The 144,179-nt window shown below is 44.1% G+C and overlaps 3 protein-coding genes and 2 non-coding genes across 5 annotated transcripts; 3 read left to right on the top strand and 2 right to left on the bottom strand.

Moving 5' to 3' along the window:
- Window positions 1-2,046: 2,046 nt before the first annotated feature.
- Window positions 2,047-2,128, bottom strand: TRNAS-GCU (transfer RNA serine (anticodon GCU)). The gene has a single exon. It is a non-coding gene; the product is annotated as a tRNA-Ser (tRNA).
- Window positions 2,129-12,118: 9,990 nt separating this feature from the next.
- Window positions 12,119-12,200, top strand: TRNAS-GCU (transfer RNA serine (anticodon GCU)). The gene has a single exon. It is a non-coding gene; the product is annotated as a tRNA-Ser (tRNA).
- Window positions 12,201-60,221: 48,021 nt separating this feature from the next.
- Window positions 60,222-69,348, top strand: DHRS7C (dehydrogenase/reductase 7C). Its single transcript, XM_050908535.1, has 7 exons — window positions 60,222-60,265; window positions 60,723-60,878; window positions 65,246-65,358; window positions 66,770-66,980; window positions 67,555-67,647; window positions 68,366-68,521; window positions 69,035-69,348. Exons 2-7 carry the CDS (start codon window positions 60,725-60,727, stop codon window positions 69,241-69,243), a joined length of 936 nt encoding a protein of 311 aa, XP_050764492.1. The 5' UTR covers window positions 60,222-60,265; window positions 60,723-60,724; the 3' UTR covers window positions 69,244-69,348.
- A 9,108-nt stretch (window positions 69,349-78,456) lies between these two features.
- On the bottom strand, window positions 78,457-92,317 carry LOC127024132 (germ cell-specific gene 1-like protein). Its single transcript, XM_050908577.1, has 5 exons — window positions 92,002-92,317; window positions 90,358-90,405; window positions 87,931-88,083; window positions 83,624-83,735; window positions 78,457-78,712 (listed from the first exon to the last, which is right to left on the bottom strand). The coding sequence occupies exons 1-5, from the start codon at window positions 92,309-92,311 to the stop codon at window positions 78,457-78,459; spliced, it is 879 nt and encodes a 292-aa protein (XP_050764534.1). The 5' UTR covers window positions 92,312-92,317.
- A 3,970-nt stretch (window positions 92,318-96,287) lies between these two features.
- On the top strand, window positions 96,288-142,269 carry GLP2R (glucagon like peptide 2 receptor). The gene is made up of 13 exons (XM_050908600.1): window positions 96,288-96,392; window positions 103,383-103,476; window positions 109,886-109,990; window positions 112,125-112,250; window positions 114,676-114,778; window positions 115,024-115,180; window positions 116,462-116,621; window positions 122,031-122,091; window positions 123,336-123,405; window positions 130,165-130,253; window positions 132,485-132,623; window positions 139,095-139,136; window positions 141,931-142,269. Exons 1-13 carry the CDS (start codon window positions 96,288-96,290, stop codon window positions 142,267-142,269), a joined length of 1,590 nt encoding a protein of 529 aa, XP_050764557.1.
- Window positions 142,270-144,179: the final 1,910 nt, after the last annotated feature.

Raw genomic sequence — 144,179 nt, 5'->3', positions numbered from 1 at the left:
TTGCTGTTCTCTGTCAGGAACTATGATACACACCAAGTACACCCAGAGGTGTGCCTGTGCCAGGAGAAGACTTCAAGCACAGCCAGGGCTGATGGTGACAGTTCCCACCAGCTGTCCAGCTCAGGAAGATGCAGGTATGATGCTATAGAGGGAACACTGACCGATCATGACTTTTCTTGCAGGAGCAAGGTTTAACAGCAGGAGGGAGGCAGGGCGAAAGAACCTATGAGGTCAAAAAAAGCATCAAAAAGCTGGCAGATGATACCAGAGAGAGAAGAGAAAGAGATGCAGGTGACAAGGCTAGGACAATGATTCCAAGGTTGCATCTGCCACAGAAGCACAAAGACATTAACAGGCATTGGGAGGTCATGGAATGGGTGAGAAAGGTGCCTGGGAGACAGGACAGCACAGAGAGACAGGAGACAGAGATGGAGGTGAAAAAGACAGGGTATTAGAAGTCAGGATACTGCTGCTGTGCCAGTGTTTGTGATGTCACTGGTGGCTGAGTAGTTGATAGAGTAGAAGCATGCACTGGGCTTGTGCAGGCACTTGTGTCACTGGTGGCTGACTAGGTGATACGGAAGGAGAATGCACCTGGGTTGTGCATGTGCTTGTGATGTCACTCATGGCTGTAGCTGATATGGCAGGAGCAGGCTTACTTATACAGGTACTTGTGATGTCCCTGGTGGCCTAGCAGGTACCTTGCTTGTGGAGGTGTGATTTAACCCTAGCCAGCAACTAAGCACCACACAGCCGCTTGCTCACTCCCCCCCCGGTGGGATGGGGGAGACAATCAGAAGGGTAAAAGTGAGAAAACTCATGGGTTGAGATAAAGACAATTTAATAGGTAAAGCAAAAGCTGCGTGCACAAGCAAAGCAAAACAAGGAATTCATTCACTACTTCCCATTGGCAGGCAGGTGTTCAGGGCCGTCACCAGGAAAGCAGGGCTCCATCACGCATAACGGTTACCTGGAAAGACAAATGCCATCACTCTGAACATCCCCTCCTTCCTTCTTCTTCCCCCAGCTTTATATGCTGAGCATGGCATCATATGGTATGGAATATCCCTTTGGTCAGTTGGGGTCAGCTGTCCTGGCTGTGTCCCCTCCCAACTTCTTGTGCACCCCCAGCCTACTCGCTGGTGGGGTGGTGCGAGAAGCAGAAAAGGCCTTGACTCTGTGTAAGCACTGCTCAGCAATAATGAAAACACCCCTGAATTATCAGCACTGTTTCCAACACAAATCCAAAACATAGCCCCATACTAGCTACTATGAAGAAAATTAACTCTATTGCAGCCAAAACCAGCACAGGAGGTTCTTGCTGGCTTTCAATGAGGCACTCAACAGCCACTTTTGTCACCCTCCAAGGCCTTGATGGCCTCCTTTCTCACGTGGTCTCCACTTCCCAAGCAGAATGGGTGCTCCCACTCAGGAGAGGAATAAAAGTCAAGCCCTGCAAGGCAGCAGCTATGCAGAAGAGAACTCACAGGATAAGATCCCCAAGCCCCCTGGCTTCCCCTGGCATGGCAGGAAGGTGTGTGAATCAGTGCACAGCATAAGATTAGAGACCCATGGTGGAGCTGCTTGGCTGTCTCCAGGAGGGGCCTTGCTGCCCCCATGCTTGTACACAGAGGTTTCTCTCCAGCTCAGCAGCGATCACCTGCGGGGATCTGAGTTTCCTTCTTTCCATGTGGGATGCGGTAGAGGTGTGTCTCTGCTCTGAAATCCTGCATAGCCCTGCAAAGACTTCTGCCTCTCATGGTCAGCTTCAGGCCCTCAGTGACCTGCCCTCAGGGGTGCCTCACAGCTGAAGTCCTCCATGAGGACTGGCTGCGCTCCCCAAACCGAGGAGGACATCAATATGGACCACCAATGTGAGGCCAGGATCTTCTGAAACTGTCAAGCGGCAACAGGCAAGAGCATACTTCGGTCTGAGGAGGAACTGCGATTGCTCTCAATGCAATCACAAAATCTCACCAATGGTAAAGAGCAGACAAAATACAGACAAGAAACTCTGACCATTACCTGGGCTGGGCCTTGGGGTTACAAGAAGGATGGGATTCAAAACCACACGTGCAGAGCACAATGGATTAGCAGTCCATCGCCTTCACCACTCGGCCACCTCGTCAGCATGCTGCTGCTGCTCCTGCCACTCCTGCCGCTGCTGCTGCCACTGCTCCTGCTGCTGATCTTGCCACTACCACTTCCGCTGCCGCTGCTGCTGCCACTGCTCCTGCTGCTGCTCCTGCTGCTGCTGTCACTGCTGCTGCCACTGCTCCTGCTGCTGCTCTTGCCACTGCCACTGCCACTGCTGCTGCTGCTGCCACTGCTCCTGCTGCTGCTCCTGCCGCTGCTGCCACTGCCACTGCCACTGCTCCTGCTCCTGCTGCTCCTGCTCCTGCTGCTCCTGCTCCTGTTCCTGCTCCAGCTCCAGCTCCTGCTCCCGACGCCTACACCTTTTTATACTGTTTGACACGGGAGAGAAGGAGCCAGCCTCCAGCTTTTGCCTTTTGGGACTGGTCCGCTCTCCCGGCAGCTGGGCTGAGCTCTGGGGACCTTTGGGAAACAGGTCTCAGCCTTCACGTCAGAAACTGGCTGAACAGCAGAGCCCCACGCTCCTTCCTGGGAAGCAACACGGGAGAGTGACCCTGGAGTGGCTCAGCGCCTCCAAAGGACTTGAGCCTGACTTTGAGATTAATTTGTCACCAGCCACGTTCCCCTCACATTCTGGAAGGATACGACCAGCTCATACGGACCGGAGTCACTCACACTTGACTGGTGGACTTTTCACCAGGACAGAGCCTCAGGCTTGGCCGTGGCGTCTCTGTGCTGTTCCCCCTGGTGCTCACCCAGGATCTCATCCCGGGCTGCTTCTCTCCCAGCACAGCTAACAGTGAGGAATGCAGAGGGAGCCGAGGGGCACCAGCCCCACTGCACACAACTCCTCTTTTTACCTGCCAGAGCTCTCCACTGCACTGGAGAGTTGAAACCACTGCACTGGTCCCCTGAGCCCAGACCTCTCTGTGCCTTGAAGGTCAGACCTTGAGCTGGGGGAAATGGTGCAGAGGCCAGGCTTGCTGCCCCTGGTGGATAACAGAAAGGTGGGTATGGCATTGCGCACCGTGGGATGGACACCGATGGCAGGGCCCTGGGAGCCTCTCTTTCTCCTCCACCTGGTTAATTCCTGTCCTGGACAAAGGGGAGCAGTGCACAGCCTTGGGGGCTGGGACCAGAACCACTTGCGCCCTGGTCACTCCGAGTAGTTTCTCCAGCCCCAGGCCACCCCATGGGCCTGTAATTGCGGAGACATGTGAACAAGGTGGACTGGCAGATTCAGGATTGCCTGCGGGGCAGGAGCCCACGGCAGGAGGGGGGACCGGCCTGGGAAATGCAATGCCCTGCCGAGCTCCTTCCCCAAACTGCTGGCACTCCCCGTTGCGGATATGAAAAATTCCTGGGATTCACTTTCTGGGTTCTTAGGAAAGACTTTCCTAACAAGGTAGCCAGGGCCGTCATTGGCTCTCATTAATCCAGCAGTCTGTTGAGTCCCTGCTGTAATCAATGCAGCACAGGGACATTCAACAGAAAATTCGGGCTTCCTTCGGACTTTGTTCTGTGGCTTTTGAGGTGCGCCGACGAGTAATGGCGCTCCTTGCACAAGAGCTCTCAGCCCAAACTGGCCTCGTCTCCATTGCTGTGGGATGTCAGGGGTGACAGACGAGGCGCTCTCAAAGCCAGCAACTACGGAGAAACCCGTAGTTTTACCAAGGGAGGACCTCTTTTGGATACTCAGCTGGTTGGGATTGGAGAAGAGGGGAGAATGAAACAGGACTCTCTTGCAAAGCTGATGCCCAGTGTCTTTAATGAGAAAATGAAAGGAAAACGGAAGAGACGAGAGCTTAAGCAATGCATGTTGGAGGCTGAGTAAAGCTCAGAGAAGTGCTGCCATCTGAAGGAAAACCTCCACGCCAGGGATGCTTCTTTTCCAGTTCCCCTTCAAGGCTCTGGCAATCATGTACCACCTAGACCCATTGCTACGGAAGGAAGGAGGAGGTAGTTCATGGGGAGCATAAGGTGAAGCAGAGCTAGAGGGGGAAAGAGAGAGGCTTCCTTGGGCAGAGACGGAAGGCCAGCGCGGGCCCCTTCCTCCAGGCGGAGCGGTGGGAGCTCGGCTCCCCTGCAGACCATGGCCGCGCTCTCAGGGCTGGCTCCAGGGCTTTCCTCGAGGCTCCTGGCGCTCGACCACGGGCAGGCAATCCACGGGCTTCAGCATAAGAGGTTGCCCCGTCCCAGAGGCCCGCAGAGCCCACGGCCCAGACCGGACCACCCAAAGCCCCCCAGCCCCAGGGAGCCCCCAGAAGCAATGGGCACACTGCCAGCGCTGAGAGAGCTCCCCACGGCAGCCGACGCGGTGGATCCCACGGCTGTGCTCTGAGGGAAGGAGCTGAGGATTGGGCCCGGCAGCGTCACCGTCACTGGCGAGGGCTGGATCGCAACGCTGGAGTCGGCGCAACGGATGACGCACGGCTCGTTGCAGCTGTTGGCGAGCGGGGTTGGGCCGCAGGTGGCTGGCAGGCACGGGCTGTAGCACGACATGTCTCGCGGAGGGGGGCGACCCTGCAAGACCGGGAGGGAGCAGAGGGCATTAGCTGTCGGGCCCTTTCAGACGCCCAGCTTGGCTCTTCTCAGAACAAACAGGGTCAGATCTCCCAGGACAGTGCCCTTCCGTGCCAAGAGCGACCAAGGCGGGTCGCTGCAGTGTGGATGGGGGAGGAAGCACCTGGTGACCGGTTAGACGGTACTGGTGGTCCAGGCTCAGACTTCAGCAGAGCCACTGCTACAAAAGAGCCCAACTGACTCGCTGTCGGAAGGGAACAAAGCCTTCCCTCTTCCCTCACCAACTCACCTCCCAGAAGAGGGAAGCGCAGTGTATTTTCAAGCCTGGACCACGTATCACAAGGACCACGCACCGAAGGGAAGCCGTCCCCCTGACAGGAATCCTACCAGCAGGAAGAGAAGGAGTGAGTTCAGACTTACCAAGTTCACCGTGGAGAGCAAGGGAAGAGATGTGGATGGAAGGGCCTGGAGTGGCACAGGCTTTTTATATGGTGAGCCAGCGCCTCAGGAGACCTGGAACACACCTTCTTTGTGAAGCACGTTAACAAACAGCAATTTGAGGCTTGCAAAGCACAGCCAAGAGATGAAGGGCTTGTCTCTTTCATCTGAAAGGTCTGGCTTGCATTTCCCTATTGGGTGAGAGCACAGTGAGGCATTAGATGCTGGCTCCTCAAAGCAACGGTCATTTGAGGTCCCATGCCAGTTCCCAGGAAAGGGTTTCAGTAGCTCCAGGCCCTGCGTGTGGGTTGTGCACATCCTTGCTGGGCAACGTGACTACCACTCTCAGTCAGGCCTGATGGCGGCCACTCACGTGGGTCTCCTGTTGAAGGGCTGAGGCTGACCCTGAGAAACACAAGGCCCCGCAGGGCCATGGAAGGGCTCAGCAATCAGCTGAGACCCGGCTGGATGCCTGCCCAGCCGAGGGACACGGAAAGGAGGGGACTCAGGTCCCCAGAGGTGGTTGGAAGGTGAAGGCCAAAGAAGGACCCTCTGTGAGATGGAGAGAAGCGCCACTGTGCGAAAGGATTGGGGGCACTGGCACCATTCCTAGAGGGGACAGGTAGCTCTGCGGTGGCCTCAAAACAAAGGAAAAAAGGGGAAGAAAAAAAAAAAGGTCTTGCTCTATGGAAATCTGTCAGTTCTCACTCTCAAAGCTCTCATTCTCAAAGTGGGTAGTCAGCACCAAGGGTGCAAGGTCAAAGTGGCTGAGGAGTAAACTCATAGGCATTTGACTGAGGGTGCTTTTCACTTTCGGTTGCCTTGCCAGCCCTGGGAAGGACACGTCCTCTTGTGGCTGCACTTCAAAGCAGAAGGCATCTTGCGGAGCAAGGATGGGCCTGTGCTGTCCGCTTCCTGCCCTCAGGTGTTACCACACGCCTGCTGAGGCAGGTGGATGCATGTGCCCTCTCCCGCTGCCTCAGCTTTGCTCAGGCGCAGCAAACACCAGGCTCCTCATGCGGTAGAGGAATGCCTCCCTGCCCTTCCCGCATCAGCAGCAGGGCAGGATGGCAGGCCAAGGAGGAGAGCAGCCCAGCAATGGTGCTCGCTGCCTGCTGTAGCGGAGCTGTGACGGGCTGTGTCATGCTCCTGTCTGGTGGCAAAGGAGGCTACGTGAGGAGCAGAGTGTCTGTCCTGGCGTCTGCTCCTCTTTGCACGTCCTCTCAATTGCCAGAAGGGAGAGCAGAGAGGGAGGAGCAGCAAGGCTGCACTCAACTTCTCTCCTTACCAGCCGCGGCCTTTGGCATTTGCTGGTGCACATCAGTAGTTGGAGCGCTCATCCATTAGCGCACCGGCCAGGAACAGAGCAGCCATAGGGCAGGTCATCCCCTTTGGGGAGTTTCCCTCGGGGCTGGTACCTGCTAGCAGCTTCCCCCGCGGAGACTGCTGCGGGCAACCCGTGCCTCTTCTGCGGGGCTGGGCCACGTCTCAAAGGGCCACGTCTCGGGGCTCTGGGGGCTGGAAGAGATAGGCAGCCACTTCCCTGCCCTGCAGTTGAGGACACGCTGGGGCTCGAGTGCCTCGCAAGTTCCTCACAGAGCGTCAGAGCCTTTCAGGAGGGAGCGTCACTGGCTGCTTTGTCAGGGCACTTCCAGTTCCACCTGGAAAAGAGGCACGGGTGGCTGCCTCCCACCCTGGCGCCATACTGATTCCTGGGACCTGTTTCTGCCTGTACGGAGTGAGCACGTTTCTGCTGTGAGCTGTGGCACCGGGTCGACCGTCCCAGCAGGACGGCCCAAGAGCCCCAGAGCATGGCCCTGCTGGAAACGACGGCAGAAGTGAGACAGAGCCATCAGTCCTTTGCAGGAGAAGACAACATCCCCCTTCCAAGACCCATCTTCCCAAGCAGCACGGGCAGTCAGCGGCTTTTTCCAGGCAGCTCTCAGGGCTGGTGACATGTGCCTGCCCTTTGAGCTCCCAGCCAGACCTTTCCAGACCGGCACAGTCTCCGCTATGTCTCGTAGGGTAGCAGGCAGCACCATCTGGTGCCACTCAGTGGCTGCAGCCTCAGGCCGGTGGTCTGTCACACCGGTCTGTCAAAAAAGCAGGCTGCCCAGGCCCTGGACACATAGGGCCGGCAACTTTCCTCCATTTGGTCTGTGCGCCAGAAACGTCCCGGAGTGGGAACGTCCGGGCACGTCCGTGCTGTCCTCCTTTGGCTGCTGTTTCACCAAGGAGCATGACAGGGTTTCAAGGAGTCACCAAGCGGTTGGGCAAGACGCTAACAGCCATGACCACACTGTACAAAAAGCTGCATTTCTGCAGGAATGCGGACATGAGGTTGCGCCTAGGGTCCTCTGCACGTCTGGATCCATTTCCCCCAGAGCCCCTGATGCCAGTGCATGGATGATTCGCACCGAGGAGGAGCTGAGGTCTCTCATAGTGCCTCAGCACTTTTTGGTGACTCACAGGCGACTCCGAGGTGGTCTGCTGGTGCCACCTTGCAATTAAAGGGCCCTGAATGTGCCAATCCATCCCTGAGGCAGGGAAAACAAGCCAGACCCTCTGGGTCGGTGACCTGAACAAGCCACCCGGCAATGATGCAAAGATGAGTGTTGTTTGGGAGGACTGCGCCGAAGCCAACAGGTCCACTTGGTGATGGCTCGCTTTCAGGCATGAGTCAGCAGGCTCCTTCATCGCTCTCCAGGGCCATGTGGAGCCGTTGCTTCTCCTCAGGAGAGTAAGGAGTAAAGTCCTGGCAGGCAAGGCAAGGGCTGTGCAGTTCCCAAAGAAAACACTCTGGCCTTTCCTGACTGCAGACAACAGCTGAACTGCTGGGCTCCCTTTGCATGGCTGGAAAGTGTGTGCATCACCGAGGCCCGAGGGGAGCAGAGATCTGCCACCGAGTAGCCTCATCCACTCCAGCAATGGCCTCAGTGTCCCCATCCCTACGCACAACGGGGTTTCTCCCCAGACCGCAGGAGGGCCTTGTTTGACCATCACCTTCCAGTCACCCCGGGGATCTGAGTCTCCTCCGTTCTCAGTCCCTCGGCAGAACGGCCATCCTGCAGGGGCTTGGCTGGGCTCTGAGCAACTCCATAGTCTGCAGGCACTGGTGTTGCTCAGGGTCGGCCTCAGCCCGCCAAAGAGAGACCCTTCCGAGTGGCCTTCAGGCGTGCTCCACAGGCAAAGTCCTAAGTAAGTAAGTGGCGGCCATGTTCCCCACGAAGGGCAGGACACGCACAACACCTACGCGTGGCCTGAATCTGCGGCAAGGCTTCACCAGCAACTGGAAGGAGACCTCAAGCGAGCGTTGGTCTGGGGAAGAAACATAATGGCTCTCAACAAAATCACTGCAGCGCTACCCAGGATGAAAAGGGAGCCAAGCATTTCAGGCAAAGGAGGCATGTCTTTCATCTACCAGCAGAGCTCTGAGAAGCCAGAATTGCTGTTTCTCAACATGCTTCATGTTTGTGTCATTTTTCAGCTCCCCTGGGGCTCTGGGCCGCAGCATAAAAGTGTGCCCAACTCCCAGCTCCTCTATCCTCTCCTCGTGCCTTCCTCTGCTCTGTGAAGTTGGTAAGTCTCCGTTCATTTTGCCTCTTGTCTCCTCGGGTGGCAGGACACTTTTTGTGGAGAGGGCTGCACGCGTTTTGCCTCCCTTGTCCTCGGTGAATGGCCTAGGACGTGAAAGAGGGCATTGGTTGGTTTCCTTGCCAGCCGTCGTTCTTTCCAAGGCTCAGGACGTACGGCCAGCACTCTCTAACCAACGGCCGGGCACTTCCTCCACCACCCGCAGTTCAGCAATGCTCCTTTTGCATTATTGGCATGACGAGGAGCTTCCTCAGGAGCGTTAGTCCCACCATAGACGTCTTCTTCCGTAGTGGCTGCTGTCTTCAGGAGCCCTGTTGCGTTTTACTCAGACGTGTCCCCTCCTGAGAGAAGTGGGTGAGAGGAGCCCGACCTGACAAGAGCAGGGTTCAACCCGCCTGCAAAACCTGGCATCCATTTCCTCATACCGGGAGGGGGCTTACTGAGGACTCTCTCTGGGGCGCCTTCCCTGCCAAGCCTTCAAGGCTGAGCAGAAGGATTGTTGTGAAATATCCTCGCAGCCTGCAGACGTACCCTTGGTAATGGAGCAACCGGAGGTAGCAGAGTGCCTCCGTGGGGCAGGCATGCCTGGGAGCGGCAAGGCCGGCTGAGGTACAGGCTGCGAAGGAGCTTCACTTGGACAGGGGGAGCTTCCTTGCGTTTGGACGGACCCTCGCGGATCACCCTTCAATTACAAACAAATGCCCACGGCAGGCCCACCAAAATGCCCAGAAACCCCCTCTCTGCACACACCGGAGGTCCATCACCTGTTGGGCCGTGCCACTGCTTCCCCCTTTGAGAACGTTTACCAAGTGGGACCCTGCGTTTCATGGGGGCGTTGCAAGTAAGTCTGGCCAGGTTAGCCAGGTCCCTCTAGGTGAGACATCCCAGGCGGGTGCGAGAAGAGGTCTTCAGCTACGGCAGGGTGTGACCAGGCAGCGGGGAGGTGAAGGTGGCGGAGAGGAGGGTGCATGCATTGTGGTGTTCTGCCAAAAGCACAGCAGGGCACCATTGCGGGCCTTCCTGCTGGGCACAGCTTTCTTGACTCCTGCCTCATCCCAAATCTATCTCTGCTGAGCTCCCAGGCCCTGTTTGTTCTGAGAAGAGCCAAGCTGGGCGTCTGAAAGGGCCCGACAGCTAATGCCCTCTGCTCCCTCCCGGTCTTGCAGGGTCGCCCCCCTCCGCGAGACATGTCGTGCTACAGCCCGTGCCTGCCAGCCACCTGCGGCCCAACCCCGCTCGCCAACAGCTGCAACGAGCCGTGCGTCATCCGTTGCGCCGACTCCAGCGTTGCGATCCAGCCCTCGCCAGTGACGGTGACGCTGCCGGGCCCAATCCTCAGCTCCTTCCCTCAGAGCACAGCCGTGGGATCCACCGCGTCGGCTGCCGTGGGGAGCTCTCTCAGCGCTGGCAGTGTGCCCATTGCTTCTGGGGGCTCCCTGGGGCTGGGGGGCTTTGGGTGGTCCGGTCTGGGCCGTGGGCTCTGCGGGCCTCTGGGACGGGGCAACCTCTTATGCTGAAGCCCGTGGATTGCCTGCCCGTGGTCGAGCGCCAGGAGCCTCGAGGAAAGCCCTGGAGCCAGCCCTGAGAGCGCGGCCATGGTCTGCAGGGGAGCCGAGCTCCCACCGCTCCGCCTGGAGGAAGGGGCCCGCGCTGGCCTTCCGTCTCTGCCCAAGGAAGCCTCTCTCTTTCCCCCTCTAGCTCTGCTTCACCTTATGCTCCCCATGAACTACCTCCTCCTTCCTTCCGTAGCAATGGGTCTAGGTGGTACATGATTGCCAGAGCCTTGAAGGGGAACTGGAAAAGAAGCATCCCTGGCGTGGAGGTTTTCCTTCAGATGGCAGCACTTCTCTGAGCTTTACTCAGCCTCCAACATGCATTGCTTAAGCTCTCGTCTCTTCCGTTTTCCTTTCATTTTCTCATTAAAGACACTGGGCATCAGCTTTGCAAGAGAGTCCTGTTTCATTCTCCCCTCTTCTCCAATCCCAACCAGCTGAGTATCCAAAAGAGGTCCTCCCTTGGTAAAACTACGGGTTTCTCCGTAGTTGCTGGCTTTGAGAGAGCCTCGTCTGTCACCCCTGACATCCCACAGCAATGGAGACGAGGCCAGTTTGGGCGGAGAGCTCTTGTGCAAGGAGCGCCATTACTCGTCGGCGCACCTCAAAAGCCACAGAACAAAGTCCAAAGGAAGCCCGAATTTTCTGTTGAATGTCCCTGTGCTGCATTGATTACAGCAGGGACTCAACAGACTGCTGGATTAATGAGAGCCAATGACGGCCCTGGCTACCTTGTTAGGAAAGTCTTTCTTAAGAACCCAGAAAGTGAATCCCAGGAATTTTTCATATCCACAACGAGTTTGGGGAAGGAGCTCGGCAGGGCATTGCATTTCCCAGGCCGGTCCCCCCTCCTGCCGTGGGCTCCTGCCCCGCAGGCAATCCTGAATCTGCCAGTCCACCTTGTTCACATGTCTCCGCAATTACAGGCCCATGGGGTGGCCTGGGGCTGGAGAAACTACTCGGAGTGACCAGGGCGCAAGTGGTTCTGGTCCCAGCCCCCAAGGCTGTGCACTGCTCCCCTTTGTCCAGGACAGGAATTAACCAGGTGGAGGAGAAAGAGAGGCTCCCAGGGCCCTGCCATCGGTGTCCATCCCACGGTGCGCAATGCCATACCCACCTTTCTGTTATCCACCAGGGGCAGCAAGCCTGGCCTCTGCACCATTTCCCCCAGCTCAAGGTCTGACCTTCAAGGCACAGAGAGGTCTGGGCTCAGGGGACCAGTGCAGTGGTTTCAACTCTCCAGTGCAGTGGAGAGCTCTGGCAGGTAAAAAGAGGAGTTGTGTGCAGTGGGGCTGGTGCCCCTCGGCTCCCTCTGCATTCCTCACTGTTAGCTGTGCTGGGAGAGAAGCAGCCCGGGATGAGATCCTGGGTGAGCACCAGGGGGAACAGCACAGAGACGCCACGGCCAAGCCTGAGGCTCTGTCCTGGTGAAAAGTCCACCAGTCAAGTGTGAGTGACTCCGGTCCGTATGAGCTGGTCGTATCCTTCCAGAATGTGAGGGGAACGTGGCTGGTGACAAATTAATCTCAAAGTCAGGCTCAAGTCCTTTGGAGGCGCTGAGCCACTCCAGGGTCACTCTCCCGTGTTGCTTCCCAGGAAGGAGCGTGGGGCTCTGCTGTTCAGCCAGTTTCTGACGTGAAGGCTGAGACCTGTTTCCCAAAGGTCCCCAGAGCTCAGCCCAGCTGCCGGGAGAGCGGACCAGTCCCAAAAGGCAAAAGCTGGAGGCTGGCTCCTTCTCTCCCGTGTCAAACAGTATAAAAAGGTGTAGGCGTCGGGAGCAGGAGCTGGAGCTGGAGCTGGAGCAGGAACAGGAGCAGGAGCAGCAGGAGCAGGAGCAGTGGCAGCGGCAGTGGCAGCAGCGGCAGGAGCAGCAGCAGGAGCAGTGGCAGCGGCAGCGGCAGGAGTGGCAGCATGCTGACGAGGTGGCCGAGTGGTGAAGGCGATGGACTGCTAATCCATTGTGCTCTGCACGCGTGGGTTCGAATCCCATCCTCGTCGGTCAGCCCAACAATGGTCAGAGTTTCTGAGTGTGAGCAGCTTGATGTGTGCCCCCAAGTAAGCCCTTGTTTTGAGACGAGAGTTGCCTGAGAAGAACTTGCAAGGTTTTGAAGTGGCTGAGGACACACCGCAACCTCTTCTGTCTCCACATAGGCAAGAGGAACAAGAAGGGAAAGAAGGAAGATCCAGGGACCTCACAGGACGGTCAGCCTCTCCTCAATCCCTGGGAAGATGATAGAGCAAAACACCCTGGAAGTCGTTTCCAAACATAGGTAGCCCAGGAAGGTGGCTGGGAGTAGTAAGCATGGATTTACGAAGGAGAAGTCACGCTTAACCAAGCTGGTTGGTACCCTTCCACAGTGAGGTGACTAGCTTGGTGGAGGAGGGAAGAGCAGTGGGTGTTGTTTACCTTGCCTGCAGCAAGGCTCAAGCAGCCACGGGAACGAAAAACAAACTACGCGTAAACCACCTGCTGTCACAGAACATTTCAAGTGAGAAATTTTGTTATGGGAGACATTGCTCTTATCTGTTCCCAGAATCTCAGAATCGTTGGGGTTGGAAGGGACCTCCTGAGATCCTTTACTCCGAGCCAACTGCTCCAGCAGGGTCAACTTGAGCTGGTTGCTTAGGCCATAGTCCGGTTGGGTTTTGAGTATCTCCAAGGACGGAGACTCCACGACCTCTCTGGGCAACCTGGTCCACTGGTTGACCCCCTCAAGGTAAGAAAGTGGTTTCTTGCCTTGCAATGGGAATTTCATGTGTTTTAATTTGTGCCCCTTGCCTCTTGCACTGCCAGGTGTGGCCGACCACACTGATCAACCCAGGCAGAAGCACTCAGCACTCAACAAAGGGCGCTGACGGCCTCGTCCAGGTCCCCTTTCTGGCTGATCACGATGAAGGTCGGTGAGGGGGAAACTATTACACATATGTACAGTGCGGATCCCTCCGTCGGCTGGGCTGAGACACCCCGTCTACCCTGTGCCTGGTCCCTGGCTCCAGTTGGCCCGGACACCCCGGTCCTTCTGGTAGCCAGCTCCTCCGGTTCTCTCGCCCCTAGAGACTCGCACACAGACACAAGCAGGCCCTATGGTGTCTCTGGCAGTTGGCCAGGACCCTCTGGTGCCTCCTGTAGCCAACTCCTTCTGTGACCTCACCCTTAGAGGCACGCGCCCATACGTGGCTCCCAAGCCGCTTTACCCACTCGCTGCGTCATCTGGCTCGATACTCAAGAGCAATCACACGCTGACTTGCATACCCTCACACACTCCACTTGCTGGCACATTATTTCCACTCACCCTGGTCTGTCCAGGTGCCGGCACCCCAGACAAACAGTCCCAATGACCTCTGCTCCCACTCCAGTGACTGGCACCGCCGACGCAGGAACCACAGCGACCTGTGGTTTGACTCCAGTTGCTGGCCCCTCGGCTTCCATACGCACACATGCACACAGAATAGAGAGCCCCTCGCCAGGGAAAATAGGTAGGAATAGAACTTAAGGGGAAGACAGGACAGGCTGCACTGACCAGAAGCCGGGCGCGGCCAGGCAAGCATCCTCACCAGCAACCAGTTCTTGAGTGACAGCCATGTTATCCCATCTTCCCTCTAGTTTTCTCACCTTTCTTCCTCCCAGGACCACCCTGAACCCTCCCTTCCCCCACCTCTGCTTCCTCCCCCAAAACAGCCCATACTGAGCCTCGTGCTGTCCTGTGGTGCTCTTCCCCTGCACTCATCACAGTTTCCCAGTACTCAAAGGCCACTACAAAGAGGACGGAGACTCTCCCTTCACAAAGAGCCACATGGAGAGGACAGGGAGCAAGCGGGAGAGGTTTCACCTTGACACAAGAAAGACATTTTTTACAGTGAGAACAATCATTCTCTGCCACAACCCCCCCAGGGACGTGGAAGAGTCCCCATGACCGGAGGTTTTCAAGATGCGATTGGGCAGGGTGCTAGATAATCTCATCTAGGCTCCCTTTCCCACAAAAGGCTGGACCAGGTGATCTTTTCAGGTCCCTACCAATGGGGGCCTTTCTATGATTCTATGAATAGTCCGGCTTCCTTCGGACTTTGTTCTGTGGCTTTTGAGGTGCACCGACGAGTAATGGCGCTCCTTGCACAAGAGCTCTCCGCCCAAACTGGCCTCGTCTCCATTGCTGTGGGATGTCAGGGGCGACAGACGAGGCGCTCTCAAAGCCAGCAACTACGGAGAAACCCGTAGTTTTACCAAGGGAGGACCTCTTTTGGATACTCAGCTGGTTGGGATTGGAGAAGAGGGGAGAATGAAACAGGACTCTCTTGCAAAGCTGATGCCCAGTGTCTTTAATGAGAAAATGAAAGGAAAACGGAAGAGACGAGAGCTTAAGCAATGCATGTTGGAGGCTGAGTAAAGCTCAGAGAAGTGCTGCCATCTGAAGGAAAACCTCCACGCCAGGGATGCTTCTTTTCCAGTTCCCCTTCAAGGCTCTGGCAATCATGTACCACCTAGACCCATTGCTACGGAAGGAAGGAGGAGGTAGTTCATGGGGAGCATAAGGTGAAGCAGAGCTAGAGGGGGAAAGAGAGAGGCTTCCTTGGGCAGAGACGGAAGGCCAGCGCGGGCCCCTTCCTCCAGGCGGAGCGGTGGGAGCTCGGCTCCCCTGCAGACCATGGCCGCGCTCTCAGGGCTGGCTCCAGGGCTTTCCTCGAGGCTCCTGGCGCTCGACCACGGGCAGGCAATCCACGGGCTTCAGCATAAGAGGTTGCCCCGTCCCAGAGGCCCGCAGAGCCCACGGCCCAGACCGGACCACCCAAAGCCCCCCAGCCCCAGGGAGCCCCCAGAAGCAATGGGCACACTGCCAGCGCTGAGAGAGCTCCCCACGGCAGCCGACGCGGTGGATCCCACGGCTGTGCTCTGAGGGAAGGAGCTGAGGATTGGGCCCGGCAGCGTCACCGTCACTGGCGAGGGCTGGATCGCAACGCTGGAGTCGGCGCAACGGATGACGCACGGCTCGTTGCAGCTGTTGGCGAGCGGGGTTGGGCCACAGGTGGCTGGCAGGCACGGGCTGTAGCACGACATGTCTCGCGGAGGGGGGCGACCCTGCAAGACCGGGAGGGAGCAGAGGGCATTAGCTGTCGGGCCCTTTCAGACGCCCACCTTGGCTCTTCTCAGAACAAACAGGGCCTGGGAGCTCAGCAGAGGTAGATTTGGGATGGGGCACGAGTCAAGAAAGCTGTGCCCAGCAGGAGGGCCCGCAATGGTGCCCTGCTGTGCTTTTGGCAGAACACCACAATGCATGCACCCTCCTCTCCACCGCCTTCACCTCCCCGCTGCCTGGTCACACCCTGCCGTAGCTGAAGACCTCTTCTCGCACCCGCCTGGGATGTCTCACCCAGAGGGACCTGGCTAACCTGGCCAGACTTACTTGCAACGCCCCCATGAAACGCAGGGTCCCACTTGGTAAACGTTCTCAAAGGGGGAAGCAGTGGCACGGCCCAACAGGTGATGGACCTCCGGTGTGTGCAGAGAGGGGGTTTCTGGGCATTTTGGTGGGCCTGCCGTGGGCATTTGTTTGTAATTGAAGGGTGATCCGCGAGGTCCGTCCAAACGCAAGGAAGCTCCCCCTGTCCAAGTGAAGCTCCTTCGCAGCCTGTACCTCAGCCGGCCTTGCCGCTCCCAGGCATGCCTGCCCCACGGAGGCACTCTGCTACCTCCGGTTGCTCCATTACCAAGGGTACGTCTGCAGGCTGCGAGGTTATTTCACAACAATCCTTCTGCTCAGCCTTGAAGGCTTGGCAGGGAAGGCGCCCCAGAGAGAGTCCTCAGTAAGCCCCCTCCCGGTATGAGGAAATGGATGCCAGGTTTTGCAGGCGGGTTGAACCCTGCTCTTGTCAGGTCGGGCTCCTCTCACCCACTTCTCTCAGGAGGGGACACGTCTGAGTAAAACGCAACAGGGCTCCTGAAGACAGCAGCCACTACGGAAGAAGACGTCTATGGTGGGACTAACGCTCCTGAGGAAGCTCCTCGTCATGCCAATAATGCAAAAGGAGCATTGCTGAACTGCGGGTGGTGGAGGAAGTGCCCGGCCGTTGGTTAGAGAGTGCTGGCCGTACGTCCTGAGCCTTGGAAAGAACGACGGCTGGCAAGGAAACCAACCAATGCCCTCTTTCACGTCCTAGGCCATTCACCGAGGACAAGGGAGGCAAAACGCGTGCAGCCCTCTCCACAAAAAGTGTCCTGCCACCCGAGGAGACAAGAGGCAAAATGAACGGAGACTTACCAACTTCACAGAGCAGAGGAAGGCACGAGGAGAGGATAGAGGAGCTGGGAGTTGGGCACACTTTTATGCTGCGGCCCAGAGCCCCAGGGGAGCTGAAAAATGACACAAACATGAAGCATGTTGAGAAACAGCAATTCTGGCTTCTCAGAGCCCTGCTGGTAGATGAAAGACATGCCTCCTTTGCCTGAAATGCTTGGCTCCCTTTTCATCCTGGGTAGCGCTGCAGTGATTTTGTTGAGAGCCATTATGTTTCTTCCCCAGACCAACGCTCGCTTGAGGTCTCCTTCCAGTTGCTGGTGAAGCCTTGCCGCAGATTCAGGCCACGCGTAGGTGTTGTGCGTGTCCTGCCCTTCGTGGGGAACATGGCCGCCACTTACTTACTTAGGACTTTGCCTGTGGAGCACGCCTGAAGGCCACTCGGAAGGGTCTCTCTTTGGCGGGCTGAGGCCGACCCTGAGCAACACCAGTGCCTGCAGACTATGGAGTTGCTCAGAGCCCAGCCAAGCCTCTGCAGGATGGCCGTTCTGCCGAGGGACTGAGAACGGAGGAGACTCAGATCCCCGGGGTGATTGGAAGGTGATGGTCAAACAAGGCCCTCCTGCGGTCTGGGGAGAAACCCCGTTGTGCGTAGGGATGGGGACACTGAGGCCATTGCTGGAGTGGATGAGGCTACTCGGTGGCAGATCTCTGCTCCCCTCGGGCCTCGGTGATGCACACACTTTCCAGCCATGCAAAGGGAGCCCAGCAGTTCAGCTGTTGTCTGCAGTCAGGAAAGGCCAGAGTGTTTTCTTTGGGAACTGCACAGCCCTTGCCTTGCCTGCCAGGACTTTACTCCTTACTCTCCTGAGGAGAAGCAACGGCTCCACATGGCCCTGGAGAGCGATGAAGGAGCCTGCTGACTCATGCCTGAAAGCGAGCCATCACCAAGTGGACCTGTTGGCTTCGGCGCAGTCCTCCCAAACAACACTCATCTTTGCATCATTGCCGGGTGGCTTGTTCAGGTCACCGACCCAGAGGGTCTGGCTTGTTTTCCCTGCCTCAGGGACGGATTGGCACATTCAGGGCCCTTTAATTGCAAGGTGGCACCAGCAGACCACCTCGGAGTCGCCTGTGAGTCACCAAAAAGTGCTGAGGCACTATGAGAGACCTCAGCTCCTCCTCGGTGCGAATCATCCATGCACTGGCATCAGGGGCTCTGGGGGAAATGGATTCAGACGTGCAGAGGACCCTAGGCGCAACCTCATGTCCGCATTCCTGCAGAAATGCAGCTTTTTGTACAGTGTGGTCATGGCTGTTAGCGTCTTGCCCAACCGCTTGGTGACTCCTTGAAACCCTGTCATGCTCCTTGGTGAAACAGCAGCCAAAGGAGGACAGCACGGACGTGCCCGGACGTTCCCACTCCGGGACGTTTCTGGCGCACAGACCAAATGGAGGAAAGTTGCCGGCCCTATGTGTCCAGGGCCTGGGCAGCCTGCTTTTTTGACAGACCGGTGTGACAGACCACCGGCCTGAGGCTGCAGCCACTGAGTGGCACCAGACGGTGCTGCCTGCTACCCTACGAGACATAGCGGAGACTGTGCCGGTCTGGAAAGGTCTGGCTGGGAGCTCAAAGGGCAGGCACATGTCACCAGCCCTGAGAGCTGCCTGGAAAAAGCCGCTGACTGCCCGTGCTGCTTGGGAAGATGGGTCTTGGAAGGGGGATGTTGTCTTCTCCTGCAAAGGACTGATGGCTCTGTCTCACTTCTGCCGTCGTTTCCAGCAGGGCCATGCTCTGGGGCTCTTGGGCCGTCCTGCTGGGACGGTCGACCCGGTGCCACAGCTCACAGCAGAAACGTGCTCACTCCGTACAGGCAGAAACAGGTCCCAGGAATCAGTATGGCGCCAGGGTGGGAGGCAGCCACCCGTGCCTCTTTTCCAGGTGGAACTGGAAGTGCCCTGACAAAGCAGCCAGTGACGCTCCCTCCTGAAAGGCTCTGACGCTCTGTGAGGAACTTGCGAGGCACTTGAGCCCCAGCGTGTCCTCAACTGCAGGGCAGGGAAGTGGCTGCCTATCTCTTCCAGCCCCCAGAGCCCCGAGACGTGGCCCTTTGAGACGTGGCCCAGCCCCGCAGAAGAGGCACGGGTTGCCCGCAGCAGTCTCCGCGGGGGAAGCTGCTAGCAGGTACCAGCCCCGAGGGAAACTCCCCAAAGGGGATGACCTGCCCTATGGCTGCTCTGTTCCTGGCCGGTGCGCTAATGGATGAGCGCTCCAACTACTGATGTGCACCAGCAAATGCCAAAGGCCGCGGCTGGTAAGGAGAGAAGTTGAGTGCAGCCTTGCTGCTCCTCCCTCTCTGCTCTCCCTTCTGGCAATTGAGAGGACGTGCAAAGAGGAGCAGACGCCAGGACAGACACTCTGCTCCTCACGTAGCCTCCTTTGCCACCAGACAGGAGCATGACACAGCCCGTCACAGCTCCGCTACAGCAGGCAGCGAGCACCATTGCTGGGCTGCTCTCCTCCTTGGCCTGCCATCCTGCCCTGCTGCTGATGCGGGAAGGGCAGGGAGGCATTCCTCTACCGCATGAGGAGCCTGGTGTTTGCTGCGCCTGAGCAAAGCTGAGGCAGCGGGAGAGGGCACATGCATCCACCTGCCTCAGCAGGCGTGTGGTAACACCTGAGGGCAGGAAGCGGACAGCACAGGCCCATCCTTGCTCCGCAAGATGCCTTCTGCTTTGAAGTGCAGCCACAAGAGGACATGTCCTTCCCAGGGCTGGCAAGGCAACCGAAAGTGAAAAGCACCCTCAGTCAAATGCCTATGAGTTTACTCCTCAGCCACTTTGACCTTGCACCCTTGGTGCTGACTACCCACTTTGAGAATGAGAGCTTTGAGAGTGAGAACTGACAGATTTCCATAGAGCAAGACCTTTTTTTTTTTCTTCCCCTTTTTTCCTTTGTTTTGAGGCCACCGCAGAGCTACCTGTCCCCCTCTAGGAATGGTGCCAGTGCCCCCAATCCTTTCGCACAGTGGCGCTTCTCTCCATCTCACAGAGGGTCCTTCTTTGGCCTTCACCTTCCAACCACCTCTGGGGACCTGAGTCCCCTCCTTTCCGTGTCCCTCGGCTGGGCAGGCATCCAGCCGGGTCTCAGCTGATTGCTGAGCCCTTCCATGGCCCTGCGGGGCCTTGTGTTTCTCAGGGTCAGCCTCAGCCCTTCAACAGGAGACCCACGTGAGTGGCCGCCATCAGGCCTGACTGAGAGTGGTAGTCACGTTGCCCAGCAAGGATGTGCACAACCCACACGCAGGGCCTGGAGCTACTGAAACCCTTTCCTGGGAACTGGCATGGGACCTCAAATGACCGTTGCTTTGAGGAGCCAGCATCTAATGCCTCACTGTGCTCTCACCCAATAGGGAAATGCAAGCCAGACCTTTCAGATGAAAGAGACAAGCCCTTCATCTCTTGGCTGTGCTTTGCAAGCCTCAAATTGCTGTTTGTTAACGTGCTTCACAAAGAAGGTGTGTTCCAGGTCTCCTGAGGCGCTGGCTCACCATATAAAAAGCCTGTGCCACTCCAGGCCCTTCCATCCACATCTCTTCCCTTGCTCTCCACGGTGAACTTGGTAAGTCTGAACTCACTCCTTCTCTTCCTGCTGGTAGGATTCCTGTCAGGGGGACGGCTTCCCTTCGGTGCGTGGTCCTTGTGATACGTGGTCCAGGCTTGAAAATACACTGCGCTTCCCTCTTCTGGGAGGTGAGTTGGTGAGGGAAGAGGGAAGGCTTTGTTCCCTTCCGACAGCGAGTCAGTTGGGCTCTTTTGTAGCAGTGGCTCTGCTGAAGTCTGAGCCTGGACCACCAGTACCATCTAACCGGTCACCAGGTGCTTCCTCCCCCATCCACACTGCAGCGACCCGCCTTGGTCGCTCTTGGCACGGAAGGGCACTGTCCTGGGAGATCTGACCCTGTTTGTTCTGAGAAGAGCCAAGCTGGGCGTCTGAAAGGGCCCGACAGCTAATGCCCTCTGCTCCCTCCCGGTCTTGCAGGGTCGCCCCCCTCCGCGAGACATGTCGTGCTACAGCCCGTGCCTGCCAGCCACCTGCGGCCCAACCCCGCTCGCCAACAGCTGCAACGAGCCGTGCGTCATCCGTTGCGCCGACTCCAGCGTTGCGATCCAGCCCTCGCCAGTGACGGTGACGCTGCCGGGCCCAATCCTCAGCTCCTTCCCTCAGAGCACAGCCGTGGGATCCACCGCGTCGGCTGCCGTGGGGAGCTCTCTCAGCGCTGGCAGTGTGCCCATTGCTTCTGGGGGCTCCCTGGGGCTGGGGGGCTTTGGGTGGTCCGGTCTGGGCCGTGGGCTCTGCGGGCCTCTGGGACGGGGCAACCTCTTATGCTGAAGCCCGTGGATTGCCTGCCCGTGGTCGAGCGCCAGGAGCCTCGAGGAAAGCCCTGGAGCCAGCCCTGAGAGCGCGGCCATGGTCTGCAGGGGAGCCGAGCTCCCACCGCTCCGCCTGGAGGAAGGGGCCCGCGCTGGCCTTCCGTCTCTGCCCAAGGAAGCCTCTCCCTTTCCCCCTCTAGCTCTGCTTCACCTTATGCTCCCCATGAACTACCTCCTCCTTCCTTCCGTAGCAATGGGTCTAGGTGGTACATGATTGCCAGAGCCTTGAAGGGGAACTGGAAAAGAAGCATCCCTGGCGTGGAGGTTTTCCTTCAGATGGCAGCACTTCTCTGAGCTTTACTCAGCCTCCAACATGCATTGCTTAAGCTCTCGTCTCTTCCGTTTTCCTTTCATTTTCTCATTAAAGACACTGGGCATCAGCTTTGCAAGAGAGTCCTGTTTCTTTCTCCCCTCTTCTCCAATCCCAACCAGCTGAGTATCCAAAAGAGGTCCTCCCTTGGTAAAACTACGGGTTTCTCCGTAGTTGCTGGCTTTGAGAGAGCCTCGTCTGTCGCCCCTGACATCCCACAGCAATGGAGACGAGGCCAGCTTGGGCGGAGAGCTCTTGTGCAAGGAGCGCCATTACTCGTCGGCGCACCTCAAAAGCCACAGAACAAAGTCCGAAGGAAGCCGGACTATTCATAGAATCATAGAAAGGCCCCCATTGGTAGGGACCTGAAAAGATCACCTGGTCCAGCCTTTTGTGGGAAAGGGAGCCTAGATGAGATTATCTAGCACCCTGCCCAATCGCACCTTGAAAACCTCCGGTCATGGGGACTCTTCCACGTCCCTGGGGGGTTGTGGCAGAGAATGATTGTTCTCACTGTAAAAAATGTCTTTCTTGTGTCAAGGTGAAACCTCTCCCGCTTGCTCCCTGTCCTCTCCATGTGGCTCTTTGTGAAGGGAGAGTCTCCGTCCTCTTTGTAGTGGCCTTTGAGTACTGGGAAACTGTGATGAGTGCAGGGGAAGAGCACCACAGGACAGCACGAGGCTCAGTATGGGCTGTTTTGGGGGAGGAAGCAGAGGTGGGGGAAGGGAGGGTTCAGGGTGGTCCTGGGAGGAAGAAAGGTGAGAAAACTAGAGGGAAGATGGGATAACATGGCTGTCACTCAAGAACTGGTTGCTGGTGAGGATGCTTGCCTGGCCGCGCCCGGCTTCTGGTCAGTGCAGCCTGTCCTGTCTTCCCCTTAAGTTCTATTCCTACCTATTTTCCCTGGCGAGGGGCTCTCTATTCTGTGTGCATGTGTGCGTATGGAAGCCGAGGGGCCAGCAACTGGAGTCAAACCACAGGTCGCTGTGGTTCCTGCGTCGGCGGTGCCAGTCACTGGAGTGGGAGCAGAGGTCATTGGGACTGTTTGTCTGGGGTGCCGGCACCTGGACAGACCAGGGTGAGTGGAAATAATGTGCCAGCAAGTGGAGCGTGTGAGGGTATGCAAGTCAGCGTGTGATTGCTCTTGAGTATCGAGCCAGATGACGCAGCGAGTGGGTAAAGCGGGTTGGGAGCCACGTATGGGCGCGTGCCTCTAAGGGTGAGGTCACAGAAGGAGTTGGCTACAGGAGGCACCAGAGGGTCCTGGCCAACTGCCAGAGACACCATAGGGCCTGCTTGTGTCTGTGTGCGAGTCTCTAGGGATTAGACAAAGATCTTGCCTACCAGTACCCTGAACAAGCCAAACCGCTCTTGAAGTTTGAAACTTGAAGCTTCAAGGCTCTCATGAGCTCCCAGGTTCATCATTCTGCTGGTTAGCCTCATATGACCACATCCTCCTCTTCACCGGGTGGCCTCCCCTCCAGTCCTGAGGAACAGGCTCTGTAGCGGATGCTCTGCCACTCCATGGCAAAGCTCTGTGCATTGTGGCCAGTTCCTTGCAGGAAGCACAACCACCGCTTCTCTATCTTCCCTCATTGTCCTTTCTAAAGAGCTTCTCCACATCCACAGCAGCACTCCACTCATGCCCAATATCCCACCCCAGGTCTGTGAACCCTTTAAGACTGCAACAGTGCAACTGTGCAAGAACTTCACACTTCTCCTCTTTGTCTCCATGATGTGTGAATCTGTGTTGCGAATGCTCAATATTTAGACCGCTCAGAGAACCACCGCCAAAGGTATCAGCAAAAGTGCTTTTATTGAAATATGATGTTGTAGAAGTGCGATTTAACGAAGGTCGATGGCAAGGTTCACTCTATTACTTACTGCATAAAGGATATAACAACGATTCAGAGTTACCAATACAGAATCTGAGTGCACTATAATGCAAGGTTATGCTATAATACCAAAGATCTGCAGTTGGTTAGAGGTCTCTCTGCCTCAAGGAGCAACCTTGAGAGGCATCCCAGCTCAAGGGGAGATCACCACCATGCAGCCATCTGCTTAGCAGGGAGACCTGAAAGAAGGCTCACTTAGGCTGTCATATTTATGGAATAAAGTGGTTGGCTTGTAGCGAAATTACATGCGATGGAAAAGGTATGCATGAGACTGCTTGTACCCACAACTTTCTTTGTTCTTTGACAAATGAGTCTTGGAAAAGCCACCTGCTATTCCTGTGTTAATCGCATGATCGGTGTTCCAAGCTCATATGCATCGATGCTCACCGTGTCACTCTGTTCCTTTGTGGGTTTCCAGAGAACAGATTGGAACTAGAGAAGTTCTTGGCCCAATTATGACTGTTCCTTTGTGGGTTTCCAGAGAACAGATTGGAACTAGAGAAGTTCTTGGCCCAATTATGACTTAGGCCTTTACCTCCTTTGGAGCCTGTACCAAACTACCGCTAGTTTGGTGAAGGAGTCGAGTGCATCCGTCCCAATCTGCTGCTGTAGGCACAACAAAGCTGTTGGCGCAACAAAGCTGCAATGCCTACAGAAAGCTGTGCTGGTGTGGAAAAGCGAGGAGGGAAATTCCAGCCCAGAAGGCAGAGCTGTCCCTTCAAAGCAGAGAGTAAAAGGCCTCCCTCTTTGTTCCCCTTCGCTCCTGCACTGGAAGTGTCAAGTCTTTACAGGAGGGAGTGGCAGCCCAGGGCACTTCGGGCTAGGATGGATGGTCGGTCTCAAAGGTTTTTGCTTTTGCGAAAGGGAAGGGAACAGCCCTTCCACACCTCCTTGCCGTTGGGGAATCTAACACGCTTCTCCCACAGCACTGGTGGGACATACACCGCTGTGCTCCCGAGGAGAGGCCTGAGGAGGTCCGTTGTTCACTCATGCACAGTCCAACCAAGGGCAGGTCAGAGGTGCTGGCCTAAGGTCAAAGTCTCTTGGGGGGTTGGTTTGAATCCCACCCCTGACAAAGACTGAAAGTAGATGAGCCTTGAGACGTTCATTTTTGCTGTGAACATTTCTGCTCACAAGGCATTTCTGGTCCCTGGGGACACAGGGAAAAACACACAGGAGGTTAGAGGGCAGGACACAAAAGCCCAGTGCCCTTCTGTGCTCCTTTACCGGAGCACATGAAGGAGAAACAGACAGGCTGGAGGAGGAGGAGAGAAGTCTGGGTCCTTCCCGGTAACTGAGGGCCTGTAGCACGGAGGGGTGGCACCAGGACCTGTTTAGTTAGGCAGGCAAGGGACTTGCAGTGCAGAGCAGGAAGCGTGCAGTGAGGGCCAAGATGCAGCCAAGAGGAGGCAGCAGCCAGCCAGGCCTTCAAGGAGGGACTGAACCGAAGGCAGGGGAGAGTCATGGTAGGGGCCAGAGAGGATCGGCCGAGTTGGGTGCTGCTCTTCAAGGTGCCTTTAGCAGGGTCCTGCTTGCGAGGGCCATGTGGGCAGGGCAGAACCTTTCCTAGGCTGAATCCTGACACACATGCTCCCCACTGCACTAAGCCCCTTGTGGGGAAGGTGTGGAGGCCTCCCCCAGGAGGGCCCAGCCCAAAGACCAAAAACCTGGGAAGCTGCTTTTGTTGTGCATCAGAGCAGGAGACTGACCTGCAGCCAACGATGCTAAAAGGCTGCTGACACCAGGGGCAAGGCTGTGACACCTGAGCCAAATTTGGGCAGCACCACTCACAGAGGAGAAGGATGAAATCCTGCATGGCAAAAGGACCCTTTTCCCTGGCTGGGACCGAAGCTCAGGCTGGTGCAGAGGGAGTGCAAATCCTGAGCACTGGAGCACCATGGGGCAGACCAGACCTTCCCACCCCCAGGGATGGAGAGCCACCCAGCCCCAGGGGGGCAGACCCCAGCAAAAATACATGTCAGGAGAAGCTGAAAAGGGACGAGTGCCAGTGCCTTTCTAGAGCACTCAACAATGACTCAGGTCACATCCTGAGAGCACCAGAGGGGGAGAGGGCTCCTGCCTGGGGAGCTCAGGAGCCTGCTTGAGGGGGAAGGAGATGGAACCACAGGCGTGTAGACACTCACAGCAAAGAGCCCTTCCCTGGGCTTGGAGACTCACTCCTTGAGTGCCCAAAGGAAGTAGGGAAGGAGGACTGAGGATGGTACAGGGAAGGCCTGGCTGTCCTGCCCTGGCTTTGAGCCGCAGCTCTGCCACAATCAGGGCTGTGTCAGCCCCTCCTGTAACCACCCTCCCATCTCCTTTTCTGCTTCCAGGGATCACGCATGTGGCCCAGGGGAGGGCTGGGACTCTCCTTGAGCGTCGGATCGCTCTTCCAAAACACCCAGAGGTGCCCTCTCCCCTTGCTTTCCCCACAGCGGCCTCTGGCCCCCACAGCAACCTGCAGGAGCAGTTCCACAGGTGCCTTGCGCATGGTGTGACTCTGCTTGATGAACTCACCAGCTGCCCTGAGAAATCGGGGCTGGTTACTGCTGCTGCACTTCTGCACACCGTTCCAGCTCTCCAGGCCAAGTTACAGGTGTCATTCCTCAGGTGTTGAGCGTGATGCTGAGCCCTTTTGTGTCTCCGTCAGCAGCCTGGACAGTGGGGCAGACAACACTCTCAGCAAGTTCGTGGACAACAGCAAGCTGGGGCAGATCAAAAGGGGCAGAAGATATGCTGGAGGGGACAGCTGCCCTTCAGGGGGGCTTCGAGAATCCAAAAGAGAGGGCTGACAGGGCACCTGCAAAGTTCAACAACACAGGTGTGACATCCTGCAGTCTACTTAGAGCAACCCCATGGAATGGTGAAGGACAAAGCCAGACTGGCCAGGCTGCAGCCCTGCAGGAAAGGATCTGAGTCATCCTGGTGAACATGGAGATGAGCCAGTCAGCAGTGCAGCCTCACAGCAATGAAGGCCACTCACAGAGTGGCTGCAAAAGGGAGAGCACAACCAGCAGGTCAAGGGAAGTGATCACTGGCCCCCTCTGCCACTCTGGGTTTCTCAGCATGACATTCAGAGTCTTGTGTCTGCTCTGTTACCACCAGTATAAGAAGGACGCTGACAAAGTGGTCAGCGACTAGAGGAGGCCGTCAAGATGGCTAAGGGTCTGGAGCACGTGGCATGCAACAAGGGGCTGTTTGGACAGACTCTCCAGGATTACCCTTAAGTTGCAAACAAACACCCACCAGGGTATTTGTTGAGCCTTGAAAAGAGAAAGCTGAGGAGGGGACACTGTGGTTTCCCCCAGGTGCCCACAGGGAGGCAGAGAGAAGGTGGAACCCAGCTCTTCTCGGACATGCACAGCAAAGGGACAAGGGGCAATGATTGCAAGTTGCAGGAAGGGCATGAGAAAATAAGTTCTCTTACCACAAGAGCCGATCAATAGGAGCGCAAGTTTCCCAGAGAGACTGCAGCACCTCTATCCTGGGAAACGTTCACAGCTCAGCTGGACAAGGCCTTCGGCAACCTGATCAGGCTTTGCCTTTGGCCTCCTTTGAGCAGGACCGATGTCCAGATGACCTCCAGAGGCCACTGCCAAGCTGACTTCTGCTCTCATTGCTGTGATACACAGGTGCACGTTCATGCTTCGGCTGGAGCGCAGAATTTGTTACCTGCCTTTCCCTGTCACTTTGGCTCTGTGCGGTAGAGGATGCAGCAGCAGCAACCCTATGAGTACCATGGGCTCACGGCTTCACAGGTATTGCTACTGTCATCTCCTGATTAGCAGAAGCCACAGCCATAACTGAAAGAGTAAGCACATGAAATCCCTCTTTTGTTGCTCAGAGTTTAGTTCCCTTCATCGATGTGATGGGGCGTGTCCTTCCCCATCCCCAAAGAGCACAAACTCTTTGCTTGCTCTAGATTTGAGAAGGCAAGTTTTAAACAGATGAGCTTTAACTGCTCCCATTAGATACTGACCTCATTCTGTGCCTCCCTGCCAGAATACTAGTGCATGCAAGCAAGGGAGATATTACACACACACACACACACACACACACACACACACACACACACTCGAAGCAGGAAAATTTCTGCATGTGATGAGAGCAGGTCTGCGTGACAAAAGAACTTTTTTCACGGCAAAGGTAGCTTGAACAGAAGTTATCAGGTTGACAATACCTGTGAAGAAGCCAGGGAAACATCTGCCAGTGCTCTGCACTGCTGGTTACGCCAAGTGCCCTAAAGCAGCTGAAGTAGAGAACCAGACAATAAATCCAAAGTGCTGGGGAGTGCAGTCTTCCCGATTTGGGCTTTTTTGTTGTTGTTTTAAAAGTATGAAATTGCCCCAATTGATTTGACAAGGAGGTGGCTGACGAGAAGCATGCATAGACTTGTGATCCACTTTTGTTCTTCAGACCTGCCCCTCTCATAGCCTCCTGCCAAGCCTCAACGCCAAGGGGAAGGTGTCTGGGAACTCAGTGAGGCCCTTGTTGGCTGCCTTCTGCCCTCAAGGGTTTTCAGGCATGTGCCCAGAGCTGGCACTCCAAGCCTGCTGAGTTAGGTAGAGAGGCGTGCTCTCTCCTTTCCCCTCAGCTTTGCTCAGCCTCAGCAAAACCCAAGCTTCTCTGAGGCATCTCTTGGGCAGTTTGACCTTGGACAGCCAATCTAAGCTTGGGTCAGCATGGATACAGCACTGCCTGCCTGCTGGCCTTGAGGTGGAAAGAGTTGTGTTATGCTCTCATCTAATGGGAAAGGGGGGGGCGGGGGCAAGAAAAGGTGTCTCTGTCCTGGCTTTTATCTCTTTGCGAGGTTCCTGAATTGCACTTTGCAGGGAAGGCAGAGGGAGAGAGGAGCAGAAGGGCTGTATTCAACTTCCACCCTTACCCACAGCTTTTTTGGCACTGGGTGCTTGGCGAACATTGTTGGTTAGAGCATGTAATAGGATGTAATAGGATGCAGGCTTTGATGTGACTTGAATTCTTGGCCGGTGGTTACGGGATGAGTGCTCTAACAAGTGGACTGCACAGACTGAAGCTGTGGAGCAGCACACGAGCAAAGTGCAGCCTTTCTTCTCCTCTCCCTCTGCCGTCCCTTCCAGCAACTGATCTACCATCCTGTCGGAGAGGGCAGACACACCTTTTCTCTTTTCCTCTTCCTCCCACCAGGTAAGAGCACAACACAGGTCTTTCCAGCTGAGGAGCAGCAGGCATGCTGCCCCCCAGCTCGGCTGGTCACCCTGTGAGGCCCAGCAGTGTGTCCCCCAGTCACCTCCAGGCTCACAGCCAAGGACTTGGCTCCCTAGGAGGAGGTGCCACAGGGGAGCTTGAATTTTGCAGCAAGCAAGCAAAGGTGAAGGGAACGGAGAGGGCAGGCACGTACCCCTGACTGAACAGGTTTTTCTTGCCGGTTTGGGATTTGTGCCTGGGAACCCTTTAGGGCAGGAAGCAGTGGCCACAGCCCTAACAATGCTTTGCGGCCTAAAAAGGCCTTGGGGGGTTTTATGATTGTTTCCATAACCATTTGCCTCTTCTCTCCTCCCTCCCCTCCCCTGTGATTTTATACACAGGGCCACCTCTCTGGCCCCAGCCCATGGACACATTCCAATATTTCACACTAGAAAGGTCAGAAAGCAAGCTGGAAAAGCTGCTGGGACACCACTTTCTGTGACTGAAGATAGCTTGTCTGGGAGACATCTTTGCTCGCTGCCCTTCACGTAAGAAAGGGCTGGCTCTTCGAATCCTTCCCACCACACTTCACCCTGGAGGAGGAGAGACTTTGACTGCTTTAACATGACATTGCTTCATTTCATTTGGGTTTCAGCTAAAACTTCTGCTGGAGCTCCTAAGCTGTCCACACCTTGAGGCAATCATGGTCACGGTTTGCTCTCATGCTTTTCTTTTTATCCATAGAGAACATGCGGGTGTTTAGTTTAGTCTGAGGGGTTGGTGGGCACACCTGAGTGGCACAATTCTTGGCTGGTGACTCCACAACAAGCTTCTGGCCTGTGCTGAAATTTCTTCACATGTTTTAACCCCTTTGGCACCCTAACCCACACCTCTGTAAGGCCAGGGTGGTTCTGCTCCTTGTGTTCTCCACAGACCCCTGTGCTGCCACACCACCAGCCCTCCACCCTGTCTTCTCCACTGCATCTTGGCAGGGTGTGAGCCCTCAGCACAGAGCTGAGCCATGCAGCGTAGCCCAGGAATACAATATTGCCATTGCTGGTAAGGGGCCACCGGCCTGGCACTGGCTGTGCCAGGCTCAGGCTAGTCAAGCTTGCTTTGCATGAAATTGTCTCAACCTGCCTAGAGCTCTGTTTTCACATGGCTTAGCTGTAACAGCAATTTTCTAATGACCAGGTGGCTGTCTAATTTTGGTTTACTTTCGCTTTGTATGGTACAACCCTCTGTTTTGTTAGGGAGTTGTATTATTGCAAGAATACAACTCAGTTGTAGTATTGTATTGTTGTTGTTGCTCCTGTGATGTTGTATTGCTATTACAACAATAATAGAGCTATTCTGTGTGGAATGAGACACTCAGGACTCAGGTAATCACACAATGTAGAGGAATACGAGACTGAGACAGCAAAGGCCTTGAGAAGAGGAACACAGCATGCAGCGTGGAGGAGAGATGGGGCACAGGGTGGCCCTGGACACCAGGAGCCTAAAAACATCTCACCATTGGACAGTGAAAGAAATGCAGCCTTGGGGCTGGATAAAACCAGTTTCAGGGAGGTAACAAAGAGAACAAAGAACAAGTGACCAACCTATGTAAAATGCACCATGTATAGTACCCGAAGACGTAGCGTGAACTTGCAGACAAGCGAAGAATGAGCAAGGTGTGAACCCATGCCAGCATCAGTCGCCCCTGTACAGAAGAAGAAATACTCAAAAAAACCAGCTCGCTTAGCGAAGGATGAAGGTGAACCAGGGTCATCACGAGAACAGGAGGAAGAGGCAGAACCAGAGATAATCACCTGATCCCTATCCTTGAGTGAGCTGCGAGATATGCGAAAAGACTTCAGCTGTTGTCCAGGCGAGCCCATTATCACCTGGCTGCTCCGATGCTGGGATAACGGAGCCAGTAGCTTGGAATTAGAGGATAGGGAAGCCAAGCAACTGGGATCCCCTTCTAGGAAAGGGGGCGTTGACAAAGCAATTGGAAAAAAGGCACAAGCCTCAGCCTCTGGAGCCAGCTTCTGTCAGACGTGAGGGCAAGGTATCCCTTCAAGGGAGATGTTGTATGTCATCCAGCAAGTGGACTACCATGGAGAAAGGCATCCAGTACCTGAGGGAATTAGGCATGCGGGAGATGGTTTATTATGACCCAGACGATGGGCGGTTACCCACAGATCCAGACAAAGTCCACTGCACATGACCCATGTGGCAGAAGTTTACACGGAGTGCACCATCGTCGTATGCCAACTCATTGGCAGTAGTGGACCGGAAAGATGAAGAGGGACCAGCAGCGGATGAATTAGCTGGCCAACTCCGGCAATACAAAGAAAGTCTCTCTTCCTCCTTCGTCTCAGCTGTGGAGAAACTGCCAGACATACTAGCCAAGAAACTGTCCCTAGAGTTCCAGCGATCTGAGGATAAGTTCTGTCTCCCACCTGCCTAGACCAATATCTCAACTATTAGAAATAAGCATCCCTTTGCTCAAGAGAGAGGAGATAGAAGGTACACACCACGGGGTACCCTGTGGTCCTACCTGCGTGAGCACAGAGAGGATACGATGAAGTGGGATGGAAAACGTACCTCGGTCCTAGACACATGCGTACATGAATTGCAAGGAAAAACAATCACAAATGAGGGTTCTTCCAGGAAAACTGCTGCTCCAGTCTCCAGCGGACAGTGTGAGAGGTGTGCCAGACAGAGCGGAAGGGCTGATCTTACTCCTGATCCTATGAAAAGGAATTCTAATCCATTTTTACCAAAAGTGAGTGGAGAATCCTACGACCAGGACTAGAGGGGCCCTGCCTCCAGCCAGGCGGAGGAAAGGGTCAACCCGGGTTTATTGGACTGTGTGGATTCGATGGCCTAGCACATCAGACCCACAGGAGTATAAGGCTCTAGTAGACACCTGTGCACAGTGTACCCTAATGCCATCAAGCTATAAAGGGTAGAATCCATTTGTATTCGTGGGGTGACAGAGGGATCTCAACAGCTAACTGTATTGGAGGCTGAAATAAGCCTAACTGGGAATGAGTGGCAGAAACACTCCATTGTGACTGGCCAGAGGCTCCATGCATCCTTGCATAGACTACCTCAGGAGAGGGTATTTCAAGGACCCAAAGGGGTATCGGTGGGACTTTGGTACAGCTGCCTTGGAGACGGAGGAAGTTGAACAGTTGTCCACCTTGCCCGGTCTCTCTGAGGACCCTTCTGTTGTGGGTTGTTGAGGGTTGAAGAACAACAGGTGCCAATCACTACCACAATGGTGCACCAGCAGCAATATCGCACCAGCCGAGGCTCCCTGATTCCCATCCATATGCTGATTCGTCGACTGGAGACCCAAGGGGTGATCAGCAGGACTTGCTCACCATTTAACAGCCCCATATGGCCAGTGCGAAAGTCTAATGGAGAATGGAGACTAACAGTAGACTATCATGGCCTGAATGAAGTCACGCCCCACTGAGTGCTGCCACGCCAGACATGCTAGAACTGCAATACGAACTGGAGTCAAAGGTAGCCAAGTGGTACACCACAACTGATATCGCTAATGCATTTTTCTCAATCCCTTTGGCAGCAGAGTGCCGCCACAGTTTGCCTTCACTTGGAGGTGTGTCCAGTACACTGGAATCGACTGCCCCAGGGGTGGAAACACAGCCCCACCATTTGCCATGGACTAATCCAGACTGCACTGGAAAAAGGTGAAGCTCCAGAACACCTGCAATACATTGATGACATCATCGTATGGGGCAACACAGCAGAAGAAGTTTTTGAGAAAGGGAAGAAAATAATCCAAATCCTTCTGAAAGCTGGTTTCGCTATAATACAAAGTAAGGTGAAGGGACCCACACAGGAGATTCAGTTTTTAGGAATAAAATGGCAAGATGGACGTCGCCACATCCCAATGGATGTGATCAGCAAAATAGCAGCTATGTCTCCACCGACTAGTAAGCAGGAAACGCAAGCTTTCTTAGGCGTTGTGTGTTTTTGGAGAATGCTTATTCCAAATTATAGTCTGACTGTAAGCCCTCTCTATCAAGTGACCCAGAAAAAGAATGACTTTAAATGGGGCCCTGAGCAACAACAAGCCTTTGAACAGATTAAACGGGAGATAGTTCATGCAGTAGCCCTTGGGCCAGTCTGGGCAGGACCAGATGTTAAAAATGTGCTCTACACTGCAGCTGGGGAGAACGGCCCTACCTGGAGCCTCTGGCAGAAAGCACCAGGGGAGACCCGAGGTTGACCTCTAGGGTTTTGGAGCCGGGATATCGAGGATCCGAAGCCTGTTATACTCCAACTGAAAAGGAGACACTGGCAGCATATGAAGCGTTCAAGCTGCTTCAGAAGTGGTTGGTACTGAAACACAGCTCCTATTAGCATCCCGAGTGCTGATGCTGGGCCGGATGTTCAAAGGGAAGGTCCCTTCTACACATCATGCAACTGATGCTACATGGAGCAAGTGGGTTGCACTGATCACACAACAAACTCGAATAGGAAACCCCAGTCGCCCAGGAATTCTAGAACTGATCACAGACTGACCAGAAGGCAAAGATTTTGGAATATCGCCAGAGGAGGAGGTAACACGTGCTGAAGAGGCCCCACTGTGTAATAAACTGCCAGAAAATAAGAGGCAATATGCCCTGTTTACTGATGGGTCCTGTCGCATTGTAGGAAAGCATCGAAGGTGGAAGGTGGCTGTATGGAGTCCTATACAACAAGTTGCAGAAACTGTTGAAGGAGAAGGTGAATCGAGTCAGTTTGCAGAGGTGAAAGCCATCCAGCTGGCTTTAGACATTGCTGAACGAGAAAAATGGCCAATACTTTATCTCTATACTGACTCATGGATGGTGGCAAATGCTCTGTGGGGGTGGTTGCAGCAATGGAAGCAGAGTAACTGGCAATGCAGAGGTGAAAGCCATCTGGGCTGCTGCGTTGTGGCAAGATATTGCTGCCCCGCTAGAGAACCTGGTTGTGAAAGTACGTCATGCAGATGCTCATGTACCTAAGAGTTGGGCCACTGAAGAACATCAAAACAACCAACAGGTAAAGGCTGCTAAGGTTGAAGTGGCTCAGGTAGATCTGGATTGGCAGCATAAGGGTGAATTATTTCTGGCTCGGTGGGCCCATGACACCTCAGGCCATCAGGGAAGAGATGCAACATATAGATGGGCTCATGATCGAGGGCTGGACCTGACCATGGACACTATCGCACAGGTTATCCATGAATGTGAAACGTGCTGCAATTAAGCAAGCCAAGCGGTTAAAGCCTCTTTGGTATGGAGGACGATGGCTAAAATATAAATATCAGGAGGCCTGGCAGATTGACTATATCACACTCCCACAAATCCTGCCAAGGCAAGCGCCGTGTGCTTACAATGGTGGAAGCAACCACCAGATGGCTGGAAACATATCCCGTGCCCCATGCCACCACCCGGAACACTATCCTGGCCTTGAGAAGCAAATCCTATGGCGACATGGCACCCCAGAAAGAATTGAGTCAGACAACGGGACTCATTTCCAAAACAACTTCATAGACACCTGGGCCAAAGAGCATGGCATTGAGTGGGTATATCACATCCCCTATCATGCACTAGCCTCTGGGAAAATCGAGCGATACAATGGAGTGTTAAAGACTACATTGAGAGCAATGGGTGGTGGGACCTTCAAACATTGGATACACATTTAGCAAAGGCCACCTGGTTAGTCAACACTAAAGGATCTGCCAAATGGGCTGGCCCTGCCCAATCAGAACTTTCACGTACTGTAGAAGGGGATAAAGTTCCTGTAGTGCACATAAAAAATCCGCTAGAGAAAACAGTCTGGGTTACTCTGCCTCAGGCAAGGCAAACCCATTCGTGGGATTGCTTTTGCTCAAGGGCCTGGGTGCACTTGGTGGGTGATGCGGAAGGATGGGGAAGTCCGATGTGTGCCTCAAGGGGATTTGATTTTAGGTGAGAACAGCCAATACATTAAATTGTATGATGTTGATTATTTTACAATCCTGCCACTGTATGTCATCATTATTATAACTGTTATATGCTATATGAATGGTATTACAGTAAGAATTACTTAGATTAATGAAGAATGAACTTTGACAAAACTGAGCAAAGCGCAGTAGTGATGGAACCAGGACTGACTTCACACCATCCTCCTGCTGTGCCCAATGTCACCTGCCCGCACACCACACCAAAGCCCGATCCTGCTCTGCCAACTGAGTGGACTTTGCACCATCCCTCCTGCCCAGACAGACTGTTATGACAGATGGAGCCCAAAGTCACGGACTGAATGCACTCAGCAGACGTTGGACAGAGATAGCCCATAGGCTGCGGGAATGATATCTGTGTGTATATATTAAAAGACAGGAAAAGTGGTGGCGATTAATTGGAAATGTATCGGAAAGTGTGGGATCTGGGCACGACGTAAATGGTACAGAATAAGGGGTGGATATTGTCCTGGTTTCAGCTGGGATAGAGTTAATTTTCTGCTTAGTAGCTGTACAGTGCTGTGTTTTGCATTTAGTGTGAGAATAATGTTGATAACACGCTGATGGCTTAGTTGTTGCTAAGTAGCGCTTATCTTAATGATTTTTCAGTTTCCCATGCTCTGCCAGCAAGCAGGTGTGCAAGAAGCTGGGAGGGAGCAGAGCCAGGACAGCTGACCTGAACTAGCCAAAGGGTATTCCATACTGTAGAAACGTCATGCCCAGTATATGAACAGGAGGAGTTGGCCAGGAGGGGCGGATCGCTGCTCGGGCATCGGGCAGCGGGTGGTGAGGAATTGCATCGTGCATCACTGGTTTGTTTTTCCTTCTTTTATTTTTCTTTTTTTTTTTTATATTCCTTTTCATTACTATTATTATTATTATTATTTTATTTATTATTATGTTTCATTATTATTATTGCTAGTATTATATTTTACTTTAGTTATTAAACCGTTCTTATCTCAACCCACAAGTTTTACCTTTTTTCCCGATTCTCCTCCCCATCCCACTGGGAGTGGGGGGAGGGCGTGAGGGAGCGGCTGTGTGGTGCTTAGCTGCTGTCTGGGGTTAAACCACGACAGTGGGAAAAAGAGAAAGCCTTGATGCTATGTAAGCACTGTTCAGCAATAGCCTAAACCACACGGTTTAGTCATGAATCCAAAACACAGCACCATACAGGCTGCAATGGTGAAAATTAACTCCATCAGACCCAGTACATTCCCATGAAGGGGAGGATGTGAACGACATATTCTGGTGGCCTGAAGGTGCTGAAACTTTCTGTCACAATCTGACATGACATCTCAAATGACCGTTGCTTTGAGAGGGAGCAGAAGCACTGCTGTGCTCTAATGCATCACCATGCTCTCACTCAGGAGGAAATGCAAACCAGACCTTTCAGATGAAAGAGACAAATTTTTTGTCTCTTGGCCATGCCCAAAATTGCTGTTTGTTAATACGCTTCACAATGAAGAGGGTTTCAGGCTCCCCACAGAAGGATATCTTCTGAATATCTCCAGGGAACGAGACTCCACAACATCTCCAGGCAACCTGTGCCACTGCTCAGTCACCCTCACAGTGAAAAAGGGTTTCCTGATGTTCAGAGGGAGCCTCCTGTATTTCAGTTTGTGCCTGTTGCCTCTGGTCTTGTCACTGGGCACTACTGAAAAGAGCCTGGCTCCATCGTCTTCGGTAGAGACAAAAAAAAGAAACAGAGACGGAGACAGGCTCTGTCCCTTCAGGTATTTATATACATTGATGTGAGCCTCCTCTTCTCCAGGCTGAACGGTTTGAGCTCTCTCAGCCTTTCCTCATAGGAGACATGCTCCAGTTCATTAGTCATCTTAGTGGCCTTTTGCTGGACTCTCTCCAGTATGTCCATGTCTTTCTTCTACTGTGTAGCCCAGAACTGAACAAGTACTCCAGGTGTGGCCTCACCAGTGCTGAGCAGAAGGGAAGGATCACCTCCCTTGACCTGCTGGCAACATTCCTCCTAATGTAGCCCAGGACACCGCTAGCCTTCTTTGCAGCAAGGGCACATTGATGGCTTGTGGTCAACTTGGTAGCCACCAGGAGCCCCAGGTCCTTTTCTGCAAAGCCGCTTTCCTGCTAGGTGACTCCCAGCATATACTGGTGCAGGGGGTTGTTCCTCCTCCCCAGGTGCAGGACTTTGCACTTCCCCTTGTTGAACTGCATGAGGTTCCTGTCAGCTCATTTCTCCAGCCTATCAAGGTCCCTCTGGATGGCAGCATGACTCTCTGGCATATCAGACACTACTCCTGGTTTTGTCTTGTCTGCAAACTTGCTGAGAGTACACTCTGCCCCATCATCCAGATCATTAATGAAGATGTTAAACAGGATCAGACCCATTATTGACCCCTGGAGTACTGTTAATTACTGGCCTCCAGCTAGACTTTGTGCCAATGGTCACTACCCTCTGAGCCTGGCCATCCAGCCAGTTTTCAACCCACCTCACTGCTTATCCAGCCCAGACTTCATCAGCTTGTCTATGACAATCCTATGGAAGACACCACTGAAAAACTTCCTGAAGTCAAGATAGACAATATCCTCTGCTCTCCCCTTGCCCACCAGGCCAGTCATTTATCGTAGTTTATCAAGTTGGTCAAGCACCTTGGTGAAGCCACGCTGACTACCCCTGATAACTTTCTTGTTCTTCATGTGCCTGGGATTCCTGAAGGCTGGTCTTGCTACTAAAGACTGAGGCAAAAGTGGCACTCAATACCTCAGCCTTTTCCATGTCATGTGTCACTAGGGCCCTGGCCCCATTCAGCAATGGGCCCACATTTTCCCTGGTCTTCCTTTTGTCACCTAGGTACTTACAGAAGCCCTTTCTGCTGCCTTTGATATCACTTGTGAGATTCAAACTCAGTTGGGCTTTGACTTTCCTAACCTTATCCTTGCATGCATGGCCAGTCTCTCTGTATTCCTCCCAGGTTACCTGTCTCTGCTTCCACAAAAGCAAGGCCCTGTCTGGCTGCCAGTCACCAGGCAGAAGTGATCTGGCCACTAAAGGGGTCCCACAGGCCCCACTCCTAGCACTGCAGCTCCACCCATTATCTGATCTGGGGGGCGGGTGTCTGTACAGCGCGATGTGTACAGGCCACATCTGGATACTGGACCAGTTTGAGGTTCTCCAGTACACAAGACACATTGACATGCTGGAGCAAGGTGGTGCTGTCCCCATCTTTGGAGACAGATATCCAGACATGGACTGCACAAAGACCTAGACAACCTTGTCCAGATGACATCTGCTCTGACATGGGTTTGGAGCAGAGACCTCCATAGGTCCTGTACCCCTCGACAGGACAAGGTGTCCTACTCTGCCCACCACAAGTGCATCTCTTGCCAGTCAGGCAGTACAAAAGAAGCAGCTCAGCAGGGCCTCCATGAAGCATAAAAACAGCCTAGTCTTGTCCCCAGAGGAGGCCATTTCTTAGGCCCCAGGACCAGGAATATCCTGAAATGACCTTGGAGGCAACCCACAGGAGACAAACAGGTCCATGTGGTCTCAGTCCCACCAGGGAAACGGTGTGGTGGACACAACATTTAGAATGTGGGTCTTGGAGACATCCTGTTTGCACCCAAGCTAGCAGTCACCCTGGACAGAGCTGAGCTCACCACAGGCAATTGTATGTCTTACAGGGCCTTCACTCACATCAGGACAGAAGCCAACCACAAGGACAGAGCAGCTCTGGCCCGATAGGCAATAGAGGAGCTTTGGATGACTCCTAGATGTCATGTGAGGGTGTGCGTGGAGGGAAACAAAGGCCTCATTGTGGCCATGGAAGATCTTGCCTATGCAACCTGGAGAGCTATCTTAAAGAAGACAGTCTCTGCCACTCAAGCTGCTCGAACACCTCAGTGACATTTAAGGTCACCCAGAGAAGTCTGGATCAGCCACATGCTTCTGGTCACCCTTGAGCATCAGGTATGTCTCAATGCCACAAGAGACATCCGGGGTCCTTGCTGTGATGAACATAGCCATTTCTGTCACCTCAGCTTGGTCTCCTACCCTCTTCTTTTGCTCTGGAAACAGATTGGGGCATCTCCATGGTCCCCCAGCTCTTTGAAAGCACTGAGGGACACCCTTCTGTGCTGCCTAGAAGTGGCTCTGGACTGCTCCTTGGATCAGCAGAGGAGGAGGAAAGGAAGGAAGCAGATAGAAGGGACTCTGAGCAGGCAGTGTGTCTGAAGGACTCCAGACATCTCTGGTACAAGCCCAACAGGGATGGTTGTCTCCGTTCTGGCCCTGAAGCCAGTTGCTCCGGAGTCAAAGCAAGCTACTACAAGAGAAACTCAGGGGCTGATTTATTTCTCTGGCACATGCCCTTGGGAGACAGTGTGGGGAAGATGTCTCAGACACCTGGGTTCCCTGAAGAGCACTCAGCATTGCCAGACCGCAACAGTGGAGAGGGTGGGGGGTCCCAGACATATTGCTCCCTTCTGAAGCAGCAGAAAGTCCTGGACAGCTGGGTTTCCTGGCAGGGAGTAATGAGAGGAGTTCAGGGTGCCAGGGTTACCCGAGGGGAAGCTCAGAGCCCAGGGATGGCAATGGAGTGGGGGAGATCCTGGATACTTGAGTTCTCTGTTCTCTGAGGGTCAGTGGGGGTCTCAGACCCTCCGTTCCCTGAGTGGTACTTACCAGGAATGACAGAAGGGCAGCACACAGCATCCTGGGTTCCCTGGAGGACAAGAGGTCTCTGGATGCCTTGGTCCCCTGGATGTCATTGGAAGGTCCCTAATGCCTGACTTCCTTGAGGGAACTCAAGGGTGCCACTGAGGGGGGGGAGGGGGTGTCAATGGGTAATGTGGTGTCTCTGTCCCCAGGGGACACATCCCTGCATGGTTCAAGGCGAGGCAGTGCTGGGTGGGGTGCAGAGCCAGAGGGCAAGTGAATGACTGGCCACAGCAGGCTCAGGCAGGGTTTCTCCTCCAAGTGGCTCTGCCATTGACCACAGAGTGCCAAGACCGACCCTGAAGGCTTTGACACACTCCCCACAGCTGTACAGCTGTTTACCAGTGTGCAAGCAGTGTTGCATAGCCAGGTCTGTGACAGGTCAAAAGCCCTTCCCTCACTGTAGACACCAGCGCAGCCTCTGCTCTTCGTACACCAGGCATATGCCATGTGACCTGCAGCCACATGGTTATTCTCCATCGGCCATCTGCACAGCCGAATATCCTGCCTCAGTCCACGCATGCATGCAGCCACTTGACTGTGTGGACACAACACTGTGCTGGCGATGGAGCCATGGTCAGAGCATTTGCAGAAGTCCCTGCATGTACACAGCTGCTCACCAGTGTGGATCTGCTCATGGGAAACCAGGTGGGTTGGCTACTTGAACAGCTTGCTGCAGTCCAGGCATGAGTAGCTATGCTCCCTTCTGCTCTGAAGACTCCCTCTCTGTTTCTCCACCACCAGCCTCACTGCTTCAGACTCCTCACCTCTGCTCAAGTCCCTAACACCTGCAGGGACATAAGAAGAGAAATATCCAGATAGCTATGGCTGGTAAGCTGGAACCAGACAGGGTTATTGGGGCAGAACATATGGCGCTGCCCAGCAAGGCCCTTCTCCCAGACTTTTCAGCAGGTCCTCATTGCTCCCAAGGCAAACCCAGGGATGCAGCAGTCCACTCACAAGCTTTGCCAGTCCCATGTCCTTTTACAAATACACACAGACACTGTGCACACAGACTCCCAAAGTGCATATATACAAACACATAATGCACAAACCAGTCCCATGCGCACACACGCACACACTGTGCACACACGATGCAGGTCCACACATACTGTGCAAACACGTGCAATACACATATCTAATGTGCACAAGACACACACACACTCAATTCATGCACACGCACGGTGTGCACTCACCCAATGCATGCAGAGGATACAAATACACAACCACAATGCAAACACACACTGCACACACACAGAGTGCATGAGTGCACACACAATGTGTATCATCAGCAGTGCACCCACCCCCCAGTGTATGCACACACAGGTGGTACATGCACACTCAATGCTTACACACAAACAGTACATACATATGCGCATAGGCAATACACACACCCCCCACATAAGTGCAATGTACACATGCAGAATGCACATGCACACTCAGTAGATGTGCAGACACACAATCCACATGTACCATGTGCGTGCATACACCCACACACAATGCGCATGCACAGGCAGGATGCACACACACGGTACACACACACACAATGCACTTGCACTTGAACACCAACAAAGTGCATGTGCACACTCACACAGGCACCCCTGTCCCCTGGTACGGCTCAGGCCTCCGCAGGGATGGTGCCCATTCCCGTAGCCCTGACCATAACTGGATGTCACGCAGCGGGCCTGCCCCATAGGCACTGGTGGTGGAGCCGAGGGGCAGGGCCAGGGGCCTGACATCACGGGCGCTGTGGGGTTTATGGTCAACGGCATGCGGAGGGTAAGCAGGAGTTTTCCTGGTCACACACAAATTCACAACAGTAATGATATATGTGGACATTGGAATGAAATTATGAGCTAATAAAGAGGGTGAAGGGCTAACATTCAGTTTAACACTTCTTACTGACCATACCTTAAGCATGTTAGGAAACTAATCACATTCTCATCTGTTTCTACACAGTGTGCATGAATTTGCTTTAAACTGTTTGTGGTATTCCACATCTCTGACTAAAATTTGGCTAATATTGACATTAACAGTTTTTATTTAATTTTTACAGAACGACAGAACTACTGTGAAAGGAAGAAAGCTTTGGTTTTTAACCAACGGCTGAAACTGGCTTTATTTACTAAATATCTTTCTCAAATGAGAACCTACTTGCGATCTCTTTCATCTCTTCATTTTCTCCTAAATACTGTTGAAAGTTTACAATTCTAGCAGTCTAAAAACAGTTTATTATGGATGTATATGAACTAAAATTACACATACAGTTGCATAACGTGCAGTGCATAAATACTGTGGCTTTATTTTTAAAGATATTTGTTTATGCACCAGGAATCAATCAGATGTGAGAAGATGCACGCTACTGGGAGGTTCATCAGGACTAAGGCTGAACAAAGTGCAGCATGCTCAGCTAATACTACTGAATGTGCCTGGACTTCCTGGAACAGAAGGAGGAGTGGAAACTGTCCTACAATGTCTCCCAGCTACAACGTCATTGTGCAGTTGTGAGCACTGCTAGATGCTTCGGTAGGTAGCTGTTAGTGTGGCTGTGCCTGCCTTTAGGGAGGAACTTGAAAATTGTGTTTGCAGGAGGAAATGGATGTGCCATAAGGATAGTTCTTCCTTTTAACTACTTTTAAAATAATCATCTATCTTTCTGGTAGTTGAGTAGAGCAGGAGCAAAGGGTTATCACATTGAAATGCCCAGACTGGCTCTTATTTTCTCTGATCAAACAGGAAGGTTGCACATGGGACAGCTCTGTGTACTGTGTATAAAGAGGGACAGGAAATTACTTTATGAAATTACTTGATGTTGAACTTGGCCTTTCATTGTGCAGGTCTTTGTTGTTCTGCTTCTGGGCTGTTTGGTTTATTTCTGTGATTCCTTGATGTCAGCATTCCTCACACGTGGTGCGTTTGGAAGATGTGGCAGAAGGTCGGGGCAGATTTCTAACCTGGTCAGCAGCTGTGAGATGATCACCACTTAACCACTTCAGGGTTTTTTGATTTTTTGGTGGTGGTGGTTTTCGGGGTTTCTTTTACTGACTTTGAGAAGTTTTGTGATTATTTTGAACAGTCTGAATGAACATGTATGTGCACTGGAAATGATAAAGAAGCTGAGTCCACTAATGATGTGCTTTTCTTGCATTGGGGAAAAAAAAGAATTATTTTAGAATAGAATGGAACAGTTTGAGTTGGAAGAGACCTTAAAGATCATCTAGTTCCAACTGCCCTGCCAGGGGCACGGACACCTTCCACTAGATCAGGTTGCTCAAAGCCCCACCCAGCCTGGCCTTAAACACTTCCAGGGACGGGGCATTCACAACTTCTCTGGTCAACCTGTTCCAGTGTCTCACCACCCTCACAGTAAAAAATTTCTTCCTACTATCTAATCTAAATCTGCTCTCTTTCAGTTTAAAACCGTTACCCCTTGTCCTATCACTACACCCCTGATAAAGAGTCCCTCCCCATCTTTCCTGTAGGCTCCCTTTAAGTACTGGAAGGCTGCTATAAGGTCTCCATGGAGCCTTCTCTTCTCCAGGCTAAACAACCTCAACTCTCTCAGCTTGTCCTCTTAGGGGAGATGCTCCAGCCCCCTGATCATCTTCATGGCCCTCCTCTGGACCTGCTCGAGCGGTCCAGGTCTTTCTTATGCTGCGGGCCCCAGAGCTGAACACAGTACTCCAGGTGGGATCTCACGAGAGCGGAGCAGAGGGCAACAATCACCTCCCTTGACCTGCTGGGCATGCTTCTTTTTGATGCAGCCCAGGATACAGTTGGCTTTCTGGGCTGCAAATGCACATTGCTGCTTCATACTCAGTTTTTCATCCACCAATACCCTCAAGTCCTTCTCCACAGGGCTGCTCTCAATCCACTCATCGCCCAGCCTGTATTTGTGCTTGGGATTGTCCCGACCCAGGTGCAGGACCTTGCACTTGGCCTTTGTGGAACTTCATGAGGTTCACACGGGCCCACCTCTCTAGCCTGTCAAGGTCCCTCTGGATGGCATCCCTTCCCTCCAGCATGTTTGACCGCACCACTCAGCTTGGTGTCATCGGCAAACTTGCTGAGGGTGCGCTCAATCCCGCTGTCCATGTCCCTGACAAAGACGTTAAATAATATTTGGTCCCAAATACCAACCCCTGAGGAATGCCATTCGTCACTGGTCTCAACTTGGACATCAAAGCCGTTGACCGCAACTCTTTGAGTGCGACCATCCAGCCAATTCCTTATCCACGGAGTGGTCCACCTGCCAAGCCCATGTCTCTCCATTTTAGAGACAAGGATGTTGTGCAGGACAGTGTCAAATGCTTTGCACAAGTCCAGGCAGATGACGTCCATTGCTCTTCCTTATCCACCAACGTGTAACCCTGTTATAGAAGGCCCACCAAATTTTTCAGGCATAATTTGTCCTTAGTGAAGCCATGTTGGTTGTCACCAATCACGTCCTTATTTTCCATGTGTCTTAGCATAATTTCCAGGAGGATCTGCTCCATGATCTTGCCAGGCACAGAGGTTAGACTGACTGGCCTGTAGTTCCCTGGGTCTTCCTTTTTTCCCTTTTTGAAAATGGGGGTTTATGTTTCCCTTTTTCCAGTCAGTGGAAACTCACCAGTCTGCAACAACTTTTCAGATATGATGGACAGCGGCTTAGGAACTTATCCACCAGTTTCCTCAGGGACCCTCAAATGCATCTCATCAGGTCCCATGGACTTGTGCACGTTCAGGTTCCTTAGAAGGTCTCAAACCTGATTTTCTCCTACTGTGGGTGGTACTTTATTCTCCCAGTCCCTGCCATTGGATTCTGTGAATTGGGCATCATGGCTGGAGCACTTGCCAGTGAAGACTGAGGCAAAAAAGTTGTTGAGTACCTCAGCCTTCTCCATGTCGGTTGTAGCCAGGTCTCCCATTTCACTCGTCAGAGGGGTACAGTTTCTTTCATCTTCCTTTGTTGTCCTATGTACCTGAAGAAACCCTTCGTGTTATTTTTTACGTCCCTAGCAGAGTTCAGCTCCAGCTGTGCCTTGGCTTTCCTGATCCCTTCCCTGCATTCCCGGCCACATCCCTATAATCTCCTCAGGATGTATATCCCTGCCTCCATTGCCTATGCATTTTGTTTTTGTGTTTTAGTTTGGCTAAGAGGTCTTGACTTAGCCAAGCTGGCCTCCCTGCCTCCCTGCCTGACTTCTTGCACGTTAGGACTGAGAGCTCTTGCACACTAAGAAAAATGTCTTTAAATATCTCCCAGCTCTCATTTACTCCTTTATCTCTGAGGGCAGTTTCCCAAGGGATCCCACACACTAGCGCCCTAAACAGCTGAAAGTTTGCCTTTCTGAGGTTTAGGGTCCTGACTCTCCTTTTTACCCATCCTGTACCCCTCAAGATTGAGAATTGTACCAGGGCATGATCGCTGCAGCCCAGGCTACCTCCAGTCTTGACCTCTCCAGTAAGTTCTTCCGCATTAGTGAGCAGCCGGTCCAGCAGTGCCTCTCGTCTGGTAGGGCTCTCCAACACCTGTACTAGGAAGTTGTCCTCAACGTATTCCAGTAGTTTTCTGGACTGCTTTCTGCCTTCTTAAAATAAATTTCTGTAGTGGGTTCCTGAATAAATGCTTGTGTGGGAGGAGAGAAGTGTATTATTTAGATGTAACATAGCTTAGCTTTTTTTAGAACTGTGGTGAAGGCTAGGAAAAGAAATTATAATGATATGAAGTATATAAGGATCCAAATAGGACAAATATACAATTTTCTTACATTTTTAGTCCTTGATCTACTTACGAATAAAAAAAAGGAGAAATTTCAGAAGTTGTTTTCCTCCCCCTCTGATACTGCAACATTAATTCAGTTAAGATCAGTCCTAGTTGACAGAGTTTTGGGTTTTTTGGTTCAGAAGTGTATGTAGTTACTATGGGTTGTAAATAATTATGTGATAAGAGGTTCCCCAACTTCCAAATCAATAAAAGCCCCTGGTTTGCCAGACTTATTGAAATACCATTTCATTGTCTAAACCAATGAATATTTAAATATTCTAGTCAAGTATTTTTGCCCTTGCTTTCCCAGCACCTTGATGGGAGAGCTTCTCTCCAGGTGGTAGAGAAGGACAGTTGACCAGCCTTTCCCACAAGCCTGTAGCAGCTATAGTGCTCTGTACTGTGTACTGGCAAAGCCAAAGAGCAATTGGTTCACAGGTGTTGTATATTAGATGTGTCGCATGGTGCAGTAAGCCCATCTGGCTGCAGGTGAATAACCAACAGATTTGCAGTAAAGTCAGTGCAGTATTCTGTTGGGTATTATGTATTGAGAACAGTCAAATACATGTGCTGTTATGAAAATAAATTCTGCTTTGCTGAAATGAATGGACTTGTAAAAGTTTAATTTTCTGTTTCAACTTGTTGAGCAATTATCAAATGTGTCCTTAAGAAGTTTTAAACTTTTTGTTTGTCACATGAGACTTCTGTCCATTTTCTTGACTTTTTTTAATTTCTGTTAATGTTATTTAACATTGAAAATATTTCTTGGCCATTTGAAACTTGTTTTACTCTACGAAATTGTTGTTTTCACATTCTAGAACTGGAGAAATTTTTTAATAAAATACTCAATATTTTTCAGATCTTACAAACCTCAGTGGGATTTCAGACAAGTTCTAGCTGCAGTGCTTATTTGATTTTGAGGACCCATATAAAAGGTTAAAATGGACTGTGTTGATCCCTTATGTTTTTCTGTTGTCCTCTATTTCTAGATCTGTTACCACATGCTGATGCTGAAAAACAGCTGTAGATTTTTCAGGTATTGGTCTGACATCTTTCTTAAGTAGTTTCCTGTGTTTTCCTTTACCTGCTTTTTCAGCTAATTTGGGAATCCATGTGCCTGAACAAGAAAAAAAATCAGAAATGTCCTTGCTGAGGGTTACCATGAATCTGCCAGCAGTCATTGTCCAGGGGGCGGGAGGTAACAACAACCTCACTTTCTGAACGCAACACATGGCAAATTCTGTTCTCCTCTTTATTTGTCACCCTTTCTTCAAGAGTTGTCAAAGGTTCACACTGAAGGGCAAGTGTGTGTATGGGTTTCATAACTATGGATGTGAAACTAAATGAGGAAAACCAAGAGCATTAAAATAAAATGTTGAAGTAATGGTTTGCTGCACATTGATGGAAATACAGACATGTTTGTTACTTTTTTTTAGACAGAAATAAATAAATAAAAATTACGCAATCTCTCTGTCATTGTGTTTTGGGCCTGTGTCAGTTGTCTTTCTAGATAAAATATAAGAATTATTTTTTTTCTTCCTGCATGGCTGAAAAAAGTCCAGGTACTTCTTTCTTCCTTTTTTTTTTTTTTTGTTTCTGTTGCATGAGTATCTGTCAAATGTTGTTTTTTAAAGAGAATTTTTGTATAAAGAGGGACAGGGAGAGAATAAGTGTTCCAAAAATGTATAAAAATAAAGGAAAAGCAATATTGTATATGCAGCTTACATGTTACAGCACAATAGTGGGGTTTGCAAATGGGCAAATACATACATAAAATATCTGTGGATGAAAAAAAAAGAAGTTCATGCACAAGACTTCTTTAATAGGTCCCCTCCAAATTGAGTCTTTCTATGGCTCTATGAAATATAAAATTAAAGCTGACCTCTGATAACTGAAAAAATGTCCATGAACATAAATTAGGGGAAAAAAAAGAACTAATGCATGGGAAACATATAGAACAATAATCCACTGGAAAGGAAAGACAGGAGAAGAACTGAGATAACAGCAAAACCAACAAAAAGAAGCAGTATACATAAAAGTGAGAAAATTAATCAGAAACAAAAGAAATTATCCATCTCATAAATATTTTTTTACTGATCTTCATAAAATCAATACCTAAATAGTATCTCAATCAAAAAGGAAGAGATGAGAAACCTCAGTCTAACAGCATCAAAGAAAATGAGCAAAAAGCAAACCCATTAATTGAGACAAGAAAAAAATATTGAACAAATACAGCAAACAAGATCAGCAGTGAGTGGTAGGCTAGATGAACAACAGTTTTCCCAAAACAAGTAAAAAGAAAAAATATGAAAGCCTATAACAACTTCTGAACTTTAAAGCAGTGAAAACTGAAAAGCAATGAGTAATTGGCCAGCCGCATGAACAAAAACAGTACAAATGAACAAGAAATACTAAACAAATTCCTACTAGCAATTATAAAAGCAGAAGGATTAAAAATTTGTGTTGAAATAACAGGAATAGTCAATGAAGAGCAAAATGAGCAATAAATGGGTGGCAAAATAAATTACAATGAGGAAATGATGCAAAGACAAAAGAAAGCATGTAACCACCAAACTGGGTAATAACAGAAAAAAAAGGAAAATAGAGATAATGATCACCTTGTGAGAAACCAGACAGCACATGAACAAAGACTGTCACTCAAAAAAATGAAAGGGAAAATTAGCAAGTAGCAATGAACTCTTTCAAACGAGATAAAAAGCAAAGAAGAGCAAAGTAAGCATTGGGCAAAACAAGTACAGCAAGAAGTGCCATACATGACCAGTAGGTAATGTGTTAACGAACAGCAACAATGTTAATGAATAATGAACATCAGAAAAGAATCCTACTTTCTCAACCAGAAATGAACAAAAAAAACAGTATTAAAAATATTTAAAAAAAAATGAACAACAGGAACACCATTAAAGACGAGTATAAACAAAAATATAAACTAAATAAAAATGAAATTATGAGCTAACAAGCAGAAGGAGCAGTTAAGATGAAGGGACACAACACAAGCTGTGAGTTAACAGCAATTATTACACAAAATCTTTGGCAACTGGCCAAAAGAGACATTATTGCACAGAAAGTGAACAGGAAACAATATGAAAAATGGGCAGTAAATAATCACTGAAAACAAAACAAAAACCCCAGGTACAGCCTTCTGGTTACTGTGCTGTCAATGCTGTGTAGCTGTAGCTCCATTAATACCAGTAGTTACATTAACCTGTATGCTGGTATCACTTCTGCTGAAGAGTCCCTCTGAATACTTGCCTAAATGAGCTCTGTGCACCCTCAGAGCTTTAAAAAATGTGAGTTCTGTTTGCCATCGTTTTAATGCAGCAAATTTTTCTTGTTTAGCTGAACATAGCTCTTATCCCACCAACCTTTCATCTCATTTCATCCCACCAGCCGTCCTGGGCAGTAGCATTCATTGTAAACTTTTTTACAGTTTTTAAAAGGCTAGAAAATTCAATGGTGATGCTGCTTTAGTCTTTCCTTCACAAGATTGCAAAATAGAAGTCTTAAGATAGGTCTGGAGCCCTGCTGCAGCTGGGTAACTGCATGAATCTGGGCTCAGCACAAAGGATCAAAAGTTTGGTGCTGGCTTGTGTGTTTTCTTCTCACTTTTAAATAAAATTATCCTAATTTATACAAGGTAATCAAGCAGGAACATGATTCTCTATTTCAATTTAAAACAGAGAAAAAATATGTCTTTGTTGTCAGGCTAGTTTTTTGTCCTTTATATATATATATATGTATATATGTATGATCCTTACGGGTCCCTTGCAACTTGAGATATTCTATGAGTCTATGTATGTATGTATGTGTGTATATAATTATATGTGTGCGTGTTTGTGTATTTATCTATTTCTCCTCTACTCTGAAAGCCTCAATTGATACCTTGTCTTGCATTTGCAATGTTTCCCAGGAACTGTGCTTTCAATTAACCTAACATTCATGCGCCATAAGCTGCTTCAGGGCCTGCCTGCACAATTCAGTGAGCCTGGAATAGAGTTTCAAAGAGATTTGAGACTTCACCTGACCTCAGGCCAGGTTCAGAGGCAGGATTTTACTTTGGAAAGCCCCTGAGCAATGCACTTGGGCTTGCTTTGTCACTTGCATGCTGCTATTTGGGCGGGTCTAACCTCCAGCAACCCCAGCACAACAATGCTGGGCTGACTGATATCCTGTGGCTCCTGAGGAGAGTATGAGATGATTGTGTCAGTAGTTGCCTTCAGGTGACCCCTGCAGACACAGAAGTTGACACCACTGACAGCATGTGGGAGCTTGGTTTCACCTAGGATGACCCCACCACCCACTATGGTGAAGGGAGATTTGACATACCATGTCTTCAGAAAGTCAGTGTGCATCAGAGGATTGGCCCTGTTAAGGCAGCAGAGAGATGGATTTTGTCCATAGGTGCCTTCTTAGCAGAGTTCAGAGGCAAGAACTGATCACAGAAGAAATCTGAGCAGCCTGCAGAGACAGGGACTAAACCCCAGTGACCATGTAGCTGCGGTCTGGGTAAGGAGCTAACCATGGATCAGGGGTCCCTGGGCAGCAGTTGGGAGTGGGGTGACCTAAGATGGCTTCTCTGGACAGCTGATACTGTTGGATCTCCAGACATCCAAAATGCAATCTGGTAGATGAAAAGTGAGCCATTAGGATACCTGAGAGGAAAGACTTGACTTCACATGCCCTCAAGCAGATGTCAGAGACGGGATTTGGAGTCGCCCTCAAATTTGAAAAATAGATGAGGAACAGACCTAAGGGGACCCTGAGCATGGGCTGAAGTAAGATTTGCCTTAGTTAACTGCCGAGGAGGCTTCAGAATGGTGCTTCCCACCTGGTGAACCCTATACTGCAGAGTGGCTTGATGGCTGACCTGGGAGCAGTGTGCAGTGCCTGTGCTGGACCTCCAGTATCCCATGGGCCACATGGGGACCTCAGCTGGCTGCTCCACACAGTCAGAGGGAAGGGATGGGAGATATGCCACCAGAACCTAAACGGGACAAACCAGGGAAGGGGCTGCACCTGGTAGACTCTATGTAAGGGGGCAACAGCATCCCCCTCTTCTAGCAGCTCTGCACATGGGGAAATCCTGCAAGCCATGCTGCAGGAATTGTCATGCCCACTGCTTGTGTGGAAGCAGTTTGCAGCTCTGCTCTCAGCCCCATGGAGCTGGCTCAGCAGAGGGACTGGCCACCCTCGTCAGCAGTGACAGCCCCTGCCACTTATGGGGCATTGGGGTGAAGGAACAAGTTCACACAGATATCTGTGGCCTGGGTTGAAGTTAGGCCACTTCCCCAGGCCCCACCTCACCAATACGGCCGTAGCATCCTGTGGTAATTTCTGCTGAAGGCCTTGCTGGAGTCAAGGCAATCAAGATCCACCTCTCTCCTCTCGTGCACACAGTCAGTCAGCTCCTCAGAGATGGCTGTCAGGCTGAGCAAGCACAACCTGCCCCTGTGGAAGACATCGTGTCTGGGTTACTCTAAACAATCCTCTTACAGGCACAAAGGGAAACATATCTTACATATGAGGCCAAGACTTCATTGTTGGCGTAGTTGAAATGGTAACAGTCTTCCCCAAGAATCACTGTAAATCCTGATCTAATCATTACAGAAAAAGAAAGAAAAACAAAATACAGGGTACTATTACAGAAGAAGTTTTGATAATAATGATAGTTGCGATTGGTTTTCACATGCTCCCTTGTATCCACCCCATTCTCTGCAGCTGTGCTCATTCCTCCTCTGTTCCTCTTAGTCTTGAGGTCAACAGTGCCAGCATTACCAGCACCCCTCACTGGAGCACAGTGTGATCATGGAACTTTGAGGTTTTATACCTTCATCCCAGGGGTATCCCACTAACCTTTAGGAGGTACCTCTTCCTGCTCTCCCTTCTCTCTTCTCTTGGACAACTTTCCTGGGTAAAGGACCCCTGTAGCTGCTGCCTACCCCTGTAGCTCTGGAACTAGCGGTGCACCAGCCAGAGCGGCAGCCTGCAGGGTCAGGGCTGTCAGCAAGGGCACTTGCTGGCCTGTCCCTCTCCAGGATCTGTCTGTGTCTACAGAGGCTTCAAAGGGGTATGAAGCTGGGATTGAGGAGAGAAGGAACAAAACCGTTATAGAGAACTCGCATGATTTTCTAAGGGATAGCTAGAACTGCAGTTGGCCTCAGTCTTGGTGCTCAGATCCTATTTCTGGAAGCAATGACATGGCCCTGAATGCTGAGGCATTATTCCTGTGCCACATTGCACGTGTTCAGTCTCATCTGTGTGACTGAGATGGTGCAAAGGCTGAGAATACTCACCTAGAGGAGCCAGCATACATGTAGAGGTTGTCACTCCTAAAGACTTCTAGGTGTGTTTTGAGACAGAAAAATATCTTTGGCCAAGATGGGATTCAAAACCATGCACTGTTTGTTAGTTGTCAGACAGAGTAACTGCTTGGCCATCATGTGTTGTTCCTATCATACCCCATTAGGACTCTAACTGGTTAGAGACCTGAGCTGGAACTGCCCCACATTTTGTTTCAAAAGAGTACACAAAAAATACTGAAGGGTCTTTGCTCTTCAAAGGTACATTTTTATAAAGACAAACTAGAACAGAACAACACTGTAAATGGATAAAACTCACTTCTGAGGCAGACAGATTAAAATAAAAATGTCTGAAAATCATTATTTCTCTGGCATCTGTCTTGGAGCAGGTACACCAACTTGCACGCTTGAGCAAACTTTGTTCAGTCATCACTAGGAACCCTCTCTTTCACTTGGCAGTGGTTTGGCTGCAAATCTGCCCTCTGCTTCAAATAAGCCCTTCACTCTTCCTGCAGTCTCCCAGTTGCAATCACTCTGCAGCTCTCCCACCTGCTCTCCCCTTAACTCCTGTCTGCCCAGTCCTGCCCCTTCACTCCCATGATGTGCCTGCCAAGTTGTTTTGGGGAAATTAACAAACTCCTCTCCCTCCGCAGGGGTGGTTCAAACCACCGAGCACAGCCAGGAGAAAACAATCAGGCAACCTCCTGCTTGTTTGTGAACAACAGCTTTTCAAGAGAACAAGAATAGGATTTTATCCAGTCCACTCTAAGCAAACACATCAAAAAAGCATGTATTTTTTCCCCAGGCCTGACAGATTGTGCCTTTAACAAGTCCTCTCCTCATTTTTCCTGAGTGAAAGATGTTGCCTAATGCCATTAGAGTTTCACATCTGTCTATGCAGATATACAGATGGGGCACCAAAAGTGTCTTATGGTTGTGAGTTCTTCCTATACATCCAGTGAAATTCTGATTATTATAAATTAAAATGAAAACTATTCAACTTTTGGAGGTTTATTGCAGTAATACTTCACACAACTCAGCTGCTAGAATTTTATGGTAAACCATGAGTAACTTTTTTTTCTAATTTGTTGTAATAATTCCTGTAAGGTACCCGGTAGCAACTTGGTCTGAATTCTTCTAAATTTTACTACTTACCTTTATAGAACTGTAAATAACTCTGCTTACTACAAGAATATTTATTGAGTTATCCCAACAATCTTTAAAAATGTCTAAGACTGAAATCTTCCAGATTTACAGAAAGCTATGTTGATCACTCATGTACAGTTTTGGCTAATTCTGAAAAATAAAAAGAAAGAGTATATACTTTATTTGTTCTAATTCTCTGTTATGAAAGCCTCTATATCTTTTCATTTTCAGCTGAGTTCTGCTCATCATTCTTAAAGAATGCTGTATCATCTGAGGCATATCTTCTCTCTCAATTTTTGCCAGGCCACTTGATATATGCAAAATATTTAAAAGCTTATGAAGCTTTTGTGAATACTTTTCCTTTTCTTATAGTAGTTGTATGCAGTTGTATTAATTTAAAAATGTATTTATGTTTTGCTAGTTCAGTATGACAGCACTTTGTCAGCTTTTGCAAAGCTTTTAGCTCTACCCTAGGCTAATAGTGTCTTGGGCTGCATTAGGAGGAATGTTGCCAGCAGGTCGAGGGAGGTGATTCTTCCCTTCTGCTCAGCACTGATGAGGTCATAGCTGGAATATCTGTTCAGTTCTGGGCTCCCCAGTACAAGAGAGACATGGTTATACTGGAGAGAGTTCAGTAAAGGGCCACTAAGATGACTAAGGGACTGGAGCATCTCTCCTGTGAGGGAGAGGGGACTGTTCAGCCTGGAGAAGAGAAGGCTCAGGGGGAATCTTATCAATGTATATAGATATCCAAAGGGAGAGTGCAAAAAGGATGGAGCCAGGCTCTTTTCAGTGCTGCCCAGTGACAGGACCAGAGGCACAAACTGAAATAGGAGGTTTTCTCTCAATATCAGGAAACGCTTTTTCACTGTGAGGGTGACTGAGCAGTGGTACAGGTTGCCTGGAGATGTTGTGGAGTCTCCTTCCCTGGAGATATTCAAAAGCCATCTGGACATGGTCCTGGGTAGCCTCTAGGTGGCTCTGCTTGAGCAGAGGGATTGGACCAGATGACCTCCAGAGGTCCCTTCCAACATCAGCTGTTCTGAGATTCTTAAAGTCTGTGATACGCAGACATCCAGGGGAAATCTGGCAATCTTTCTGATAGTATGAAGTAAATAATCACAAAATACAATGGCTTTACAGTTTGAGATCAGATCTTTCAGTAATTCCTAGAGAGGTGTAGCTAATTTTCTTTAACATTAGCCATAATTTTTTCTTTTTTCCCTTGACATTACTTTCAATATGTCATGTGCTGCACATGCCAGGGTATCTCAGTAATGTCACTAATTCAGGCGTATTTTGCTTATTACAGTTTTATTCTCACAATTCTTCCCATATGTTCAGATACTGGGAAGCTATTGAATTTACAAAAACATTTTTCCATCAGTCATGAAGAATTCTGGGCAGTTCTAAATAGATGCCCTTTTTCTAATGTATTCCAATAATCCCCGGCAAAAGCTAACATGATAATTTTAGGTTATGGTGTGTATCTATTAATATTTTGTGGGAATTCAGCACAATATAAGATACAGCCACATTTTAATGATTTAGTCCTATGTTCATTTATTATCATGGATAGCTATTACAGAGTATTTCTTGTTACAGTGAATTCTTTCTGTAAGATGAGGATAACTCTGCTTAACTCTAAGCTTTATGAGGCATATTTAATTCTTGAGCTTAATTCTTTTCATTCATTTCCTGTATGTCAAGCACTACAATACTTTAAAGTTCATGGTAACATCTTCCCATCTTTTTGGTAAATCAGTGATAATTCTAACTTTTCTGAGAAATATTTGTAGTTTGCTGATTTTGTGTAGGCTACATACACCAAACATTTTCACTCATGGTGAGTCCTTATCATTATTTTGGGCAATTTCAAGATCTATTTCCCTGTTACTGGTACACTTCTACTATCCTGATGAATATCCTATGTCGTCTTTCCCTGCAATGCATTAATTTCATAATTTCTATTAACCTAACTTTAAATAATTATTTCAATTCTAAACATTTCTTTGTATTTCAAGGCGTACTTATGTTTGCCAGCTTGAATATGGCCATATTTTTGATAACTGTGCTGAAGCTTTTGAAGTTTGTGAAGAGTTCTTTCTCCAAAGCAAAGGGATCTTGGACTAATTCTGACATGTACTTGGCTAGTAATAACGCATCCCAGTTATAGGCATCCAGTTAGTCCTGTGCAAGGAAGTATCCTGAAGTTCAAGGCAAATTTCTCATATCTTCCTCGAGAACTTATTTATAGCTATCTAATTTTTTCCTATGCCTTTTATATGTCAAATACTGTAGTAATTTTACTATGCGTTTTTTCTTCACTCCCATGGAATTATGAAGATCAGGCCTGTTGCTGACTCATTTCAACATCTGTTCAATAGCACATCATAGACGTATTTTGTGTGAGTTTTCACCTTCATTCCTCAAAAATGCTAATAACTATGCATATTGGAGGGCATACTTGCTTTTGCTGATTCATTTCCACACCGTTTATATCTTCCGGGTTTCTGGTGAGTTTTTCTCTTCCTATCAGCCTGATGGAATTGGAAATAATTCTGCACATGGACAGAAGTATACTTGTCTAATGATATTTTTTCCCTACAGAACATTTACATATGCCAAGTATTTTAGCTCATAGTGAGTTCTTCAGTGCATGCCTAGATAATTCACAGATATCAGTACTATCTCAAATATCCCTTCCCATTATTCTGTATTTGAAATCCTTTCCAAAGTTGGATGAGGCATTTACAGACACCAGGAAATTAAGAAAGCATTCAAGTCTTTTTTGGCATGGACTGAGACCTGCAGAAGATGCTACAGTGCTGTTTAAAAGATATATGTGTTTTACAGGAACTCTCTGGGTTCATTTGCATTGGGCAGATTTGAAAAAACAACTCAAAACCTCACAAGAATATAATACAAGCTTAATTTCATTGTTTCCTTAACTGTTGTCTTAAGGAGAAGCACAGAGACAGGATAAGTGAAAGTAACCAGGACCTTAAACACAAATGCAGAGGTGTAAACCTGAGCTAGTCATCCTCAGTTCCTCTTCTAGTCAGTGGAGAGAAAGGCATCTCCAAGGGGCTTGTTAGCCCCTCTAGCTTAGAGACCTGTTCCTGGGTTAAAGCAATTGCTTTAATTAATTGAAATTAACTGCATCACGAAAGTATTTTTGGATGGAAAAGCATTTTTATTCCTAATTGAGAATTTTTAACTTGACCTAAGAACAGGAACACCTTTAAAGGCTTTTCTGAAACACAATGTCCTCCCGGTTTTGCTGATTATGTGATCATGGGGTAACTTTTCCTTACGGGAAGCTGAAGGGGAAGGGAAGAATTGCTGCGGGTCTTCATCACTGAAAAGTTCTCAACACTTATCTTAATGGCTCCTCAAACACCTCTCCTGACCTCACATGTACTTCTAATAATATCCACTGAGGCACATTAGGCATGTGTTTAATTACAATAATTAAAAAACTTTTAAAGAAATTTCATCTATTAAAGCCCAAGGCACACAGCAGCACCTGTATGGAGCTGTGTATCATTACCACAGAAAAATCATAGTCAATGGTTTAGCTAATTTGTTTACTGACTCTCTACTCTGTGTGCTGATCTGTATGTTCACATACTGTTGTGGTTTAACCCCAGTTAGCCGCTAAGCACCACGCAGCTGCTCCCTCACTCCCCACCCGGCTTCCAGTGGGATGGGGAGGAGAATCAGGAAAGAAGGTAAAACTCATGGACTGAGATAAGAATGGTTTAATAACTAAAGTAAAATATAATACTAACAATAATAATAATAATGAAATATAATGATAGTAATAATAGCAATGAAAAGGAATATAACATTTGTTATGACAAATTGTGCACAATGAGAACTGATCTCTCCCCTTAAATCCATAAGAGGGAGTCTGTGAGCAAAAAGTCCTTCAGGAGCACCAGGCCTTATAACCAGCCAAAGCCTGTGCAGGGAACCACGACAGTGACTGAGACAATTCCAGGGCAAGGATGCTGTCTGGTCACATCAGAGTGTGAAAAACATATTTTCTTGCTCTAGTGTGCAGACTGCAGATAGGATATGAAACTCCTTGTGCTCAGCTGAAACTAGGCAGAGGAATGAAGGCTAAAGTACAATGATTATTTTCAGGGAGCGTATAACTGATATGCAACTGTTATAAATGGGATAATTGTAAGGTAATTTGGAGGTTCAGAGTCTTGGTAGGGCACTCACTAATCATATCAGTACCACCTTATCAGGCTGAGATTGCCTAGGTAACCAGATCAGAACCACATAATTTGGATACAGATGTCGCAGAATGGGGACCAATGAGCAAAAAGTAATTCAGAGTGGATTGTTTCTTTGGAAGGAGTTTGAGAAGAGAAAGAGAGATAGAATGGCTACAAAAAGGTGGATTCAGAAGTAGAAAAAAATGGGGAATAATGTACGAAATCAGGTAAAGAGAAAAGATGAGACCTTCCAACAGTAGGAGTGCAGACGTCTACAGATGGTAGTGAAGCTGACTGAAGATCCAAGCCCACCAGGAAAGTGGAGAGAAACCCGCTGGTCAACCCAATAGGGTCTCCCTCAGGAGAAAGGAGGGCAGATTGACTATATGCTTGTACGTCTCTATTACTGAGATGAACACCAACTTTCCTTGTAGTTTTCTGTCAGGACACTTACCTTTCAGAGTATGTAGGAAGAACCGTGCCTACATACTGTGGCACACCACTGCTGTGGATGTGTGAGAAGAGAACATCAAATAAATAATTGCATGGACTGAGGAGTGTTTTTAACCTTGAGCAGGCAGTGTGTTTGACTTGAACTAAATATTCTTCTGTTGACACTGTGTTTCTGATTCAAAGGTTTCTGGTTCTTGCTTTGTGACTTTCCAAAGAGCAGTTTTTTAGTCTGAAATTGTTAAGATTAATTTTTTTTTTTACATTGAGAATGGAACTACTGTATGTATCTCCTGCTACCAGGACCAAACATGGTGCTGACTGCTTTTTCAAGCAAGAATTCTATGCTTTCCAAGGCTTGAAAATATTCATAGTAGTATTATGAATATATGATGGGCTAATCATGCAAGTCAACAACAGGTCTATGAATAGCAGGGACCATTCACAGATAGTTATGACATAGGTATAAGCATAGGAATTCTAGCAAATGCCAAAAATATCCTTAAGTAGAAACTATACTGTCAGTATGTTCAGCGATCTCAAAGCTATCAAAAGAAAATACAAGGAAAATCAATAAAATAAGAAAGTAAGGAAACAGAAACAATGGCTGAAGGAAAAAAAAAAGGTAAAATTCATCTAACTGAAAATAATGCAGTCACAGCAAATGGCCTACAATGTCACATGGATGAGACAAATGGGGAACACAGGACTCACTACAGCCTACATGTTCCTTTTTCAGGAGCATAAGCACAGAAGTAAAGCACTTCACCTGGCTACTGCTAGGATTAAAAATGTCTCTGGCTTTGAGTGCTAGAGACACATATCCTCTCAAAGGATATGAAAATCCATATGCCTTTCCATTTCTACTCGAAGGGAGAATTGTATTCTTAGATGTTAGGCAGCCACTGGTTAAAATAAAGAGCTATGCTGTGCACAAGAATACGCCCATGCTTAGGCAGACATGGATTTGAAATCTTGGTTTCTTCTTCTTGGATGAGAGCTTTAACCACCAGTGCCCCTAATCATTGTTTTCTCTGTCGTGTGTTAAACTCTTGTTTCCTCCAAGAAACAAACAAAACCAAACAAAACCTGAAACAAAACATCAAAGAACACCCATCCTCCCACCCAATGCTATGTCCAGCACTTCCGAACAATGTGGAATGTAAGTAATGTAAATATATGTAAGTGCATGCTCATGCTCTCAGACAGCCTCCTGGGTCGAGCACTTCAGGGAATTAAGCCCTAGATCTCCATCAAGTTTCAGGTTTGGACATACACTGTTCAGCTCTGGTGTCATCTGGGACAGTTCCTGGAGCTTAGCTCTGGAAAAAGGGGTTGGGAACGTAGAGACTTTCAGAGCTACCTGAGAGAGAGCGAGGTCCTCACTTTTGTTCAAGTTTCCCTGTAGATGACTGACTTACCCTTTTTATGGGATCTACCCTCTGAAACAATTCGTAATTATTCTTGTTTCTCTGGTGTTTCCAATGGTGCTCTGTAGGTGGCAGTGCAGAATACATTTCTCTGGTATTTCACCCGACAGAGATTTGTGTGTTTGGAAAGATTTGAGTGTTTTGGTTATTGCAGTCGCTGTATGTCTGTATTTTTCCAGATGACTCTGGCAGTCTTCCTTTACAATTGTTCATTATTATTAATAGACATATTAGCATTTTGTCATTACAATCTTACACATTGTTGGTTGTCTAGTTCTTTCAATTGACTTTTTCCTGTTCTTGTTCTTACTTTACTTGTACCATTCCTCCAGTTCCTTTGGAAACAAAGCAAACAAATAACTTGGAACTCCTATAAATCCTATCTCTTTAATGTGCACTTTTTTTTGATGTTTCACTTTCACAGAAAAATGTTTCCAGAACCCTGAATAAATTAAACGAACAACACATCCTGTTCCATAAAAGGAACAAACCACCTTACTTACTGATAGGGAAATGCATATCTGTTTATTTAAAGCTGATACTTTGAAAGTAAGTGAAGATAGATGGGGCTTTAGGGGTGATGGAAAATCAGATTTCCTCTGCTTCTGCAGGTGACTTGGCATGACTTTTCAGCTCATTTGACTTAATGTTTTTACATTCTCCTGTGGAAACTGATGTAAATTTCAGGACACCATGACCATTTTGCATTGGAAAACAGGTATTTATTCATATCCGTCGTTCACTATGGAATCTTTTTAGCTAGAAGTGCAGACAGTGTTTCAAACATTGGCACATTATACAGTTCTGTGGTTTGGAAATCTTAAATCCTGGATTCTTTGGCAGGCAACTTCAACTTTCACAGGCGGCAATACGCATCTTCATTGCCAATGTCATTAGCGTCTAGAGCAAGTTAGGTTTACAAACTATGTCTAAAAGTCCCCTCCTACGCCCTTTTGAATAACCTTATATCCTTTCCCACTCATTGAAAGCTCGCACTGTCCTGGTACCTGCAGACCTAACCATGAAGTCCTTGTTCCTTGTTACAACACTCCAATATCAATGACTCTCTATCATTTGTAGACTTGTCATTCTCTCATTGGAGATGAAAATTAGAACATAGAATTTAGATGATCAGTTACACAGCACAAACAGGAGTACTGAATCTGGTTGTGATAACTTACAATTTTAAGACCGTGATACAACTTTTTGAAACAGCAAAACAGGAATGATTTATGGTAAACCATTCTTTTCCCTAAAACCCCAAAGGGCAACCGATAACTGTGATTGTCAGGTTAACAGACAATGTCTCTCTGCAGGAAAGGTAAAAGTTAGATCACCTACCTAAAGTTGATATGGTTCTGAAATTGCTGGGGAAGAGGCACATCTGCCTTGCAGATACCAAGAGTGGAAAGCAGCCTGCAGCACGCGGAAGCGCAGTACGCCAGCGTGGTCTGTGTTGCAGCACTCAGCTGCCCACAGCAGCTCTGTGTGATGCACTTGCTCCCAAGCCAGCTTGCTCAAAGACCGTTTCCTGACACATACATACATCATTCATATTGCTGAACAGTGTTTATCTCAAGTGGCAACTTCTTTATGGTACCTTTTGCTTGTTTTTGAAGACCTATTGTTGTCATGGAGTTTATACAAATGTTTTTATGTGTAAAGTTAATTGAAGGCCAATGACAAGAAATTGAGACAGTCCTATGAACTGCAACTGAAGGCAAGACGGAAAGATAGATGTTTCTTTGTCCAGTTGAATTGATACTGCACTAAGAGCTTTTACATGACTGTCCAGCCTGTTGGACTAGATAGGTCAGGCATGCGAATCACACTGTAGATGCTATATTTACTTTTAAAGTATCTCTGTCACATGGCTATACATAGCCATTCTCATTCAGGGCAAGCAGCCTCAACAACTGCAATGCTCTATGAAATCGCTAAAGGACTTTAATTAAACCTGTAATACAAAAATTTACAAAAATAGAAAAGAATGCTTTATCTGTACCTGGAGTCTTCATAGCCGTAGTAAGTGATTCTATTTTTTCTGTCTTTTAGAACAGAAAACACTTCTACTATGTGTTTTACCTGAAATTAGGATTAAAAGCTTCTTATCTGTTTTCCTGTAATAGCAACATAATTAAAAGTTCAGTGTTATATTTTAGCTTATGTTTTGCCTCAAGGCAATATTTGTACTAAAATTCTATTATGTTTTTGCCAACATACAGTAATTTTGAATAAAAGGAATCCAGATTTGGTTAGACCATGCAATGATGAGGAAAACAGACAAACAAACAATATTACCCTGTTTATTAAATAATAATATTAAGCCATTGATTGGAAAACAAGCTTCAAGCCTTCGGCATGCTGATTACTGCATTTTCTATATATGAAAACATTGCTTTCTTAGATAAGAATAATTTGAAAAATAATGAATGCATATTATGATTACTGTTACTCTCATATGGTCCTTTGTCTCCCACAGAGATGGGTATTCTTGCTGTATTTGCTCTACCACTGCTTCTCTTAGGGATCAGTGGAATTATTTACATTTACCAGTCAGTCAGATGGCTATTGTCCAAGTCAGCTGTGCAAAACAAGGTGGTGGTGATCACAGATGCCATCTCTGGACTGGGCAAGGGTGAGTTGTCTTATTTCTTCTCAGTGTCAGAAAACAGAAACAGCCAGAGCACCACCCTTTAGGTGACAATATGTGCATACATTACCTTGTATTATATTCATAACTGTCTGGATGAAGCAGAACTTAAGAAATATATTTTTAAACAAATCCTATGGTTTTTAAATGTACATTTTTAGTCTCAGCCACAGGAACTGCTGGTAAACTTTTAGAAACTGCAGAGCTTTATATTTATTTAATTCAATAGAATGAGAGGTTTTGTAAGCACATTAAGAGTGCTATTTTTAGCATGTTGCTACTACTAGATCTTATTACATAGGCTGTCACTGCAGGGTAGCAGCAAATCAGTACAAACAGGTGTCACCTTACACTTTACATGTTCCTTTTCAGCTCTTAAAGACTTTGACATTTCCTGCTCCCTGTAAATAACAGTGCTCACCCCTCTGTTCCTGTTCATAGCTCTGCCCCCTCTATCATCCATCTTCCTCCTCTTCCCTTGACATCCTCCAGTACCTCCAACTGGGCTGCCTGGCTATGTGTAATGGTGGGTTCAGTGGACGGAAGGAAAGGGTGTATGATAATTTATCTATTTATATAAGCTGACTGCCTGGGTGGCCAGCCACTTAGCATATACTTCTTCTTGGCTCATATTTCCTGCCTACACAGTGCTGCCAGATTAAAGGTACTGGGTCATATATTGCTTATGTACAGTCCTGCTCTAGGCATCACTTGAGGGGCAGTACATGCAAGTGCCTGAGGAGGCAAACATAGCTTGAGCATTTTGGCATTTTCAATGAAGTCTTGCTGTATGTTGGAAACCTTGCACTCCCAAGCAGAAAATAGATAGGGAAAGGGAATGCTCTTGCAGAATTATTCCTTAGCAGAACAGAGCAGAGACCTGCAACAGAAATACACGCTATGCTGGCAAGGAGTGCTCCTTATCAGAGCCTGTTAGGACAAGGTATGAAATAATTCTGAACTCCACATCCCACTTGGTCTTTCCCTTTCCCTGACACACTTCAGTTTCAGTTGAAGATAATATGAACATGCATTTTCTCTGATTGGTTATATTTCAGTATTTTTGTTTGCAGAGTCATGATTCAGAGTTCTTCAGTTGAGACTGAGTGTCTCTTAGAATCATAGGATGCCTGGAGGTTTCTGGACAAAAGTCCTGCTTGGAGCAGGAATATCACCAGTGCTAGATCTGGTTGGTGTGGCTTCAAGGCAAATCTTGGAAACCTCCAAGGATAAAGAATATTTATTGAACATAAGATAAGGGAAGAGCAATGGACGTCATCTGCCTGGACTTGTGCAAAGCATTTGACACTGTCCTGCACAACATCCTTGTCTCTAAAATGGAGAGACATGGGCTTGGCAGGTAGACCACTCCGTGGATAAGGAATTGGCTGGATGGTCGCACTCAAAGAGTTGCGGTCAACGGCTTGATGTCCAAGTTGAGACCAGTGACGAATGGCATTCCTCAGGGGTTGGTATTGGGACCAATATTATTTAACGTCTTTGTCAGGGACATGGACAGCGGGATTGAGCGCACCCTCAGCAAGTTTGCCGATGACACCAAGCTGAGTGGTGCGGTCAACATGCTGGAGGGAAGGGATGCCATCCAGAGGGACCTTGACAGGCTAGAGAGGTGGGCCCGTGTGAACCTCATGAAGTTCCACAAGGCCAAGTGCAAGGTCCTGCACCTGGGTCGGGACAATCCCAAGCACAAATACAGGCTGGGCGATGAGTGGATTGAGAGCAGCCCTGTGGAGAAGGACTTGAGGGTATTGGTGGATGAAAAACTGAGTATGAAGCAGCAATGTGCATTTGCAGCCCAGAAAGCCAACTGTATCCTGGGCTGCATCAAAAGAAGCATGCCCAGCAGGTCAAGGGAGGTGATTGTTGCCCTCTGCTCCGCTCTCGTGAGATCCCACCTGGAGTACTGTGTTCAGCTCTGGGGCCCGCAGCATAAGAAAGACCTGGACCCGCTCGAGCAGGTCCAGAGGAGGGCCATGAAGATGATCAGGGGGCTGGAGCATCTCCCCTAAGAGGACAAGCTGAGAGAGTTGAGGTTGTTTAGCCTGGAGAAGAGAAGGCTCCATGGAGACCTTATAGCAGCCTTCCAGTACTTAAAGGGAGCCTACAGGAAAGATGGGGAGGGACTCTTTATCAGGGGGTGTAGTGATAGGACAAGGGGTAACGGTTTTAAACTGAAAGAGAGCAGATTTAGATTAGATAGTAGGAAGAAATTTTTTACTGTGAGGGTGGTGAGACACTGGAACAGGTTGACCAGAGAAGTTGTGAATGCCCCGTCCCTGGAAGTGTTTAAGGCCAGGCTGGGTGGGGCTTTGAGCAACCTGATCTAGTGGAAGGTGTCCGTGCCCATGGCAGGGCAGTTGGAACTATATGACCTTTAAGGTCCTTTCCAACCCAAACCATTCTATGATTCTATGATTTCTCCAGGTGTCTTGCTCCAGCACTGCATGACACTGGGGGAAGATTTTCCTAAGTTCAATTTCCTCATTAACCTTTCTTCATCTTTTTTTTTTTTTTTTTGTGACTAGCTGCTACCTGTCTCTTGAGGCTACAAAGGCAATCACACACACACATCCTTTTTCACATAGATGAAAAAGGAGGTAACTCAAAGCAACTATGTTTTATTATCCTAAACATATCTACTGCCAGTATCCCATAGGGTGATACCGAGAAGTTATTTGCAGGCTTGAATGATTCCAAATCATGCAGAATTTGCTGTGCAGTCCACTCACGGATATGTGATGGCCATTCATCCAGAGCTTTAAAATACCAGCTGTCTGGCCAGCTGCTGCACATTTGAGCTCTTAGACAGCAACCAAATTCCTTTTCCCACAAGCCAGAATTTCTGGACTAAAGACAACATTCATCAAAGTTAAAAAAGAGAAACAAAAACTATGATAATTGAAGATGTTTGCAATGGTTTATGGTTGTTATTTAAACCTGATTCCTGTTTCTTCTCAGTGCTATAACTCAGAAAAGTCCAGGATAGTTCTAGAGGAGAACATAATTGGTTTCCCTTTTTCCCTTTTATTGCTCTTCACACAGTAGTCACATTTTGTTCACAAGGTTGCCCCAACTGTTATGTTTATAGGAAAAATACTAGTGTAGTTGTCCTAGTACTGGCAAATAACCTTTTGGGCTTTACATCCAAAATCTTCCTATACTAGAAAAAAGAAAATGAAAGACATTCATAAAATTACTGTTGTAAATAATTAAAAAGATTACATAAATAAAAGTTTCCAGCTGCACAGGTTTACAAAAATAGAAGAGTGGATCCAGAAGTGCTTCCATACAGATATTAAGAGTCTAACATGGGCATTTAAGAAATCTAAGATGGGCATATTAGCATAACTGGATTTGCCTGTGGGTATTGAAATCTGAAGACACAGCTCCAGCTGTGTCTGGAGGACAGACAGCTATAGCACTAGGGTTGTACTGTTGCCCATTCAACAAAGACCATAGGCGTTAAGACAAATCAAACAGGCTGGAAAGGCATAAGAGTAATTGTAAGACCATATTCCTGTTCTTCCCATGCTGAATATGTAACTGTCATGAAGATTTGGTTTAGGGACCCAATATGAGGGCTCCAAGGTTGAGAGCTTTTTGGAAGACCTAATAAGGAAAAAACCCATGAAAGGAAAAATAAGTCTTGATTTCCGGTCCTACCAGTACATATAACCCACTGTCAACTAATTGGCTGCACACAAACCAGATCTCTGGTTTGGGGCACAGTGGGCACATCATCAGTCGCATCCTCAGGCCTATCTGTAAGACATTATCTATTCCAAGAAAATAAAAGCAGGCAATTGTGTATTTTTCCTGGCAAGGAGGACAACCTTGACAGATTCCTGGACTGAGAGACACAGTTTCAGTTCAGCTGAGCTAGAATATGCACCCTGTAGCAGCCTGTAACAGCCAGAGGGCTACAATTGACAATGAATTCCTAAAAGATGCCCATGAGATATCTATGATCCATGTTTTTAAATGCTTTTCTTTGGCTAAACTGACAGTATAGTGAGGAATATATTCTCCCTCAACACCACCTAGAGAAGAAAATAGACCAGACACATGCTGTCAAGATGCTGCAGCCTGGTATTTCATAATCTGCATAATTGTGCATTATACCATTACATTAAATTTTAATTTATTACTCACATTTATATTATTGCCATTTAATGCTTTCTTTTTTCTCCTATATATTTATTCTTTCAAAATTAATGAATTTTAAAGCATAGATTCAACATCATTAGCAAAACCAGCATCCCATTTCAAGCAAAATAAACAAAATCAAATTATTATTGTTATTATTTCTTTTGATCTTATTTCTCTCCTAGAATGTTCTCGGGTGTTCCACACAGGAGGAGCAAGGCTTGTGTTGTGTGGCAGGACATGGGAAAAGTTAGAAGCCTTGTACGATGCTTTAATAAGTGTGGCAGATCCCAGTACAGTAAGTATTTCTTCACTCTGCTTTGAAAATTCACAACTTGAGGTAAATACCTTGTTCAGGTACACAAAGTGCTTTTAAATCCAGTAAAACAAAGTACATGAAACATGACTCACTGTTAAGGGTGATTTTGGTCACCCAGGTAATATATCCAACAGTCCAGAGAGAGAGAGAGAGAAACACCTCTGAAGGTCTTCAGAGCACAATGCCAAAAGTATAAGTCAGAAATCCTGCTCTCTTGAGCTAATTCATGGCAATTACTGTAAAGCAACTGAGTGGGCCTGCATTTTGAACAGGCCACCCAACTAGAAATGCTAGGCAGAGGAATTTGCCTGTTAATTTGGATGAAAGGGATCCAAAGCGCTTCATTTAATCACAGGAACTACCATCCATTTTTCACATAATTAGAGTGCTCAAGGAGTGGGAGATGGGTCTAAAGATTGAATTAATTTTGAGTTTCTCCACTACTTTGGGAGAAGTCCCAGCTGGAAGGGCATGGGAGCATATGAATAAGAGTGCCCTTTCCTCATTACCACTGACTAGATCACCATGCAAGTAGACATGCAAGGCTGCCCCTGCTGCCAGTTCTTTGGAAGGTGTTTCTTTGATGCTCATGGGAAAGCTTTCCTTCTGTGACCAATGGTTTTAGCTGACTCATTTCAGGGCACAGGTGTTCCTGAAGGCATCACACAAATTCTACACCCATTGCTCACCAGAACAACAAATATTTGCGTTTGACCCTTTTTTGCAGTGAGGTTCATTCATCTGCATAAACAACCATAAAAGTAGTGCGTTCATGTTAGTCTCCACAGACTCAACTAGGAAAAGAAAATTAAGTATGACTAAGGGATCTGCATTACATTGTCTTATTAATATAGTAAGAGAAGATACTCAGAGTTCATTCCTCTGTCCCATAGCTGATAAAATCTACATCTTTGCAGAAATCGTACAAATGTAAACTCTGTTTGGATAACCTATAGCTGAACAAACCATTCCTACCTTCCAACTGCCCCCCATGTATATGTAAATTATCTGTCAAAGCACTATATCCTAGACTCTGTGGTCAGTAAAGTTCTCCAGAGAGCTGCTTACAGAAAGATCAGAACTTGGAGTGGTAGGAGTCACTGTGTCTATTATCTGTCTCAAGAGACAAGAGAGACAAAACTCAATAGGGTAGAGCTAGTCCAGCTTACCCTTCCCATGGTGTTCTGCTTCATCTGAATTTCAGAGTCTATGAATACCCATTGCTGAACTACCTTATTTCTAGAGTGGGTTAAAAGAGCAAATGAAAGTTTTTGTGAGAATGCTAAAACCACTGTCTTCAGATATCAAGGTAAATTAATTTACGAGACAAGTAAATAAAAATACATTTTTATATAACAGGTGTCCTTGAAATAAGTCTTTCCTTTATTAGACATATGCACCAAAGCTCATACTTCTGGATATCTCAGACATAAAATGTATTCAAGACGTAGCTAAGGAAATCCTGAATTGCTATGGCTGTGTGGATATACTGATCAACAATGCAAGTATGAAGGTGAAAGGAGCAGTGCAGAGCATTTCATTGGAACTCGATAAAAAGATAATGGATGCCAACTATTTTGGACCTATAACATTAACCAAAGGTATTTTAATTTTTTTTCCTGTTTTGCTGTTGCCACTTAAAGCTTGAGATCCAAGTCATTGGCATTACGCTATTTCATTTGCACTTATTTTTGCCTTCTGCACTATAATAAAAAACAATTCTGTGAAAATCAATGGACTGAAATTGAGGTGAAGAAGATCAAAATCAGAGTGCCTGGATTTGGAAATAGATTGGTCAAGAAATATATAAGCAGATGTTTGAAACATAGACATTTTTTTAAATGCCTGCTTATTGTATTTTGCATATGGTGACTCTTTTATTAACATGCTTGCTGCCTTTGTTACAAAGACAATTGTTTTCAAAACCCTTGCAAGGATACAGACAGGCTGACAATTAACTGTGATAATACTGCACCCAGATCTGCATATAGAATCCAACTGAAGTCTAGAAGACACTCAATTTCCAGCTACCGGATTTTGTGATACTTTTGATTGCAGTGTTGAGACAAACTTAATTAAAGTTGTGCTATCTACACTTCGGCTGTCACTTCATTTCACTAAATACATTGAGCTGTTCTACTTATGTGGCTATTTCTTTTATTTCTTTTTTTTCAGCCATTCTTCCCAACATGATCTCAAGAAGAACTGGCCAAATTGTTCTAATTAATAGTATCCAAGGAAAAATAGGAATCCCATTTCGTGCAGCTTGTAAGTTATACATAGCAAAAATGTACATTCTAATACGTAAGTTGTGAGCATTCCATGGCACTGATAATGCATCCTAATTCAGTCAAATATTAATACAATATTTGGCTGAAAAATTTTTGAAGAAGTGGAACTCAAGAAGGAATAGTTAAAATACTATCTTTGAAGTATAACTACTGCCTAAGGTACTTGAGGACAAGAGGATATCAAATGTGACAGCAAGGTTTTTTTATGATCTTAGGAGACATTCAGGAAACAGCAAACTTGTAGGTCTAACATCGGTACTGGCATATTAGAGGAAACCATAATGAAGAATGAAGTAGTGTATAAATATAACATACTGGTAGCTACTAGCTACTGCTTTGTAAAGGGAGACTCACGCAGTTAATGGATTTATGTGAAGGAGTTTGAAAGGAGATGTAGCAATTGTATTCTGCTTGGCTTTCCAGAAAAATTTCAAGGCGGTCTTTCATCCAAAGCTCCTAACAAAACTAAGCTGTCCTGAATTATGATGAAAGGTCTTTGCATTAATAAAATGCAAAGTAAGTGGACAGAAAATATAGGATAGATGTAAATAGACATTTTTGACTGTGACAGGATGGCTAATCATTCCATGCTTAATTTTCCAAACATTCATGTTTTATGGAGCTCTATCATACATCTATATCCATGCATTCATATATCCAAACATGCATATGTGGGGTTTTTTTCTTTCTTTTAGATGCTGCTTCTAAGCATGCTGCTGTAGGCTTTTTTGATTGTCTTAGAGCTGAAATGGAAGAATTTGATATTTCTGTCAGCACTGTGAATCCAACCTTCATCTGTTCATACCATCGCCAACCAGCACATGGCAACTGGGAGGCATCTATTTGGAAATGTAAGGTTTGATGCATCAAGAGAGATGGTAGATGAGGCCCAAATAGCAGTAAGGAGGCTTTTCCCAGGGAGAAGAAAAGAGCATAGGGAAAAGAATGGAAATGACAGAAAGGATGAACAGGTTAGGGGAGCAAAAGAAAAGAGAGATTGGAGAGTTCAGATGATCCTGGTGAAAAGAGAAGGAACATGGAAAGAGAACATTATGTGAGAAAATAAATACACCAGGGCATGAGGAATGGAGGTAGTGCAGAGTATGAAAGGTCCCAAGGGAGAGTTCCACTGCACTCAAGTTGGTCCTTCTCTTAGGGACTGTGAAGATTTTACTTCAAAATTGTAAAAACATCTTAGGGACATACTGATGAGGGGAAGGGAAGGGTAAGGGATTGAAAGTGTGTAGGAATTTAACTAATTTTACTGATGCACTAGCTGTGTATCTTTTCAGCACCATTCCCTCAGATGTGTCTGTCTATCTGTCTGTCTGTCTGTAGCTCTCACTCCTCTGTTTGATTTACAGTCTTTTTCAGAAAGGTGGCATATGGTGTGCACCCAGTGGAGGTGGCAGAGGAAGTCTTGCGCACAGTGAGCAGTAAGAAGCAGGAGGTACTTATGGCCAACCCTATCCCCAGAGCAGCAGTTTACATTCGCACCTTTTTCCCTGAGCTGTTTTTTGCCATTGTTGCCTCAGGGATTAGGGAAAAGCTGAAGACAGAAGACGAAAATTGATTTTGTTCAGTTCTTTTCCCTGCTTTTGACCTGAAAAAAAGTTTATGTTTCAAACGTCAATGATTTCTGCTTCTCACCATGGGTAGAATAAAGGAGGAGGCTTTATTAAACATGAACCAGCCAATGTCTCACTTACTGATTCACTACCATTAACGCACATTCATCTGTGGGACTTCCACTTTTCTGGATTTAGTGAATATGACAAGATATCATTGTTTGCATTACAACAGTATGGGAAAAACTCTACTAGGAACTCTATTGCTGTTATAAGAGAGCAATTCCCAATCTAAATAGGTAGATCAAAGTCTGGGGACCTGCAGCAACTTATCAGAATAGTCTGTCAGTGCTAGGACTGATGGGAACTTACAGGAACAAAGGGATGGAGAAGTAGGGAGAAGTGGGAGACAGAGGAGCAAAAATCAGTGGAAAATGGGGTTAGAGCCTTGATCAGAGTGTTCCTCAGATGTGCTTTTTGGAAGTATTTGCAGGATATGCAAATAGTGAGCCCAAATAAGGGCTTATCTAGTTCAATATCTCATCTGCGCCAGGACCCTGAAGTACATGCTTAAAAGATGGATTATAAGAATGGGACAATAATATGGAGACACTCCTTGTATTATACTCTCCCAGGTTCTGGTAATCTGCTACACAGTTTGAAACAGAATCTGTCTCTGCGTCTTGTTAGATTATCAATTTTTTACACAAATTTTTCAAATTCCTTTTTGAAACATTCCATCCCTGAGGAAAGGAACTAATCATATACAAAAAAAGATTTCCTTATGTTTACTTTAAACCTGGTGTTAGATAATATTCTCTGATATCTCCTACTTCTTTTATTGTGAGAGACAAAAATTAATGGTACTCAGTTCATTCACTCCCAGTCATCCGTGCCCATCATACTTTCCATGCAGTTACCTGTTTTCCAAGTTGGAGAGCCCCGGCATCTATTCACTCTCTCTTTTCTCTCTTTGTGAGAAGTCTAGATTATTCTTCTTGTTCTTCTTTATATCTTTTCTTGGTTTACCTTATCTTTTTTTTTTTTTTTTAAGATGGACAGGCCACAGTTGCATGCAGCATTCAAGATAGATATATAATAATCTGGACTCACAGACAGGCATACAGATGCTTCCCGGGTTTTTCACTTCTGTTCTTCTTTTGCATGTCTTATGCAAATTCCTGGTTTTGAGATATTTTTCTGACTGCTACTGAGCATTGAGTTCCCTTGTCCACTCTGCTACCTGTGGTAATTAATCATCATCTCCAACATGAGCATGGCCATTACTTATGTCAATTGTGTAAATTCCATATATTCCCAAAGTTCTCTCACTCCTAGTCATTCTAGGCTTCTCTTCCCTATTACATTTTGCCAGTTCATGCTGAGGACTTAGCCCCTTTTTGTCTCATCCTGTAAGCTGAACCAAAATATAAATAAAGCTAATGCAAGGGTGTCCTGATCTTCAGTTTTACATCTAAGAGCTTAAATTCTGTCTCCCAAACCTTCCCCTGGCCTTTCTTGTGTCATCAGTACTCACAGAGATCACGATCACCTGCTTTTTTGCAGACACTGTCAAAATGCCGTGTTTGCAGAATACTTACAAAGGAACTACCTACTCAGAAAGCATGCAACCAAACTGCACTTGCTGCTACAACAAGCCCTGTTGCTCATATAACTTTCAACACCAGCTGCACTTATCTACCTCTATCAGTAAGAATCACCAAACATGAAAGGAATTCTCAGTGCAAGGAAATACATGGTTATCATCTTGCAGGGATGTTAACCTTTTCTTGTATCTCTAGTTCAATCACTCTGGCTTCAGGAAACATGCATGCATCTACCTTACTCAGGGAAGTAGTTCACACTAATGAGAAGTAACCAGTTCCTGCAGTACCTGCTGCAGCTCCATCTATTTTCTATTGTAGCACTGGGCTTTTATTGCTGTTTGAATGACTATACCTTAACTGTGAAGTCAAATATCCAGTTTGTCCAAAATTTTCTTGCTCCTCACCAGAACTCTACTCCCTCAAACAAATGGGCTTTTGCTGTAGTCTCAGTTATACTTGTGTCTGTACCTCAGCAGCAGCCAAGCCCTTCACAGCTCCACAAAAAACAAATATGGAATAACTGGGTATTTTCATCAGAAAAGGATCAGAGAATCATAGGACATCACAGCTAAACATGAATCAACATTGTCTTGCTTTGTTGTAAAAACAAGTGGATTGCATGTTAAAATAAGCTGAATAATCCTTCTGCTCCATTTTGCGCTTTCTAGATATCAGCAGAAATTCTTCACTGGTTTTGAATATTTCACTTTTAAAATGTGGAACAGTTCAAGAAACCACAGTGAAAAGCAGTGAGAGTGACAAAGGTAAAATAACACCTGTGAGCTATCAAGAATTTTTTAAAGAACAGATGTATTTTAATCTAGAAAGTAGAAGAAAGTTATATCTAAACAATTTTCAAATACCTAAAATGTACTGCCAAGAGGATAGAACTAAACTGTTCTCCATTTCTGCTGTAGTAGGACAATGTGCTAAAATTACTACAAAGGAGATTTACAGGGAAAGAATTTTCTGCTAGGAATAGTTAAGCATGAAGGATAAATTGCCACAGAAATTTTAGAATGCCTGTCTTTGGAAGCTTTAAAGAAGAGATTAATGAAACATCTGTAAAAAAGCAATGTAGCTTTAGTTTATCCTGCCTAGAGGAAAAGAAGGATTAGGTGACCTTTTAAATGTGTCACACTTTTCTATAATTCTGTGGTTTTTTCTCATATTGAGAACAAGGTTTCTCCACTGGTATTTCTGAAGCAGTATTTTTTCCTCCAGGGAAATCTATTATTTAATCTGAAGTTTTCTATTTCATTTGTCCATCTCTGCCTCACTATCTAAATACCTGTGGATATATGTTGTATATAAAAAATATTATGATAATAAAAAGAAATATTATGAGATAAGTTCATTAAGAGATATTTTCTGTGAGCCTCGCTCAGCCATATTTTAATCTATGTAGATTCCTTAATAATACTGACTTTTATAAATGAGGACAAAACTAGGCCTGCAGTTTTAGTTGTAGAAGTCATAGGAGAAAGATATTAAACTACAGCTCCTTTAATTTTTTTAAGCTTCTCACATGCCTAAAGGGCACATAATTTTCTTTTAATGTGAGCTGCAGTTGCACTGTTGTAAATATATGGGGGGTTGTGCTGAAATCAACTATTTCTTGGTGTTGGCCAAGAAAATTGACACTGCTGGACAGAAGGGCCCTTGAAGTAAGGAATAATTTAAAAGAATGCTAAACTGGAAAGTCTTAGAAGTGAGGAGACTCTCGTCCAATTTTAGACATCTGTCCTAGACATAGCCTACCCAGAGCTAACCTTCCAGATCCCCTTCTTAAGCAGTGGAAAGAAACAGGTGCCTGTAACCTGTGATTTATCTGACATACAGCTTAGGATAATATGAATTGCATCCTAGAAGTGCCTATTTCTCTCATTAACTTTCACTGGACTCTGGGTAACCAGCACAACTGTAGGTCTGTGTATCTGTGCCACAGGTGTCTGAAGTTTACTGAGATGCCACATTCATCAAGATTGATTGGGTCAAAAGAACTGGAATAAAAATGCCACAGTATTTGATAAGCTTTTTTTTTTTTTTTTTTTTTTGCCTGTTTTCAAATAATGTGGTTCCAGGACTTAAGCCAGAATTATCGATGTCTGCAAACCAGGAGTCAAAAGTTAAAATAAGGGCCAGAATGTGAAATCATAGGTTGCAAATAGGGATAAGAAGTCTCGCATTTCATCAGGTGAGTTTGTTTACCAGACATCCAGCAAAAGACATACACCTTCTTGAATGGTTAGCATGTGAGAAAAGCAGACCATCTGAGATTTAAGAATTGATCAGGATGGGGGTCCTATTGCACAATTATTTAAAAGCTCTCTCTGGTCCACATACGGCACTTTGAGTGCAAACCACTGAGAGAAACAATCCTGAGGAAAGGGCGTATGGTAAATACTACCAGTCTGTGTTTATAAACTGCAGGCTAAGAAAAAAAATTGAGGCGCTTAAATTAGATCTTTTAAAGATCTTGTAGGTATCACCATGTTCCTGGATGAGGTGGAAATTCATCAGTGACGCCCAGGAACAACATGAGATGGGTAAAAGTCTATTGTAAAGAGACCACAGTTATTATAAAGGAAGAAAAGCAGAAAGTCAGATGGAATCAGGAATAATTCCTCTATCAGTGAAGATGTTAGAAACATCTCTGTCACAAAGAAATATGTGAAACAAGTGGAAGGAATCAAGATCTTGTGTTCTGGTCAAGGGATTGAGACTACTTCTACCAGAGTGGATACCAAAATCTCTAGCAACTGCTTTTTTCATCTGCAGAACTGAAGGTGGCAGCTTCAGAATATTGGGTATGCTGTAATGAATAAAGACAGACTTTTCTAAAGATGAAAAGGGAAATCTTATTGCTGTCTACAGCTACCTAGTGGGATGGTGTAGAGAAGATGGAGCCAGACTCTTCTCAGATGTGCACAGTGGAAGAAAAAAAGGTAATGGACACAAATCAGAACACATGAAATTCTGATTAAATGTTAGGAACTATGTTTTCCACAATTACAGTAGTTAAGCATTGGGACAGGTTGCCAATGAGGTCAGGAAATCTTACTTCTTGAATATATTCAAAACTCAACTGCTCAAGGCTCTGAGCAACATCATCTAATTGATCTGGTTTTGAGAGGGGAAGTTGGACCAGAAACCTCCAGAAGTACCTTTTAACTTAAATTATTCTATAATTCTGTGTGATTCTATAGGCATAGGTGAGTTTTGCAGTTGGTCTCCAGCCAAGATAACTTTGATATTCCCCCACCCAGAGAATGTGATTCTGTCAGTTTTCCCACTGGATGGGAAAATCTGGATGAATACCAAATGCTGAAAATTAATGAAAGTACAGACAAGTTAGGGAGAGTAAAACATATAATCAAACAAACCCTGCTAAAGGTACCAGGAGATGACTTGGGGTATAAATACCCGACTGACATCCTTTAGCGAGTCCCACAGTGCTCTATGCAATAAGGTTTCAGCTGGCAGGACACAGTCTACCCCAGTCACTATTCAGAAATGCCACTTTACATTTGTTTGTTTGTTTGTTTGTTTGTTCGTTTGTTTTTAAGGTGTTCGTGAGTGTTTAGAAGCTGGGAATAAGTTAACTGCTAAATTAATAAGGAGAATACTATGGCAATTGTTCTTTCTAAACTTCATGTGAAGTCATGGTGCACAATTACCATAAATTAATCAATTATAAAGCTAGCGGACTGCATATAACTTACCTTATTTCGACAGGACATGAAAAGCATGAAGAAATTACGATGCTAATTTTAAATTTTGTAGGACAGGAGCCAGCAGCTGATTGTAGGAAAATATAGGCTGATGACAAGGAATTTCTGCTATTGGGTAGCGGGGCAAAACTTGAACCTTGAAAATAAACGTTCATTTAGTATTTGAAGTATAAAGAAAGATGCAATCGGTACTAAAGGGAACAGAAAAAAGAGGTTCCAAATATTTCCAAATATTATATTCAGTTTTGGGGAGGCAGCAGGGAAGGATCGTAGGATAACTCAGGTGGGAAGATACCTCAGGAGATCTTTGGTCCACCCTCCTATCAGCTATGAGGCAAGACCAGGTTACTCAGGGCTTTACCTAGTCAGGTCTTTGAAAACCTCCAAGGAGGAAGACTGCTGCCTCATCTAGGCAGCCAGTTTCACTGCTTGACAGTCCTCATGATGGGAAAGTTTCTCCTTATATCCTGTCCAAGACTCTCTTATCTGAACCTATGTCCAGTGTCTCTCATTCTCCTACAATGCACCAGTGTGAAAAACCTGGCTCCATGTCATAAATAACCTTCTTGTAGAAACTGGAAGACTGCTAGACATTGCAGATATTGGAAGGCTTCAGGTCCCTCTGAAGTCTCCTCTGCAGGCAGAAAAAGCCTCAGCCTCTTCTCATATCACGTGCTCCAGCCTCCTCACCATCTTGGTGGCCGTCTGCTGAACTTAATCCACTTTGTTGCTGTGTTTCCTGTGTTGTGGAGCCCAAAACTGGACACAGTATTCTATATGTCATCTAATGAATGCTAAGTGGCAAGGAATAATCACTTCCCTGAATCTCCTGGGTATGTTCCTGTTAATACAGCCCAAGATGCTGTTGGCTTTCTTTCTGTCAGGCACATTTTCAGCTTGCTATGGTCTCAGTTCAACAATATCCCCAAGTCCTTCTCCACAGAGTTAGTCTTCAGCAATCACAGCAGCCCAATTGTACAACATCTCTTACTCCAATGATATTGCAGCTTGTCGACTGCATGTGGAGATCTAGTTCCTCCCACTTGTTTCCCAGGCTGTTTGCATTTGTGTACATACACTTGAGGTGGGTTTTTCTTTACTCTGTTTTATCATTCCTGAGGTCTCATTTTTTCCTGTCACCTTGCGCCTTTTTCTTTCCATCACTGTTGACTTCTACCTCATGACAAAATCTCCCTCCTCCATTATTCCTAGTTTAAAGTATTTCTCAACAGGTTGGCCAGCCTGATCACAAAGATGCTTTTGTCCAGCTTTGCCAAGTGGACCCTGTTTCTCCCCAGCAGTTCCTCATCCTCTGAGAGACCTACGGTTTTCAAAGCCAAACCCCTGTTACCAGGACCAGCTGTGCACAATCAGGTGTTGACCTACAGGATTCGTGCCCTACTCCCAAGCCTTGTCCTTGCAGGATCAATGAGAACACCACCTGGGCCCTCATGTCCTACACCTTCACCCCCCAGAGTCATATAGTCACTCCTGACATGCTCAAGGGTTCCCTGATAGTATCATTGGTGTCCACATGGATAATCAGCATGGAATCATAGTCTGAGGGCTGGACAGGCTTCAGCTGTCTCCCTGAAAAACCTCAGATCTAAGCCCACAACAACAGCAAACATCCCTGGATAGCAAGTCAGGTCACGAGATAGTGGCCTCCAACCCCTGAAGGACATAATCTCCCACTACTGTCACTTGCCACGCTCCCCTGGTTCTGCTGCATGTTTCAGGCTCCCCTGGCTCTGAATGCTCCCCAGACAGAGCTTGCAGTCTCTTGCCTGCTGCCAGAGACCAAAACTATTCTGCAGCTGCAGATCTGCCAATGAAGAGTCATCCTCCTCTTGCCAGAAGCCACAACATCCAGTGTTCCTGGTCCTGGGAGTCTCCAGTGAGCACAGTCTCTGGCTGCTCTTCCTTCTGTGCATTATAGGGGTTCAGGCTGTCATCTTTGCAGTATCTCTGTGAAGATCTTGTCAATCTCTTTTTCATCATCTCTTGTGCTGTGCACCCTTCTCACCTCCTTCCAAAGCTCCTTAACTTCAATAGAGCTTCTCAGTCACAGCACACCTTCTACAGGTAAGGATGCTGCCTTCACCTGCTCCAGCTTCAGCAAGTGGCCCCAGGCACTCCCTGCAGCCCCATCCCCAGAGAGTTGCATCCTTCCTCGGGAGCCCAGGTCTGGGCCAAGACCTCTGCTGTGCCTGGGACGGTTGCTCCAGTTGGTGCTGGGGGCAATGCCCACTGACATGTCACCACCAAAGCTGAGCGCTCACACACTGCCTTCAGCAGAGTTCCTGCTGCTTTGAAGAGTGATGCTCTGGGCCCTAGGCTTGCAGTCCAGCAGTCATATAGCTCTCTCCCTAGCACCAGTCGCATGAGTGCTTGAAACTCCCTGATCAGGAACCAGCTTTTCCCACCTGCAACCTGGATCTGAGGAGCCTTGAACTTGCTCCCAGAAGAACTAGAAGCAAATGCCAGAACTGTTGCACAAACTGCAAGCACCAGCAGCCAGCAACAGTCCAAGCAGCGTCTGAGGCTCCTGCCTGCATCCTACGCACAAACTGCCTGTCCTGAGGTCACAGCACTCCCAAGGGCCAGTTACATAGCAGATGGAGGCTGGGCATAGGTGCCTGCCACCCCTTCGTGGGCTTCCCACAACCCATCACTCCCTTCTGAGGAGACTGGCTTATGTGTTGCTTTGTTATCTCACCTTATGGTCTCTCAATTTTCCTCTCTTGCCACTAATGGCCCATGGTTTCCTTCTGAGCTAATTGTTTTTAATTGTGCTACTCTATTATCAGCTCCACCTTATCACTGGCCATAAACTGACCTACTATGGATCCTGCTGGCATAACAAGTTCAGACTATATTTATGTTAGGATTGTTTTGCCTGCAAAAAATGTATAGTGATTTTTCTAAAGCCCAGAGCTGCTCGGTATACTGTGTAAGGACTCTGCCACCCAGCATTCGCAAGTGTGTTTCCTAGTGGGCTCATTAGCAGGAGGATTCATACAAAAAAGAAGAAAAACTGGTGTCCTACAGAGTAGGTACACATAGATCAGTTTCATGGGGAAGCTTCATGTTGATCCTCAGAGTGGAGCAGCTGTGTATTCCTGATCTATGAGGATCATAATAATTTCTACTTTCCCATCTTTAATGTGATTGTAGATTATTCTTCATGTATAATAATCACAAATCAACTTGCGATTCTTTCTGACATTGTTGTCAGAATGATACCTAGAGAATTTCATAAGTGAGTTGTGTGCTGTCTACAACCATGTATCCTCCAGATTTCTGTTTGCCTTCCAAGCCTTTTTAAATGAGTAGTATTTACATTGAAAGCCTCTTCCCTCTATTAGCCTTTCTTTCACAGCAAATCCTACCATTGTGCATATGGTGAAACTCTTGAATCATAAGCTGTAATACACAGATTTTCCTGGAGAGATTGTGACTTTAATAACAAACAAATTATTCAAGCCATGCACCACATGTGGGCTGCCTTACTTGGTGCCCTGCTTTTTGTGGGTTTTGGGTTTGGGATGGGATTTTTTATGGTCTTTTCAATAAAGAATTAGGGTGGAAATCCATAATGCTCTGAAATTTTAACAAACTCACATACTTTATATTAGCATTAGAGACTGCCTAAAATTCAGAGCAGTGGAGGACATGTGTCACTGTCTTTTTCTGAACTGAGACACCTGAATCTACTTTTCCGAAACTAAGAGTCCCTTGAAACATCCATGGAAATACCATTTCTTTATTAACAAAAATAACTAATGGTACACAAATATACATTTTTATTAATTAATACTGTTTCATTCTGATCTAGTATTATGATTTACAGGATGCCTTGAGATATGGTTCAAATTTACAGAACTGAAATAGTGGCCAGGTGACGCAAGCCTTTTATTGGGTGTGCAGGGTCCTCTGTACTGTTGTGAAAAGAGTTCACATACACATTGCAAGCTTTCTCTGGAGCTGTATGATCAGGAAACTTGTATTTAGTCTCTAAACTCCTTTCCAGTGTTTTTCTTTTGTGCTTGAATTCCAAAATAGTTTTTGTATATTTGTTAATAGTAGTGACAGCTGCAGCCATACAGCAAGCGAAGGAAGCCCATGCGAGGCTATAAACAAAAAGGTTTATCAGAAATTAGCAGAACATTTTCATATCCAAGTCCTTCAATTTTAGTTTTGAAAATACTGCATACATATGATTGTATTGGTGTATATTAGGGAAAGAGGAGCATGGTGGTAGAGGAAGATTCTTGGTTAATGACCATCTACATACCTGACTTACATATTTGACCTCTACATATTGGTTATAATATTCTCATTTAACGTTCCTGTTTAATGAAACCCTACCTTCAATTTCTCTGTTTGCTCTACTTAGAGCTTAATATCAGAAAGAGGAACTATAAAAAAATGAGGATGCATAAAAAATTAAAAGGTGCAGTTATTGAGACTACAAATCTCACAGGTGACACTAAGAAAAATGTGTGCCAGTTATCCAAAAGGGTTAAAAAGAAAAGAGAAGGCACAATTAAATAGCTGACTAAAGCAGGCTCAGAGCACTGAAATGCATTCCTGAGAAAATACAGGTCATGACTAAACAGAGAGAAAAGCACTTCAACTCTGAAATGTTAAAAGTAAAACCATAAGAAGACAGAACTAAAAAATGATGTTGAGGTATAATTTGCTAAATATGTGTGAAAATTCCAGACTACTGAGTGGGTAATGCATGCTGGAGGTGTAAAAGTAGCATGTAAAAATATGGCCACAGTGGAATGAATTGGAGTTCACAGTGGAGGAACTTACTCATCACAGCCTTTCTTAACATGGCAAGGTCACGATTAATGAAACATGTGCTTTGGTGGAGAAATCAGCCTAAGAAACTCCTGCTTATCTCTCCTCTGCCTCAGAGCTGTTTGTTCCTACATCCTTGTTGTAGTTCAACAAACTTATTTAGGTTTTTAAACAACTCCTCTTTTTTTTTTTTTTTAACATTATTTTTAGGCAGGATTGGTTTCCAGGGTGATCAGACAACCAGATGTGTTGACAGAATTTGAGGGTGGTGGAGTATGGCACATAGGTGTGAAGGGCTCCTAGAAGCATGAAGAAGGGGAGCAGCTTAAGCTATCTTTGCTCCTAAAGTCAGTCAAACTACACCCTGACTAACTTTTAAATGTGGGGAGCTGCAGAATAGCTCTTATAACAAAGAGATAGCAAGAATAGGGGAAAATCAACAGAAGCAGATAGATTTATGTCCCCATGTGAATGGAGTAAGAATGGGACAGCAGGCCTACCTATGGTGGTATGCAACCTGTGGATTAAGCCAGCCACAGTAGAGAACAATTGAAGATTCAGCCTCTGAAATGAGGTAAAAGTGGCAGGTCTGCAGTAGTCTTGACTCTGTTGTAGGCATTTTTGGCTGAATAACTGAAGCACAGTAGCATTAGTAGACAAACTAATAGAACTGATATTATGAAGCACAGCTTTTGTTGAAGGTGTTCTTCCTAATCCATCTATTGAAGCCCTTTGAAGGACTCAACGACCTAAGGGTAAGAAACTGATTTCAAGAAAGCTTCTATAAAGGCCTCTTAGCAAAGACTGGAAGAAATTAATCTCTTATGAGCAAATTCTCTTGTAGACCAATACTGCATTAAAAGAGAAAAAACAAAGGACAGAAATAAATGGTTTCCTTTGACAATACAAGAAGGATATCAGTGTGACTCTTCAAAGTTTTTGCCAGAAATTTTTCTTTTCCATAAACAACCTGGAAAAAATGGGGAGTCCCCCATCTGACTAGAGAGAACTGAGGAAGGAAGTGAGCAAAGTCTTGTCACTGAGGGAGCCAGAGAATATAGGGCAGTTTGGCTGCAGTGGAAATTCAGCTTCAAGAAGGAGAGCATTCAATTTGAATTCTGCCCAGAGACAAATGACAAAAGGGGAAATCAAACAGGTTGACTCAACAAGAAAGCAAATTAAAGCAACCAGTCATTCATCTGCATAAGAGAAATGCCAACAGAAGCTCAGCTGAATTATGGGTTTTCCTTTTACTGCATGGAGTATCCCATATGAGGTGTGTTATGGGAATTTAGTACAGGGCAGGTCTTTAGAGTGAAAATGTTGTCTCTTGATGTGAGGATGCCTCAATCTGAGAAAGACAAGGAGAGTGAGAGATTCACCAACAATAGAAACATCTTTCAACCTCCAGGAAAGCTGCTGAAGAAAAGAAAAGAGAAATATGGAGGGATTTATGGAAGAGACGTTCAGGGATACCACAGAGTGAGTCTACCCATCATTAGCAATTCCAGCACTGTAAAGGAAGAAGAAAGGTTCATGCTTCCTGGGCCAGGTGGAAGAAAAACCCTGGCCACAGCAGCTGGATGTGAGGACAGAGGGGGAACTGTGGCAGGTAGAAGATCCATGATAGAGGCTCAGTAGTTCTTGCAGGAATAGCTGCTCTACTAAGTCTGGTGACTGGGATGAAAAGCTGCTTCTATGGGCCCACTTCTTTGTTTTCTTTGGCTACTAAGGAGATGATTATAAGTCCCAACGAAAAACTAACAAAGTCTTTGCCTGTGCCTCTGCCTGCCCATGCCCCTATCATGGTCTTGGTGACATTGTTGGCCACAAGTGGGTGGTGAGGTAATTAGAAAGGGAATGTCAGTTACAATCATTAATGTCCCTGGGTTTTGGCATCTGTTCTCTTTCCTCTTGTAAAAGACAAATAGCTTCAGCATCCTTCCTCTCTTACGATCAGATGAGATTCTCACATGCAATCAATGGGAGAACAGCTAAAGGAGGCTGAAGATGAGGGTTCATACAACAGGAAGGGAGGTGCAAATGTGGGTTATCAGAAGAGATACAACATTATATATGAAAGGAGATAAGAGGAAAGAAACCAAGGGAGACAGATGGGAGGAGGGAGTGAGGCACCTGTATGTATGGCTTGCTTTATTTTCAGATTACTATCAAACAGGGTGAGACTAATCTGCCATTTAGGCTGAGAAAAGGAAAGAAGAAAGTGAATCTTGATAGAAAAAATGGAGCATGCAATTGATTAGAAAAAAGGCACCACACAGACCATCCTCCTCAATGTCTTCCTGTGTGCAGGTACTGATGGCTTGGAAAGTCTTGTGTTGGTAGAAACATTTCTTTGGGCATTCAGTGGCCCAGGCTGCACTGAATCGTTAGAGGGCAGCCATGAAATCCTCAGTCCCTGAGTGCATGCCACATGGTGGAAGTCATTAGTCCAGTTGCTCAGGAGAGGGCTGGCTGTAGTGGCAGCAGTGATGACATCAGTAACGAACATGATGATGGTGGCGATAGTGGCATCAGTGGAGTTGTGTCAGTAACAGCAATAGTGACAGTGATTTGGGTGTTTTTCTTCTCCTCCCAGTGGGATGGAAAGGAGGGAACAGGCTCCTCAGTACCAGTCTGCAGTTTTCTGTTTCCGCTCCCATAGAAAGGGGGAAGTAACGAAGGAACACTCCCCCTCTTTCCACGGACCACTCTTCTTACTGATTTTAGAGTAAAAACAGGCCTAATCCCATTCATGAAAGAAATGGAGAGACCTCCCAGAAAAAAGATCAGAGTCCCAAACCAGGGAAACCAAATTATTATTGCAAGAACAAAAACATGAATGAATGGAAGCGGTGAGAGTCAAAGAAGCAACATGTATCTAAGTCTGAAAGGAGGGAAGAAGGCACTATTTGGGGATCCTGCACAGCTCCTATGATACCCGTTGCGGGTATCCAGGTAGCCCCTGGACATTGTCCAGGGTGTTGTCTGGATACTTGGTATTGGACCTTCTCAGACCAGTTCTTCCCAACAGAGGGGGGATCACCATTTCCACTTTGAGCAAGTGGGTGACATACAGGTGCTGGGCCACCTCATCTGCTAGACAAACAGGATAAGATACACCATTTGTCATGATCTGGCTAATCTCCAGCTTGGGAGTGTTGACCAGGACCATCCTTCAGTGTTCTGAAAGCACAAGAGAAACATCTCCATTTATACATATGTAACAATAGCTTCAAACAAACTGCTGCTGCTTGGGAAACAGACTCCTGGAAAGACGCAGTGCAATGTACAGGGACCTTCAAATGAGATTTGAGTTATTAGGAAGGTGAAAAGTAACAGAACGAAAGACAAAACAAACCCCTATTTCACTGCAAAAATCCCTAGCGAGTCTACATCGTAAAGACTCCATGCAGCTATAAGCTCTTGTTCAATAATGGTACAATAAAAGTAGGAAGAGCAACAAGAATGAGTGACAATGAGCTGCGATCTGAGCTGTCAGAGCACATATGAATCAGCCTGAGCTCTGCTCTACTGACCCAAAATATTCGTCCTAATTGACTTTTGATTTAACTCAATCTAACTACTTTTCTCAATCGCAGTTGGGGAAATAGCAGTTTCCAGCACCTGAACATTCAAATGGTTGCTATTGATCAGATTTGATGGATATTCAAAGACACATCTCTATAGCAAAAATCATCTGAACAGCCCTCTTTCTTAATAAATTCACTAGATCTTCTCAAAGGATATGTTGCAATTATTTACAGGGCCAAAATAACGTGATTTTACCTAAGCCTGTTTTCAAAAAATTGAACCATCTTGTCTGAAATGTTCCAGATACAGCAACCTGACGCACATATCTGATAAGGAAAAATTCAGCCTAAATGGCTAAAGCTGAAGAGTTTTAAACAACTTAAGCAAGGCAGTTGTCCTGGGAGATGAGAGTACTAAATCTGGGTCTGATGTGTATGGAGAAGAACCTCTACTTCGTGCAGAGCAGTTGGAGGTCTCTGTACTGTCTAAAGGATCACAAATACAAAACTCGCAAGCTTGAACATTCTATGCAACAATCTAAGACAACTGAATTTGGAGAAAAATAGCTAGTTACTGAACTGCATCCTCAGGAGTGAAATAAGGTAGACCCATTCCTTATAAATTAGGTATATATTACTTGAACATAGGGTGAAGTGACTGAAATATAATGGAAGAACCAAATATAAAACAATAAGTACCAATAGGACCAGCCATAATCCCATGTGTGAGGTCTCCAGTCTTCAGGACCAAGATTTACAGTCATTTGAAATACAGTTGTGTACATCATGTGAGCAACCATGCCCAGAAGACCTAAAAAATATAATATCATAATAACATTAGAAAATGTAAATTGAGGACATTCTTCTTTGTCAACTTTTGCAGTTGTCCCTTGAGCTCCTGAAGAATATTTTATGAAGCATCTACATTCTATAAATCACTCAAAAATACTGGACATTATAATCTAAGTGTATTTATGTCATGTATTTGCCAATACAATTACTAATACAGTCCCTTGACACTTACTCTGCTACAGGAATCTAGGGGAGCAATGGGACATCAGCCCATAGATTTTAAAAGGCAACAAGTTGATTGGCTCTCATCCTCTGAAAACCTCTTAGTAATTCAACCCTGAGCAGGGATCCGCCATTACAACAACGTATCGCTCAGTTGCATTGCACAGGACACTTTTCCCACAGTTTCCTATCGTTCAGTGGAAAGATTTTTCAAAGGCATGCAGTCATATGCCCTTTCCCAGTGCCTTAAATGCAGCCAAATTTATCAAAGTTATGTAGATGAATGAAAAAGTGAACAAACACTTAATGGCAATTAAAAAGCACTGAAAGTCTAGATTATGAAAGGGGCTTATATTTAATAATTTAATTTTCAAAATTGCTACTAGGCTGCTACTTAATCCTAAGGGTATCTGTGTTCCCTTAGCTTTTTATCTTCCAGTAGTGAACTTCCCTGTGAACATCTATTGTTTTGTTTCCAGCTTCATTTACAAATCCATAAATACCCTTGCAGTATCAAATATCCCACTGTCTAAAACACATTAGCTTCTCAGAGCAGACGGTCCCCCTCCAAACTCACAAGACCCAATTTGTTAGGTGTTCCTAAAGTAGGTCTGTTTCATGAATTCTTACAAAACTAGCTAGCTAGCACACCGTATCTCTCAGCCTAGGACACACGTCCTTGGGCATAACAGGTCGGGGCTGACAATGACCTGGCTTCAGTAATCACTAGGAAATGGTCTTCCCTGAAATACTGAAACATGCCTGAAACACCATCAACAGGCAATTAGGAGAGTTCTTTTATGTAGCACAGAGCCAAGAGACTTCATGCTGTGAAACACATCATTCGGTAGTTAGCTGGCACCCTGAGAGCACATTCCTTAATAAACTGTTTGGAGGAAGTTGTTTGACTGCCGATGTGGTTATTAGAGAACGGAGATCAGTTGTCCATCTCTCACCAGAGACGTTGTATGTCACAGCCATTTTTGAGTTACACAAATGTCTGTCCTGAATCCTCCAGTCTGGCTGCCTAGAAATGCATATAACTGGAGTGTGAACATGAGCTCCTGTGCTGGAGCTCTCCTCTTAGCTCTTGTACAAGGACTAAATTCTGAGTCAGGCTCAATGTTTCAGCAGTGGCGTCAGGGCAGTTTGGTGCCTGAGAAATGGTGAAAATTTAACTAATATAGATATAAAAGGCAAGCATAGTCATATACGAGTGCCTGTCGATGTTCTTTTTCATCAAAGGCCACTGAGGGCAACAGGACAGTGGTATCAATGAGTATTTCATAGCAGTGGAGTCAACTAGCAGTGCATATGTATTTAAGAGAAAACACTCACAAATTAGAATAAGAATTTCTGTAGATTCAAAAGCTGCATGTGGGACATTATAAACTTACATACCTATGGTCAGAAAATTTCACACTGTGATTCTTCTTTTAAGTCACATGTTCTGCACAAGTTAGAACATACATTTTAGGATTTTATTCAGTCTGAGCTAAAGACTGAGGGAACTGAGAAATCAAACACTATCTTTAATGTGGTTTTTCAGTGGTTAAATACTGTAACAGGGGTTTTTAATTGTGTGTTTTCAATATAGCTAGAATTATGCAGCTACTGTTTCCAGTAGCTGAATTTTAATTTGCATTTTTCTGCTAGAATCGAGAGTATGTTTGTACAAGAAATTGGATCTTCATTATAGATTAGGGCAACTAGATTTGTTTGTATTGACAAAGGATTTATACATAAGTTTAACAGCTAAGACAGATGCCTTTCCATTTTTTAATATTTCAAGAAATTTTACTAGCAGAAGTAAACAGAATGTCCAGCAAAAGCTTGCTGCTTGCTGTGTAAGCCTCCTTAATACTGTACATGCCAAAAGCAAAAAGAATATTAATAAAAGTGAATATTTATGATTATTGGGAGAGGGAAAAGCTGCTAATAGTGGGCAAAACTGCCTAAAGAGTTGAATAAAGCTCACTACTCTTTCCTTGGAAATAGACATGACAGTGGATCATGAGGTTTGGTGAGATACAGGAGAAATGGGGCGCTTTTTGAGCAATTAGTAGAACTGGTGATAATAGAGACTTTTAACGAGTTGGACACCTTTCAGGAAAGTCATTCAGAAGAAAGAAGATATTCCAGCAGGTTCTCAGAGTTCACAGGGAGCAAAGTTTGGGGACTGCTCTCTGGACAAGGAGCTGAGATAGCAACCTTCAAATGTGTAAAAGTTAACTGCAAAGAGGGAGGAATCATCTGCTCTCTGTTGCAGGTGGGTATCCTAAAACAAATGCCGTAAAAAATTACAGCAGCCAGGGCTTTAGATTAGGCAGAAGAAAATCTTTAGAACGGTATGAATTGGATTACTTTTCCTAAGAAGGTGACAGAAACTTTAGTACAGAAGAGGGAACATTGATTTTTTTTTTTTTTTTTTTTTGATCGTGGTGGTTTTTTTGGGCTTGGGGATTTTTTTAAGATGAAGCTAGACAAATATCCCTCAGGAAAAGTTTAGCAGAGTTGGGCCTAACTCAGGTCAGAGTGATGGGTCCCTAGAAGTTTTACATTTCCATAAAATTAAGAAAAACTAGAATGTTTCAGAAGTCACCATCTGGAATATAAATTGTGGTTGTTAAAGTCCTTGGAGGTTCGGCCCATTGTCCACATTTAGCACTGCCCTCTAGGAATATTGTGCAAAAACTGGGCTAGAGAAAGACTAGAGCAGCAAGAGTGATCAGAGGTCTTAGAAATACATGTGAAGTCATATGATATGTTTCTCAATCATTTCTTTTGGAGAAGATGAAGGAGAGACGTGATAGTTGTCTTCAACTATGCAAAGGCTTCTGCAGAAAGGAAGAAAATTATTTCTTGCCCATTATCATGGTCAGATATTAAATAAACTTGATTTATTTAGCCAACAAAAATGAGATTGGCAAATGAATTAAATGTGTGATTATGTTTAAGAGGAGAAAGTATAATAAATCTTTAATTTACGAAGAAAGGCACAACAATCACAAATGCATGAACACTAAATCCAGAAACATTAGGATTAGGATCAAAGCCCAAAATTTTGACAGAGAAAGACAATCTTGAGATTAATTCTTTGCCATCTGCCAGGTGTTTGACTTGCAATTAGATGCCATTCTAAAAGATATGCTTTCACCAAGTATAAATCACTTTGGATTCTAAACAATCCTAACAGTATGAAGCACAGTGGCATGTGTTCCTCAAGAAATTATAGTAAATAAACAGTATGATTGCTTCGGGCTCTAAAATTAATAACTCTATGAAACATTGTTCATGTTACCCGTAATTGCTGTTTTTACTGCAACATTCCTCAGTAACAATTCTATAATATAGACAGAATCACAGAGTACTTCAGGCTGTAGGACACATTCAGAAGTCTCCGGTCCAACCTCCTCCTGCTCAACACATAGTCAACACTGAATTCAAACCAGATTCCTCAGATTGGACTAGGGACCCTCTGAAGTTTCTTCCAAACTGAATTTACCTAGGATCCTATGATTAAAAAGCACTGGATTAAGAAGTAATATGCAGAAAATGAAAGAAAATTTTAATGACGATTGTCTACTAACAATTATCCAATTACATTTTATTCCCTCTTAAAAGTGCTATTTTAATTTGGCTATTCCTAATTTTATACTTAGCATGCTGGAAATAAAAAATCAAGTTATTTGGAAGAGTATGTTACTTTTTTATCTTTGACAACCAACCTGACAATGAAATTAAAAATTATAAGATTAAAATAATGAAGTTTAAAATAGTAAAAACTATAAATATAAAATATAAACCTAATCATATTAAGAAATAATAATTGAAAATAATATTTTCCATAAAATTTTGCTACATCTTATATTGTTAGTGTCTCCATAGGTATTATAATAGTTTTGAAACTTGGACACTGTTATTAATTTTCAGGTGGAAGTCTATCAGTGTTGCATTTTCTGGATGTAATAAATCGAGATCCTTAACTGTACCTGCTAACACGGTGACTACTGCAGAAAAGGCGTTGATCTTTAGCCTGTCAATGACAGTACTGTAGTAGCACATTTCGACTGACATAAGAATGGCTCCAGTCAGAAGCAAAATGATGTACAGAAGCTCTGCTACAACAGACAGCCATAAAACCCCTGGAAAACCAAATCAATAGCACTGATATTATAAGCAGTCATTTAGTATTTTCACCATTTCTTTCTTCTTCAGTTATACTGTTTACACAACATTAAACAAAAGCTCAAAGGCTGTGAGGATGTTATTATAACATCTATAGGAAGACTTCAAGGTCAATGGACACCCTAAATTATAATTCCCTCTACTGATTTGGCCATTTAGTGGAAGAGCACTTGCACGTTCCTGCTATATATTTAAGAAGCTTACAGTACAAGGTGGGGCAGTATGGTTTTATACTCAGTAGCTACCCTAAAATTACCATGAACCAAAGTTAATATAAAAAGAAGAATTACTATTCAGTTATCTAGTTGTTGACATCATGGTTGCTGAGTCCAGACAGAAGTGTACCAAAACAGAAGACCACGTCACCCAGCTAACAAACTGCAAGACCATGCACACAGCCCCATGGCCTGAGGGTCTAGTCATTAAATAAAAACTTCCCCATGGGCTTAATTTTCCACCAAACAAGATCTTGATTTTTTGGACAGAGAAGCGTTCATGAGGCCAGACACTCTCCACATTTCACTGAGATTCATTTCTCTGGCTATCTGCTAATTCATCTCTTTCTGGATATCTGTTAATTACATCTTATGCAAGAAGTTAATCTTCCCATTAAAGTTTCTCAGCCTACTGTTTTACTATTAGCGTGCTAATGTCCCAGAGTCAGGAGCAGGAGGTCTTCTTGTGTCCAGATCATAGCAAGACCTGGCCAACAGCCTTCCCAAACCTTTTTAAAAACAAGTAAGTGTGTCCTGAGACACCTGGTTGTAGATTCAAATAGTGATTTCATGTGATTCTCTGATTCAAAGGCCATTTAGAAATTAAATTCTTGGGCTACGCTATGTGTTCCTGGGCAGGGTTTATTTCTCCAGCAAATCTTTGTCTCAGTAAAAAATTCTGATTTTGTTCAGGAACTCCAGATGTTACATTGCTCAACAGTATTGGCTGCTCCAGCTACGAGAGCTTGCATCTTAACATTTTTGATAAGTGAGCCGTCATTACGTATGCACTGAACAACCATGATAATCCCCGTGTATGATGCCTAGCGATGATAAATCCAGGAGGGATGAGCCTGATGCACCCTGAGTTTTGTGCACACAGCAGCCATGTGCATGTGCAGAACACAAACTCGCTCTTCTCCTGTGCAGGGCAAGAGTCTATTTCCACACAGGATTTCACTACACAGGGATAGCTTCTCAGTGTGATTATCAGGTACCTAGATGCTGCCTTAGGTGTCTTGATCTGACCTGCAGGTGCCTGTGGCATTTGCTGATGCTGTTCACAGAGTTAATTTCAGCACTATGCCCACCAGTGGTTTCACATGTGAGGAGCACTCAGGTCAGGGCCCATAATCTACCCCTCCTTTCTGAGTACCTTGTCTGTGTGACTAAGAACCACATCTCATTTATATTTTTTTCTCACGCTATAAAAATCTTGAATTATTTGTGCACAGTGACAAGCTGCAATAGAGGGAAGGAGGGCTGGCCTTCAGATATTGAGTCCTTCTACCTCCCCAAGGGGCTGAAATTGCGTATCCAGGAAAGTACTCCAGTCCCAGTATCCTGGACATGCAATTTCAACCCCCTGGGGAAGAAGGAAACCTTTTTTTTCCGGATCAGCCACTTGCAAAGTGATTGGTCTAACCACATCAGTGACAGGATTTACATCGGAGGGGGGGCGCTTAACAGCATCTGCAGGCATGTTTTATAGAAACATGAACCGTTCTTTGAAAGAAAGAGGGCAACTCTCTGCTTTCAGAATGGACATGCTTCCTTACAGCTCTGTGTAAGGTACAGGGAGGGGATTCAGACTGCCATCAAGATTGCTTTGGTCCACAACATGTCTCCCCCAAGTCCCCTCAGCATACTGCCCACCCTTGTTCACACATTGCCTGTCCCTCTGCCCTCTCCAGGCCGCATGGTGCAAGCCACAAAATTCCTGACTGTGAACATGGAGGTGTGAGGAGAGAGGGGCCAAAAAATTACAAATCTTGCCTTCCAGTACCCATATTCAAAGTAATTTTTAAAAATATTTGTATTCAAATGGAGTGTTTTCAAAAGACATAGATTCATATTTTAAGTCATGTGGACTTCATTTTGAAGTTGAAAAACTAAATAAAGGACAAAAAACTGTGGGATTAAAGCAAGCATTTTTGATATCAAAATACAGAATATTTATATTGGTAAATGTGATCAGCAAAGTTTTCTTTACACAAACAAAATGTGCATATCTACCTCGATCAGCAGCTGGAGTCAGACTGATGAAGCTTCTACATTTCTCACCTATTAAAAAAAAAAATTATTTTAAAATAAAATTCAGGATTATTTTGTATTCTGTAATGATGTAAAGAAATAGATTAATGGAAAGCAGAAAATGCAAAATTTATCATAAAAGCACAAACTGAGATGATCAGGAGAAACTATTTCTGATGTATGTTTATACACACAGAGTCCCTGGTACATCGACCTACTCCTGGGGCTTAGCAAAAGAATACTTCCAGACTTTTTCAAGGCAGAAATGGAGACTTAGAGAAAGGCTGTGAATTGATTTCCAAAAGGTTGTAGCTGTGAAAGCCAAAATGGGAAAAAGATCAATTCCTTTGAAAGACTGGCAGCCTGTATACCATCTTCCCTGGGAAGGAAGACCTGCTCTCCTGTTGCTTACAGCAACAAGGCTGCTGCTCATATAAATTTCTTCTAAGCTTGATTCCAATTTCTTTCTGTAAGCTTTGATTTTCAAATCCATGTGACCTCCTGACCCCCACACAGATGCTGTGAACAAAGCTCTTGGAATTAATTCTGCTCTGCTCTGAAAATACAGGGTTTTTTTCAGCTACTAACCACCAAGTTGGAAAACAAGAACTTCCATAGCAGATGCACAAATTAAACAACCGCAGTATCCATAGCAATCACCACCTGAAAGATGTCTTTTGGACGTGTATTTTGTTCTGATCTTCAACTTTTACCCTGTTAAAATTGCATAACTTACAAGACCTTCTGATAGAACTGGACTTTCAGGACAAGTGACTCTGAAAATATTTGCATTTTATAGCACAGATGACAGCTGATTTGATTTCTCTGAAGTTTTGTTCCAGTTGTCATTTGTAAACTGATCAGGACAATAAGGGGAAAAACCTAGTGTTGATCTGCATTTACAATAAATGCCCTATTTCTTGAACCAGCTAAGCAATTCCCTTATACAAAGATCCAACATTAACTAGAAGCTTTATTTAATGGCAAGCTAATTGCATTCTACTGACATTTACCTATGCAGAGTGAAACTCAATTAAATGCCACTACTCATGACTAGTAAGTGTCCAAATTAAGCTTTAGCAGGGTGAAAATAATCTTCTTCTGCTTTGATTTATGAAAGGTGAGATCACAGTAAGAAAGTAGAAATACCTGTGCTTAATAGGACATCCATGAAATAACTTAGATCTCACAGATTTAATTGCTCAAATGATTCTTAAAACAAAAAAATCACATTGTGCTTTTTATGTTGCCATAAGGGATTGTAAGCAATCATTTAAGGCAAATATGTTCATTTTTGGCTAAGGGATAAAAACATCAGAGAAATAAAATACTTTCCTGTTAAAGTAACTTAACTTGCTGCTCTGGTTAGAAGAATTAAAAAAAAATCATCTTCATCTGTACTACAACATGTCACTCTAAAGTTCTTTGCAGAATTTTTTAGGAATTTTTTAGGAATTGACTAGATAGTACCCTCTAAGATCCCCCTTCCCAGAGAAGAGCAACTTTTTTATGATACTTTTTACTTTAAAATACATACACGATATTGCAGCAAAGAGGAAGGTGACACCAACTAAGTAGGAAGAACTCTGACTACTCTCTTAAGTAAATTTACATGGTTTTACTCACCTTCTTCATTTATAATTTCTTCACAGGAATACCAAATCCCAGCATGAAACTTTCGGTCAATGAACTTGTCATCTCCTGTCTCCCAAATATACTGCACAGCATTGCTGTTGTTGGCATCAGGGCTATTAAAGCGGATGCAGTGATGCCCTTTGCTCTGTCCAGTACAGAAAGGTTTGGCAACTTTTCTCGTCCCTTCACACCAGTAACTGCTACTGAATGCTGTAATAGAGAAGACTAAAGAGAGAAAACTGAGAGAAAATGCTGCTGAGGCTCTCTGCCGTCTGTCTGCAGCTGGGACTGAAATGGGCATCCTCCAGGACTGCAATATCAATTATTCTAGAAACCTTTTACAAAGCTATATCTGCCTGGTGAAACACCTGCCTGTATTTACCATCCCATTCTTCATTCCTCTCAGGAAATTGTACCAGCTTAGTAGTTAAAACAGAACGCAGAGATATGGGCATGACCAGAAATCATGTGGCAGGAGAGATTAAGGATATAGGACAGTGTTGTTTGGCAGTAATGTCATGTGAAAGAAATATGAGGAGGTGGGACAATAAATTATAGTTTGCCCCATGAATCACAGGATTAAAGATACACAGAACACAGAAGCATTGGAAGTACCCCAGTATGTGATCAGAAAAGTTTTATTTCTACAAACAAAATACGCATATTTACCTTGATCAGCAGGTGGAGTCAGACTGATGGAACTTCTCCATTTCTCAGCTAAGAAATAAATAAAATCTTGTGGTTCCAAATGCTCCTGTTACACTGAACGCTGATTAAATTGAATACAGTTGTGAATCTTACTATAAAGAAATTCTTAAGGAGATAAAACCTGCTGCTAAGTTAGAGCATTTCACAGCATTACAGCACTTCCCAAAACCACTGGGAAGGTGACTGCATCTGTTTGAAGTTCCACCAGTGACAAATGAAAGTCGTAAGTTACATGACTTTGCTATTGATGGGCTTCTGGGCACTGTCCAGTCTGCCTCCATGAACACATATTAGAAGTCTTGCCCAAGTTAGAGAAAAAGCTAAATTATCCTCATTTTGTCTGTCCATCTGTTCTCTCTGTGAAATGGCATTTTTTTCCTTCATCTAAGAAACATTTCCCACCTTGACATGTTACCTATGTTGCTTTTTCTGCCTGTTTGATAATGCAAATAAGTGATGCAAAGAACCAGAAGAAGCAGGAGTGTTAGTAAATGATTTCTTCATTTTACAACTGTAAGGTCAAAACACAGGCCCTAAGGGAGAGTGATACCACAGGACAGACACTGAAGTCACATATGTATCTTTTAACGAAAATCATTCTGATTTTTAAGACAACTCTCTACCCAGAAGATGTCAGGGTTGGAGAAGCATGTGGCTAAACAAGTCCCTGCATGACACTCAAAGAAACAGGATAAATGCCTGCTTTAGACTGTTACGAAGATCTCAGCTTGAAGAACTGGCGAGCAACAGAGTGAAAGACCAAGCAGGTATCTGGACTAAAAAGGCAGAGCAAATCTCACAACCTGAAAAACAGACTGTAAATTGAGCCAGGAGTTATTTTTTCCTACAGCTTTGTGTTACTGTATTTTCACAAGGATGTAGCCCTCATGAACTCCACTTGAAGCCTCTGTGCATTAACACTGCTTCTGGACAGCATTACCAACTGCCCAGCAAGTCTGAGAACAGGATTGGTGGGAAGGAAGGAGGGAGGGAAGTCCTTCTAAGGATTAAACACTTATCTGTGTTCCTGTTCCCAGGAATAATCTGCATATGGCTGTATTCAAACATATTTTGAGGCCTGTGCAACCACTGACTCAGAGCAGTTGAGTTCACTTGGGAGTAACACTGACACCTCTTCAATATGTACAAACTTTACAGTTTTATGCCCATTATAAAATTTAACCAGCACAAATGTCATAGCATTGTTGTCTTCTTTGACTAAATAGACCTTGTACTAGACTATGAATTAGTCTCCAGAGACTTCAGAAAGATCTCTCTCAATTGATATTTTCTGGTTGACAAGTCTGAGATTTTTCACTGAGCCATTTTTCTGCTTATGCCCTATCAATGCTGGTACCACAAACTTTTAAATCAATTTGCCATGTAAGAACGCTCTATGTAATAGGAGAAATGTATTGCATGAGCAGTTGTTGGTTAGACCTGTCATACTGTGAAAAAAGAAAGAAAATAAAAGAGGAGCAAATAGATTAGCTGGACCTTGCTTCAAAGAAAGTGCTACATTCAGTGATTTTTGCTGGAGTAAAGTTGAGAGTGAATGAGGGTGGACAGTTGTGGCTAGCATTCAGCATTATGACCCTCCTGATTTATGTTGTTCTAGTAAAAACTCTGAACAGTAACTCAGAAATTCAAAATTCAGCTCTGCATTCTGTCTTTACCACCTAGTGCCACAGTTTATTAGTGTAATTACAATATGCGGACACTTTAATGTGGGTCTTCTGCACTGACCTAGTCCTGGGTAGCGTTAACTCTAGAGGGACCACAGAGCTCGTTCAAGTATAAACTTCAGATGATTTTTAAAAGTGAGCAGTAGTAAAAACTAACAACTTGTAGAAGTAAAAAACTGAAAACAGAGCCTCAGCTGCTGGGTGCTAGCTATCAGTGGAGAAGATCAGAGGACATGCATGCTACTAAGCAATAGTGAGGATGGACCGCAGGATACTCTGTGGATCTGCTCATCTAGGGTCTAGGCAGACCTCAGGGTTTCTTGAGCACTAGGACATTTCTTATGGTGATCTCAGAACAGCTCCAATGCCAGAGCACTATTCAGGTCTGCTGGTTTTAAACTGCTAGAGAGCTGATCTTACTCATATGGCCATTAGAAAATGTGCTTTTATCCCTTGTAGCAATACACAGACAAGCAGTTGCTACAGGGGCTTTGAAGGGCCTCTCCCTGGTCCCCAGAGTTGCCCTTAGGTGTGGCAGGGAGAAATATGTATACTGACACATCCACCCAGGAGGCACAGTAGTGCAGAGCAGCCAGTGCCCTTACTGCCAGGCCTCTAGAGTGGGCTGGATGCATTTCCACCCTGAACTACTTTTCCCCAGAGCACTTCCACACCCCATGTCCCAGTACCCTTTTTTACCACATCCAGACTTTATGTAAAGACAAGACATGGGTATACATCATACCCTTCCACCTCCTGGATTCCTCCAGAAGAAAGTTTTGGCACATGAGTAGAGGGAATCAGGTCACACTGCTGGCCAGGTTGATGGGATGTGCTAAACACAGTTTGGGTTTAGCCTATATCTGGCACTGAAAACTGGGCTACTGCCGGCCTCCACGGTCCTAGTGTTGCACCTCTGTCTGCTCTCCAGCTTAGCCGCTCAGGACACCTGTGAATTCTGGGAAGGGTACGAGCCATCCTCCAGTACGAATAGCCGCAAGTTTCATTTCTCTTGGAAATGGAGGAGGCAACATCTTCTTGACTCTCTGTATTGCCAACTCAAAGCATGACAATCGTAAGCTAGACCATAAAACTATTATATGATAAATGGTTTTATTCCCTAAGCCTTCATAACACATAGATTTATTAATGTTTTCAGGCTATTCTCTGCAACTAGAAAAATTACAAACAATTTTTTGAAAATTGAAGCTGAAATTCATTGGCAGTTTCTCCAACCTCACAGCTGAAGCTGTGAAAAAACCACTAAATGTCACAAGAATTGGAGTAAAACTTCAGCTGCTGGTAACATCATCTTTTGTACATCTAGATTCTCCCCGATCCTGCACTGACTGTGCATACTTGACAAAATATGAGCAGAAAGGATAAAAACAGCTATTACTGAGCTGCTTCCTAACAGCCAACCAGATTCAGCAAGCTTCCTACACAAAGTTTTTCTGTGTTCTAGGGCATCTTTTAATGGTTTCATGAGGTGTATATAAATATATATATGTATTTATGGAGCTGGATTGCATTCTTGCAAAACCACTGGCAAAATTCCCATGGAGTTTCAAGGGAACAGGATCAGCCCTTTAATGTTTTAATAGTTTTCTGACTTCTTATTGGCTAAAGGACAAGCTACAGTAAGCAGACTTTCTGTGAAGTTTAGAGTAAATTCTCTCTGCCTTTAATCAGAAAAAACAAAACGTAGTTGGAGTCTAGCAAACCTAGACACTTTAGTAGACTTCCACACTTATTTGTAAGAAGATTCATGAAACAGTTGCACTAATAAAAGAAGAAATTTTTACTTTTTTTCCACAGGACAGGGTGATATAATTGATCTATAGTAGAGTGAAATAACAGCATATTGGGGACAGATTTATTAGAATGGGCATAGTGACACTTTTTGGTCTCTGTTCCAGCATGGGATTCTGGTCCAGAATATCTCCCGCACCTGCCAGCTCTGTCATGATATTGTTTCTAGTGAAACAGGTAAGCTAATTCAATAATTAATAATGGACAGTATAAACATGGATTCCTAGCACATTATATTTTAACCTTCATAAACAGAATGTTTGTTTCAAAAATAGTTCTGACATAAAAATTTATGTTTATTAAAAATTAGTAATGAGAAATGTTGACTGAGAAGCTGTAGAGTTTTGTATTGGAACTCACTCTAGGTCATTTATTACAATTTTCTTCTATTAATGTTCATTCATACAGTGAATAAATTGTGTTTACATCCATTTATACAATTGCTTTTCATACCAATATTTATCTGTATTGAATTATATTTATTTTTCAATTTTCATACCAGATATCAATACTATTGCAAACCATGTTGATTTTCTACTGTTTTTCCTCTGTTCTAAAAACAGCTTTGCTTTGTTTCTAGCACTATCTTTTAGCCTTTGACTTGTATGAGGCGTGAGCATTGAATCTCACATTTGTGAAATCTGGTGTTACTGGTTTCATTCTGCACCTCACCTTCTCACAGAAGGCTAGTAAATCTGTATGTGATTTCTACTCTTATTTCTTGTAGAGATCTACTAAACCACTAACTTCTTTTTTTTCTAAATCTATAAAAAAATCTGAAAGCTTACTTTTTTATCTATATTGTCTTATAATTTGGAAGAGTTTTAGGTATTTAATGACAAAATGTCTCAGTGTAATTCACTTCAAGGCATTTTTTGCACGTTTTTAATCATTATTATTTATTTATTAATATCAACCTTGATTTCAATAAATTTAAAAAAAAATACTAAGTCGTAGTAAAGTTCAATTCCTCTGAATAAAATTCATATATAGATTTAGGATACATTTCTATGAAATAAGTGTACATGAGAATAAGTGTAATTAACAGGCTTACTTTAAAATGAAAATAATAAGGTATTTCTATCCACTCGTCCTCCATTTAACTGAGTTACTAAGGAAGTGGGTTTGCATATGTACGTGCTGTAGAGACCGTAATTGTGTTCCTAGCTTTTTTACGAAGAAAAAGTTACCAGGAGACACATATTCTGGGTTTTTTTAATAGAAAATATTCGTAATGCTTTTTTATAATTCAAATCTAGAGCTTTTCTTGCATAAATGAATATACAACTGAAACAACTCTCAGGTTTGTGAGACACCTTAAATCTGTAGGATACCTCGACCGAAGCACTGGTTCCATCAATGCTAACAGAAAATCTCCCAATTACTTCTGTGAGATCAAAACTTTACAAGACTATAAATCACAGTGAATTACTTTGTCATAGTGATTCCTGTAAGTTGTTTAAAGAAATATGTTATATTTCTTTATATTTTATTTCATAAGAAAGAAAAATTTAAAGAAATAACAATTATAAATCACTATATCCATATTTTCTAGCAAACACCTATATAGATATGAAAAATATCAGTCAGAATAAACCAGGATCATGGCTGAAAGAATAAGTAAATATTTTAGCTTTTATTTCTAGTTTATACCTAAATTGAAGGGTTTTTTCTGTCCATAATAGCATAGTCTGAATAAACAGAAACATTTCATTTCACTGTTAGCTTAGTATAAGAAATTAAAAGGGTGAAATCCTGATTATACTGTGGTCGGTTATGAAAAAAATAAATTTAAACCAGTCTGTTTGCAACCTTGGAGGTTTATTATTATAATCCACTTCCTAAGCGAGAGCTTCAGGCAGTGTTTTCTGCTGCATCCAACATATTTTTAAACAGTGGTGTTATCTTGGTGCAGTCTGTGGGCTCTGAGCAAACCAAATGAATTGAAAGACCTTTCCAGGGAAGTTTGATTAAATTTCAGTACAGGTGAGCTTTCGTGCGAGTGGGGTGCCTAGCTCGCAGGCTGAGGTGGTTCATTTGCTACCAGTGAAACTTCAGATAGCTTGAAGTGAAGAAATGTCCAGTGTAGGGCAAAAGGTCGCGGACTTTCTGAGCTTCTGTCTTGGATGTTGGAGTTTAATTTCTTCTGAGTTGGAAGTCCTGTTTAAATGCTAGTGACTGAATGTCAACTGAAACATGAAACTGAGATCAAAAGTCATGCTGAGCTGCATGTTGCCACTGCTTGAGATCACGATAAATTTACCCGAAAGCTTGTATTTCCACCACTGAGCATGCACTGTATCTAAATTTTGATAGCCCTGAGTAGCCCAAAACTTAGATCATAATAAAGCCTCACTGGGATCTGTAATCACAGACCCATGTCAGATACAGAGAGCAATTTGTCGGGTTTTGTCAGAACATACCCACAGGACTGGGCCTTCTCCCACACGTGGCAAAAGCAGGAAAAGCCCCGCGATCTCAGCAGTGATTGCTGTGCTCCTCACATTGACCCAGACTGCAGACCCTTCTCTTTCTGAGAGAACTTGCGCCCCTCTCTGAAGAATAATAGTGACATGGATGTAAGATACAGAGGCAAGCCTGTCTCTTTGATTTTTTTGTTGAATCCTTTCACTTAGTTAAACAGACATACGACATCAAGGTGTCCCACTTCCTTAATTTCCCCTTCCCTCTTAAGGCTAGTGCCTTATTCCCAGCCCACACAGTTTACCTTCTCACTGGACAGTGAATAGCTCTCTAGTGCACTTAATGCAGAAGAGCTTTAACAGGATGTCCCACTGCAGAAAACACTGAAGTCTTCTATCTGGGGCACCTGCATGAATCCCTTTCAAGCCAAGAAGGGAAAGCAAGCTGATTTTCCTCATTCCAAGGCACTGCCAGCATTCTTCATTCTTCAGCCTTTCTCTAAACATATGTCCTTATAGATTTTCCCCAAAGAGAGTGGAGACCACTGCAGACAGAATAGTCACGTACAAACAGCAAACTTGCTTTTTTTAGCTACTTTTGGTAGTCCCTGTGTAAGTAACTGATGATCAGTTCACAAGTTGCTGCCATTCAAGTCATCATCTGTTTATCATTTCTTTGGTAAGATAAAACTATGGGGATTTCTTAGTCTTTTATTTTAATGATTAAGGCCACTCCGGCACCTTCCTTACAACTTGCAAATTTATCGCCATCTCTTTTGAGATACAACCATCAGAGTTAGTCATACTACACAGGCAGAGTTGCACCAGGGACAAATACAACTCATTAATACTGTCTTGTACTCCTTTTCAACATCCTCCGTTGTATGTACAACTCCAGCAATGTCAATAGTCTCCTGTACTGCAACATTGGCTACTGGTGCCTCATGTTACTTCATTTCTACAACTAAATATAAATTCTCAAAAAGTCCTGACATGCATCTTCCAGCTGTGGCTTCTAGGAGTAAAATGTTGCATGAGGTCTATCACAGTATATGCTCTGCAGGGGGGTTCATGTTTCTCTGTGATCTAAATGTCCCTTATTAACTGGTCATTGTCTGCTCCCCTGTTAATTTCCAATCATCTGCACATTTTTTGACTAATAATTTAAATTATTTTATATGTTCTTCTAACTGTATTTCAAATTAACTTCTGAGGTCAGCTGACACCTCTTAATTTTTTATCAGGTGCAGCTCTGATTTTATATAGACTTGATTTGTTTTTTTCATCAGAAAGCCTTATGGTAGAAAACCAAGCATCTCTCAGATATTTACATCAATAGTGACCAGGTATTTGCTATCTGACTCTGCCTGCAGCTTTGCAGAAACTGACAATTACATAAGGAAGTGATGTGAAACTGTCATTTATTCCTAAACTGCTCCTCACTCTTGTTGAGTGAGCTTCTTAATGACTGTATGTCAACCTCATCTGCAGGAATGGAACCAAACAAGCAGCCAGGTAGCCGCTGTGAGGCTTTCCTTGTATTTCCTTGGCTGTTTAATGCATTTGTTTATTGGAAACCGAAGTGTTATCCTTTAAATCAAGCAGTCTTTTCTACAAATGCGTCATCTCCATGTCTTTGCCTCTTCATATGAGGTTCACTGACCCAGGAGTGTCTGAAGAATCTCCCCTGGCTCCTAGCATTTTGAGGCCTACATGAGGGAAATGTCAAGACGCTTTTTATTTTGGAAACACGCATTCCTTTCTCATGGCTGCTGTAAATATTCTCTCCTTATCTTGCAAGCCCATCAGAGGAAGAATAATTATAGCCTTTCTACTCCCTGGAATTTAAAGTAGGGTGTCTGGAAATTAGCTGAGAGACTAAAAGCAGGAGTATTGGGCAGGCAACATTTTACACAGCAAAAGCATGAAAGAGTGGTCTCATGCAACAGCTGGTAATAGTCTCCACTGTTCTTGTTTTGAAAGTAAATCAATACGATTTTCTTTATTTTTCCAACAAACATAGGTTCAAAGAAAAAGATACAAGTGAAGTTCACAGCCATACATTGTCCTGGTTATTTATCTCAGCCCTTGGCATATCACCAAGCTCAGAGAAGCTCAGGACAACCACACATGTGTGAAAGGCAGTTTCCAAAAAGGGTCTAGTCCAGACAAAAGGAACTTGATTTTCGCTGGAGAGCTGAAAAGTATCTTTTCATATAAGGATTGTTGCTTTTTAGAAAACCTATATTTAGTCTGCTCTCCAAAATTTGGTCATTGCAATTGGTAACATTTTCAACCAGTAGTGAATTTTTCATTTTTGGTGACTTATAGTGACAGTGTTCTTTAACTACTTGCCCGCCTCTGGCCTCTCAAAGCCCTGGTTTCAGGAGACCAGCTGGCATAATACACAGAGACTGCTTAGGCTGATGTTCTTTTCCCTGGATAAATAATGATCAAGTCATCACGTTGATACTGAACTGTAAGCAGTATCTAGTATTATCCTTTCTCTACTGCTTTGCTCCTAATTGGGCATTTCTTCAACAGCCCAAATCTAACACGTCACCAAGCAATTTTGCGTTTAACTCTTCTATTTTTAGCCGTTCCTTTCCTAAACAGTAATTATCAGCTATGGCCCTCTTAAAGGCCTCTGCAGTCAGAGTGTTGTGTGATAAAGATGTGTCAGAAAGATGAATATTTACAGAGAGCAAGTTAAAATATGTGAGTCCCCTCGGGACAATTGCAACCCTTACATTGATAAGGTGATATGCCACAGATGTCCACCACATCCTAAACACATCAGTCACTATATATAAAATCATTATTAAAATCTGTCTATAGCTGGGAATTTTTTTTTTTTTAACAGCAGAGCAGATTTTATATTAAGAGTAATTTTATCAGTAGACACAAATTTAATTCTCTCCTCTGTGCTAACAACATTCCTGATCTCACCCTTTCATGCTAACATCTAGGTCTCTTTCCTTTCTGCTTATCTGCTTCCCGGTGCCAAGGGAGTGACTCAAGGTCAGCATGTCCAAGCAGGGCTGCTAAGCCTCTTCTCTCATTCCCTTTTTGAACACCACTGGCAATCCCTTCAACCTCTGTGTTTCTTCTGTGTGTTTCTGTGGCCGCAGTGCCATCCATGTCTTATAAATGCAGCAATCCTCTCCCATACAACCTGCCAGAATTTGTCCACCAGAGCAAGTGCCCATTTAGACACCAACACAGTTTTTTGCTTCATTTGTGTTCTCAGCCTATCTTCACCCAGAAAAGAAGAGAGTGGGTGATAGGTCCAGTAGGACCCTTTGGATTGAGGGTGGATTGTTCTTGCTTTTAGGAGCAGCTAAATGCATTTGGGGACAGAAGCTTCCAGAACACAGCACAGGGTGAGTGGGCAAAGAGAAAGAGCCAGAGCAAGGAGCCAGGAGCCCTCAGCATAGGAGCAGCCAAGAGGAGCAGGCAGCTCTTGTAATCATGGAATGGTTGATTTCGAGACACCAGAGGGGACTCCACAGAATCTGCTGTCATTAAACTGACTAAATCCAAGGTTGAGCCTATCTTCAAGGCTACACTAGTAAAAGGGAGATTGTTCTTGAAATGTTTTGATTTTTATTCTCTCTAAACAGATCACATCAACGCAATTGTTCCAGGTCATATTCTCTCCAGAAATCTAGCTTTTCAGAATTTAAAGGAATTCTTGATCTCCTCTGGGGTTGTCCCTATAACAGGAAGGCCTAGGCAAAACCAGCTTTGAAAATATCTAAAACAAAAAAAAAGAAAAGAAACGTACCTACAAAAACTCAGGACATAAAAATCCATGTGTGAGATGTTTTATATAGAGAAAAATTTGCCATGGATAAAAGCAATGCTCCTTTTCACTATTTGAGAAATCTTGAGGGCAAAGACTCTTTTCCCCTAGGGACACAAGAGGACAGCAAAACTGTGCCCTGTCCAGGCAAAAAGGGCAACATAGTTGGTGCAGATGGGCAAGTAAAACTAACATTTACAACTGTATTTTCTCAAAAAAAATGAGGAAAAGGAAGATGTCTATGGCACAGTTGCAGCTGTTGGAGAAAGAAGTGGTCTTTGAAGTGCTGGGCAGCAGTACAGAGTGCACTGTAGAAAAGATGTTCGTAGCTAAATAGCATTGCTTATTCATTACTTTTTTATTCAATTTTTTACTGTACTACTCAACCAGGTGTGCTTGATTATCTTTAAAAATACTCTAAAAATAAACAGTCCTCAAAATTATCATCAATCAGATTCCTAAATTAATCTAGCAAAAACATAAATACAAGAGAAGTATTAGCTGACCTTGGCATAAATTGACTGTAAAAAGCCTGGGAAGTGTAAAAATTGTGAAGGTAAGCATGCATTTTCTACAGTGGAGGAATGAAATGCCAATGTTTTTGATGCACCGTCACAGGTCCTAGAAATTAAATATCTGTATGGATTTTTTAAAAGGGACTTTTACACAAGTTTAATAGATTTCTGTGGTAACATAGCACCATGGCAATACATTTCTTGCTCAGGCAAAGACAACAACTGAAGAAATTTCACTAACAGTTTCCTGGAGAAGGAAGGGGTCTGTCTTTACCTCCCTGCTTACCTACCTTTCTTCCATTCTCCTCTCCTCTCTCCTCTTCTCTCCTCTCCTCTTAAATTTCTTATAATGGAAAGAAACTTTCCACTAAAAGACCACAAGTTTCTAACGGATTTTCCTCATGTTCAGTATTTTCACTCACAGGCCAAAGGATCTCTGCTGGAAAAAACCACTACTGGATGGAACAAATATAAACAAGAATGCCTGAAAATGCTGCAGGAATCAACTGTAGATACTGGTAAGGAAACAAACAGCACAATAAAGCAACGTGTTAAGTCACATTGATGAATATGCAAATATTCGTTTACTTGCTTTGCAGAAGTGTCTGTCTGTTTATAAGTTCTAAATGTAGAAAAATCAGCTGTAATGAGACATGCAAACATGCAATCATTAAGCTAATGGCTCTCTTTGTCCTGAAACATATCAGGTTTCTATATGTAAAACCAGATCATATACAGAAATGAGCCATTGAACAGCTGGTGCTGAGCTACCACTGTGGTGCGGCGCTGAGTGCCTGGTCAAGAGGTAGCTGCTACCCATTATTTGTAAGAACCATGTCCTTTGGATGAAGAAGACCAGTTTTCACTTCCCTTTACAGCCTGAAGAAAGTCAGACCCATATTCCTGGAAATTATGCTAACCACAGGAGAACAGACCATCCAGGGAAAAGAAGATGTCTCCCATTTCTATACTTTAGAAACTGAGCCATGGCAGACAAGAACCCAAAACACATGAGGCAAGACAGAGTCTGGTTTCTGCCTAGTCAAGGCAGCTGGGGAGCTGCTGTCTTCTCACCGGACTGCTTATGCATTTTGTGATACAGTCATTAGGTTAATAAGCTAAGACACAGAGACCAGGTTGCCCCATGTTCACCTGGCACTCATAACCATTAGCTTAAAGTCCCTTATTTATTCTCCTGCCTCCACAGCTTTTGGATTCTTGGCTGAAGAGCAGCATAGCTTCAGAGGACAGTGTCTTCTCCTGAGAAGTGGCAGAGGGAGGAACTGAGTCCACACCTCCTACCTCTGGTTGAGTGCTCTAAGTTTTATGCTGTTTGGCAAAAGGGGAGCTTATAATCTGTGATTATTTCACTCTTAGAAGTATAAACTCTGCTCAGCTAGATGTCTCTCTTCAGGAAAGGATGACACAGGCTTGGTTTGAGTAGTTGGAGAAGTTCAAGAAGTAGCTGGGAGAGAGGTGACTGCAGTCACCAAGGAAAGATTAAGAGTGAAACTGTGCTCTATGTTTCGTACTTATTGGCTATAGGCAGGTCTCTGCTCCTGTGTGCAAGTGATACGCTCATGGTCATCTTGCTTGGTGGATACCTCACCCCATCAACTGCACAGGGAGACTCCAGGATGATATTATGAGCTCTGACTCACTTTGCTAGTGGCAGAAAGCCGCATTTATGACATTGTAGTGTGCAACTTTGTTAGCCAGAACATATGGTCTGATGTTCTCATCAGTGTGCATTTTTTCATCATTCAAAATGCATTTAGAAGTTGGAAATCAATCCAAAGCATTGGCCTGGGAATTTAAAACAGCAGGGGGAAAAAAAAAAAGAGAGGTTTTCAAGCCTAAATTATGTAATATTTTATGTTTCAAAGTTCCTTAAACTTTTCCCAAAATATTGAGATCTCTAACTTTCACAGGCCTTTGAAAAGCAAAAGGGAAGATATACCCTATGAGTCAAGGAAACTATTTTTAGTGATCACATTCAATAACAGGCTTTCTCTTCTTTCAACTGAATTAGGAGTTGCTGAAAATGAGCAGTTCTGCTTGGGCATGGCAGCATGCTGAAGGAATGAATCCTCATGCTCTCCAGCCTTCATCACTGACCTGCTCCAGAGGCACCTGCAGCTCCTGGCAGCTGCAACAACATGAGCTAATTGCCTTAGCTTATGCTGTGAAGCTGTAACGGCTGGGGAAACAAAGCAAGACCCTATTCTCATTTCTGACTCCCATCTCCATCAAGAACTTGGTTCAGCTTTCATAGTATATGTGGGGCAGGAAATTCCCACTCGTTCTTCCTGAGCTTTTGCGCGTGCTTAAAAGCAAAAAAGATGCATACCAGCTATGTAAAGGCAGCCAAATACCCATCGACTACCAGAACTTTGCTAGGGCATGCAGGGATGCAGTCAGGAGCTAAGGCTCATCTGGAACTGCAATTGTCCAAAGATGTCAAGAACAACAGCATACGTGAGCAGACACACAGAGAAGACATAGGCTCATTACTAAACAGGGCAGGGAAATTAGTCACTAATAAAGGAGGACCCAGGAAACTACAGGTCCATTAGTCTTACTTCAGTCCCTGGGAAAATAATGGAATGAGTCCTCCTAGAAACTGTTACTAACCAAATGAAGCAGGTGATTGGGAAAAGCCAGCAAGGATTTACCAAAAGCAAATCATGCTGACTAACCTGATCACCTTCTACAACAAGGTAACACCTGCTGTCAACATGGGGAAAGCAGTGGATGTTGTTTACCTGGACTTCAGCAAAGCATTCAACACTGCTTCCCACAGCCTTCTCCCGGACAAGCTGGCAAGGTACAGATTGGATGGAGGTTTGTGAGATGGGTAGCAAACTGGCTAACAGGCCACACTCAAACAGCAGTGAAAAATGGTTTTGACTCAGGCTGGCAGCCTGTCACAAGTGGGGTTCCCCAGGGATCGATACCGGGCCCCACATCGTTCAACATCTTCATAAATGATCTAGGCATAATGGCACTGAAAGCACCCTCACCAAGTTTGCTGATGATGCCAAACTGGGTGGTGAGGTGGACACATCAGAAGGCAAAGCCATCCTACAGAGAGACCTGGACAGGCTGGAAGAGTGGGCTAGCAAGATCTGTATGAAGTTTAACCAAAGACATAACCAAAAAGCTCAATACAGGCTAGGATCTGTGTGGCTGGGGAGTAGCCTTGCTGAAAGGGATCTGGGGGTCCTGGTGGACAACAAGCTGAACATAAGTCAGCAGTGCACCGCTGCCTCAGCAAAAGCAGATCGTATCCTGGGCTACATCCTCAGGGGCACTACTAGCAGAGAGAGAGAACTGATCATCCCACTCCATTCAGCGCTTGTCAGGCCACGTGTGGAGTACGCATCAAGAAAGACGCGGACAGACTGGAGAGGGTCCAAAGGAGGGCCATGGAGATGACTGACAGGCTGAAGAACCTGCCCTATGAGGACAGACTGAAGGAGTTAGGTCTTTTCTCCCTGGAGAACAGAAGGTGCAGGGGGGACCTCATAAAAGTAAGAGGCGGCTACAAAGAGGACAGAGGCTCTCTCTTCACAAAGAGCCACATGGAAAGGACAGGGAGCAACCGGGAGAGGTTTCACCTTGATATAAGAAAGAATTTTTTTACAGTGGGAACAATCATTCACTGTAACAACCTCCCCAGGGATGTGGTGGTGTCCCTATCACTGGAGGTTTTCAAGATGTGATTGGACAGGGTGCTAGATAATCTCATCTAGGCTCCCTTTCCCACAAAAGGTTGGACCAGATGAACTTTCGAGGTCCCTTCCAACCTAGGCTGTTCTATGATTCTACGGTATTTCAGGAAAGCATGCTAACCACTAGGCCACTAGGGGTGCTGAAGGAGATAGGACAACCCTTGTTCAAGTTGACCCACCATGTATCCAGCAGTGACAGCTGGGAAAAAATAAGAGATCCAGTCCCAGTTCTCTGTGACGTTTACGCATTTTTTATGGGCAGGCACTGGATGAAAACAAGTAATCTGGGGTGTGGAACTGTGCTTTCTGCTCTCTGGGGACATGGAGGTTCTGATTCAGCTTCCACCAACTTACAAGAGAGTAATAAAGATTATATGAATAATGTCCTGGAGTATTCTTCTAGCCATTACTATGCAAAAGGAGAAAACCATCAACAATGTTTAAAGCTAGTTCTGCCAGTATGCATTTCCATGCTCAGAACTTAGAATCTGGGAATCTCCATAGTTTAGGGACTTGCATGGATGGCACATCATTTCTGAGTCCTAAGCAGTTCGAGGCAGGAAACCCATGCAGTTACCTCTGTCAAAACTGTTATGCAGAACTGTTATGTAGAACACAGTGTCAATTTGAGTACATAATGAAACGTCTGCCAGCAGTGTGATGCATCTGGGCTGTCTCAGGTCCCCAAAAAACCCAGGTAGGCAGGTTTTAGATTTGTTCCCTTGGAAGCAAGCAACTAAGTGTTCTGGTTACCATGTAGGAGAGTCACTGTACCAAGAGCACATGCAGGAAGGGTCAGGGCGTCACTCAGCTGAAGCATTCAGTTATCTAGTTCTTCATTGTCCACTTCATCATGCTAGATTTTCATGTGATGATAAAATAATACTTGTTGCTAGCTGCGACAATCTAATTATATGTTTTCCTTCTATGTTGTGTAAATATTTATCTGACTTCAAACTTTCAAAGGTGTATGACCAGAAGTCAGAAAAGTGCTAATGAAGATATGCAGTAGAAATATTAAGCAGACTTTCTCAGAAAGAAAGGTGTATTTGTGACAGAGGAGTCATCAGAACAGCGTGTATGGCCAGTATGATAACAAAGCTGAGTTACTCTTACCTCCAATAAAATCCACCTTCTAGGAAGTCTGATCATCCCTAGGTGTGTGCTTTCTAGTAGTAGGACACAAGTACCAATAAAAGGATGATCTCACTCCCAGAGTATTGCTTTTTGTTGTCCTTTGACATTTTGGAAATGCTTTTCTTTTCTCTTTTTCTTTTCTTTTCTTTTCTTTTCTTTTTTCTTTTCTTTTCTTTTCTTTTTTCTTTTCTTTTCTTTTCTTTTCTTTTCTTTTCTTTTCTTTTCTTTTCTTTTCTTTTCTTTTCTTTTCTTTTCTTTTCTCTTTTCTTTTCTCTTTTCTTTTCTTTTCTTTTTTTTCTCTTTTCTTTTCTTCTCTTCTCTTTTCTTTTTTCTCTTTTCTTCTCTTTTCTTCTCTTTTCTTCTCTTTTCTTCTCTTTTCTTTTCTCTTTGCTTTTCTCTTTTCTTTTCTTTTTTCTTTTATCTTCTTTTCCTTTTCTTTTCTTTTTCTTTTCTTTTCTTTTCTTTTCTTTTTCTTTTTTTTCTTTTCTTTTCTTTTCTTTTCTTTTCTCTTCTCTTCTCTTCTCTTCTCTTCTCTTTTTCTGCTTACTTTGGCTGTGGCAAATAAAGAAGGAGAAAACACAAAAAGGTCAGACAAAGAAGCTGCCATAAATTACAGACTATGTGACTACACTCAGACAGGCAAGAAGACAGAGTGATGAGGATTGCAGAAGGGACAAAAGTTTTTCTGGAAAGCAAGGGAAGCAAACACAGATCAGCCCAGCCAGTACATCTGCAGGATAGCTTACAATTAAAGCTGACAAGAAAAAAAGAGAAACAGTAGTGAGAAGCTACAGATCAATGACCTGTGGTGAAAACCCGGTGTGCAGAAACCCTTAGCACAATGCAAAAGAAAAGTGTATTATGGTGGGAAGGCAGAGAATGGTGGCTTTTGGTGGCAATTAGAACTAAGCCAGATGACCCAGGAGGCCAAAAGCAGTGACACATGGCAAGATATTAGAGGGTGGTAGTTTGTAGCAGGTGATCAGGAAAACTACAGGGACTCAGAACTCCAGTTTTCATGAAATGGAGAAAAAACTATTTTTCTCCTGGCAGCCTACTCAATCCACACTTGAACAAACCTTGATCAGATATCAGGGAAAGGAACGATAAAAATGCAGTTATAAATGTTAACAACTACACAGGTCATAAGGCAGATGGGGCCACAGATGTCCAAGGGTACAAGGGAATTACTAAGAATGCACATACCATGCTCTGGATTTTAGCAGAAACACCCCAAAAAGATGCTGGCGAGATAGCACACAGCTCTTTGTTGCTCCCTCTATTCTTCTTCCCACACAAGTTTCTCAAAGTATTGCTAAGTATTACGGAAAACAAAGCAGGATATACTCTTCTAGCTTTGGATGGGCAAAACCATTAAAGTTAAGAGAGGGGAACTTCAGCTTATCCTAGAAGAAAGACAGAAACTAACCAAGAGACTAGTGCAGCCATTAATGCATTTTATTTTATCTTACTGTAACCTGATTGCACCATTTCAATTCTGCATTATCAAATGTTTTATCTTAACCTTAAGTCCTGTGAGTGATGTGATACCTATGAAGTTTAAAACTGAGTTAGTCTGAGATATTACCAGCTCCCTAACCTCTATTGCCCAAAGACTAAGAGGAGTCACTATCCGAGAAGCTGGCAGTGGTCTGAGCTGAGAACAGGTGTCACAGGGGTCATGAAAGGTGGAATATCTTCCATTTACCAGCAAAAAGTCTGCAGCATGTACCAAAAACAGTGAGTGAGATCATGGCTGGAATCTGTCTGTTACATTTGGACAACAGAGGCCTCAGGATCATTTTGAGCAATACACTTAGCTCATAATGAAGCATGTAAAACTTGCTGCTGTTGTGTAGATCCAGGGAAGAAGGGTAGCAGCCATTTCTGCACTGTGCACTGAGCATTGCACAGTGAATGCACAAAGTTTATCTGCTACATCTTATAAATACTCTGGTGTAGCTTGCAGGTTACCTGGAACAGTATACAATGGTTTTCATGATTGTCCATTGTCTGAACAACTTTTTGTAAAACTTCTATTTACTTCTCTCCCCAGGAATACATTGTAATGGGACATTTGATCAATTTGTTTGCTGGCCTTACTCACCCCCAGGAAATGTCTCTGTTCCTTGTCCTTCATATTTGCCGTGGTTGGAAAACGGTAATGTGAAAGTGGTAACTTGTCTTCGAGTTTATGTTGGGAATCCAACTAAAGGACAGATGATGCTGGTCTCTCTTGTCCCAGTCTCCTTTGAAGTGTCTGAGGGCTTTCTTGTCTCACCTCTATTCACCTCTTTTCTGAATTGAGGCACAAAATTGTTGTCGATGTTTGATTATTTACTCTTCTTCTCCTATGCTTGTTACAGCTCCATTTTGTCTGCTATAAAGCAGCATTTCTAAGATCGTGTAACCGTACTGCCAGGCCTTTATAGGCAGTAACAGATTTGAGGTTCAGCTTCTGAGGTTCAACTTCTAGGGTCCCCACTGACCCCAGACATGAAGCTCTCTCCCAGAAAACTGGAATAGCCAAACAAAGCAGCAGTCCAAACAGTCAGCCCTCCAGTAGGACATACCGCACCACTAGCAAGTGGTGTGGTGAAAAAACAAGTTTTCCAAGCAGACTTTTCCTGGAGGGAGTGGAGCAGGGAGGCTCTCAGGAAGGGAAAAAGAATAACATCTGCAGGAGCAAAACTGTCTAAAAGCAAACAACATTCCCTTTCTCCTAAAGAAATGAAAGGACATTCCTACCACTGCAGCCTAGCATTTCTGAATCCTGCTACACAGCCTTTTGTAGCTACGTGTGGATTTCTTAGCTGTATTTCTAATACCACTTGGAAGGATCAATTGTGTCTAAGTCCTTTAGTTTATGGGAGACTACTACGGGCTACTTATCCCACCTTTCTCCAGCCCACCCCACAAATGGTTTGTTCTGTAATGTCATAATTTGTCCTTTTTTGTGCTGCTAAACAGAAAGAGACCCAGCTTCTATCTAGTCTCCCAAACAACTGCTTCTGCCAACCATTTATTCAGCTTTTCATAACAAACATTAAAGCATCTTCCTTCCCTCCGTGTGATGGAGACTCTTTTATTCTCTTTTTCTGTCTAAATTTCTACAAAAGGAAGATGTAAGACATTGCACCAAGTTATGAAGTTTTTAATTGTGTTCACAGTGGGGAACACAGTGGGGCTGCTGTGTTACAGCATCATCTGGCATTCTCATCTATGCCATAGCACCTTAGGAGAAGAGGCATTAGAGATAGCCCAGCTGTCTATTTGTTGTAGAGATTTTGTGGGACTGGGGTTAGGGTTGCTTGTGGTCCCCATTTTGATTGCTGGTCCCATTTCCAAGGCATAGCTGTGTCTGTTCTGGGACACCGATGGACTTGGACCAGAAATGCTTGGAAGCTTGAGGCAAATTTATTGTGGTTTGTCATCATTGCCAAGCCTGAGCACTGAAAAATTAGAGTAGTCTAGAAATGAGATTTCTGATCACGTTTCATAGATGCCTTCAGATTTTTTTCAGTGTCTAGTCTCCACACAGAGCTCCTGCTCCATCAAAGCAAACTGTGCTCCCAAAGCCGTTCTCTCAGTTCCAGTTATCCTGAGTGAAACTAGATATTCTGGTTGTTGTTGCAACCCTTAAACACTTTCTAATTAAAAAATGAATGAAAAAGCTCAGGTCTGATTAGAAATAAATAGAAGGCAGCTGTTGAGGACAATATCAAACAAACATCAGCCAGGGTCCCCATACCAGTCTTCTGATCTTATGGGCAAATTATTAATTAGTGTAAACTAGGACAATGCAGTGAAAGCCAAGAAAGTTTCACTGGTTCACACAACCTACTGATTGGGCCCCAAAGCACGTAAATAGAACACCAGCCACTGGTGTTCCAGAGAAAGATCATTCCCTAATCAAACCATACTCTTCCTCCTACAATTTTGACTGCACAGCCTGGGCAGTGTGCTACCCATACTTGATGGAACTTATGAGCTTAATGAGGAAAAAGGAATAAAGTGAGAAGTAGGCTTTTCTTTTGGATGTAGTAACTATGTATTTTTTGTAAATACCAGGTACATTCTGGGAATTTATTTCTGCTAGATTACATTCCTACTTTGTCCTATGTAAATATGAAACATATATTGTTAAAGACAAATGAAAAGTGTTTTTTATTCCTTTTTTGAGTGGGGGTGGGGTGGTGTCTATTGCTGTGGTGTAAGGGAGAAATCTTTAAAACGTGTATGAAAAATGAAATCTTTATTTTGACCTTTCAGACTAAACCTCCGTTTACTTTCAGGAAGTGTAGGAAATGTATACAGAGTCTGCTTGGATGAAGGGACTTGGCAAACAAAGGAAAACTCCACGGACATTTGGCGTGATAGTTCAGAATGTTCTGAGAAAAATCATTTCAAAAAAAATGTAAGTATGTTTTATATTATGGTTTAATACTTTAATCTTCTTAATCCCTTCTTGAGTAACTGATAAAACATTTCCACTGAATACCTGCAAAAGATGTTCAGATTTCATTTAGATTACCAAATGGAAACCTGTTATTTTATTTCGAAGAAGCAGAGGAGGAAAGATTAAGGAGGGGGATTCCTGCTTTAGATGCCACAAATTGTTTTCTGTTCAGAGTCCAGTGTTCACATGTGCTGAATGTCTCCTAATAAAATTGAAAAAGACTACAATTTGACACGCAAATAATTTAAATTCAAAGCATCCCATCATCTGCCCCAAATCGCTGTGCTCTGCCAAGGCCGGACAACTTCATTCCCTGCCGCTTCTTGAGCCTTTTAGCATTTAATGAGCCGTTAACCGGTCCTTTCAAATTTAGCTAGTCACCGACTGGAGGATTCATCACAATGCAAACGCCATCCTTCCCGGTCTGATACAGCATGCAGCCCAAGCGTTGTCAGCAGGGGGGAATGGCTCTCCCGAGCTGAATGAAGAGCAAACTAGATACTCTCACCTCGACAGCGCTCAGCTCTTTGTACTGAAGATAAAATGAAAAAAATTACTGATCAGCTCCGGTTTGTGAAGCTGGGAATCATCTTGTGTCTGCAAAGAAGCCTGGCTCGTGTTCTCTGCGAGAAGGCAGTTTGCAACCGAGCAAGCTCACTTCCACCACCCGAATTAGGTTTAAGGTAAAGGACAGTTCAAGCAGTGAAACAGGGATCTGATCCTGTTGCCTGCTTGCACAACCGAGTAATGCCTTGCAACGAATGCAGCAGAGGTTCAGATAACAGCAAAGCATGCAGCTTATCTGATTTCAGCTTCTTGTAACTTCTTTTGCTATAGAGTTCAGCTTAGCTGATGTCAAAATTAAGTCTCTTAGGTAAGCACTATTACTGTTGATTATTTTTTACTTGTTAGTACTTTATTGGGTGAGCACTGTTGCTGTTTATTACTTTATTGAGTAACATTACTTTATTGATTATTAAACACTATTAGTTCAGGATCCCCATGTACTACTAAGTTTTTACTAAACTCTTTTTATAGTGAGTACATGAACTTCCAAACATACAGTCTATTTATACAAGTGTGATAAATATCCATAAGTACTGAGTTTTCCATGGTTTGTTGTGCATTCTGGATTGCAAACTTGTGGGTGGGAGACACATTAATTCATCTTGTGTGACAGCAGATGATTTCTCTGAAAGCTTTAACCAGCTTTCCTACCAACACTACATGTGGTTTTGTTATATTTTGTGGAAAGCCCCAAGATGTTAGAAATAACCCAGAGCTAGTATCGACACACGTTGGAGGAATCAGCTTGATTTCATTTGCTTTAGTGTTGCAGCCAAGATAACTCATGCTTTTTATTAGGTTCATGCCTGTTTGAATGTTTTCATGGAGCAGAGTGACTAATAACTGTGCTATGGGAATCTCCTGCACTCACACTGCTCTCCCTCGGCACGTTTGTCCTCTTCAAAAGAGTTTCTACCAGCAGGCACAGCTCACCCGTGCTATCCAGATAGTACTCATTAGCATAAATTGATTAGAGACAACTACTGGCAGGAAGACAGTGCTAAAATCCCTGGTGCTGTGCAGTAAGACAATTCACAAAGAAACCAATAAAATCACTGAGGAAAAGACACAGGTTCCAAGAAAAGCTTTGCAGGCCAAATATGGATTATGAAAGTCACATATGCTGTATCTCTACGTCCTCTCTGCAGAGAAGCTTTTCTTGAGCTAGAAAAGCAATATGAAGAGATGAGAGGTAGACAAAAGCAGCTAAATGGAAAAACTTAGCAAGACGAAATGTTAAATGAAGCAAAGTGAAAAGAAAATGTGTGTGTCCCCCTTCCTCCTCTGAGGTCTTATTTGTCATTCAAAGACATTATAGACAACTCTAACAATTTTGATTTTTTTCTTTGAACTTATGGCAGAAGTCAGTCTATTTCAATGGTTCTAGACAGAGCTGACTCTCAAAACTGTACAGACACAACTGATCTGTAGCTGTGTCCCTAGGCCACACACATAGTAATTGCACTTTTGTGTACAGGTTGAATGAGTTGATCTCTGCAGTTATTAAACCACCAGGATCCATTGGGTGCATGTAATCATGGCAATGATTAGCTGTAAATCAGACTATGAATGGGGTTTGTGCAGGAGCAATCTGGAAATGGCACCATGAGTGCCTTTGAATTTAAAACAAAACTAAGGCTGTCTGCAACTGCCTCTGTCATGCAATGATTTCATGAGGCAGTGCAGGGAGCAGGCATCAGAAACCTCCCCTGGCTACCCTGCGACACAAAGAAGCTGGACTCAAAAGTTTCTGAGCTGTGTTCATGCTCTGCCCACTTGCCTGCATGTATAACACATTTTTCTTCTTTGTTCCTAGGAAGAAGAACATAAATTACTTACCACATTACAGCTGTTGTACACTATAGGATATTATTTTTCTCTCATCTCACTTGTATTAGCTCTCCTTATACTTTCTTTGCTCAGGTTAGTACAAATTCACATGCATTTTAAAAGTACAGACCCCAGTATGCACATTCTTCTTTTCATGTAATTGAATTTATTGATTAGCTTCCAATATAAATAACTTGTATTTTCCTAATAAGCATTATAAAAGCAATTCCTAAGCAAAATCCATTGATGGCAACAATATGAATATAACAGTATTTTTTTTTTATTTCTGCAAATTAAATATATTCCAGAGGATTCATACATTATTTTTTCTCCCACAGAAAACTTCACTGCACAAGAAACTACATCCATATGAATTTATTTGCATCTTTTATCTTGCGCGCCACAGCAGTTCTTATAAAAGACACTGTATACTACAATATTTACTCCAAAAGACCAAATGATGAAACTGGATGGATATTATACTTCAGTCCTGAGGTAACTTGTCAGTTCATTGCTAATAGTAAATGTGTGCTGCTAGTGGCCGTAACAGAGTTTCGGAAGTTTGCCATATGGCAGCAAATTTTGAGGTGTTTGTTAGTTGAGCTTTGAATGCTGAAATTTTGCTGATAAAGCTTGGGCTAATCAAGAAAAAAATTCTGATTTGATAAATTGTGATAGATTGATTTTATATGAAGACTTGTATAGAAACAACAAATTAATCAATAGTTATATTTAGAAACATCCAATCAAGCAAAACAACTTACACCTGTAGTTTTTAGGAAGAAATCTACACAGTTGTTTGGCACTTACTTACATAACACTGTATTTATTCACTCTTGTATGCATAGCACAATGCAATGCATACAAATCTTACTTTTAAGACAATGTTATCAAAAAATGTATTTGCTGTGAAAGAACACTAAGAGAGAAAAAAATAGTTTAAAGGCTTTTTTGTACTAGGAAAAGGTGCTAATTTTCTTACACTTGTTTAGATAATGGAATAACAACATCTCTCATTTGCGACCACTGTGGATAAATTATACTTGTATGATGTTGTATGAATATAGTTTGCCCATGTCAACAAGCAAAATTACCTGCAAGATGTTAATGGTGACTATTATTTTAATAGCTCATTAGTAAAAATTCTGATATGCAGATCATGACAAAGAACACATACCCCAGCCTACACTGTCACTGTCTTTTCCTACTTGTCACCTCCACTCAAACTCTCTGACAATGTAGAAGCCTTTAAATTGCTGCACTCCCCTCCAGCCTCTCACAAGCAACAAGGAGAGTCTTGTGAGATACGTGACTGAACCACAGTTATATCACAACCATGTGCTAGTTTTAAAATGGTGTCGTGGTTTAACCCCAGCCAGCAGCTAAGCACCATGCAGCCGCTCCCTCACTCCCCGCCCCCACTTATATACTGAGCATGACGTTCCATGGTATGGAATACCCCTTGGGCTAGTTCGGGTCAGCTGTCCTGGCTCTGCTCCCTCCTGGCTTCTTGTGCACCTGCTTGCTGGCAGAGCATGGGAAACTGAAAAGTCCTTGGCTTAAGATAAGTGCTACTTTGCAACAACTAAAACATCAGCATATTATCAACATTATTCTCACATTAAATCCAAAACACACTGTACCAGCTACTAAGAAGAAAATTAACTCTACCCCAGCTGAAACCAGGACAAATGGTTGCTAAAGTAACAAGAGAAAACCAGGATTTGTCAGAGCTTTTATATATTAACAATGATTCCCGGTCTCTCATTTCTACAGATTGTAATCATTTGCAGGACTGCCCAGTTTTTCATGCATTACTTTGTTGGGGCAAATTATTTTTGGCTATTAGTAGAAGGAATTTATCTGCATACATTATTGATAACTGTTGTACTCTCTGAAAGACGACTGCTACAGACATATATTGTGATAGGATGGGGTAAGTACGTAACAATTTCCAAGTTCTTGATTCTGTGGTACTGTCTTGAGTCAGTGGTGGATACTTTGTAACAAAGAAAGAAAAAATCTGAACTCTTTTTTGTTTGTTTGTTTTGGAGTCAGCAATGTCATTGAAGGTATATGAGCAGTGATACATTCATTGCAGTTCAGATTGACCTGCAGATACAGGAAATGGGTGAATTGTTTCGTAAGAAAACAGTAGCCTAGTGGACAGAACAAGAGGAAATTTGACTACATTTGGCTGTGTTTTCTGTCATCACTGAAGATTATGGTACTATCAGCAACTTCATTTTCTTCCTTTGTAATAGAGCACCTACATAGCAAAGATGTCTAAACATTAACAATTTTCTTTTATATGTTCACCTTCCCAGCTCACCTTAAAGTTCTAAAGTCTGCTTTAAGTTAGAGGACAATCTGAAACACTGCATGATTCAGGTCTTATATTGCAGGCATTTTTCATGGAATAAAGACAATGTAAAGTTAGTTACAAGCATTTGAACAATTTTGTGAATTACGTCATGTAATCTGACAATTACGTTTGTTGCTTACTCAAAAAGCATAATTCTGTATCTTGCCCAGACAAAGGAGAAAATCAAGGTTTCCCAATTCCCAATAATCATTGAAAATCTACCTGTACAACTTGCAGGCCTTTGAAGGTTTTAAATGAAGATAAAAAATGTACTCTTAGAAAATATGTTGGTTTGTTGCAAGAGTTATTGATTCAAACCCAGTGGCCTGAGTTAAGGAGGATGATAAGATGGATGGCCGTAAGAACTTCTAACTGTAAAACTTTTACCAATGTATGGTTTTACAAGCTGGTTCACTATCACCACATCTATGTCTATTGAACTCTATTGTCAAACGTAAAATTGCGTATCCAGGACTATGGGACTATAGTGTGCAGTCCACTTGAAAAAAAAAGGAAAGTGATTTTTAGAAGGATTTTATTGTGGCGGATGATTATGTAGTTGTAAATACATTATTCCGTATTTGCTGTGCTGTACTGCTTGCTAAAATTAACTACCGAGGATATGATAAGGAGGTATGATTTTAAAGAAGTGTTTAAACTCAAACATAAATAGCTGAAGCAAATGGCAACTAAGATTGAAATTATAATCATTACAGTTGGAATGTTACAACATTTATATGTCTAAAAGAATTTTTTGGTTACTGTTATCAAGGCTAACAAGCAAGACATCTACCTTACCTCTTGAATTTTGAAATGGGAATTGGACAGCATCTAAAAAAATAGCCTACTGGAGAAATTCCTAGAATTAAGTGATTTTCAGATAAGGCCATTTTTCATGCTTTTCTAACATGACTGTATTAATTTATTAACAAAGAACCATTGCTGCAGAAAAATGCCAATTCTTAAAGCAAGATCCAAAACAGGACTTCAGCATCTAAAATACCACACGGGAAAATCTGAGCAAAAAAGTTTCAAAAGCATGATATAAAACCCTGTTGAAATACACAAGATAAGATAACTTAAATTAGGGCAAAGCTATCTGGTCTGAAAGAATAAAGATCCATTAAAGAACCCAGAAACCTTAACTCTCTTTCATAGAAATGGCTTGTGTTTACTACTACTGACAAGATTAAAAGATACCTGACCTTTGTCTCTTATAGCATTTGAACCAGGTTTTGAATACGCATGAGATAGTATTGTATGTATTGTTCTGAAGATGTCAGTACAACAGATTACTTCACTTTGTGCATTGTGTAATCTTGTTATCAGAGATCAATTAAAAAGTACTCAGACCCAGTAATTTTGGCAGTGGCACATTTAATTTTAGAGTATTAAATTAGTTAGTTCCAAGTGAATGTAAAACTCACAGTTGACATTGTGCCAATTTTTTTTCCTTTTGTTAACAATAAGAATGCTATGCTCTTTTCTTCTCGTTTTACAGCTTTAAATCCAAAATAAGATTTTATTTAGCTTTCTGTAACAACAGAAGAACTCTAACAGACTGTTCAGCACCTCAAACCTTAGTTCTTTAAAGACCAGATAAGAACTAGCATATCTCCAGAAGTTAAGAAATTCAGGTTGTTTTAGACTAGGCTCATGAGAAACTGAGGAGTTCTGAGGCCCTGATGATAAATGCAGAGCCTTCACTACTGATCAACGTGACAACAATTTAATAACATGGAAAGAGTTGAGAGTACAGAACAAGGATTAAACAGAGGTGTTTGCAATGGGAACACACATGTTTTCAGAAACATCAGTCCATGCATACAAAGCAAGTGCTGTAACCTTGGGAAAGTTTCATCTCTCATGTTTAAAACAAAACGGTTGATCTATTGTTTAAATCAAAATTATTTCATTGTATAGCATAACCTGACATTTTGACGTCATATCAGATAGGAACTTCAGGAAGAATAATTGCTTTTAGTCGAGGAAGCATGGACAATGGGAAAAGGCATGTTTTATTGCATACTTGGAGAAAGTTATTTTTTTCACATCTGAAACAGAAGTATTGATCTTCAAGATAAGTTGAAGTTTAACTTCATCAAGTTCACTATTGATCATAGTAAATAATTTGATGGAAATCGGTATTTAATACCTGTGATGAAGAGATAAGGAAAGCCTAAACAAACTAGTCATTGATCATTTGGAACACGGTACCTCAAGGTCAATACTAGATACTCAAATGCAGTTCTTCCAGGTTCCAAGGCAGATGTGAAATTCCACATATGAAATCTTTTTTCACCAAATCCACTCACACATTTAAGCTGAGAAGGACATGTACATATATGCCAGTGTATTACAGCTCAGATATGGTGACTAAATCTAGGTGCATATTGCGACATCTCTGTCGAGGATAATGTTTTGTCAGGACAAATACAAAACAAAAACTGGAATATTCAAATATTGCGTTTTGGTACCTGGATAGAAATTTGCTGGTTAGAATTGTCTCAGAAAATTGGTCTTGTCCCAGAACAAGTCTAGTTTCTCCAGGTAAACGATCTTGTTAAAAAAGAAGATTAAACACATTCCTATATCCTTCTTTGCACAGTCAATGATGAGTCCCAAGTGTTCCAGACCAACTTCCTTTTGTTTAAAATCAAGTAGTTAATACTAAAAAAAGTAAAACTTTCCTGATTTTCTAACTATGAAGTCAAGCTCCATGTGATTAAAATAGAATTCTTAATTTTTTCATTCTTCTCATGCCGTCTCCCAACCTCTGTCGCTCCTCTGTTCCCCCAGTATGATTTATGCTGTGTTCATTGAGTGCTCTGAGTGATGTTTTCATATCAGACTTCCTGTGGGTTCTTAGAATTGGGTAGTGCTTAAATCTTTAGTTTAGCCTACCTGATGGAGGAAGGGATTCATTTTATCTAACAAGGTTAAATTTAGGTAACTAATACTGAGACTCTCTAGAACCAAAGGAAGAAGACAAGTACCTTTGAAGAGTGAATTATTTCAAAGTTTAAGAGAAGTGGGATATTACCTTAATCCTGTCATGCATCTCTAGATATAGTCACATTGGAACTTGTCTTATTTCTTACAGCATCCTTTTCTCTGGCCTTACCTGTATTCATCCACTATGCTGTTGTGAAGATTATTTTTTAGGCTTGCAGTTTTGAACATGCTATTCCCATTTTTGGCATCTCTCCTTTTTCTCTTTTTCTTCTTCCTCATCAGACATTAACTACTTTCCTTCACTTTCACACTCATTCCCATTCTTCCTCTTCTATCAAAAGTTTCTGTCAAAGCATAACACCACACTTCATTGTCCATTGCTGAGCCTCTGGGCTTTCTCCTCTGCTGCACCTTACACTTTAGAGGGTCCTTCTCACCATCCATGCCTTGATTTCTCTGTTCCTTCTCACATTGCTCTTTAAAGATCCCTTGTGCTATATTAATATGGCTGTATTAGCATACAGGCTGCTGACACACCAAGACCACTGTCTTTCACACTGGTTAGTGTTGTCTCATTGCTCCCTCACTCTTCCTAGCTCTCTAAATCCATTTGTTGCTTTGATCATCAGCTCGTTGGAACAGGGACTAATCATTGTATTCCTTGTTCAATCTGCAATAGGACAAGTCTGTTAAGAAATTTGTTCAATACTGTAAGAGTATAAATAATAATGATCATCTCCCTGTCAGCCCCTCTCCATTGCTCTCATACCTGTATCATATTCACTGATTTCCTAAAGGCCTTTTCCCACTAATTAGCTTAATTTTTTATTTATATTTATTAGAATTACTACTAAGACGGGACATCTGGCACCTATCTTACAGACAGTTGTAGTACTACTTGTGCTGAGCCAGCAGGGGTGAACCATGCTTACACCTACTGAGACACACTTCCTCAGCTACTGTCCAAGAACTGCACTTGATAACATCACCTCATCCTCCAGGGTATCAGCTTTCCCCATGGGACAACCTCATATTCCTCTGGATGAGTAGCTCCCTTCCCAAGTGGTCCATGCCCTGACTGTTCTCTCAGACCCACTTGTTGCACCAATGCCACCTCCCACCCAAGTGAGACCCTTTCTATCTCTTTCCGCATTTTACCCACTCAGAGGTCTATTATCCCTGAGAGTATTTTGCTTCTGGCCCTTTCCCTGTATTGCCACACTCCAGCTCTCTCCATGACCTTAGCTAGTGTCCCAGAATCCTGAATAGATCCTGTTCTGGCCCCACTGACCCACATCTCCTTTTCTTTCTGCCACATCCACCAGATAATCTCCTGTGTGTTATTGGGCTGAGAATCCAGTCGAACACCTGCCTTTTGTAGCTTACATGCCTTGTGCTTGTGATTGAAGCTTGTGCCTGCATATTTGTAGACCACGGGAATAGCGTAGTAATCCTTTATTTCGGGGGGGGGGGGGGGGGGGGGGGGGGGGGGGGGGGTTCAGTCTGCAGTCTATGATCTCCAGGAGGGGGGGCAACAATGGGGGAATGGGGACCATGGATTATCTTTAAGGGGTCCAGGAAGGGTAAGCCAGGAAAACAAGCCTTTGTCAGTTGTTTTAATTAACTAGACAGAGTTCCATGCTTCCACTGAAAACTCTTTAAGGTTCAACAAATAAAAATGTTAACAACTGGTGCCTTAGGCAGTCTGTGAGGCCTCAAGTGCCAATTATTTTGAATTCTCAGGATCAAGAATTTAGAAGATTTGGACAGGTCAACAGTGTATGTGTATAGATATATATATATATGTATATATCAGTCTGAAAAGGCAAGATTCAACTAAACAATGAAATTTCATTTTGTATTTGACCTACAGATGAGGAAATCCAGGATCAGGTTGATTTTTGTACAATTCTAAATGGAAGACTGAAAAGCATATGGCTTTGCACCATACACTACTGTAACATATCTGTGTTTTGCATGAACCATTCTGCAAGCTTGGTTGTAATTGACTCCTTTTCTTTTCAGTTGTTCCTATCCTGTTTGTGGGCCCTTGGGGAATAAGCAGATCAAAACTGGAGAACACAGGGTAGGTTACTAAATAAAATGTGCCTTAGAATACTGGCTTTCTGTTTGCTTAATTTTTCTGGAAGCCCTTGACAGTAATTGACACAAGTATTGACTACTAGATTATATTAAGATTATACGGCACCTATTAATACTTGTTACATTTTCTAGGTTCATTTTAGTACTCTTACACTAAACTACTTCCAGGAATTCTCAGATTTACTTATGCATAAATCAAGAAGTAGAATGAACATTCACTGTTCCTGAAACGAAAGCTATTGCATCCAATGTTCATCCACTTACATGACGCAAATTGTCAGCACAAACATCTTCATGCAGAGCATCTTGTTAGTAAGAAAAGGAGACCAGTGCTTTCCTTGGAGACCATCTACACTTTGAGTTTAATTAGTATTCACTGCCATTTTGAAAAAAAAAAAATTGTTATGGAGGATAACAAAAACTGATATTCACTAAAAGCTGATATTAAATGAATGTGTTCAGTATTCAGTGAATGAATCAGTAAGAGTAACTTGCACTAGTAAGCACCAGTCTTCCAGTCTTCTTGTCTTCAATGATGCTGTTAATGGCATCACACAAGCTTTGGGGTTTATGTATGATTTCTTTTGTTCCCCTTTTTTATTCATGGTTCCTAGAGAGTTTTGTTTGGAACACCAATATAGTTATTAAGCAACAACATCAGGAATCAAATCACAGTTACAGTCTCATAGAGTTAGATGTTATATAGACCGTAAATGACAAGCCAAGATCCTACAGAGTTTCAGGCTAATTAGCAAGAAGGAACACGTGCATGGGACAAATTAGAAGGTTAGAGCAGGAGAAAAGGAGACAAATTCAAGAAAACAGTATGCATACTTTTTAGCAGGTCAAGAACCATGGTCACAATTCATAGTTTACCCATTTCCAGTTTCCAGTTTCAGACAGATAAATTTGAGTAGGATGAATTCCATTATGAAGGTCTGGTGCCATGTACAGTTGTTGTGTGGATCCAAAGACTGAGTTTGCCAGATAGTTCCGAAGTCTGCAGTCCAGGGAAACCTCTCTCAACATTCTGGTGGAAAGATCTTCAGAATAAATACAATTACAGTTGTTAGTGAGATTGTCCCTGGGTTTATTCCATTTCTCCTGAGTGCCACCTGAAAAAGTTGAACTTTGTCAACTTCCTTTTGAAATATATACATAGGTTATGTAAGCTTTCTAATTTTTTTCTATGAAAATAATGTAATTATACTTTAAATTATTCTTCAGGTGCTGGGGAACAAATGAACACATGGGAATCTGGTGGATCATCCGAGGACCAATGTTGTTTTCCATTGCAGTAAGAATTATTTCGTCTGTTCTTAATATCATGCCCAAGTGTAATTGTCTTTTGTGACCCCTTCTCCAAGTATAATCCAATTCTTGGATTAGAAAAGATGAGAAAGAAAAAATTGTAAATGGAGTTTCTTACTGTGGGTGGATGGACATAGCTTCCTTTCTGTCTGTCTACAAATGACAAAGATTTCAGTGTCAACCTCTCAAAACACTGCTGTTTATCTGCCCAGTGAATTCTGCACAGCTCTATCTATATCAAAGATGGAGCCTTTTGCTTCTCATATTTTTTACTTCTCATATTTTTACCCTCATTTTTTCAGTGAGCAGGTTACTTAGGAGAGTGCTACCATGTGGTGAGCACCACTAGAAAGCTCCAAACTCTCTATAGAGGAAGATCTTATGATAACAAGGATGCAGAGAAGTAGCAACAGAAGTACTGATGGTCATGGGGAGAAAGCATTCACCTAATGAAAAAAAATGAAGCATAGCACAAGACTGAGTCATGAATTTTTTTCTTAAACAAATGCAAAAGAGTGTACACCTGAAATGCGATGATAATGAAGAGATGGAAATAGCATGACCAAAACAACTCATGAGGACATGATTATGAACACAAAATTTTGATAAGTGGGACTATGGTGTGTGTCCAGAATACCTTATATTCTCATGCAGTCAGCAAGGCATAAAAGGATTAGAGGAGTAAGTGATTTGGTTAGCTAGAGAGATAGCAAATGTTGTAGAGAAGAGATGAACTTCACTCATGCAAATGTGTATGGGGAGTAAAAGAAGGGCTGCTCAAAGTGTAATATTGAGGAATTGATGCATTCAGTGCATCAGTTGGAAAGGAGGGTATTGGTTTCTGTCACACTGGAGAAAAGATGTGGAAATTAAAACTTTAGAGAAGAAATAATGGACTTTGTTTTGCTGCTGCTGAGTTGGAGAGAACTGTGTGAGAGAGAAACTGGGCATAGTTGGGACTGAGCTGTGAAACAGAGAAATACACTTAGCAGCCATCAAAAAAAGTAAATAATTAGAAGGACAATGAAGGACTTTCTCTTAAAAAAAAAAAATTGCAGAAGAGCCAGAAAAGAAAGCAAAAAGGCCTGAGACGTGAGAGGAGGCAAAAGCCAAAAGAGAGCATTAGGAAAGATTGAAACTGTCCCAAAACTGAGGGAAGGGTCAAGATTGACAAAGTCCAGACCTGAGGGGATCTGAACCAATTTCTTCCTAGATATGTTTAATTCTGAAAGAAGACTCAATCATCAGCTTACTTTTTGAGGGCCTGCGCAGAAAATACACAGCTAATGGAACACAACCAGCAGAAACAAATAATAGCATTTCTGTTACGTCAAAGAGATCAAGTGTTTTCCTTTTGTTGTAAGAATATTAACTTCACTGATGTTAGTATGCTCAACCCAGAGCAAGTCCCCTGAATGACAGGAAATTAAACAGACCTAAGAGGCAGGAATGCATTCTGAAGTAATTTGGAGACTAGCATTTGGACGGAGACAATCAGTAATTTAAAAATACCTTTTAATTAAGCTATTTCTGCATGATTTCCTTTTAGCCAGTGACCCAATAGGGCATAATCTTTGCTGGTGTAAATCAGTGCAAAGAACTGAGGATGTGAACCACTGGTTTTAGCAAGAGAAGTAACGTGAAGATTGCATGTTACATCAAGAACACTGCACGTTGGAGGAAGTGATTATTCCTCTCTGTTCAGCACTTGTGAGAGCCCATCTGGAATACTATATCCACTTTTAAGACATTAACAGTCCAGCAGAGGTCATCAAGACTATTGGGACCTGGAGCACATGATGTACAAGAAAAGAGTTTGTTCAGACTTAAGAAGAGAAGGCTAGGAGGGGATCCAACTGCTGTCTTCAGTAACAATAACAATGGAGGCATACAGGGCCAGGAGGGTACAGCAAAAGGATGGTAGAAAATAGACAGGAGCTGTAACATACAAAGTTCAGACTAGATATAAAGAAATTTCTGAAGATAACTTTCTAACCTTAATTCAGATGTTCATGTCACCACTTGGAAAGCTGCTGTCATCACCACCCAAAGCTAGGGGAAAATATTTTTTCCTGGTTTTTCCTTCATTTTTCATTGTAATTAATGCCATTTTTGTCCTTCAATATTTTGGAACAAATAAGATATAGTTTCCTACTACAGACCAATACACAGAAATATCAAGGTGGACATAAAGTGACAGGAGGGATAAACTTTTGTTCAAAAATCCCTCTAACTGAAGTTGGCAAAAAGAGATGTCACCTTAGATTTATATGTAAATAGATAGATACACATATATGTTATTCCTCTAACATAATTTTTAATCCCTGCTTTTTTATCTTACATTTTGGGATCTTCTGCCTTGGTGCTATTTCACAGAGTCAGATAGCCCCAGCAGTTTAATTTATTCTGAGCATGTAGCATCTGACCATTACCAGTGTTTATAGTTATTAAGTATTAGAAAATACAAAAAAAGTCTAAAAGATACAGCATTATCAGTTAGACTTTATGGACATCTTTCTACAGAAGAACAAGCAGCAGCTAGAGGACAGTTGAAGCTGTTTCACCTCCCAGCAATGTGTATAGAGGACCAGGCTCAGCTTCTTCCTGGGATGACTTTCTTAAACCTAATTGCCTGTCTGCTGAGTCTTGTAGTATTGAGTCCTTGAAGTGGTGAAGGAACTCAAATATCTTCACCCATTGCTTCTTACCTGTGTATTTTGATATTAATGCTCATTTTAGAAGGAGCCATAAACTTTCGGAATAAATGTCACTACGACATCCTGTTGCTGTTAGGTTGCAGGACATTGTCTGTGATGATTGTTCCTCAGAATCACACTGAGTGACCCTTACTTGGAAATTACTTCTAAGGCAAACAGGATATATATTTGCAGACCTGATATCACAGAATCCAGTTGGCCAGTGTACATGATGGTGGCCAGCAGTGGAGCTGAATGTGGGGAGATTCCTTCTGTGGCTTGATCAGCATCAGCATCACTCCACCACTGATACCACGAGAGAGACAGGGAAGGAATCAATGAGAACGGAAATTGAAAGGTTAAGCAAAAGGGATGATATCAGATTGCAGGAGAATGGAACATCAAATGTGATTAGAAATGGGGAAAGAACGAGCAAAGAGTGATGAAGAGGAATTAAGAGGATGCTCAGCAAGATAAATTGGATAGAGGGACAGACACAGTATGGAGGCAAGAGAAATACATAGTGGACAGAAATGAAGGGGTTAGAAACCCAGAGCCAGATCATGTAATAACCAGACAGGATGTTCTCAATATCCTGTTCCTGAATATAATTCAGCAAACTTATCTAAAATCCACTAGCAAAATGTGTGTCAGCACTACCTAATGATGATTGTGCATGGATTATAAAAGCCAGGTACTGCAGCTGGACCTCGTCCTCATAGGGCATAAGTTGGTGTACAGGCCAAAAGTTCCTAATGTTTTTCTTGTGAAACATCAGAAATGCAAAGTTCGTATTTCCTTTTTTTTAATCTTATTGGAACTTATTCAGCAGTCCTGTTTTGTTTAAAATATAATGAAAAGAATCATGGGGAAAGCACCATGCTAGCTTGTGTGTTGCTATTTCCTGAGCAGCTCTATTCATGTGTAGTCAGCCTGGAAAAGAATTATGGCACCTCGCTTTTATGTATATTATTGCCATCCAGAAATTTCAGAGTACTTCAAAAAGGAAGTCATTGTCTGAGTTTGGTGGTAGAGAACTGGAAGAGACTATGACATGTAATTCTTAACACTGATCTTAAAAACTCCATGTGACATTTTGGTTTCTTTGTCCCACATTAGGTAAGAAATAAAGTATTAAGAGTTCTTGCACATAGCTAACATTTTAGATTTTATATTGAAATGACTGTTTCTAGCTGTAATCCCAAATTGCTACTAAATAGTTTTACATTTTTAATGTGGGGTAGGAGCTAATTTTCATAGTGTCAGTACTTATGATAGGATCACCCTGTTGAGACCTTCGAAAGTGCTGACATAGGGACCGTGGCATAGCCATTGTAACGACCAATTCAATGTATGGGTTGGATGAGCAGACAGTGAGGTAGATTGAAAACCGGCTGAATGGCCAGGCCCACAAGGTGGCACAAAGTCTAATTGTAGGCCAGTAACTAGCAGTGTACCCAGTACTGGGTCCAATCCTATTTAACATGTTCATTGATGATCTGGACAATGGGGCAGAGCAAGTACCCTCAGCAAGTATGCAGATGACACCAAACCGGAAGGGGAGGCTGAGATGCCAGAGAGTTGTGCTGCCATCCAGAGGGACCTTTCCAGGCTGGAGAAATGAGCTGACAGGAACCTCATGAAGTTCAACATGGAGCAGTGCAAAGTCCTGCAGCTGAGGAGGTACAACCCCAGGCACCAGTATATGCTGGGGTCTGCCCAGCTGGAAAGCAGCCTTGCAGAAAAGGACCTGGGGGTCCTGGCGGACACCAAGTTGACCATGAGCCAACAATGTGCCCTTGTGAGGCAACGAAGGCGAATGGTATTCTGGGCTGCCTTAGGCAAAGCATTGCCAGCGATCCTTCCCTTCTGCTCTGGTGAGGCCACACCTAGAGTGCTGTGTCCAGTTCCGGGCTCCCCAGTACAAGAGAGACATGAACATACTGGGGAGAGACCAGCAAAGGACCACAAGGATGATTAAGGGACTGGAGCATCTCTCCCATGAGGAAAGGCTGACAGAGCCAGGAGTGTTCAGCCTGGAGCAGAGAAGGCTCAGGGGGACCTCATCAATGTATATCAATACCTGAAGGGCGGGTGCAAAGAGGATGGAGCCAGGCTCTTTTCAGTGGTGCCCAGTGACAGGACCAGAGGCAATGGGCACAAACTGAAACAAGACGTTTCCCCTGAATATCAGGAAATGCTTTTTCACTGTGAGGGAGACCAAGCACTGGCACAGGTTGCCTGGAGAGGTTGTGGAGTCTTCATCCTTGGAGATATTCAAAAGCCATCTGGACATGGTCCTGGGAAACCTTCTCTAGGTGGCCCTGCTTGAGCAGGAGGATTAGACAAAGTGACCTCCAGAGGTCCTTGCCAACCTTAACCATTCTGTGCTTTTGTGATTTTGCTTCCATGTTCTAGTGAAAATTCTGTCTGTTCTATGAAACATCGAGAGTAAAAATATTTCAATTTTATGGCAGTCATTTTCAATGAAGTTTTAGTGTTTTCTGTGAAAAGCAGAAGTTCATAATGGAAAATCATTTTTAGAATAAACCAAATGTTCCAGACAAAAGTAAGTTTGGATGGAAAATGCTCGCTAGCTCTACTTTTGAAGAACCTTACAGTGTTGACTATGATGAACTCTTTGTATTTGTAAAAACAAAAAATTATAGTAAAAGGAGAAGTCAAATTCTAAAAGTTAGGGAAGACCAGCAAAGTCATCCATTTAAAGGTAACTCACCCCCTCTTGTACATGTGCACATCTATATCTCCCCTAACTTGTCCAAAGAGATGCCCACAAGATGAACTATTGCTGCAGAATGAAACAGGAGAGCACAGTCTGCAAGACATGCACTTTAGTAACAGAGATATGAGAATGACAAGAGGGTGCTTCATGAGGAAAAAGGATGATTCTGAGCTTAAAGTAATTCAGTGCTGCCTCAGAAAATTGCTTTCCAACTCTGTTTCTGTCCCCAAGTTAATAAACAATGCTAGGCAAAATATCACAACTGGCTACTAACTTCTCATTTTTGCTTTCTGAATGTCCAGACAGCCGACGGGGTAAGGGTTGAGCACTTCCAGTTGCAGCTAAAGTGACAAGTATGATACTCTCAGTAACACAATGTTGATGCTAATTGCTCTACAAAATCAAATCAAAGCACCTCTAACTGGTGAGATCTTACACTTCGGACCTCCATCTATTTATGCTTTAGTTGTCTTTTTTTTTTTAAAGGGAATAATATCCACTTACCACCCTGTGATGTTTTAAAGATACATCTGTGCACATTTGGGGAGAATAGCATGAAAAGTGTTTGATTCTTTACACAGAACAAGAACTAGGATTCCAGCAGTAATACCTACACATCAAAAGAAGACAAGTAGTTCTGAATAATTGTCCATCCCCAAAATGAGGAAGCAGGGTTCTGTGTTAAAATTAAAATGTAATTTTGTACTGAAAGATCATGTATCATAACATATACGTAAATCAGGCTGAATAAGTTTCTCAACTTTGCAACCTTAACTTTTTTGCACAGGGCTTTTGGTTTGTGGGAGTGAAATAGTTAATGACTCATAGGCATTTGCAGGCCTCATTAGAAAAGAAATATTTGCAGATTGGTCTTGGCCAAGTCAGCACAATTTAATTAACAAAAAGGAGTGAATTATTCATAAAAGAATGCCCAGGGCTTCCTTGGCTGGCTCTCTAGAGCCTCTTTATCTGAAGAATTGCAATCACTGCTGCAATGCCATGGTTACCTGTCCTGCTTACCTGTAATGGTTCCGTGAAGAGTTGTATGACCTAAAGGTATATAAACTCTGGTAACTGCCTCATTTGGAGAGAGTTGAGACCAGCAGAATCTGTCACTGCTGCTCTGTGCTCTCTCCTGCAGCTGTCGTAATAACCTGCTTCTGTTCCGACCTGATCACCACTGCATTCCAGTTATTTGGTGACAGGTTTTTACAAGTGTTTAATATCAATTTTACATTTCTTTAATAGCTATATGAGTAGTGTCATAACATTTATTGTAAGTAACCCATATGTATTTTCTTTCAAGGTTAACTTTGGCATCTTCTTAAAAATTCTCAGGATGCTGATTTCCAAACTAAAAGCTCAGCAAATGAGCTTTCATGACTACAAATACAGGTATGTAGTAAATAACAAAGAAAGAAGTCTTAGCCCTTTTTTTTTTTTCTGACAACATCAGAAGGTTGCCAGTTTGCCCTTGCAGATTATACATTTACCTACCACCACCAGGTGTAACAGATATTCAGAGTATGATATAGGAAAGCCATCTGGGGAAACAGGCTCCACAAACATTTTCTTATCTGACAAGTAAAGGCAGGTCAATGCCTGTGTGCTGAGTATTATGGGCTCATAATTATGGGCTCATCTCAAGGACTTTGCAATGTGGTAATCTGCTTTCAGGTATCCTCACTGTACACCTGTGGCCTTGTCGTGGTTTAACCCCAGCCAGCAACTAAGCCCCACCCAGCCACTCGCTCACTCCCCCCTGGTGGGATGGGGAGGAGAATCAGAAGAGTAAAAGTCAGAAAACTCATGGGTTGAGATAAAGACAGTTTAGTAAGTAAAGTAAAAGCCACACACACAAGCAAAGCAAAATAAGGAATTCATTCACCACTTCCCATCGGCAGGCAGGTGCTCAGCCATCTCCAGGAAAGCTGGGCTCCATCACGCGTAACAGTGACTTGGGAAGACAAATGCCATTACTCCGAACGTCCCCCCCCGTCCTTCTTCTCTCCCAGCTTTATGTGCTGAACATGGTGTCATATGGTATGGAATATCCCTTTGGGCAGTTGGGGTCAGCTGTCACGGCTGTGTCCCCTCCCAATTTCTTGTGCACCCCCAGCCTCCTCGCTGGTGGGGTGGGGTGAGGAGCAGAAAAGGCCTTGACTCTGTGTAAGCACTGCTCAGCAATAACGAAAACACCCCTGAATTATCAGCACTGTTTCCAACACAAATCCAAAACACAGCCCCATACTAGCTACAGTGAAGAAAATTAACTCTATTGCAGCCAAAACCAGCACAGGCCTCTACTGTTGTGACACATTTTTAACTTGAGTGTGACAAAAGGTCCTCAAAAGAAAATGAGGTGTAGAAGATTTGTGGGACATTCCTAAGTGACATTAGCATTTCTAATCTACCTTTTTTCACAGCCATAGACACTGTTGACTCAAGAATGTCCCTGGTCTTCTTGTAAACCCAAATCAGAACATTATCCTTAGCCTGCACTCTTGCAGGCCCTGGTGTGGGCTTTCTTGGCCAGAGTCTCAATGGTACATCATGTCTTACATAAAGTCCTGGAGTTGGCCTTTGCACAAACATTTTCCCACTTTGTGGGAACAGCAAGGGCAGGCTGTTCTGCAAGGAGCTAAGGGTGCAGTGAAAACTGCACTTAAATCAATGGAAACCTGAGGATTTGTTAACTGCTTTCCACATCCCAGTTCTTTCCAGTTCTTAGTATCTTTAATCAAAGCATTGTGAATCCCTCTCTGTACTACAGTCCTGCCTTACTAAGATGAATTATTTTATTGTCTAACAGAACTGGGAAGGGGGAGGGGGCATGGGAATTCCACTACTAACTTCCTATTAAATTCCAGTATTAAATGCCTAACAAGAAGCGTATTTCCATTTTCCTTCAACATTCAAAGTCCAAAAGATCTCAGCTATATTTTCCAGATTGCTACAGGAAGATTGTTGTGATGATAGTCACAGACAGCAGTGCCTGTATTTAACATTGCCTAATGTTTTGCATTATATTCTCTTTTCTACTGCTTATAATTTTGCTGAACTTTTAAAGATTCAAGCTATTCCTCACATTGCAAGTCTTCCTCAGAACTCACTTTCGAGATCTCTTCTTTCATCCATGCAAACATGTTCCCAGACTTGTTAAAGAAGATTCTCTTCCATAAAAATTATTCTGGTTGCATTTTTTAAAAAGTAGACCACTGCCAACAGTATCACAGAAACTTTCTATGCAGCTACATAGAGTTTTCAGCAGTGATAGGAAGGTCTAAAAGTACTCTGTTAACAGATCACTCATATTTAGCTATGTAAATATTTTTCTGTTACCTAGCAGCATAAGTTTGATGACAGTGGCATTCCTGTTCAATTTCTTGTCCCTAACTTTTCACCTTAAACCCAAGGCCAAGATTCCCTCCTGTACAGACTTTTCTGATAGTGTGCTCCAAAATTCATATCTGGGAATTTGTCCTCAAAATCACAAAGTTACTAATACCATTCCAGAGTCAGAATATTGAGGGAATATTTCTGGAATCATTTCTTTGTAGCTGAATTTTTTATTTTTGCACCAAGGATGTTGAAAAAATACTATAATCAAACATTTTCTTTTTAAGATTGGCAAGATCTACACTTGTGCTGATTCCATTGTTGGGGATCCACGAATTTGTATTTACCTTCATCACTGATGAACAGGTGGAAGGACTTTCAAGACATATAAGACTTTTCATTCAGCTGACAATGAGCTCATTTCATGTAAGTACTGTTTTGCAAGTACTGTTTTTAGGAGTCATAGATCCACATATTTATGTTGTTCACCTATAGATACAACAGACATAGAGTATTCTTACTTAATATTACGCTCCAACCTATAATATCTCTAAATACACTATTACAGTGACAAGATAAAAAATTCACAAACTGCATATTCAAAATATGGTAGTCCCAAAGACCAAAAAAGGAGTCTGACATCTTCAGAAACAGTGTATCCTGTGTTCGCTGGTACTGGGTGACAGTTCATCACAGACTCCTGTTCTGAAAACAGGATTAACGTGTTCTATTTAAAATATGTGTTTCAGGTAAGTTAATTCCTAAAAAGCACTGGATGGCTTTTTTTAACAAGATTTTCAGGTGATCTGTTGACTTTGCAGTCACACTGAGGAGAGAGTTGGTTCTGGACTCTTCTTTTTCAGTGCATAGTACATGTCCAGCATACTTCAAACACACCACAATGATCTTCTTGTTGTGCCACTGTACAAACAAAAAACAATCAAGACTCTGTACCAGGAGATACAAGGGTCAGCTTTACTTTAGCTTGGGTAGTTGGGGCAGTCAGTTCACAACTGACACATCACTGACACAGCGGGACTGTGGGGCAGTCCTTACCTTTCAGGACTTTTTTCAAAAGGAGTTGAATGTAGACTACATGGCATTTGAGGCAGTTTGATGAAAGGAGATGCAGATCTGAATACTGCGAGAACAATGAGCAGAGTTAAAACATATGCTGTGAGGAGAAGCATGTGAAGGATAAGCAGGAACCGTGTTGTGTGTGGTTCCAGCCTAGAGGACACACTCTGGGTACGCCTACCAGACTAATGCCCTTGAGCAAGTGCATTGAAGACACGTCTTGTACAAGAACTTTGTCAGGGCCATGACTCACCTGAGTTGTGTGCTGTTCAGCAGTTGTAACACAGGTACTTCCATGCAAGCCTAGAGAAAAACTCAGACATTTTTTATGCCAAAACCACACCTACATACTTCAGGCCTCCATCGTTCACATATAGGCATCAAAGATGTCATCTGAGATGCCCTTTTGAGGACCTCAGTTTGAGACTTCTGTCTCTTTCGTGGGTTTAAGTGTAAATTCAACAAAACACTTAATGCATCAGAAGTGAAACATAGAAACCTACCATGAATTCAGTGAACAGGCACCAGTAAAAAAGCCCACTTTTTCACACTAGACCCCTGATTAGTGCACTCCTCTGGGAAACAGAGACAACACAGCACCCAGCTAGGAGACAGTTTAACCTGTGCCAGGGAAGCGCCCAAGAAGGCTTACGCAGCACTGTTTCCTCCTGCCCAAACAAAGCTGTATAAGCCAGCAACCAAAGATGCAAAATGAACTGAGAGGAAGGAGGATGAAAGAGAATCTGAATCTGTGGCTTAGTGGTTAGAGCAGCTGGTGGGAAAGGGATGCTTTGAGGCCTCAGCACCTGCCCCTGAGTGTTGATACCATTTACATTAAATAACTATAGATTTAAAAAGGTAAGAGAAAATTAAAGTAATCAGAGGAGCAAGGAGTAGAACATCTCAGCAGTTGCCTTACTCATCCTTTACTTCCACTCACAGCCTCACGAGACATGGCAGTAGTCGATATTAACCTGTCTTGATTCAAGAGAAGGTGCAGATGTGCCTCCCCCCAGAGAGGCTGGTAGCTGCGTGACGACTCTAGGGCACAGGCTGTGCCTGTGGTGAGGCACTAGATATTTCTCATACTTCCAGGTTCTTGAGCAAAATATGGGTTATATCACAACAGCCAGCTCCTCCTCCTTTGAAGAAAAGCGCATTGACCCACTGACTATAGCTGGGTCCTTAACACAGGTGTCTAAGTCCATGCAAGGAATAACTGAAGCAGTTGCATTTTCTGCTTTGTCATCTTTTTCTTGGTTGCTTTGCATCCCAGCTTCCAGTTACTGGGCTACTGTGAGTCCCAGTCTAGGTGCCCAGTGCCCCATCCTCCACCCCATTCAGTACGTACAGGAGCTTAGCACTTAACTTGACACTTGAGAAAAATTGCACTGTTGTAGGTCTGAGTATTCAACCTTGGGTCACAGCATTTAACTCCCCATTGAATATAGTTTCCTAACCCTTAAATGCTTATATTTGCCATGTTCCTACTGGATAAAGGACTTTTGGTATTTTCTCCCAGCAACAGAAAGATCAGCTCTACATTTTCCTTCCATGGTTCCCGAGATTTAAGTCTGGCAAGGTCAAGACCTGTAAGCCTGTGTCTCATATCTACTCCCGTATCTCTATAGAGAGCTGTTTTTCCTCCTGGTAATCATTTCAGCTTGACCAATAGGAGAACTCTTCCCACTTTGGTTACAAATAACTATAAAATGAGACTCCATAAAGTTCAAGTCCTTATGGGATGCCATTCATAAACTCTAACTAAGATTTTAAGAGAGTCTCTTTTTAATGGAGTTGGCATATATCCAGCTCTCTCAGAAGGCACACAAGGTAAATCAGGTAGCAATTTAGCTTTCCTGAGCAGAGGAAGTGCTTTCTTGCTGTCTTCTGAAAGAACTAGGTGGTTCAGGAAGTACCAACAATTCTTCAGGCGAAAGGATAACAAACAAGGTTCATTCCTGCAATACTCCATTTGAAATGTCTGCGTGTCAAGTTTTTCTACGCCCCAAAAATCATAACTATGAGAATGTCTGTCCTCATTCAAAGTTTGGGCTCCATTTCCCTAAAGGATGTGTTCATTCACTGTATCTGCGAAGTGACACTATGGCCTCCTGTATGTACACTCACAAAAAGTACTGTACTCATGAACAAATTTCTAGAGCTAAGAGAAAATTTGTCAGAGCACTCACGTGGGTAGAACAGATAGATGGACTACCATCTGCAAGTGGAAAAGAAGTTTCTCACCTACACAGTCAGGAGAATGTTTCAGAGCTGTTTATGCACGAGTCCCCTTCAGTCACCCTGCCTTAGTAGTGTGTAAGTACGCAGAAACTTGAAGTAGTGAAGGAATGAGAGTGTAGCTCTGGCAGCTCTGCGCCCTCATATCTTGGCTGCAAGCATGAAGGTGTGAAGGAGCCACACTCCATTACAATGGTCAATCCTAAATAGTCCAAATTCCACAGCGAGCTGTTACTGAAACTAAACGGTGATTCTCAGATAGCCACTTACGCACAAGTATACATGTGTTTCACTGTAACTATTTACTCTCCAGTTTACAAAGGCTAAGAACCGGACATGCCAGTCATTCTGCAGGCACAAAGCACTGCTGTCTGCTTCAATCTGTGTTCTGCAGAGTTGCTGAGTACTGACTTTTTCAAGTAATACTCCTGTTAAACTACCTGCTTAGCAAAGTTGCCCTTTACCTTCATCTTCCTGCGTTGACCTTCTTGGTGAGACAGGACAGCAGTTTCCAGGTCTCCTTTCTTTAATTGAGGTACCCAGCAATATCTCTGGCTAGAAGTCCTTACTACTCACTGACTCACCGCTTTTTGACATACATCTGCCCTCTTCTACAGTCTGAGACATGAAGTCATCAAAGCATTATTGCACTTTTCCCACAATTTATGGTGATCCTTGTTTTTAACCTGTATGTATGCACCAGTGCTCTGGCATATGTATGCAGCAGTGCTTTGACCCTATTATTGAGGCTCTAATTAAAAATTTCCACTACAGCTTGAGGGGAAAAATGTCCAAGCAGGCAGAAGGGAGTTCATGCAGAGCCACCACCCTAAGGGGGCCTGCTGACATGGTGTTGAAGTACATGTTCCTCAGTTAGACATATCCTTACTTGGAGAGGTTGCAGTAACTAGATGTTATTTTAAGAAACACAGAATCATTTTAAGTGAAAATTTTATTTACTGGTTTGTACAAAGAGATGTGCTATACAAGATAGCTTACTCATCCCTGCTAGAAAACACAAACTTCATTCCTTTTAGAGAAACATGCACACGCTTGGCTACATGGCATGCTTTAGAAGCAAAACTTCTTTTCAGAATACCCCAAGATCTTAGACAATGTTTATTGCAGATTCTCTTTTTTAGCTACAGCATTATTTGTGAAGGGATTAGCAAAAAAGCACATAAACTGTACACAATTACATTTGTTTAGTCTGTAAATCTTCTCAGTAGTTTTAAAAAGCAGTTAAACTGTTTTGATGAAGAAAAACAATTACCTCTGGGATCTCATCTGGAGGTTTTAACTCAAACATTTTCAAGGAACACAAAATTAAATTCTAAATACGAGCTCTGCTGTAGATATGATGCTTCTTTGCTTCAGAAAGTGGAGCAATCTGAAGATATTGGCTCACTGGTGCATGCAAACTGTTAGCCACAGGAAAAAATACTGGTTTCTGGTGGATAAAACCCAGTTATTTAATGAGTAATTTATCACGTTGCCATTGTCAATAGAACTGAGGAACAATTGTGAGGCTTACACATGCATCTATCCTTTCCTATTGGTTATTAGGCTAATGAACATTTCTTCTGAATTTCTGATTCTTCTTTTTCCCTCACACTGTGATAATTTTAAAAATGTATGCCTTAGCAGTCATGGCATACAGGAAAGATTTCTAAGCATGAAGTTCCATGTATTGCAAAAAAAATCAAGATGAGGAAGCATTAAAGAAATCAGGATATAAAATGAACATCAAACATGAATAATCAACTGAATTTTCAACCTTCTGGTATGATTTGACAGTGCTTCTGCCTGTCCCTGCGTGTTCTGATCTTGCAGCAGCAGTGAACTAAATTCACATAGGGATTTACAAACTTACATTCAACACAGAGGTGCCACTAGTATTCACAAATTCCTCTCCTGATCTGGTGAGTTTCTCCATTTCTGGCAGTGGGTATCATCAGGCTTAGCAGTCACAGGACTTAACAGCACCATGTAGTTTAGACTCTATTTCTGCTTGCGGTGCCTGTGAGGCCAAACTTAGAGCTCATGCTCAGAACACAAAGAAAACACCCAGCAGAGACATTTTCATGGACTTTCTACCCCAAAAAGAGAACTATCTCAAGGTGCAGAAGCAGTTCTACATAAAAAGCTGCTTTTAAAGCTATTAAATTTGTATGTATCCATCAGAACCTCTCTCCATGGTTTCTGAGTCTTCTGTAACTACTATTCTAAAATTTATCCCCATAGTAAAATATCATATATTATAAACTCTAATGAACACAATATTTTGTGATTTTTTTTGCATATTGCTGTGAAATAATTCAGATGCAGAGGATTATTTAAAAGTTACATTGATAAATGACATGTCAAAATTACCTATATATTCCTACCACAACCCAGGTGAAGCATGAAATACAGTAGAAACAAAATACATGGAAAAAGCAATTGTGATTGCTATTTCTCCTGCCCCTATTTCCACTGGTGTGGCAGATAAACTGTTCTTTTTCATACTTACTGCACATATGCTTAAGGAATTAATGGCTCCAAACCTTTCAGGATTGCTAGAAAATTAACAGTAGGCTCAAAATGCTATTGGTTAATGCTAGATATAATAAAAAATATTGAAGCTGTTGTGTATGTGAATTTCTTTTTAAGCTTTTGTCTGAGAAAAACAGAAACATTCCTGGAAAAGTATGAGTGTGAAAACAATTGAATGATGTCAGCTGTATTATATATAGTTATGACACTTTTTTACTTGTGATAAGAACATTGCCTTGGGACTGATAGTCAACAGTATTTATTCTCTTCATCAGAACTCGTGTCATAGATATGTTTAGACAAACCAAAAGAAGTGTATTTCCTGAAGCAATGGTAATAAATCTGCATATCTGTGCCAGACTGTTAGGCTGAGGTGCATGCATGTAAGCTGTTTTTATCTGAGATCAAATACAGACAGAGAGGAGGAAAATGGAAAGAGTAATTTTGGGGTTGGTTTAAAACAAGTTTTATCTCTAGCATTTAATTTTTTTTTTAAAAGGTGTTTATTTAAATCAATTTAAAAGGAAAAATGGCAATTCAAAATAGCCATAACACTTAATACAGCTGAGCCTTAAACTAGCACTAATCACTTAATATATCACTAATTTTTAAAGAGCACCCAAATGAGATCCCTCTCAGTAGTCTCATTCGCAAATTCAAACAAGCACATGGATAATAAGAGACCCCAAGCTGCGTTTTTTTGTTTTACCATATTTAGAAATAGCAGCAGTCACAGTATCAGTACTTTGGAAAAAAAATATTATGTAGTAGCAAAATGAAGATAACATAGAAGATCAAACTGGGTTGTATAGTCTCTATTCTTCAGCATCTGCACCAAATGTGCCCTACATTTGCTAAGGTACCATACAAAACAAGTTAATGGGTACTGCAATAATAAGTAAATACAGGCAACTAGTTTCCTTTTTGAAAATTAAGAAGCATTGTTTATACTTATGGCTTTAATGCTAACGTCATCTTTAAATTAAAACTTCAGGTATTTCCTGTACACTCTAACTTTTTCCTCTTACTGTCTTTCTCTTACAGGGTTTTTTTGTAGCAGTTTTATATTGCTTTGCTAATGGAGAGGTAAGAGACAATGCTATGAGAAAAGTTTTTAGTTGATTAGTAAAGTATATTAATGACACCAAGAAGGATGAACACACTGACTAGCTCTGCTTATTCAAGAGCACGCGTGCATTCTTTTGAACTGGTATAATTGTTTTGTACGAAGAAAACAGCAAGACCTCTCACAGGTTTGGGATTCAAATGCAAAGTATTTCCACTGAAGCCTGAGTGGCGATAGCACTGCGGAGGTATGGATACCCTGGGGTGTCTGAAATACCAGTAGAGGCTTATGGTCAGCCACCTAAACCCCACTCCTTTAATCAGCTGGAATCCTAGACTTCATGTTTGGCCAGGCTAAACCCTCTCTTAGTTTACCCCTGAAGTCCATGTGAAGTGATCAAATTTGGGGTGCTTTAATATCTTAGACAGCAACATGTTGAAAAAATAGTTTCATGCATGCACTGCTCAGGGCATCCTTAAACTTAATGTGAGGGGATTCCTTGTCTGGAAGTTGTCTCCTGCTATGCCTCAAAGGACAGCTGGGGGTTCAATTTGCTCCATGCCAGGATTTAGGCAGATCAGTGATGGCTCTTATGCAAGGACATGACAGCAGAGAAAGCTAACCTCCTGCCCAATGTAGGATGAAGACTGAATTCAGACCAGGTTGCTCGGGGTTTTCTCCAACTGAGCTTTGAACCACCCCCCAAGGACAGAGGTTCCACCACCTCTCTGGTCCTCTGTTCCAGTGCTTCACTGTACTCAAGAGGAAATATCTTTTCCATATATTCTGTTAGAACTTCCCCTATTTATTTCACTTGTGATCACTGTCTCTTGTGTCCCTACCAAACACCTCTGTAGAGTGCCTGGCTCCATATCCTCCATGATCTCTCACAGGCAGTATTTAGGCCTTGAGTGTGAACGAGCCCCATTGACTCAGCCTCTCCTCATAGGACAAGTGTTCCGGTCCTGATCTCTGCTGATAAGTTCAAGCTTATGAACACAGTTCTTGTACTGGGGACCCAAAATTAGATGCAGTAGTCAGAGGTAGTCTAACAGTTACTGAGTAAAGGAGAACAATCACTTCTCTTGATCTACTGGCTCTGCTCCTGGCCATACAACCCAGTGCCTTTATCACCGTTACAGCTGCCTGCTGCCTTTGCCTTATCACACTGACTTGCTACAAGCTACCTCTGAAAATGATGCTATGTAGGCTGTGGAATTAATCTCACTTAATTTTAAATGTTTTCTGAGTTGAATCTCACTGTCTGTACTTCCCTTATATTTGGTCCGGGTGCAGATCCCCACTACTTGCAATAAACAGACACGTATCCAGCATCAGTAGCACTTAAGAGCCTGGCACAGCCAGCTGGCATGGTACACACTACACTGACACAGTGTCGTGGTTTAACCCCTGCCAGCAACTAAGCACCATGCTGCTTCCCCCTTCCTCCTCCCAGTGGGATGGGGAGGAAGAAAAAAAAAAGGTAAAACTTGTGGGTTGAGATAACAACAGTTTAATAACTAAAGTAAAATAAAATATGCTACTAACTAAGAATAATAATAATAATATTATAATAATAATTGTAATGAAAAGGAATATAACAAAAAAAAAGAGAAATAATACCCAAGAAAAGACAAGTGATGCACAATGCAATTGCTCACCACCTGCTGACCAATGCCCAAGCAGCAATCTGCCCCTCCCAGCCAACTCCCCCCATTTATATACTGGGCATGACATTCCATGGTATGGAATAGCCCTTTGGCTAATTCGGGTCAGCTGTCCTGGCTCTGCTCCCTCCCAGCTTCTTGCACACCTGCTTGCTGGCAGAGCATGGGAAACTGAAAAAAATCCTTAAGATAAGCGCTACTTTGCAACAACTAAAACATCAGTGTGTTATCAACAGTATTCTCACACTGAATCCAAAACACAGCACTGTACCAGCTACTAAGAAGAGAGTTAACTCTATCCCAGCCAAAACCAGGACACACAGGTACATGAATTTGGACACCTTCTTAAAGGCACCAGTGAAACAAACTAGATGGGCTTTATACAAAAGGTAGGCCATATGTTCCTAATATTAAACAAGGAAACCTAGAGCAATTTCGGAATGACTTAAATAAAAAAGAGAGCTGGCACTTGTCTGCAATACAGGAGTACTTGTCTAACATTTGTGAAGGGCACAGAACTGCTAGCATCTCTCATCAGCAGTTAAAAGTTGCTCTTTTGGCCTTCTACCTCCTGGTCCAGCTGAGCTCTCAGGCCAAAGGGCCTGCTGGTTAGAGCAAGGGCACGTCCCACTCTTCTGCGTGGGCCTGGTGCCTGCCCTCCATCTGCAGCACTGGCTCGGGTGATGCAGGCAGCGGGACACTCAGTGCTGAGGATTTAAGGCAGGCTGCCAGATAAAAAGCTTTAACAAAACAAACCAGATAACTAAGCACAACACTCCGGCAAAGCTGCGCGGTCCTCATTTCCACAGCCTTTGGGCTCTCCTCCTCCTCACTTCATCAGGCTGTAAACATAAAAGTCACTTGAGTTCTCCCACACACATGCATTTGGATCACAGTGTATCAGAGATTCAGGGGCTAGGAAAAACTTTCGTAAGTTAGAGTGAAGAGGGTGGACTCTTAAGATTGACTTTAGCAAACAAGTCTGTTTCTACCCTACAAGGACCTCACCAGGTGCGAGGTGCACCCCAAAGGGGCAGGAAGCTCAGCACTCCCACAGTCCCTCTCATTTTACAACTAGCATTTGGGTTAGTGGACCGCAGGGTGGTCACAAGACATCACCATGGACAGACTGTTTTCTTCCCCCCAGGTGAAAGCAGAGCTCCAGAAGCAGTGGTCCCGCTTCCTGCTGGCAGATCCCTTTGGCTGTAAACTCTGCTTTCTTGGGGAAAACATAAAATACCTCAGGAAATGTTCACAGAAACGAAAAAAACAGCACCTCAGCAGCAAACACCACTTGTGCCTGGAAGCAAGCAAGCCCTGGGGTGTGCAGCTCCAGCAGGTGCTAGTGAAGCAGAGGACAGATTTCAGCCCAGAGCCAGGCTGTGCTCTCCCGTCTCATCCACGGGCAAGCATGTCAGACAGCAGCGAAGGAGAAGTCACCACTGGCGAGACAACTGAGGAAGTCTTCGAAGAAACTGAGATTTAGAAAGCTGTCCACTAGGACAGCACCTTCCAACAGCCACAGTGTTTTGAAAGATCTTCTCTCACCTCCAGACTGTACAGATCTCTGGGATGTGCAATGCAAGGAGGAAGCAGTTAATATCCCAACTGTCCCAGTTTTCTTAATCTGAGAAAAATGTTGATGTGGATGTTGCTAACCTGTGTGGCTGGAGTAGAAGAGGTTTGCTGGATCAAAAAACGCTTTGAGTTGACCAGTCTGGAAGATAACTGATGCTGAAAGAGATGTACACAGGGGAGCAGGATGTACTCTGGAAATGAGTAGACTCTGGACACACACATTGTGTCCCAGCAGCTTCATCCATGCTTGACTGCCATTCCACTCACATAATAGAGAAGTTGTTTGTTTTTCTCTTTCATAGGTGTGTTTCATAAATAGGGATATGTGTGTAGAAGACTTCTCTCTGCAGACTGAAATCATGCCCCATCTCAAAAAAACAGTTTCAGGCCAAACCAGACACATTTTGTTTAAGCAAAATAAAAGAATTTATATATATTAAAAAAAAAAAAGCTTGGGAAGAAACAAACTTTTGCTTGCATTTTTGAGCATCTTCACTTAAAGTTTAGTGTGGAAATGTCATTATGAAATGAAAGACCAAAATGAAAATGTTTTCTTTTAAAAGTACCCAAATGAAATGTTTTGATACAATTTTTGTTTGCTCACTTTTTTTTTTTCACTATTTTTTTGACACAAGCCATACATTTTGATGCATCTGCAGGTTTGCCCTGCCTGTGGCCCTAATGCCAAAATGGATCAGTGGTAAGTGCTGCTTCCACCTTCCTCCCAGGGGACCCAAAATGGACAGTGACATAGGATTGTGACAGCACCAAAAGAATATTGTGAAATCCTTCTTCCAGCATTTAACAAGAACCATGATGAAATTTTAATTGTCACATACAGCTCAACTAGAGACCTCTGAAATTCAATTAAGTTTGTTACTATTCTATGAGCCAGTTTCCAAACTTGCGAACACGAGCCAATTGGCATACTGAAAGGAAAAAAGAAAAAGGCAACAAAAAGATTAGTGGGCAATATTTGTCTACAATATAAATGTATACCCCAGGCACACACATGTGTAACTATATCTAGCCTGCAGCTAGTTACATAGCATTTGTTATGAATTTTTCCTGTACTTTACTGGCAAGCACTCTATTTTAACCTAAATGCCTGCAAATGTAATAAAACATAGCCTGGGCAACTGGCTCTAGGTGGCCCTGCTTGAGCTTGGGGGTTGGACTAGGTGACCTCTGGGGTCCCTTCCAACCTCAACCAGTCTGTGATTCTGTGAAAACACTGTATGTCAAATAAATAGCTCTCAGGGCTGCTCATGGGCTCTATTCACACATCTTCTCTCCACCAGGTGCCAACACTGTGGCTGCCCTTCTGGCTTTCCCTGCTTCTACATCTCCCCATGGGGTGGCTTTGTCCTTAGAACTCTGCTGCCAGCTTTACAACTGCAAATGGCACTTTTTTGAGATAGGTTGCCTATATCTTCAATGTGTTGTTTGAGCAGACTAAGTTTATGCAGCTTATATAACTTAACAATGCTTTTAAAAATTACTTAGCAGTCTACAAATGTTTAGACATGTAAACTTTACCAGTTATGATACACTGTTTTCTTGCAAAGAACAGATAAATTCATTGACTAGCACTAGGTCAAGAACACATTTAAGCTATCACATTTCTGGTACTTTTCAAAAAGTATTTCTTTTACAGTTCTATCAGTGTTAAGAACTTAACCTATTTAATCAATACAAGGTTGTATATTTTGGTAAAATATGAATAAAATGTAAATATTTGATCCATTTTAAAATGTATCTGCAGTTTTAAAAGGCTTTTCACCAGAATTGTGTACTCTGCTTATATAGCATTTTACT

This window comes from Gymnogyps californianus, chromosome 19, assembly GCF_018139145.2.
Source record: "Gymnogyps californianus isolate 813 chromosome 19, ASM1813914v2, whole genome shotgun sequence".
NCBI classification, from domain to species: domain Eukaryota; kingdom Metazoa; phylum Chordata; class Aves; order Accipitriformes; family Cathartidae; genus Gymnogyps; species Gymnogyps californianus.
The sequence above is the reverse complement of the archived record's forward strand: the minus strand, read 5'-3'. Positions and strand labels throughout refer to the sequence as shown.

Coding starts and splice junctions, on each gene's coding strand:
- DHRS7C (XM_050908535.1), top strand. CDS start 60,725: ATGGGTATTCTTGCTGTATTTGCTCTACCACTGCTTCTCTTAGGGATC. Junction 66,981..67,554: donor ACCTATAACATTAACCAAAG/GTATTTTAATTT, acceptor CTTTTTTTTCAG/CCATTCTTCCCAACATGATC. Junction 67,648..68,365: donor AATCCCATTTCGTGCAGCTT/GTAAGTTATACA, acceptor TCTTTCTTTTAG/ATGCTGCTTCTAAGCATGCT.
- LOC127024132 (XM_050908577.1), bottom strand. CDS start 92,311: ATGCCCATTTCAGTCCCAGCTGCAGACAGACGGCAGAGAGCCTCAGCA. Junction 90,406..92,001: donor AGAAATTATAAATGAAGAAG/GTGAGTAAAACC, acceptor TTTTTTTAATAG/GTGAGAAATGTAGAAGCTTC. Junction 78,713..83,623: donor GATTATGGCTGGTCCTATTG/GTACTTATTGTT, acceptor TTTTGTTTATAG/CCTCGCATGGGCTTCCTTCG.
- GLP2R (XM_050908600.1), top strand. CDS start 96,288: ATGGGCATAGTGACACTTTTTGGTCTCTGTTCCAGCATGGGATTCTGG. Junction 123,406..130,164: donor CAATGTTGTTTTCCATTGCA/GTAAGAATTATT, acceptor TTTTCTTTCAAG/GTTAACTTTGGCATCTTCTT. Junction 132,624..139,094: donor TGACAATGAGCTCATTTCAT/GTAAGTACTGTT, acceptor TTTCTCTTACAG/GGTTTTTTTGTAGCAGTTTT.